Source organism: Furipterus horrens, unplaced genomic scaffold, assembly GCF_987537825.1.
Source record: "Furipterus horrens unplaced genomic scaffold, mFurHor1.1.pri manual_scaffold_10, whole genome shotgun sequence".
NCBI lineage: Eukaryota > Metazoa > Chordata > Mammalia > Chiroptera > Furipteridae > Furipterus > Furipterus horrens.
This window is the reverse complement of record NW_028327180.1, coordinates 36785129-36892273: the sequence shown is the minus strand read 5'-3', so window position 1 is coordinate 36892273 and position 107145 is coordinate 36785129. Positions and strand designations below refer to the sequence as shown.

At 50.1% G+C, this 107145-nt stretch overlaps 5 protein-coding genes, 1 non-coding gene and 1 pseudogene across 16 annotated transcripts; 3 read left to right on the top strand and 4 right to left on the bottom strand.

The window, feature by feature from the left end:
• Window positions 1-3743: 3743 nt before the first annotated feature.
• Window positions 3744-14627, top strand: RNF126 (ring finger protein 126). Of its 8 annotated transcripts, none has more exons than XM_090289099.1 (9): window positions 3744-3986; window positions 10792-10850; window positions 11204-11267; window positions 11593-11837; window positions 12911-12983; window positions 13053-13122; window positions 13857-13950; window positions 14188-14303; window positions 14401-14627. In XM_090289099.1, the coding sequence occupies exons 1-9, from the start codon at window positions 3754-3756 to the stop codon at window positions 14548-14550; spliced, it is 1104 nt and encodes a 367-aa protein (XP_090145225.1). In that variant the 5' UTR covers window positions 3744-3753; the 3' UTR covers window positions 14551-14627. The 8 variants fall into 8 exon arrangements, with proteins under 8 accessions (XP_090145225.1, XP_090145226.1, XP_090145224.1 ...); XM_090289100.1 differs by having other exon boundaries at window positions 11165-11267; window positions 11593-11756; XM_090289098.1 differs by having other exon boundaries at window positions 11165-11267.
• On the top strand, window positions 8278-8441 carry LOC149999533 (U1 spliceosomal RNA). Its single transcript, XR_016513793.1, has one exon. It is a non-coding gene; the product is annotated as a U1 spliceosomal RNA (small nuclear RNA).
• Window positions 14628-20881: 6254 nt separating the features above from the next.
• POLRMT (RNA polymerase mitochondrial) lies at window positions 20882-40936 on the top strand. 3 transcript variants are annotated; one of them, XM_090289085.1, is made up of 21 exons: window positions 20882-21026; window positions 21536-21634; window positions 28938-29545; window positions 32524-32654; window positions 32843-33035; window positions 34435-34584; window positions 34858-35022; window positions 35149-35319; window positions 35619-35843; window positions 36118-36906; window positions 37286-37408; window positions 37762-37884; window positions 38167-38346; window positions 38666-38752; window positions 38829-38942; window positions 39026-39078; window positions 39232-39330; window positions 40219-40291; window positions 40467-40558; window positions 40646-40704; window positions 40818-40936. In XM_090289085.1, exons 1-21 carry the CDS (start codon window positions 20939-20941, stop codon window positions 40865-40867), a joined length of 3672 nt encoding a protein of 1223 aa, XP_090145211.1. In that variant the 5' UTR covers window positions 20882-20938; the 3' UTR covers window positions 40868-40936. The 3 variants fall into 3 exon arrangements, with proteins under 3 accessions (XP_090145211.1, XP_090145210.1, XP_090145212.1); XM_090289084.1 differs by having other exon boundaries at window positions 34432-34584; XM_090289086.1 differs by lacking the exon at window positions 40467-40558 and having other exon boundaries at window positions 34432-34584; window positions 40615-40704.
• LOC149999531 (riboflavin kinase pseudogene) lies at window positions 25343-25844 on the bottom strand (annotated as a pseudogene).
• Window positions 40937-41015: 79 nt separating the features above from the next.
• HCN2 (hyperpolarization activated cyclic nucleotide gated potassium and sodium channel 2) lies at window positions 41016-69402 on the bottom strand. Its single transcript, XM_090289087.1, has 8 exons — window positions 68727-69402; window positions 59170-59593; window positions 58189-58350; window positions 56914-57132; window positions 55597-55743; window positions 44566-44806; window positions 44153-44317; window positions 41016-42377 (listed from the first exon to the last, which is right to left on the bottom strand). Exons 1-8 carry the CDS (start codon window positions 69368-69370, stop codon window positions 41683-41685), a joined length of 2697 nt encoding a protein of 898 aa, XP_090145213.1. The 5' UTR covers window positions 69371-69402; the 3' UTR covers window positions 41016-41682.
• Window positions 69403-74433: 5031 nt separating this feature from the next.
• BSG (basigin (Ok blood group)) lies at window positions 74434-83252 on the bottom strand. Of its 2 annotated transcripts, none has more exons than XM_090289109.1 (8): window positions 83040-83252; window positions 77375-77531; window positions 76624-76706; window positions 76348-76484; window positions 76000-76273; window positions 75475-75499; window positions 75246-75314; window positions 74434-75162 (listed from the first exon to the last, which is right to left on the bottom strand). In XM_090289109.1, exons 1-7 carry the CDS (start codon window positions 83104-83106, stop codon window positions 75251-75253), a joined length of 807 nt encoding a protein of 268 aa, XP_090145235.1. In that variant the 5' UTR covers window positions 83107-83252; the 3' UTR covers window positions 74434-75162; window positions 75246-75250. The 2 variants fall into 2 exon arrangements, with proteins under 2 accessions (XP_090145235.1, XP_090145236.1); XM_090289110.1 differs by having other exon boundaries at window positions 74434-75166; window positions 83040-83248.
• Window positions 83253-97480: 14228 nt separating this feature from the next.
• Window positions 97481-104024, bottom strand: GZMM (granzyme M). Its single transcript, XM_090289112.1, has 5 exons — window positions 103964-104024; window positions 99774-99933; window positions 98564-98699; window positions 98209-98472; window positions 97481-97760 (listed from the first exon to the last, which is right to left on the bottom strand). The coding sequence occupies exons 1-5, from the start codon at window positions 104013-104015 to the stop codon at window positions 97587-97589; spliced, it is 786 nt and encodes a 261-aa protein (XP_090145238.1). The 5' UTR covers window positions 104016-104024; the 3' UTR covers window positions 97481-97586.
• Between the last annotated feature and the right edge of the window lie 3121 nt (window positions 104025-107145).

Sequence of the window (107145 nt, the reverse complement as noted above, 5' to 3'; positions counted from 1 at the left end):
CTCTCTTTTCCCCTCACTTCCCTTCCCTCTAAATAAACAAACAAACAAATAAATATTTTTAAAAATCTTAAGTACATAAATAAAATCTTTAAAAAAATAAATTGAGACTTGGAAGTTGGACTGACCCATGGGAAGGAAGGAGGTATGAACAGAAGTGCAGTAATGAGATGTTTGTGCTAAGAGAAAGTCCAAATCTACTTGAGACATCCGATCCTACTCTCTGGACCCTGTTAACTATGTCATCTTCAATGGCAAAGTCACTTTGCAGATGGGATTAAGGACCTTTGGATTGGGAGAAAATCCTGGATTACTCTGTGAGCCCAGTGTCATCACAGGATCTTTAAAAGTGGAGACCTTTTCCTCTGTGGTCAGAGGGATGCTATATGAGAAGGACATGACCTGCCATTGCTGGCTGTGAAGATCTAGGAAGTGGCCAAGAGCCAAGGAATGTGGGCAGCCTCTAGAAGCTATAAAAGGCTGGGAACAGATTCTCCCCTGGAGCCTCCTGAAAGGAATGCAGCTCTGCTGATACCTTGATTTTAGCTCTGCAAAACTCATATTGGACTTCTGACCTTCAGAACTGGAAAAGGAAGATTTGAGTTTTTTTTTTTTAGTGCCACCATGTTGGTGGTGATTTGTTACAGCACCAATAGGCCAATACGGGTAGGCCTTTTGGGTTCAGTTTGTTGCCACAGTGATACAGTCCACTGGGCTGGAAACAAAGGAGTGAACAAGGTGTGAAGAGAGGTAGCAGTACAGACCCTGGGAACAGGAAGGTTGTGGGGTCTCTGAGGAGGTGACACTGAGGCCTGGAGGGAGGAGGTGTTTGTGGAAGCCCAGTACAGGCTGTGCCACCGTGGCCAGGTCACATGTGAACTGTGTGGGCCTCTGTTTTCTTATCTTTGAAATGGGCATGGGTCCCAGTACTGCAGATTGCAGCCAGGACACCAGGGACAGTGCCTGGCACACAGTGGGGGTGTGACATGTGCATGGATTCTTATGGGTGTTTGGTCAGGGCAAGTGTGTGATGAGTCTTCTCTGCCCCTCACTACGGTGCTGTAAAACAGGCAGCCACTTTACAGAGGAGCAATTAAGGCTGGAAGAGAGAAAGTGACTTTCTATAGAATCACCAAGTCCCACAGGATTGGGACTGGAGTCAATATGAGGTAAGCAAGATTCCAGGACCCATGTGCTGAGCTGTGGGGCAGGGCCCTCAGGGCCTGTCCCTCTTTGAATTGAACAATGAATGCTAGCCCCCAAGTTGTAACTGTCATCTGCCTTTATGATCCCAGCACGTTCCATGCAGTACGGAAGACCTGTATGAAGGTCGAGAGGTGCAGAGAGTGGGAGACCTATAATTTACAGAGTGGCCTCCCTGTGAATCCTCTGGGCTGAGAGACCCATTATACAGGTGCAAGGCTGAGGCTCAGAGGGCCTGCAGTGTCTAAAGAGGAAGGCACAACCAAGTCTGAGGGGCGAGGCATGGCCCTGCCCTGGGTCTAAGAAGTGGGGCTCTGCCCTGTCCTGGATAGTCTGGAAGGGTTGCTATGGTCCTGCCCTGGGGAGTCTGTAGGGGCCAGGCCACATTCCACCTCCACTTTCAAAGCATTTCCAAGGACATTTTTATGGGAAACCATCACTAGGCACCTATGTCTTGCTGTGCCTGGCAGTCAGGCAGTCTGTCCCAACAGGCTCACCAATAAATCCCTGAAGGCCCCAGAACCTCAGGTCACTGAGTCACAAGTGTGATCAAATTTGAGCCTTAGTCTCCTTGTCTGTAAAGTGAGGTCATAATCGTCCCACTTCATGGTGCTTGTGAGAAGAGTAAACTTCAGGCCTGGCCCCTCCTGAGCTCATAGTTTTATACCATATAAAACCGTGTGTTCTTGCTCTGGCTGGTGTGGCTCAGTGGGTTGAGTCACCAGTTTTATTCCCAGTCAGGACACATGCCTGGGTTGTGAGCCAGGTTCCCAGTTGGGGGCGTGTGAGAGGCAACATAGAGGCAACAGATTGATGTATCGCTCACACATTGATATTTCTCTCCCTCTCTTTCTCCCTCCCTTCCACTCTCTCTAAAAAATAATAAAAAAACAAACAAATAAAAAAGTGTGTTCGTGTTCCCACTGTGTTGCCAGAACCTCGCCTGTGTCTGGCACGTAGCAGGTATTCATTAATGTTCAGTTATTCAAGACTCTACTGAGCATGTATTGTATGTTGGGTGTTGGCCTCACATATTGGGAAACACCATTGCTAACTCCTGGATTAGGGGATGGCATCAGTGGAAGAGATAAGGGTGCTGGGTAGCAGGATGCAGTGGGAGATGGGGCTCCCCCAGGAAGGGGTGGAGGTAACCTCTCAAGAAGCAGGGAAAGAGCAGGGACAGTGGGAAGGGAATTCCCAGTAGAGGGCATGTCCAGGCAAAGGCCCTGAGGTGAGATTCAGCTCAGCCCACCCAAGGGAACCAAATGAGGGGATGGGTGAGGGGCAGATGACCTCAGGTCAGGGAGCAGTGCACACTGAAGACTGAGAAGATGCTGTGGCTATCCATGTGTGCCTCAAGCCTCATCTAATCTTAAAACCTCGGGAGGCAGGTTCTGCCACCTGCCCAGAGAGGCCTAGCAACTTGCCCAGGGTCATACAGCCAGTGTGGCTTGTGGAATTTGAACATAAGCATGTTGGCTCCAAGGCCTCTTGCGTGGTACCTCATACACCTCTGCAGAATGAATGAATGAATATTGGTGGTGTGAAGTGAGCCAGGAGCTGGGCATGAGAGGCCTGAGCCAAAGGACTGCTCCTCCCCAGACCTGAGTTATTCTGAATTCCCAGTGATGGGGCCGATGCGCACTCTAGTGGCCAGAGCAGGAATAGCTTGGAATCACCCCTGAGTCTTGAGGAGGACTAGACAGTGGTTGGCAGACAAGTCCCAGTCCCTAGCCTCTTGACACTCAAGACGCTTTATACATAGTCTCCAATTTTTATTCCCGCAACACCCTGGCTCCAATTCCGACTCCCCTAGAAAGTTCTGTCTGTCTTCCCAGGAAGAGCCAGGGCCACCCTAAGGTCCCATCCTCTGGCTCAACCTCAAGGAGCTGGGGGTGTTTGAACACATCTCAGTCTCCTCCAGCAAGAGAGAATTTCAGATTACCGTTTCACTGTCGTTTTCCCTGCTGTGTCTTTGCAGCCAGGTGCTCAATGAATGTTTGTTGAGTAGATAAAGAAATAAATGCATGACTGGGCTGGAACCTCCCTTGATCCAGGAATGGATCTCCTGCATTCATTCAATGAGCTTTTACGGAATGCCTGTGTGCCAAGCACTGTTATGAACCCGGCCGGGAACAAAATACAAACATCCCATCTGCTGTGGAGCTGACCCGACAGTTTATTAGGTGGAAATAAGTGCCATTGAGCAGGGCGTCTCAATAGGTTAGACACTTGAAAGACTTGAAAGACAGGAGGCGAACGCCACGCGGGTGTCTAGGGGAACGGTGCACTCAGCAGAAGCACAACCACTGCAAAGGTCCAGAGGTGACAGCACCCCTGTCGCGTCCAATGAACAATGAAGACAGTGAGGGGAGATACTGGGACCTGACGTAGAAGAAATAATGAGGGGAAGTGGGATCCTTTGGAGGTTTAGAGAAGAAGCTCCACCTCTCCCTGCTCAGGCCCCGCCCCTGTTGCCCGGCATCGAGCTAAGGAGGCTCCTGCACCTAGTTTGCCCCTCGGCGGCCACCGTCATCCGGGCCACCGCCCGCTATGGACGCCGCCAGATCTGCTCCCGCGTTCCCCACTCCGCCCCACGCTCTGTGCGTGCTGTGCGTGAGCGTGCGCGGGTTCGTAGGCCGGCGAGGGAGCAGCAAACGGCAGGCGCCGCCGCGCAGGGGGCGGGCGGCGCGGAGGAGGCGGCGGCGGCCATGGCCGAAGCGTCGCCGCGGCCCGGACGGTTCTTCTGCCACTGCTGCTCGGTTGAGATCGTGCCGCGCCTGCCGGTGAGCTCCGAGGTGGGCGGTGGGCCCTCTCTCTCAGCCTGCGACGAGCTGGTCAGGAGAGGAAACAGAGCCCCGGCGGCGTCGGCCCGGGCCTCCGCGGAGGTTTCCGAGGCGGAGTCTGTCCCTGGTGGCGCAGCGGGGCCAGTGATCCCGTTCCGCAGGCTCCCGCCCCTTGTGGCCGTTGGGTCCCTGACGGGGAAACGGAGGCTCATAGAGGCCGCGTGACCTGCTCCATCGCGCCTCCCAGGAGGAAGAGGGGTGCCGAAGGAGAGGTGACCGGGAGCCGTTCCCAGAGCGCGTCGTCAGCGCAGCGTCTAGTTGCGCTCTGTCGTCGGGACGAGCGGCTGTGGCCCTGCCGGGGTCTGACAGTTGCCGCGAGCTTGCGTTCTTGCGCTCCCTTGGGGCTTGAGCCCAACCTGTGGCCCGGTATTGCCTCCTGCTCATTTAGGCCAATGTCTTACAAGATGGCCTGATAGTTCCGTGTGGTGCAAGAGGGGGCTAAAGACAGTTTTCCAGGCCTCCTGGAATAGGACCGGTGTTCCCCTGCTCCTGGCTGACCCATTCCCACTTCACAGGTGGAAAAACAGGCCCGTGGCGCTTAGGGTGGCCACTGTCTTGACATTTGCCATTGGGCCAGCTCATGGGGAGCAGGTGTGGGATCTGGAAGTGGTGAGGATTTACTGAGCACCTACAGGGTGTGCTTCTTGTACTTTACCTCCCCGCAGTCACTTGGCTGGTGGGTGGAAGAGCCTGTTTTGATTTCAGAGCCACACTCTTACTCCTTTCTTTCTAGCTGTGGCGTTCCCTGGAAAGAGGAATTGCTACTGGGAGGGGGCCAGGAGGAGCCAGGAGAAAGAGTCTGCCCGCATTGTCTCAACTACAGAGAAGAAAAGGAACTAGAACCTGGGCTTGGAGAGTGGTGCCTAGGCCCAGGAGGAGAGAAAGAGTAGGGGTGGTGTGGCTTCCAGAAACAAGGGGATTCCCCCCCCCCCCCCCGCCAGGGGAATATAAAACGAAACCTCAGATGGACAAGCAAAGATTTGGGGAGCCAGTACTTGCCCCATTCCAATCTCCCGGAAGTCTTGCTTCTGCGTCTTCCGGCTTCCTGCACTCTTCACTTCTGGCTCTTTCTTTCTTCATGGTAGCAGGAAGGGGCTGGTCATTTGATAGCTCACCAGCCTGGATTAGTCGCATGCAGCCCCTCACAGCTGATATGAGCCCCAGATGGGTCCTGAGTCTTAGGCTCACCCCAAAGCAGTTTGTGTAGAACTATCAGGAAGCTGGAGGCTGAGGCTGCAGCCTGGCCAGGGCCAGCACAGGGCCTGGGTCCTGGTCTGGTTTGGCCACTTCTTGGCGGTGTGGCCTTGGACCAAGAGGACCCTGACCTCTTTTGACTGTTAAGGGGCTGATGAGCACCCTTCTAGTCACAGAATCTAGTGGTGAAAAGGTAGCCATGACCTTTGCCTTCAGAGTTTATAGGCTGGTCAGGAAGCCAACATTGAATTGTCAAATATTTAGTCAGGAATCTTGGTAAATATCATAAGAGCAAATGTGACAGGTAGGAGGTGTCTAGGTGGTGGGAGGGTACTTGGAGTGGGATTCAATGAGACTTAGTAGACAGGGTGATTTTATCATTAAGGAGCACACCTAATGTTTTCAGGGAGGGAAAGTTGGCTCTTGGTAACAGTGGGAGGTCCTAGCCAGCACTTGCCCCCTGAAACCAGGACTTCTGTTTGTGGGAAACTAGCCCCACTGTGTCTGCTGTAAGATGCTTGTGCTGGTTTTTATACAGCTCCTACTACTGCTGTGATAGGAACTGGCTGTTGTCACAGTAGCACCTTCTCAGGCACCCTGAACTCAGGGGCTTTCCTCTACCAGCTGGGTTTGGCTCTAGGATCAGGCTGAGGCTGCACCCAGCTGCCCCACTTCTCAGCTGTGTGACTTTGGGTGGGGTGTTCAACTTCCCTCGGCCTCAGTCTACTCACCGTCAAATGGGTTTGGTGAGATCATCTGCACTTGATTGATGAGGTCCAGTGGGAATACATGTATGGAGAGGAGCCCAGCTCCTGACTCCTGGGACATATAGGGAAAGGCTAGGTGGTCTAGCTGGAGTGCTGCATGTGGGAGCAGGAACCAGACAGGCCAGCTGGCTTAGAGGCCTAGAGGCTGGTGCACAGGCCCAGACTTGATCCATCCCTTGAAACGGGAGTGCTGGGGACATGGTGGATGTGCATGACTACAGGGTTCTGGATGTGGACCTGCTGTGCCCGACATCCTTAGGGCTTGGGCAGAGGTCAGTCCTCTTTCAGTGCAGGTTCTTGCATACCTGTTGTGTCCGTGGGAGGTGGAATCTCAGTCCCTATTGATGGTGTCAGAAACAGCCTGGGAAGATGGAGGAAGGTTGGGTTAGGTAGATGCCACGGGTTAAACCATGTGTTGGGGTTGTATGTGTACAATGCACATGTGGCTGGCACGAAGTAGGCCTTAAATGACACCAGGTCCCAGCAAGGCTGTGTACCCCAGCATCCATGAATAGGGCTCATGGAGGCTTGGGGGCACAGATGGGGCATGACTGGGTGTGAGGGACAGGGATGAGGCTGGGTCAGCTTTCTCATGGGGTCTGAGCAGGTCTCTGTGTCCAGTGACATTTGAGGAGGGCTACGTGGGATCAGGGAGCAACAGGTGTACCCCTAGGGTCCAGGGGCTGTAGGAGTCTCATATGGTCTGTATTTGGGTCTCAGCTTTTGCAGCCCTCCGTGGTGCTGCGCCTGGAGCTCTGCTTCATCTCGAGTGACCTTGAGGAGCCTGGGCCCCAGAGGCCAATGTCACTGTAGAGTGGGCCAGGCATCTCGCCAGCTCTTGCCTCGGTTTCCCCAACTTCACTGTATGCCCCTGGCTGTGGGCCCTCTGTCTTATGTGTGGCCGCAGTTAGAATAAAGGGCGGTGCCCATCCTTAAGGCTGGCTCTGGTGACCTTGGCTCCCTTGTCAAAGCCTCCATGTTCTCCCTGTCACTAAGGAGGGGCCAAATAGCACCTCCTGGGCATGTCCTGGGGGCCTAGTGAACTGAGTGAGTGCTCGGTGATTAGCATCTGTGTGCCATCCTTGGTGTTTTGGCCACTGCTGTTGCCATGGTGCTGGTGCTGGTGTGGGGCCCTTACCGTTCACCCCTCTCTGTGAGGGGAGAAATAACTAATTTATGACAAGTCATTGGCTAGAGATAGGTGCTCAGAAGTTAGGGTACAGCAAGCAGATTGTTTCCTGCCCGACCCCCCACCTGAAAGTGGAGCAGTCGCCAGAGACAGGTTCTGTCCTGTGAGAGGGATACACTTCATCTCACAGTCCTCTTGCTGGGATGTGGGTTTTTCCCATTGAATACTCTGACTTAATAAAAATCTCTGGGACATGATCTCCAAGGAGGAAAGCATTGGGAGACCCCTGGTTCTGGCTCCTTCCCCACCGCCTGCAAGCAGAGGCTGGAGCCCTGCCTCACGTGTGGGGCAGCCCACGGCTCAGACAGGCTGCTGTGGACTTGGCAGGGGCTCTCTGGAGGACAGAGCACAGAGGCAGCCTGACCACGGACCACTGTCAAACCACAGCCCTCGGGTCCTTAGTGGTTGCTGGATTTCAGAGCCCTGGGGTTGAGGCCGTCCTCCGTTTACAGGTGGGGAGACCGAGGATTGCAGCCGGGAGGTGACGTTTGAGCAGAGACCCAGCTTCCGTGAGGGGGTCAGCCAGGTAGATATATGGGGAAGAGTGCTCCTGCAGAGGGGACGATGTAAGGCTGCCAGGGTGAGAGGGAGAGGGTGAGGGCTGAGGTAGTCTGGACTTGGGGTCTGGAGGGGGTGGGGGGTGGAGTTGTGGGAGTGGTCGGCCAGATTGTCTTGTAGTTGATTGTTTGCTGATTGTTCTCTGTGCTGAGATGGTGGGGGGGTGATGTGTGAACAGAGAACCATTGGGTTCAGGGAGGTGTGGGGACCTTGAAGGACAAGAACGATGGGATAGGCTGCATAGGCTGAGAGCATTGAGCACCTACGAGCTGCAACGAGCCATAAAAGTGGGAGAATAGCCCTGACTGGTGTGGTTCAATGGGTTGGGCATCTTCCTGCAAACCAAAAGGTTACTGGTTTGATTCCTGGTCAGGGCACATGCCTGGGTTGTGGGCCAGGTCCTTGTCTGGGGGAGTGCAATAGGCAACTGATTGATGTTTCTCTTCCTTTCTTTCTCACTCCCTTTCCCTCTTTCTAAAAGTAAGTAAATCAAGTTTTTGTTTTTTTTTGAAGTGGGATAATAATACTTACCTGACAGGGTAGATACCATGATCACGAGGGTGGTTTTCTCAGGGAGGGGCTTTATCCATTGCACTGCGGATGTGCTGACCCCTGCGATTTTCCCAAATGTGGGAAAATCAACTGCATAATTCGTGGTAGGGGGAACTGTGTTTGCACTCTCCCCTGAAAAAGAAAAGTGGGAGAATAGGTGGCCCATTTCCAGAAGGTCAAACTGACGTTCAGGCTAAGGCCACATGGCACATCTGCAGGATGGGGATGGGAGCTCCACCAGGATCTTCCCATGGATCCAGAGCTGAAGGGCTCCCTGGGTAGACCCCTGATGGTGGGCAGATCAGAGTTCAGGTTTGTTTGACCTTGCCATGTTTATGGGGGTATCTGGCTCCCCTGCAGCCACATTTCCCCATGAGCCTGTTCACAAAGCCTCCTGTAGCTTGTGTGAAACCTTGAAGTAAAGAACAGGCTGAGGCCTGGCAGGAGGGCGATAGGAGGAGCTCCTGAGTGACTGTCCACTGGCTGGGAATCCCATGTGGGGTTATGACTCTCATGGTCACTCACTGTGGTGGAGCTGTCCATTTTCCCCATGACCCTGCTCAGGAGGGCAGAGGGCTGTCCTTACCATTATGACCCATTTAAAGTGTACACTTCAGTCTGGTCAGTACACTTGGAGTCTTGCACCCATCCCCTCGATCTAACCCAGAACATTTCATCTCCCCCTCCCCAGCCCCTGATAACCACGGACCAACTCCCTGGCCCTGTGGACTTGCCTGTTCTGGACATTTGACATAAATGTGTGGGCATTTGTGTCTGGCTTTTTCCACTGAGCCTGTGTTCAAGGTCCATCCAACGTTGCAGCGAGTGTCAGTGCTTCACTCCGTTTCATGGCTGAGTGATATTCCAGTGTGTGGGTGATGACATTTATACGTTGATGGACATTCGGGTTATTACCATGTTGTGGCTCCATTTACATGGAGCCAAGGACATGCTTGTATAGGATTCTATGTGGGCGTTTTTAATTTCTCTTGGGTGGACGCCTAGCAGGGTCGTGTGGCAACTGTGTGATTTTTGGAAGAACACAGAGATTGCCTGTGTTGGAGATTCTGACTCTTCCACATCCTCGCCAGCACTTGTCACTGTTGTCTGTCTGAGTGTAGTCATCTTGTGAGTATACAGGGTGTCTCACTGGTTGTGACCTACATTTCTCTGTTGCCTGGTGGTATCAAGTGTTTTTTTTATGGGCAGTGGCCATTTGTGTACCTGAAGAAATGATCCGTTGGTCATTTTTTAACTGGGTTGTTTGTTTTTTTATTGTTGAATTGTAGGAGTTTTAATTTATTTTGGATACAAGGACCCATGCTTTGTGCAGCTCCCACCTGCCCTCCCCACTTCGCTTTGGCAGCTTTGTTTTTGGCAGTGGGGCAGGTGAGAGGGACCAGGTATGCACTGTGTGGTGTGGCACCCACTGTCCAGATGGAGGTATTTGGCACCCTCCCCCATAGGGCTGCTCCTGCAGAGGGCATTGTCACATGGGGCACTTATGAGATGTCACCTTGGGCAGAAACAAGCCTTGTACACATCTTGTCTGCTGTCTGTGACTTTAGGAACACCTCTGCTAGCCCTGATCTGCACATGCCCAATGAGCACAATGTGAGCTGGGCTTGTTTCAGGGACATCAGCCTGGTTTCAGGTCTCACACATGTTGTGTTAGGGGTGGGTCCTCCATTCTTCCCTCAGGACATTGCAGTCTGCCACTTGGTTTCTGGAGAGAGGGGTGCAGGGGGTGTGGCCATTGCAGATAGGGTCACATTCCAGCTTAGGGTCATAGGTTGTATGTCAGGACGGCCAGAATGTTCCAGAAATGCCACTGTGGGGCTGGTCCCTCTGCCCTCAGTGGCTGCCTCCCTGGGAGCTGACCTGCTCTGAAGGCCCAGGTAGCCCTGGAGCTCCATAGTTAGTCTCTTGGTGCAGCCCTCTGGGAGTATAGGGTCAGGCACCTGCCCAGGGCTATGCCTCCTTTATATGTGTGTGGTTGTGTGCACATGCGCACACACCAGAGAGAGAGAGACTCAAAACGTTCTTGTGACCAGCTTGCTAGACTCGTTTTAGCTGGCCAGTGTTTGCTGCAGGCCTTGTTACAGTCTTCATCAGCTGATGTGCTGAGTGGATACTCTGAAACTGTGACTGGAATATGGGCAGGCGGGGAGATCACCTGCAGAGGAGCAGGTTGAGGTACAGAAGTTGTAGCCATGGTTGATTATGTCTTTGCATGAGCCCTGCTTATGCCCATCAGCTCAGCCTCTGCTAGGTCTAACCCTGGACTGGAGCATTTTCACAGATGGGTTTCTTGAGGTGATGTCCCCCCTGGGCCTCACTTCTGTCCTCTGCTGGTTGCTGTGGTCCGAGGCTTGGGCTAAAGGTGTGTCCTGCTCCAGGCAGAGGTGTCCAGTGGGCCCCTGGATGCAGACGACACAGAGGCTGGGACTCTGAGGCCATGCTCACCTGCTCTCTCCTCTTGCAGGATTACATCTGCCCACGATGTGAGTCTGGTTTCATCGAAGAGCTTCCAGAGGAGACCAGGTAATGCAGCCCCTTGGTCACAGAGGCCTTGGGCCTAGGTGTGTGCTGCTTCTAGGGTGAGAAAGTGGAGTTGTGATGAGAGGACATGTGAGTGCTGAGCCCAGTGCTGGTTCAGACCCATCTTGGTGGGCAGAGCCTGGGAGGGCCATGTTGGGTAGGGGGTGAGATCTGGAGCAGTGCCCTGAAGTCCCTGGGCAGCAAGATGTTCAGATGATCTCCACTCTTCTTACTTGGGATGAGGGCAGGGACTGCAGAGGGCAGAGAGTGACCCTGAGGCCCGTGGGGGTCAGGCAGGGGTCCTGCCTCTTCTCTAGCGGGTCACCCCACTGCTGACTTGCACCGTGTCCACCCAGGAGTACAGAGAACGGTTCCGCTCCCTCCACAGCTCCCACAGACCAAAGCAGGCAGCCATTTGAGGTGAGTTCACTGGCCTCCCCTGACAGTGGATCATGCCCCACATGGCTGAGGAAACAGGCTCAGCCCCTCATCCTGCAGGCGGTCATTTATCCTCTGGGAGACGCCCATCCTGCTCCCCAGCAGGCAGGGCTGTCCTCCCTGACCCCTGATCCCCCTGAATTCCCCTTCCTGGGTCCCTCCTCCCCTCCTATGTCCCACACATGTGCCAAGATTTCCCTGGTGTCTCCCTGTCCCCTCAAAGCCCTGAGCCTAGGACAGTTGCCACAGTGGGGAGGACCCATGGCGCCCATGCAAGGGGCCCATGGTCACGGCCTTCCTCCCGCAGAACATGGACCAGCACCTTTTCACGCTGCCTCAGGGCTACGGGCAGTTTGCTTTCGGCATCTTTGATGACAGCTTTGAGATCCCCACGTTCCCCCCAGGGGCACTGGCCGACAATGGCAGGGACCCTGAGAGCCGGCGGGAGAGAGAGCAGCAGTCCCGCCACCGGTATGGCGCCCGGCAGCCCCGCGCCCGCCTCACCCCGAGGCGGGCCCCCAGCCGGCATGAAGGCGTCCCCACGCTGGAAGGGTGAGGGGGCTAGCTGTGGCTGGTGGGTGGGTGGCTCTTGGGGACTTCTAGCCTGCCCCACCTCACTCAGGCAGAGCTGTGGATGTTGTCTCTGGGCAGGGTAGTTCTCACATGGGTTCTGGCAGAGCCAGCCAAGCCCACCATACAAAATGGGGTGGTACAGATGGAGGTTGGGGCCCTGGCTGGGCCAGGGGAGTGGGAGAGCTAAAGTGTGGGTGAAGGACCTGAGCAGGGCTGAGGAGGTCTCATGTTCACCGAGTGACCCCCTCATCCTTCTGAGCAGGGTCTCATTGACTTGGGTGTGGCTGGTTTACTTTTGGGTCCTTGTCCTAGAGTGGCAGCTAGTCGGGAGTTCTTAGCATCCCTGCCTTGTAGCAGAGACCTTAGCCCTCTCTTATGTGCAGATTGTCACCAGAACGGCTCCTTTTTAGCTGAGGACAGCATAGGAAGGGGAAGGGCACTCAGAAGGACTGAATAAAAATGGAGCATTCCTTGCAGGCCCCATCCCTCCAGAGGAGGCGGGGCTAGGTTTCTCGCAGGTCTCTGAGATGGCCTTGACTGGACAGGAGAAGCACCGGTGTCATGATGGGTTTAAACCAACATGGAGTGTATCCATTTTCCTCACTGTGAGCTGGAGACCCAGCCCATCCCTCATGCTCCAGCTGTCTCATGTTTGAGCGACACCCATGTCCCACTGATCCTGGGCTCTGGGTACACTAGGACCTGGGCTGGATGTTTTGGAGGCCACTGGGAACAGCAGGGCTGACCCCACAGTTCTCATGACCTCCAGGATGTTCCCCTAGGTTGTATAATGGAGGTTGGATGTGGTGACATGGCCATAGGGGCCATCCAGGCCTTGGGGCATCCTGGCCTGGAATTCAGCGAGGAAGACGCTTCTCTGGGTCCCTGTCATGTTTCATTCTTTTTTCTCACCACAAATCTTACTAGTTGAAAGCACAACCTTTAAATGCTGTGGATTTAGAAGCTGGGCTCAAGTTCCCTGTGTGTCCTCCCTGGGAGGGTTCTGGTCCTGGGAAGGCATTGAGTGCATGCCTGGCCTTTCTCTGTTCCAGGATCATCCAGCAGCTGGTCAACGGCATCATCACTCCAGCCACCATTCCCAACCTGGGCCTGGGCCCCTGGTGAGTAGGTGGGCGGGTTCCCCAAGCCCCACCCCGCCCCTCTGCCACTTGAACCCCACACGTCTCTGCCCAGGGGTGTCCTGCACTCAAACCCGATGGACTACGCCTGGGGGGCCAACGGGCTGGATGCAATCATCACACAGGTACGGGGTGGGCCTCCCCAGGTGGTCTAAGGGCGTCACATCTTTTCTTCTGATGGGACGAGGAGTTTTGACAGGCCCATAAAACCCTGGAGCCCTGAGAGGACTGTGGGAGTATGTTCCTGGTGGAGTGCATCCTGGGCATGAGCGCTTCCCTTCCCAGCTCCCCACCTCCCTATAACTTCCATCCTGAGGCCGGAGTACACCAGCCAAGTGCTTTCTCCTGTCATGGCAGCACCACCGTGGAGCAGGAAATGGCATGCTGGTGCCGTGGGTACTGGCTTTGTCCCATGTGGGATTCCCCAGTCTTTCTCGGGATGGGTGTTAACTGTGACCTCAGTGGCACTTGTGAAGCAGGAACATTGCCACTTTCAGAGCTGCTTGCCAATGACCCGTTTGAGTATTTTGTCTCTGGCGGGATCAGCCCTCTGGTTCTAGCTCATGCCTCATAGACTGCAGAACTGTATGAGCCCCTGGGTGAGACCCTTGGCCCCAGGGCCAGTCTTCCCTTCCTGGCTATGAGGTGATGATGACTAGAGGAGCAGAAGAGTGGGCTGGGCCCATCGCTGGACCTCATGGGGTACCTGTCCTCTAACCCCCAAGTGGGAGTTCTGGGGGACTAGAACAAACAGCCTCGGTGCTTTTGCAGGTAACCCAGCCTTGCATTTCAGAGTCCAGCGGGGCAAGGGGCCCTGCCCACCGATCGAGCTCCTGCACTCTGGCCTTTTGTCTTTCAGCTCCTCAATCAGTTTGAAAACACGGGCCCCCCACCCGCAGACAAAGAGAAAATCCAGGCTCTCCCCACTGTCCCTGTCACTGAGGAACACGTAGGTATGTGGCCCTCAGTCACTCAGCTTCTTTTCACGACACTTTCCTTGGGACTTTTCTGTTGGACCAAAGGTCGGCTTGAAGGGGAGGCTTTATCAGTGTCCCCTCTGTTCCCCTGGGACACAGGACTCAGGACACAGCCTGTCCCCCTCTCCTGGGTCTGATGTGCCCTGGATGAGCAGACTCCCCAATGGGACACCTTTGGTTGGGGGTGTCACAGGGGTGCCCATTTTCCCACAGGCTCTGGGCTGGAGTGCCCTGTGTGCAAGGATGACTACGAGCTGGGTGAGCGTGTGCGGCAGCTGCCCTGCAACCACCTCTTCCATGATGGCTGCATTGTGCCCTGGCTGGAGCAGGTGAGCAGGCAGGTAGTCAAGGCCACATGGCCCTCCCCACCCCTGCCCCTTGCCGGCCTCTGAACTGCTTTCTTCTCCCCACTCTGTCCCCACAAAGCACGACAGCTGCCCTGTCTGCCGAAAAAGCCTCACAGGACAGAACACAGCCACCAACCCCCCAGGCCTGACCGGGGTGAGCTTCTCCTCCTCCTCGTCATCCTCCTCCTCGAGCTCACCCAGCAATGAGAACCCAGCAAGCAACTCCTGAGTCCCCCTGCCAGTCCCCAGAGTAAGCACAGAACCCCAGCCAGCTCAGACCCGGCGGGCATGGGGACACCAACGTCCCAGAGCCCAGGAGGTGCCCCCTACCCGCCTTGGCTCTCATACCATCATGGCTCCCATGGACTCTGGTGCCAGCTGTGCCCCCAGCTGTGGGCAGAGGCTCAGAGGATCCACTGCCTCCAGGTTGTGGAGGAAGCCTGGCCCTCCCCTAGGAACATCTCTTGGAAGGGCTGGGCACAGAGGGGTGCAGGGCACATGTCGCCCCCAGGCGTCCCCAGCGTTCCCCGTCTCATTTGTCTCTAACCTAATCCTCTACACGTTGAACAGTGGAAAAAGGTTTTTATAATTTTAAATTATTACTGCCTTGAAATAAATGGACATTAGCTTACACGCAGCCCTGCATGATCTGTGGAAAGATGGGGTAGAGCCGCTCAGCCGGAGTCTTGGCCCCACCAGATAGGCCAACAGTCCCCACCCTGAGTGCAGGGGGCTTGGGACCACGAGGATGACCAGCAAAACAGAACAAAACCGCTCTGACAGACGTTTTTTTAAAGGAAAAAATATGTGTATCTTGAAAGTTATTTAAAAAATACACCTACTTAGAAAGAGAAGCCAGTGGTTGGTGTTTTCCTTCTGCGCCAAATCCTATGGTTGTGCCTCTTGGGCACCAGCCAACACCACTGTCCCAAACCAGAACCCTGGAAGTGGGCTGGCAAGGTTCAAAAGTAAAGGTGCAGAGGGTCACTGCATCCAAAATGTGAAATAGGAAATCCCAGTGTGCTGAGCTGTTACGTGGGGTCTTTCCAGCTTGCCCTTATCACAGCTGATGGGGTTTCATGTATGAAGGCTGTTGTGGAGTGCAGGGTCACCTAGGTGGAACCTGGCCCTGACCACAGGTAAGTGACTCCTGACTGTTTTCTGTATTTTAAGTGGCAGGAGAAGGCTGGGAGGGGTGGGAGTCCTCACCTCCAGTCCCAGGGATTGTTTACCTGCCTCAAGAAGGATGTTTTACCTTGGCTTGGGAGGGGCTTCCATGTTAGCCTCCCATAAAACTCCATGGGGTAAATGGCATCATCATCCCCACTTTATAGAAGGGGAAACTGAGGCCTAGAGTGGAACTGCCTGGCCCGAGGCTGCCAAACTCAGCCCTGCGGTGGGAGCTTAGGGGTGCTGAGAGGTTGGTGGGCGCTTGCTTCCCCAGACAAAGCACTCCCATATCCCCTCACTTGCCCCCCAGCCTGTGGAGGATACTGACATGAAGCCCCTCAGCCTGCATGAGGCACCCTGACTCCCCAAAGAACTGAGGAGCCCTGAAGACATTACTCAATTTCAGACCCTGTGTGTTTCTATAGCTGCTGTTGATGAATCACCAAAACTTTGTGGCTTAAACCACACACATTTATTCTCTAGCAGTTGTGAGATCAGGAGTCTTCCATAAGTCTCACGGGGCTAAACCCAGGTGTGAGCAGGACTGGTCCTTCCAGAGGTTCCAGGGAGAACCATTTCCGGCCTTTTCTAGCTTTAGAGATGCCACATGCTTGGCTTGTGGCCCCTTCCTCCATCCTCACAGCCAGCAGCACAACCTCTTCCATCTCTGACTTTGACCCTCCTGCCTCCTCTTATGAGGACCCTGTGATGACACTGGGGCCCCTGGTATCCAGGATCATTCCCATCTCGGGCCTTGACTTAATTCCACCTGCAAAGTCCCTTTGCCATGTGAGGCAATATGTCATCAGAACCTGTTACCCCATAGTATGTCCATGTTGCCCTCTCTCCCTTGGCTCCCCGACCCCCTCACTACCCCTGGCTTTCCCACGCGTCACTGCCTCAACACTCCCATGGGTTCCTACTGCTGAGCTTTTGACAGGCTGTGTCTTGGCCTGGAGTTCCCTTCCCAGACCTGGTGACTGCACAGCTGTATCCTTCAGTCTCTGGCCCAGGAGGTGGTTTGCTAGGAACCACCCCGTGCTCTGGACTCTGGTAGTACAGTGAAGCTCATAAATACAGAGCCAAGAGGCACCATTGATAGGTAGGGAAACTGAGGTCTGGGAGGGGCAGCAACTTCCCCATGATCCCACACAGGACATATCCCAGGGTTCCGATTCCTGACCCTCTGCTTCCATCAGCCCAGTCCTACAGCCATGGCCCCAGGTGGCATCTTTAAATAGCACCGGGGTGAAGAATGTGACAAGCCTGCCCTGATGGAATACTGGAGGGATAACTGTTCCAGCCGAAAACTGAGTTGCCTTCCTGGTGGCTCTGGAGATTCTCGATCCCTCTTCCTGGCCCTAGGAGAGCCATGCAGGGGCTGTGGCAAATGCCCAAGCCTCAGGACCCCAGGCCTGATATGGGGTAGGGTGGCCCTATGGCCTGGTTCCAGCCCAGCCTGTCTCACCACACTGGGGGCTCTGAGGCCAACACCTGAGGGACATGCATGCATGCATGACCTCCCCAAGCCTCAGTTTCTTCTCTGGAAAATGGGCCAGGAAATGTCTGGTGTGGCTCAGTTGGTTGGGCATGGTCCCTCCAGGCGAGATGTCACTGGTTCCATCCCCAGTCAGTGCACATGCCTGGGTTGCAGGCTCTGTGCTCTATCCCTTGACAGAGGTGCTTACAGAGGGTGACCAGTCAATATTTCTCTCTCACACTGATGTTCCTCTCTTTCTCTCTCTCTTCTCTAAAATAAAATAAGAAAAAGAAAAAGAGCATAAAAGAAAAAGAAAATGGGCCAGGAAAGGGAAGGCCGGAAGAATGGAATTAAATAGTCTACTTTTGGAGCAGAAGTATAGCACACAGACTTGGAATAACATCCCCCACTTGCCAGCCAGCCAGAAACCTGGTCTTCCCTTCCTAGAGTGTTTTTACCCTGCTCCCCAGGAGGGTAATCTTGGGAACCCTGTGTGATGGATGGGACCCACACCCAGGAAGCTGACCCTGCCCTAGGTGTTATTTTAAAAAGTTTCATTGAAATATAATTTAAAAAATATATATATATATAACTTACACACCACACAGTGTTTTCAGTACATGCAGAGTTTTCAACCACCTCTAGTTTCAGAATATTCCATCATCCCAAAATGAAACCCTTTCCTCATTAGCATCCACTCCCTACCTCATCCCCCATCCCCTATTACCCACTAACCCACTTCCTGCCTGTTCTAGACACTTCACATAAATGGAATGACACATTATGTGGCCTTTTGTGTCTGGCTTCTCTCGCCGAGCATCGTGTTTTCAAGGTCTATTCATATTATAGCGAGTGTCAGTGCTTCACTCCTTTTCACAGCTGAGTAATATTTTACTGTATGGATGCACCACGTTGTGTTTATCCATTGACCTGTTAATGGGCACTTGGTTGTTTCTGTCTTTTGGTTGTTGTATATCATTTGCTGTGGATGTGTGTATACAGGTGTTGGTGTGAACATATGTTTTATTTCTCCTCGTGTATACACCTAGGAGTAGAATTGTTGGGTCATATGGCTGTTCTATGATTAACTTTTTGAAGAACTTCCAGACTGTTTTCCACAGCATCTACACCATTTAATATTCCTGTCCACCGTGCATGAGGGTTTCAGTTACTCTGTATCCTCACCAGCACTTGTGATTGTCATTTTGATGACAGCCATCTTAGTGGGTAAAGCACAATGAATGACCTGTACCTGGAGTCCCCAATTTTATGTCTTCTTTTTGCTCTTCATCAGCAGTAGAATGGGTTCATATACCACAGCAAATGCACACAAGGGAGTACTATGCAGTCATGAAAAAAAAAATAAACACAATTTGATGACTCTCAGATTTCATGTTGAGTAAGCAGTCAGATACAAAAGGAATCTATTTCTGTGACATTCTAAAACAGGAAAACCAACAAATGGTGTGAGGCAAAGGGATAGGGGTGTTATCCTTGGAGGCAGTGATGGAGTTGGGGATGAGGGATTTTGGCAGCTGGTTGTTCTTTGGAACACCTGTGTGCTCAATTTGTGAAAGTGAATTGAGCTGTGTTTTGATGTGTCCACTGCTTACATTAAACCTAAAAAAAAAAAAAGCACATATGTAATGTTTTTATGTATAGTAAGTGGATATTTGAGAATGAGCCACAGGGATGGTGCTGCTTCCCCTGTAAGCACAACGGATGTGTCTCCTAAAGGCATGGTCCCTTGTCATAACCCAGCTGCAATCTAATCTACCATCCATGCTCAGATTTCCCCTAATGTCCCCATAGTGTCCTTAAATAGCTTTTTTTTTTTTCTGATCCCAACCCACGAAATCCATTTGGTTCTCCCTTTAGTCTCTGGAATTGGCTGAATAATGGCCCCCAAATATATGTCCACATTCTAATCCTTGGAATTTATGAATTTTACTTTACTTGCAAAAGGAGTTTTGGCAGATGCAATTAAGTAAAGATTTTCAAATGAGGAGATCATACTAGTGGACACTAAATGTAGTCACAGGTATCCTTATGAGAGAGACAGAGGGAGATTAAATGGACACACAGAAGACAAGTGACAACAGAGGCAGAGCCTAGAAGGGTATGGCCACAAGCCCAGGGACCCCACCCCCACCCCCACTGGAGCCTCCAGAAGTTGAAAGAGGCAGGAAGGACCCTCCCCTGGAGTCTTTGGAAGGAGTGCAGCTCCGTCCACACCCCTTGAGTTTGGATTTCTGGCCTCTGGAACTGGGAGACAATACATTTCTGTTGTTTATGGTACCAAGTTTGTTGTAACTTGTTACAGAAGCCGCAGGAATCAGATGCCATTTCCTTCCATCTAGAGATCCCCACCATTTCGTGGCCTTCTCAACAAGGATACTTCTGAAGTCTCATAGAGTGACCCACCATTCGAGTTTATCTGAATGTCTCCTGGCTCAGATTGGACAAAATCTTCTGGTTGAGAACCTGACATACACAAACAGTTTCTAAAACATGGTGTTGCCCAAACTCCAACCCTTTGACACTGTATTGCCCATTTAATTATATTTACCTCCACCCTTTTTGTGTTTTATTAATGTTTTGACTGTTTAAGTTTTATAAGGAAACTTGGTATCACCATCAGGAGAGGAAAGCTAGTGCCATACATTGACACATTGACTTTAAATAGAAATACAAGGAGAACAGGTGACAAATTCTCAGATCAATAGGATCACAGCCAGGGAACTGAGACTTCCTATAAATTAGCAGGACTGAAAGAATAGCTTTCTTGCCACTAAGATCCAGGAATCCAGGTCTTGGGGAAATACTGGTTTAGGGTATCTGATACCCCACAGAAGGAAAAATGAGACATAAGAGAAGATAAAAGAATTCAGGTGTTTTGTCTTCCAGCCCAGGTTCCTGGCTCTGTCAGACTTCTGGTGTGTGAGGGTACGTCTCTAGGTCTTGGGGGACCAGGCCCAGCTGATTCAGCCCCTTTCCCCACCCAGAGCCTAGAAGACAACCCCAGGTTTCAGTTGAGTGTGAGCTCAGTGCCCCTCAGGGCATCTTGGGGTGGTCTAGGACAGATTCGGGAGGATGCCGTCCTCTGTTGAAAACATTCCCAGCAGGTGACATCACTGTGCCTCACAGCATACGTGCCCATGTGGGCAGGTGATCTGGAATGTACTGTTAAAGAGATCTCCTAGTCCAGGAGTCTGGCCCTTCCTGAGCCCAGGTTTGACCTCCACTCTGGGCTAGTAGGGAAATTGAAGTACGAGCAAAGAATTGATGGCAACTTGAGTTGGGTCCCCTAGGCCCACTGTGGTGAGTCTTCTGAGTACCCCTCCAGCATCATTTCTATATAAGCCATTATCACCTCACCTCTTCTTCAGCAGAGCACTTGGCTACATTCTTCCTGTTTGTAAAATGAGCTGTAACACCTGACCTGTTTACCTGAGCTGTTCCCTCAGTCAAGCCATCCCTCAGCAGAGCTGTTTTTACTGAATAAAGTCGCTCCTGTGCCATCCCCCAAGTAGGGGAGTCCTGTTGTTGAATTGGCAACAGTGACCTTCGATTGGTTGACAGTGGGCACGCCTTCCAGGTCTGATTAATGAAGATTGCTAACAGAAATCTCTAATAATGTCCTAATTACTATGCAACCATTTCTTAACTTAAAAAAATTCAGGTTCCGGGTCCTCCCAAAAATAGTTCAGGGCCAACCCATCCTGCCCAACATTCTGTCTCTCTGTCCCCCCCCCCCCCAAAAAAAAGAGCCAATGAGAGGGCTGTGTCTACTTACACCCTTGCGCCTCCGGAGACCCGATGCCCTCTGGGAGTTGTAGTTTCGAGGGCACTTGTCCGGCTGCGTAGTCTCTTCGCAGCCGCCGTAGGCCGTGGAACTACAACTCCCGGCAGGCGCGGGAGGCACCGGCGCGGAGCAGGTGGCTCTTTGGGTCCGCGTGGGGACGGCATGTCAGCACTACGCTGGGGCCGCGGCGCGGCAGAGCTCGGGTGGGCCTTGTGGCCGGCGGGCCGCCCTGGTCTTTTGGCCGAGGAAGGTAATGCGGGAGAGGCCTGGGGATGACGCCGCGGCTGCTGCCACTCCTAGGTCCCAACGCTCGGCCGTGACCTTTCGGCCCTGGATCTAGCTATCCCGATCTCTGCCCTTTGCAGTTACTGGGAACCCACTGACGACCCCTATTTCACTCGCCCTTGGCGCACTTCTGACAGGGGTCCCAGGGCACTTTGACCTTTGTTTGCTTTTGGTGTCTCATGATCCTATTTGCTATCTACGGCTCTTGATTTGAACTCACAGCACCTTTATTTCGAGGAACCCTTTATCTGCAATCCCTCACCCCAGTTTTCGTAGCGCGTGGGATCCTTTTCAACTTTGATCTTTTGGTTTCTTTCTGGTGTGAGACCTGTGAACACTGACTATTTCCACTGAAAATTTAGGGCTTCTTTGCCCGTGGATCCTGCAATATCTGTCCACGGGAACCCCTATCCCCCGCCCCCCGCCTCACACACAGGTGTCCTGCCCCCTTCAACCTCCCCGTCTCTCCCGCAGGAGCGCTGGGTGGCGTATGGGGCTGCAGAAGGAGCTCATCTGCCAGGCCCTGTGAACAAGACCGCCGGATGGACTGGGGCCACGCGGAGCTGCTAGAGGGTGAGCCTTAAGGCTTGAGGCCTGAAGCCCCTTCCTCATTGACCCCTCGTTGGGCTCTCTGCTAGGGGTCACTTCCCTGCTTCCTCACAACTCCACAAAAAGGGATGTCAGTTTGTAAAACGATGTAACTAATGGGGTCCCATGTCATGATGGTGAATCAGTGACTGCTTATAATTCTCTCCTTTCCCAAACCTGCCAGGTGCTTCCACTTTCCAGACAGTTGAGGCCTAAAATTGTGGATGGAGAGATTGGGCCAAGGCCACAGGCAGCTGCAGCTGCAGAGTCATTGTTAGAGTCCTCAACTGACCCATGTTGCCCTGGCTGGCCTTTCTGGAGTTCGGTGTCTGATGGGATTGTTAACTTCAGAGTGAGAGGCAGCAAGCATTTATTTGAGACCGATAAGATTAGCTTTTTGGAAGTCATTTTTTCAGGCAGAAACCCAGTGTTCCAATTAGGAGACAGAAGTTAAGGGTACTTAAGAGAAAGAGAAGGGGAACAATTATATCCATGAAAGGAAGGCATTGCTATTGGTGCCAATAACATAACGTAGTGACACTAATTCTACACAACATTTTTCACTTTCAGTCTGATAGCCATTATCCCATTGTCATAATGTCTGTTTTCTTGTTAGATTTGCAAACAGTTCTTTGGGACAGAGATCACTTAGGCCCAGTCCAAAGGTTTTCTTGCACTGTTTTAATATTCCAAGATTTGAGGCACGTGCAAGGCAGTTCCCCTGGGATGGCAACTTTAGCTCCATTTTAAAGTGGCTCCATTTATAAATTTATTTTTGACATTTTTCCCTTTTATTCAAGATCTCTCTTTGAAAGCATTGCTGATCAACCATTGAAAAGCAGTACTGATCTGTTATTAAAAGCTTTGTTGGTCCTCCATTGTCAGTGGCTCATTTTGGATATGTCATGCCATTGTTGGTTCCTTATCACCTCCTGGTATGTCATGTCCCATGTAGAAGGGAAAGTAGTTTTTTAGGAGCCTCAGGCCACATTTGAGCGACAAGAACACCAGAACAGAAGGTTTGCCATCGTATTTCTTTAAGGACAAACATCTGTAGTTTTTTGAGGATTCTTATATGAAGTCTCATAGGCCTTAGTAATCATTTCAAAACATTGAACAACCATTATCAAAGTGATGACTATAACATTGAGCTGTGCAAAAAAGTGATTTGTAACAACAAAAATTTTTTATAACAAACAAGATACCAAGTCCAGTTAGAAGAATAGATCTGAATCAGGGGCAATACTTGAGGGCAGTCAACTGAAGATGTTGGAACCATGAGGTGTCAGTGGGCACTATGTTTAATCATTTGGCTTGTGCCTGGATTTTATCTAGTTTGATCTTTATTTTACCAGAGGTGTTTCATCCAAGTACAACAGGAGGTACAAACAGAGAAAACACCACCTTGCTAAGCTAGGATGTGTTCAAGAGCAATTTTATTTAATATAACTAATGCAAGGGAATTCAAAGATTTTTCCTCGTTTTGTTTTTGGCGGTAGCACCAGCAATTTCCTACAAGGTTTTGGATAAGTTTCTAATAGTGTATTTATTCACTGTAATACCTGCTCAAGGAAAAGTATTCTTCCAAATCTGGTACCTTCACTGAGGCTGACATTGCCAGGTATTAAACTTGACTATATATGTAAATAGTTGCACATTTTGACTTGTGAAGTAGGTTTAAAGATGATGTGCAATGTTGAGTTATTTTCACAGACAGAAATTAATGGGAAGGGGAAACAATAACATAGTGAGTTCCTGGCCTCTCGTTTTTAAGAAGGAAAAAAGAAGAAAAGGAAGGTGTATAGATTATACAGGCCTGATCTGGATTCTTGAGTTAATTGTCCACAACAGGTGTTGTCGGCCTCACTAGCAATTTTAAATTTCATACCCCTTTTGGTTGAGCAGTCCATTAGGTGAAAGAGCTTTCTTTAAATTAGGAAACATGAATCCAAGAGTCAGCACCTTTAAGTTTGGCCCTGGCTGGTGTGGCCCTGGCTGGTGATTGAGCGCCTGCCTGTGGACAGAAAGATTGTTAGTTCAATTCCCAGTTAGGGCACATGCCTGGGTTGCAGGCCAAGGCCCCGTTGGAGGTGTGAGATCGCTGTTCTCTCACACATCATGTTTCTCTCCCTTTTCTTCCTCCTTTCCCTTCTCTAAAAGTAAATTTTAAAAATCTTTAAAAAACAAGACAAAATACTTTTAAATTTGGTCACATGTGGGATAGATAAGAGTACCTGAAATTCTGAAGGAATCAAGTAGGAAGGAAAGATAAATATTTCAATTCTGCTTACAAAGGTATACTCTAATTGCTGGGTGTCATAGAGAGCTTAGGAGGAAAAAAATATTCTTATATCTGGAAAACAAAGATAGGAAAAATAGTAATATTTCATATAAAAAGTTGTAAAAATTATAATCATCCTTATTAGTTCATTTAGCCCCATGTTATTGATCTTTTTGTTAGCCATCTTGTCAATCCAGTTTTTCTTAAGATTCCTGTATATCTTACTGTGTTCAATGCTATGATTTGAAAGTTAAATAGAAATCTATATCTTGGAGTATAGTCTTTTCCATGAATTTCTCTGAAGAAGACACATCTTTGTAGAAACGTTTTTGTAAAAGATCAGAGTAAAACAATAACTGTCTGTAAATGACAGAAGACTTTTAAATGACCCTGGTTAAAGATCTGATAAGAGTTTACATACATACTTACACACATATAAATAATGCAACTGACTTACTTATCCATTTCAATCTTAGTTAGCTTGGCCATTATATACAGTCCTCCCTCTGCCCCCCCGTAAAACACTCATTTTAATGTTTGTGAAAGACAGACCAAAAAATGATAGGCAGAGGGAGTCTAGACCAGTTAGAATTGAGGCAGCTGTAACTAAAATGAACAGAGTACAATAATTTTACCTTATAAAGGAAATGACTAATTAAAAGAAAATTTCACAAGTCTTTATGTTTGTAATAATATAGTAATGCACAAAATATCAGAAATACAAAGTACAAATTCCCTCCTTAAGTTTATAGGAACTATCAAATCCCTGTTTAATACATTTACAAACTTCTGTTCTCGAACATCTCCCACCTTGAACAATTTGATTCTTAACTAAGTTGTTCATGGAAAAATGTCTCAGCTGTCAAAAATCTGTTGTTGACCGGAAAACCCTTCATGCTGATACCTGTATCAGTCACGCATTTCTTGGGCATGATTTGGTTTTCGAACAAATTGCTTCTCCAGCAGCCTTCTGAAATGAATTAAGTTCAAGAACTGAGGTTCCACTGTACTTTTTATAAGCATTTTCTGTTTAGCAGTACATGTTATATAAGTACATACATACATGCTGCTATTTTACCATAAGAATTAGTTCTCAAATCAAACTAGTGACTTTTCTTTTCACCCATAGCTATATACGTTTCATTTTCATTACAAGACACTTAAGATCTTTCTAGTGGTGAAGTTTAGTCAACATATTACATAAAAAGAATATTGAATTTTAAAATGAGTTTTTTTAGTACTGTAGCATGATGGGCTTAATTGAACAGTTGAAGCATAATATAATTACATTGTATTGTTTAATTCATAGCTGTAGGAAAATGTTTGATATAAAAAATATAGCCAAAATGGGACTGCATGGTTATAAGAAGTAAAATACTAGAAAACAGTGAATGAGTAAGAAAGATCTTTCATCAGTGGCCATTCATTATTTTGCTTTTAGGAACCTGTAAGAAATTGTCGTCTTTGAGTTTCAGATGTTCTAGTAGATCTAGTTGTTTTTTAGCTTCCTCAGTATCACCTTGAATAGCTGAAATAAGTGACTCTTGAGACTCAAAGTTCTTTTCTGGTCTGAGGTAGCCAATGATGGCAACATTGAACATTTCCCCTAAAAGTCGTTTTTGAAGGTATGTATCATAGGAGTTTCCAGGGACTTCTTTGTATTGTATGATAGTATGGATTCCATCCTGTGCTTACCACCATTTTATAGATACCTACACTTCCAGCACTGGCCCATCTGTAATAAATGCCAGTGGATACATTAGCCGGAAGATTTTCTACTATTTGTTCAGGAAAGTTAGCTGTGGGAATGCCCAGCTGCTTGGAGCCGCAGCAAAAGCCCTGCACCACTTGGCTGCAGTAGAAGTAAGGCAGGTGCTTCATGATGTCTTCTCCTCTGGTCTCTGGCTGTGGTCCTGTCCTCTTGAGTTGATGCCTGGATCCCTAGACTAGCTTCCAGAGATGGTGGGAGCTTGGCTGGTGTACTAGGTGGGAGCACAGTGGGCCAAGAGGTGCCAGCCATGCGCTGCAGCAAGCCTCTCATGCTGCTGACCCAACACATGCTGTTGGGTGACTCAGAGGCTGCATCTCTGCCTCACAGGGGCTAAAATTATTTAAGATCCCTTCTCCACACACCTTCTGCAACTTATACACTTGCAACTACACACACCTGCAACTTACACATACCTTCTACGACTTACACAAACCTGTAATATCCACCCACCTTCTGCAACTACATACACCTGCAGCTTACACTCATCTGTAACATACACACTCAGAAGTAAGCTCACAAGTACCACAGTTGCCACAGCAACCTTCTTTTGTTTCTTAGCCACCTAATTATTAATTTTTGTTTAAAAAAAAACAACCAAAATTATTTATTTTATATATTCATCACAGGATGCAACCAGACTTAATTAAGAACAAAACAAATTAGAAACAAAACAAATAATGACGCCATAGCTGAAGGTACAGAGTCCTAGACAGAAATCAAGGCAAGGACAGACCACCTAAGGAAAATAAAAAGCACAAGGGGAGAGGCTGGACAGCCTGTGTCAGGGATCTTGTCTGGAGACCTGATTTATGTAGGTTTATTGCAGGTACTTCTTTATTTCTGTTATTTATTTATTTATTTTGGGAGTATTTTTGTTTTTAAAGATTTTATTTTTTAGAGAGAGGGGGAGGGAGAGAGAAAGAGAAGGCAAGAAACATCGAAGGGAGAGAGAAAGAGAAGGCAAGAAGGTTGCCTCTTGCTCAGCCCCAACTGGGGACTTGGCCCACAACCCAGGCATGTGCTCTGATTGGGAATCGAACCAGCGACCTTTTAGTTCGCAGGCCAGCAGCATTCCACTGAGTCACACCAGCCAGGGTTATTGCAGGTGATGCTTAAAGGATGACCCACCTAATTATTTTATTTTATTTATTTTTAGATTTTTATTTATTTACTTTTATAGAGAGGGGAAGAGAGGGAGAAATAGAGGAAGAGAATCATCAATGTGCGAGAGATACATCAATGGGTTGCCTCTTGATCGTCCCCAAATGGGGACCTGGCCTGCAACCCAGGCATGTTTCCTGGCTGGGAATCAAACCGGTGACCTTTCAGTTCATACGCAGGCGCTCAATCCACTGAGCCACACCAGCCAGGGCCCACTTAGTTATTTTTAAGCAAAGCCCATATATCCTCTCAGTCAAGCAGAGGAACATTTGGAATTCTGAATCACATGGTGTCACTGTCCAGCCTAAAGTCCTTCCATTGTTTCCTCCTGTTCAGAGTAAACTCTGAAGCCTGTGCCCGCCTCCTCAGCTTCTTCAGGAGGATCTGTAGCAGCCTCAGGGCTTCTGCCCCTGATTGTCTCCCTGCTGTCTGCAGAGCTGGTGCCTCATCTTCCAGGTCAGCTTAGCTGTTCCTGTTCCCTCTTATATCTGCCTCATTTCCTCCTTGACACATTCCAGCCTGGAAGTCTGTCCTGTGTGTTTTAGTCTCCTGAATGTTCAGCTGAGTTCATGCTTGTCTTTTCATTTCCTCAAATCCTTCAATAGCCCCTGCTGTGTGCTGGCCCTCTTCTCTCGGGGCTGATATTCTTTTTATTTTATTTTATTTTATTTTATTTTATTTTATTTTTTATTTTAAAGATTTTATTTATTTATTTTTAAAGAGAGGGAAGGGAGGGGGAAAGAGAGTGAGAGAAACATCAGTATGTGAGTGAAACATCGACTGGTTGCCTCTTGCACGTCTCCAACTGGGGACCTGGCCTGCAACCCAGGCATGTGCTCTGACCAGGAATCAAACCAGCGTCCTTTCAGTTTGGAGCCGACGTTCTATCCACTGAGCCACACCAGCCAGGACTCTGGGGGCTGATGTTCTAATAAGAGGTGCAGGCAGATTCAAATGTTAATCCACTGATTTTATATTTGCAAAGTCACCTAGCAGTTAAAATTTATTTGCAACCCCAAATCATTCCTTGAGGCACTTTCTCGGTTGTGTGTAGACATGTGCAGAACAGTGAACATTGCAGTTTCCATATGCGCATGTTCCCTGCTAAGGTGGAACCAAGGATCTATGCTTTGTTCTGGTACGTCCTGTACACAGTGGCCTTTACAGAGTGTACTTGGTGCCATGCTTTTACATTTTTATGCTGTTTGTTTGTTGGTGATTTTGCCATTGAAGTGGCATTAGCTGAGGTGTTGTCCACTGCTCCTGAGCAGGAAGGCAATGCTGTGTCTTTTGGAGAAAACATGTGTTAGGTCACTTTGTTTAGGTGAGAATGATAGTGTTGACTGAGCTTGATGTTACTGAATCAGCAATATATATGAGATAAGGGCTCTTAAACAGAAACAACATAAAGCAAGATTATGTGCTAATTAGTTGGCAGAAATGTGACTGGAGGCTCACAGGAGCCCTATGTTTTCCCAGGAGTAGTGGTTCCGCGTTCACTAGTTCAGTGTCCTTGTGACTGGGGGAACAGAACTGCAGAGAATAGAGCTATTTGTTGTGCTCAGGAAGAGAGAGCAGGGCTGGGCTAGGAATCCTTGGTGAGAGCCTTCTAGTCAATGAGGGCAGCATGTGCAAAGGCCCTGAGGCCATTATGTCTGGAGCAAAGTTAGTGGTGTGGGCAGTGGAGGGTCATGGGGGCACCTGGGTAAATTTCAATGACAGAGTCCTGGAGATGTGCCAACAGAGTGGACATGGAGGGAAAGCAGTGTAGGGATCCCTGGGGTTGTGGACTGAGCACCTTGAAGACAGCTGTGGTGATAGATACGGAAGGGATACCAGGAGCTTGTATGGGAAGTTGTCTGTGAGGGGGATGGGTGGAGAGGTGTTAAGTGGGTGAGTGGGACTCATGTGCCCAGAAGTCCAGGGACATGTGGGAATCATCAGCGAGTAAGTAGAAGTGTGGCCACAAGAGCTGGTGAGACCAACCACCTCCTACCTCCCTGCCAGTGGGGTGTCTGGAGAGATCAGGATTTGAACCTGATTCCCCTGACATCTTGCCCTTTCCCTCCCAACAGTGCTTGAGGCCAGGGTACGGCAGCTGCAGTCTGACCATGTGTCAGAGGTAACGGCAAAGCGGGTGGATGTGGCTCGACTCCCAGAGACTGGTGGCTCCCAGCTAACCAAGAAGGTGCAGGCAGGTGATGAGGGCGCTGCCCTGGGGCTCAGCACCCACTGGGCAAAGAAGCTGGACAAGGAGAAGACTGTGATGCAGAATCGCAAGCAGCAGCTGGAGGTGAAGGCGCAGAAGCAGGCCGAGCGGTGGGCTCGCAAGCAGCAGCTTCGTGTGGAGCCCCAACTGCAGAGTGGACAGCTGGCGGACCGCCTGCATTATTGGGAGCACAGCACACCCAGGAGTCCCTGGAAGGAGCAGCTGGACCGTCTGCTGCAGGAGGCACCGAGGAGGCTGAGCTGCAAGGAGGAGCATGGCCTGGTGGACAGGGTCTCCAGGATGCGGCGCGAGGGCCAGCAGCAACGGCTTCTGGCCTTCTTGGAGTGCTGCGTGCTCGTGGACCAGCTGCCCCTCGCCCACCATGTGCTGGTCACGCAGCACAGCAAGTCCCGGAAGCGGCGTGTGCTCACCCTGCCCATGTACAACACTGTCCTGCTTGGCTGGGCTCGCAAGGTGAGTAGAGGGTGCTGGCTCATCAGCTGTCACAGGTGGAGGTGAGGCTGAGGGGTGAGTTTGCCTGTGGCAGTACTTAGGTTCTAACCCCTGTCTTTTAGATCCAAATTCCAAGTGCCTTGTTTTACTGTTCTAATAATTCTTTTAGGCTTGATGGATATAAATCTCATATGGCCCTCAAAAGAAATTTTGAAAATGACCGAAGAAGAAGGAGATCCTGCTCATGTTTTAGTGTATTTCTTTCCGGTCCACTGGGCCAGGGCTTCTGGACCTGTGTGGTACAAGGGACACTTGGCATTTAGGGCAGCCTGCAGATCCTCACCAGGGTAATGACTTCCATGCTTGGGTTTAGGTTGCTCCTTTTCTTTTAGTTTCCAAAAGTAGAAGGTTAGTTGATTTTCTCCAGACCCTTCTTTTTGAATACATACAGACATTCAAGCCATGGTCTTTCCTCTGAGTGCTGTGTTATCTGACTTCTGTGTCTTTTCCTTTTCTTCCCCAAGTATTTTCCAATCCCCCTGTAAGTCCCTCTTTGACTCTGGCTGTTTCGGAGCATCTTCTTTACATGCAGCCCTAATTCGAGGAACCACAGGAAAAACTATTACTGCTTAGGGGATAAGGGAGCCAGTTGTATGTAGATACACATACTGACTTGTGAGATCATCTGTGGTGAAGACTTCGATGTGCTTGACTGATGTACAAACAGTAATGCCCAGGAGCAGCCTTGTGACTATCATCTACATCACCATGATGTGATGTGGAGATGCCGGATGTCTCCCCAGGTGACAGTGAGCTGGTGTCTTGCTTGCATCCATCATTGTGGGAGATGTGCTCAATTCCTTGAGTTAGTGGAAATGAAAGGGTTGTCTTCCTGTCTAAATCCACAAGCCCTCCACAATCCCTAGCAAAGAGTCCTGTGACAGCAGGACATGTCTGATTAGCCAGGGGCCACATGGTTTACTTGGCTTCCCAAGTAATGTTTCTGGATGGCTGGCCTGTGTAGGATGGGGCTTGGTGATCATGCCACTCACCTCTCTGTGGGCCTCAGTTTTCTTTTATTTAAAGATTTTATTTATTTTTTTAGAGAGAGGGGAAGCGGGGGAAAAAGAGAGGGAAAGAAACATCGATTGATTGCCTCTTGCATGTCCCTAACTGGGGACCCAGCATGCAACCTGGGCATGTGCCCTGACTGGGAATTCGACCGGCAACCTTTGGTTCACAGGCTGGCACTCACTCCACTGAGCCACACCAGCCAGGGTCAGGCATTATTTCTTTAAGTTCCTGTTCCTTTCTTTCTTTTATAATGTGAATGTTTGCTTGATGTTTTTCTAGAGTTCCTGTAGACTGTGTTTTTTTTCTTTTTGTTCTTCTGATTGGTTGATTTCCACTAGTTTGTCTTTCAGGTTGCTAATCTGTTCTTTGTTAGTTAGTCAGCTCTAGATCCCTTCTAATATGTTTTTCATTTTGATATTGTATTCTTCAGGTTTGCTTGGTTTTATTATACAGTCAAATCTTGGTTCTCGAGCACGTCCCACCTTGAACAGTTCGGTTCTTGACCAAATTGTTCACGGAAAAAATGTCTCGGTTGTTAAATAAAACTTTAGTTCATGACCCAATAACCCTTTCATGTTGATACCTGGGAAAAAATGATTTGGTTTTCAAACAAATTGCTTCTTAAACAGCCTTCTGGTACAAATTAAGTTTGAGAACCAAGGTTCCATTGTACTTTCTAACTCTTTATTGAAGTTCTCCCTAAGTTTCTCTATTCTAGTACACTTTGGTGAGCACCCTTATGACCATTTCTTTAAATTTTTTATCAAATTACTTATCTCTGTTTCCTTAGGGTTTTTTCCCCTGAAGATTTATCTTGTTTCTTTATTTGAGAGATATTTTGTCTTTTTATTTTGTTTGACTTTCTATATTTGTTTATATGAATTGAGTGAATAGCTCTCTCCCCCAGTCGTGAAAAAGTGGCCTGATATAGAAGCTGTGTGTGCTGGGTGGTTTGGGGAAGTCATTAGGTGTTGGGAGTGGGGCACTGGGGTTGGGAGGCCAGCGGAGTGTGGTGATGTCCTGTTGTCCCCTTGTGCAGAGGCAGAAGGCTCTGGGCAGTGTAGTTGGGAACAACTACAGTGATCCCCATGGTCCTAGGGAGGTGGAGGGGACGTGAGCAATGGTGCTCAGGGGCCGAGGGCTCCCAGCCTTCTGTTCGTCTCTGCCTTGTGCTCAGAAGCTGCTTGCTCAGTCCTCAGCTGTGTGGAAGTAGTAACTATTCTCTGTGTATGTGTATATTTGAGTCTGGAATGGGAGGGGGGCGAGTTCCGCACCACCCAACCTCAGACCCCCTCTGATAATGTTTTTCTTCTATATCAGCCTGTGCAGCTGCTGAGCACTTGAATAACTGAATATTTAATTGAAATGCAAACTAAATGACTGTGTGTGTCTTGTGACTGTGGAATTGAGCAGCCAGTCACAGGTGCAGTAGAGCCATGTTTGGAGGGATGGCAATAGACATCTCCAACTGGTAACACAACTGCCACCTTGGGAAACTAGGGGAAAGAGTGAACTAAACCCAAAGCAGGGGGTTGGGGGCCAGTACAAAGATCATGACAGAGGAGAAACAACAGAAAACCAACAAACCTGAAAGTGGGTCCTCTGAAAATGTAGCAGAACTTAAGGAACCTCAGTGACCTTGAAAGGGATCAGTGACCTTGAAAGGGATCCCTTTTTAGCTGCCCTGGAATTGGGCATGTTCATATCTGTAAAACCAAAAACTATTAGTACCCCTCCCCACCGTGGTACCTAAGCTTCCTATGGGTCGCATGGGCTGCCTGCCTGCCTGCCGAATTTACCGCTCCTAACTAGCAAATCTTTCTGGCCTGATTCCATGACTTGTGGAGAGGGGTCTTGGGCTGGGGTGGGGAGATTGCGGCAAGCTGGGCCACCCACAGACCCTAACCCTGGCTTGGTGTCCCCAGGGCTCCTACAAAGAGCTGGTTTATGTGTTCTTCATGATGAAAGATGCTGGCCTTGCCCCAGACCTGCTGTCCTATGCGGCCGCCCTGCAGTGCATGGGGCGTCTGAACCAGGATGCCAGCACCATCCAAAGGTGGGTGGGCGTTGGGGTGGTCCTGCCAGAAGCACAGTGACCTGTTGGGTCTGGGAGGGTGGCTTGGCCTGCACTGGGGGTGAGGACTCCCTATAGGACTTGATGGCTTCCTGGTCCTGAGACCTCTAAGATGGTCAGTGGTGGCTCTGTGAGTCAGGGATTCATCGCCCACCATGTGTCCCTGACAGGTGCCTGAAGCAGATGGCCCAGGATGGACTTCAGGTACAAGAGCTTTTCACAAGCTTGCCACTATGCAAGGAGGACCGGGTTGCACTCCTGAGGGCTGTGCGCAAGACTGAGCCCACCTTCAGACCTCCACAGTCATCCCCGCCCTCTCCCCAGGTCAACACCTCCCCACTGCTCAGAGAGATCTATGACAAGGTGAGTTCCAGCCTGTGGCCTGGTACCAGTAGGTGTGGTTCTCTCACATGCAGGGTGAGCCAGGGTCATCCCATCTCTATAGGGGTACCAAGAGCCTCCATCCTTTCTTTATTTCTCCTTGCTGAACTGTCTGCATCTCAGACTCCCTCCCTGCTCCTCAGAGGTTGAACAGCTCAGTGTTGGCAAGCTCCTGGTCCCCAGCAGTGCCTTGACCCTAAGGGTTGAAGCTGGAAGGTGCCAGAAGGAGAAGGCCACCATATGCACTCTGGGCACCACAGCAATCACTGTCCCACTCGAGACTCAGTTGGAGGCTGAGTACAGGAGTGGTAGCAGAGCCAGGTGTAACTGCCCTAGCAGGGGGCAGCGGGTGGGGCAAGACCCCAGCACTGCTTCCCAGGACAGAGAGCAGCACTGAGAGTGGGCAGCCAGCTCGACGCTTTTGGTTTTTGTTTGTTTTTATTGGGATGTAATCTACTAACCATACAGTTTACCTTTTAAAGTACAGTTCAGTATTTTTTGGTACGTACTTCTAATTCCAGAACATTCAGTCACCCCCAAAAGAAATCCCAGCCCCTGGCAAACACTAACCCACTTCCTGTCTCTGGATTTGCCTGTTCTGGACATTTCACTAAATGGAATCACACCCTTTGTGGCCTTCTGGGTCTGGCTTGTCACTGATCATGTGTTCAAAGTCCATCCACCTTGTAGTGAGTGTCAGTGCTTCACTCCTTTTCATGGTGAGTAATACAGGGTGGGGAAAAAGTAGATTTACAGTTGTTTATATGGAAAATAATACAGTAATTATAATATAAGAATAAAATCTGTGTTTCGGGTACTCACAACTCTAAACCTACTTTTGCCCCATCCTGTGTTCTAATGTGTGGATGGACACATTGTATTTATCCACTCATTAGCTGATGGACACTTGGGTTGTGTCTACATTTTTGGCTCTTGTGAATCACACTGCTGTGGGTGTGCATGTACAAAGGTTTGTGTGGACCTACGTTTTTGATTCCAGTGTGTGTTGCGTTTTGCTATTTTTAATTTATCTATTTAGAGATGGGTCACATATTCATGCAATCCCAAGTTTAAAAAGAAAAAGGTGGTGTCTAGTGCCCAGTCCAGTGAGGCCAAGCAAATACAGAGCTTTTTGTTTTTAAACTAGTGTAGCTGTTTTACACACTGTTCTGCACCAGCCTTTTTCCTGTGATGTGCAGGACAATGATTTTCAGGAGACCTGGAGAAATAGATGTGATTATGTGAGCACGGGAGTCGTGGGCAGCACCGGGTGGGCTGCTGCTCTTTTCCACCTCAGGTGTGGATGAGTTTCACCCATGAGGGATGCAGGTCTTGAAGGCAGGCACCTGGGGCCTCACCACCTGCCTGTCCCCGTCAGCAGAACCATCCCACATCCTACCCAAGACAGCACTTGCCCCTGAAGACGCTGAAGAGCCTCTTCCAGCAGCAGCTCAGTGTGGAGATGGCCACCACTGTCACTGTGCACTCTGTGGAGAAGGCCCCGTTGCAGACCAAGGAGGTCCTGCAAGCGGTAAGGGGCCCAATGTGCTCAGGTTCCAGCTCTGCTGAACCGGGCACCCCCTGGTCTGAACATGCTTTCTGCTGTGCTGCAGCCCCTTCTCCCTACCCCATGGCTGTCCTCCATCCTTTTCACTGAACTGGGGTCACCATGTGCCCTCCCACCACTGGAGAAGAGTGCTCAGCAGCCACTTGGCACCAGCTCTTGTTGGACTCCTCTTGGGAGCCTGTGAGCACTGAGCCAATAGGGCACTATGGTGACCCTGTGTTTGTACCCCACCTGCAGCGAAAGACACTGCAGGAGCTACGTACTTTGTGGGAGGCGGAGCTATGCCTGGCACTGCAACAGACCAAGGACAGCGAGGCCCATGCTGCCCGCCTGGGCCGCCCCTCGATCTTCCCCTTCCTGTGCCTGCTCAGTGAGAGGGAGTTAGCACAGCTGCTGCTGCAGGTGAGCAGTGGACATGTGGGGATGGGATGGGGCCTGGACATGTGCAGTGGGGAGAGGGTGGGTGGAGCTGGGGATGGATAGAGTGTGGGCACCTGAAGGACATGGGGCTCATGGCACCACCCCCAGACCTTGCAGGTGCTGTCCCCACAGGGAGAGTCGCTCCTCTCCCTGGCGCAACAGCTGGGTCTGCGCATCTTCAACCGGCATGTGGTACAGAAGAAGCAGCTTTCTGATGAGGTGCAGGCACTGCAACGGCGCTATTTCAAGTACCTACGCCTGCTGGCATCCGACACGCGGGTAAGGTCTGGGAGGGGCAGAATGCGGAGCTGTTCTTGGGCCTGGGATCTGGGGCTTCCTCAGGACTAGGGGGTGTAGGTGGGTTTCCAGGTGGGGAAAACAAGGCCCTGAGAGAAAGTCCCATCTCTCGTCTCCTCCCTCTCACCCTGGGGCAGTTGGATTTGGCCCAAGGCTCTTCTACTTCCTTGCTGTCCCCCAAGTCTATGTCCTCATCTGTAACTTTCTGCTTATGGGGGTGGCTGGGAGTGTACAGCTCTGTTCCCAGACCCCAACTACCTGACCCATGATGCTGCCCACAGGGGGTGGTGTCCCACCTGCCACGGCAGTATTGGGAGGCACTCGGGGCACCTGAGGCCCCCCACGAGCAGCCCTGGCCCTTAGCTGTGGTGGTGCAGCTGGGCAAACAGCTGGCTGAGGTGCTGGTGCAAACAGTGAAGATGCCTGGCCACCTGGCCCAGCGCCAGGGCACCCACAATCTCATCCCTGTTCTGTACCATGTGTACTCCTTCCGGAGCTTCCGCCAGGTGAGTCACTGTGGAACCAGCTTCTATGACTAGAGACTCCTCCCTAACTTCCAGCAGTAAAAGGCACTTAAGAGTGTGAGGGTGTGAGATGAGGCTAGGGGTTCAGGGTGATGTGGGCACTTTGGGGCTACGGCAGGGTACTGTTAAAATCCTGCTGGGATCATGGCCTGGTCTCAGGATAAGGGCATCTGATGGGACCTTGGGGCCCTCTGCCTACTATTTGCCTTTGGAACAGTTGACCCCTTCACTGGTTGTCTGCCCATCCTACCCCCAGATTGGGATACTGAAGCCACACCCAGCCTTCATGCAGCTGCTGGAAACTGCAGCTGAGCGCACAATGACCTTTGAGGCAGCCGAAATGCCCATGCTGTGCCCGCCACTGCCCTGGACTTCACAATACTCAGGTGCCTTCCTACTGAGCCCCACCAAGCTGATGCGCTCTGTGGAGGGCACCACACAGCACCAACGCCTGCTCGATAGCTGTCCGCCCACCAGTCTGCATGGTGCCCTGGATGCCCTCACCCAGCTGGGCAACTGTGCTTGGCGTGTCAACGGGCGTGTGCTGGACCTGGTGCTGACCCTCTTCAATGCCAAGGGCTGCCCCCGCCTAGGTGTGCCAGCCCCTGCCTCAGAGGCACCCCGCCCACCTGAGGACCGCCTGTCAACCAGAGCGTCACCAGAGCGCAAGACTGAGCTGCGGCGGGAACTGGCCCGCTGCCTTAAGGTGGCAAGGGAGATGCACAGTCTGCGGACCGATGCACTCTACCGCCTCTCATTAGCCCAGCACCTGCGGCACCGTGTCTTCTGGTTGCCTCACAACATGGACTTCCGAGGACGTACCTACCCTTGCCCGCCCCACTTCAACCACCTGGGCAGTGACCTAGCACGTGCCCTGCTGGAGTTTGCCCAGGGCCGACCACTTGGCCCCCATGGCCTCGACTGGCTCAAGATCCACTTGGTCAACCTCACTGGGCTCAAGAAGCGTGAGTCGCTGCAGACACGCCTGGCCTTTGCTGACGAGATGATGAAGAACATCCTGGACTCAGCAGACCGTCCTATGACGGTAGGAGGGGCCAGGGCCTTTCTACCCCCTCTGTCTCTTCCAGCCTGGTTTCTGCTTTGGTTCTGGCCACTTCATCCCCCACCAGGGATGCCCCACTAGGCGTCCCTGCCTCCAGGGCAAAATCAGTAACCTCTACCCCCTAGTCTTCCCTTAGGACAAACATTTTTTTCTGATCTTTTCCTCTGCCCTCATCCATCAGCAGCTCTGCCACCTCCTACTCCAGGGTAGCCCTAATTCCATCCCTGTCCCATGGCTGCTAACGCAGAGCTGTGCCCTGTCTTCTCACATTACCTGGACCAGCTCAGCTCCCATCCATGCCCAGAAAGCTCCATCCCACTGACCCCAGCCCAGCCTCTCACAACACACTGCCCTCCTGCAGGGCCGGAAGTGGTGGATGAAGGCAGATGAGCCCTGGCAAGCCCTGGCTTGCTGCATGGAGATTGCTCAGGCTGTGCGTGCCCGCGACCCTGCCACCTACATCTCCCATTTCCCCGTTCACCAGGTGAGCTAGTGGGGACCCTGATGTGCAGTGGGGCTATCCAAAGGTGTCTCAGGTCTGAGGTTCCACAGGACAGTCTGGGAGTCTAGCTGGTGTCCCTGTGTGGGTGCCAGCCCCAGTGGGTCCAGCGGGCCTTGTACTGTGGTCTGTGGTCTCATGTAGGCACATTCCCTGCCTCATGTGCCTCAGTTTTTTTTTTTGTGGTGGGGTAATGACACCTACTCACCTACTCCTAAGCATTGGGGTCCAGCTAGCTGGTGACATGAGCCGAGTGCTGGGGCAGCACAGAGCTGTGGCTCATTGCCAGGGACGATCCACCCCTGCCCAGACCCCTCACCATCTCCTTTTCGGCCCAGGATGGCTCCTGTAATGGCCTGCAACACTATGCTGCTCTGGGCCGGGACAGCGTGGGGGCCGCCTCTGTCAACCTGGTACCCTCAGACCTGCCGCAGGATGTGTACAGCAGCGTAGCCGCACAGGTGGGCACCATGGACCCTCAACCTATTTGCATCCCCCAAGCCCACCTGGGATCTCTGTCCTGCCAATACCTGTGTTGGCAACCCCATGGCCATGGCTTTGCCTGTCATATGTGATATGACTGGGCAGTCGGGATCGACTTCTCAGGGGAGGTGTCAGAAGGGGGAATTGTGAGGTCAATGGAGAAGGTACCTCATGAAAGTGCTGCTGGGTAGGGTGTGTGGAGTCAGACAGGGAGACAGGCAGAGGGGGTGTGGATTCGCTCACAGTCTTTGTCTGCCCAGGTGGAAGTGTTCCGTAGGCAGGACGCTGAGCAGGGTATGCAGGTGGCCCAGGTGCTGGAGGGCTTCATCAGTCGCAAGGTGGTCAAGCAGACGGTGATGACTGTTGTGTATGGGGTCACCCGCTACGGGGGCCGCCTACAGATCGAGAAGCGCCTCCGGGAGCTCAGCAACTTCCCCCAGGTGTGCAGTTTCACCCCAGATCCAGCCCGCAGCTTACCCTGTACAATTGGCTGCTGGGCACCTGGCAGCTTCAAGGGAGGGGCTTGTTTCCATCCACTGTGGGATGTGGGGTAGGGCAGAGGGAGGGGCCTATAGGAGCTAGCCATCTTCTCAGGCCTCTGGGCCTCAGTTTCTCCACCTGAAAAATGGGGGTGTAGACTTCAGGAATCTAGGACAGTCTTGTGAGGTCACCTGACCCTGGGCTGTGGGGCAGGCATGGAAGGAGCTACCCCACCTTTCCAAGCTTACACTACCATTTCTGTGCCCTGCCGACCCCCAGGAGTTTGTATGGCAGGCCTCCCACTACCTTGTTCGCCAGGTGTTCAATAGTCTTCAGGAGATGTTCTCGGGCACCCGGGCCATCCAGGTGTGTATTCCTCCTCCCTTCCCCAGCATGGCTTCCCAGACTGGGCCCTGCCCTGAGCCTGTCCCCATCCCTGCAGCACTGGCTGGCCGAGAGCGCCCGGCTCATTGCTCACACTGGCTTGGCTGTGGAGTGGGTCACACCTCTGGGCATCCCAATCATCCAACCCTACCACCATGACTCCAAGTTGTTGGTATGTGCTACCTCCATGCCCACCCCTACCCCAGTGCCAGGGCAGGCCTCAAGCCCTATAACCCTCGCACCCCAACCCTACAGATCAATGGAGGGATCCAGAGCCTCACCTTCAGCAGCAGTGGAGACACCAGCCAGTGAGTATGGGGAGGCGAGGCAGTAGGACTAAGGGGCAGCTGGATGAGGGCTGAGGGGAGTGCTGGGCCAAGGGGGTGCCACATAGGCCAGGCCAAGCCAGGGTAGAGGTACCAGATCCTCTACCTCAGCACATCCCACCCCATCCCCCACAGGAAGCCAAACATACTGAAGCAGAAGAATGGCTTCCCGCCCAACTTCATCCACTCCCTGGACTCCTCACACATGATGCTTACAGCTCTGCACTGCTACAGGTGGGCTCTGCATCTGCACAGCACACATTCATTAACCACCTGCTGTAGGCAGGTCCAATGCTGATGACATGGTGGGGACCCTCATAGTGCAGGAGTTAGGTTGTGAGGCCAAGTCCTGCAGGTGGGGTCTGGGGCAGAGACCTACAGCAGGCAGGGACCCCAACGTGAATCTGTTGGACCTGGTACCTAGAAGATCACTGTGCAAGCACATACAAAGGCCCTGGGGCAGCAGGGTGTGAGTGCTGGACCATGAAGGGAAGGGGTGGTTCCTCTGAGTGTTAAAGCTGGCCCTGCGAGGGCCCTGTGGCCCCATTCCTCCAGGTGAGGGCAGGCACACACTGCATGGCTAGTTGTGGGAGGCTTGGACATAGTCCTGACAGATGCATGGACCTTGTGGTAGCTGGCAGAACCCTCTAGTTTTCTGTCCTGAGCCTCTCAAGAGGAGGTGAGCCTGGGGTGACAGGGCAGGTGTAGGGACAGTTCTGTTAAAAATGACCATTGACATTGGGGGGGTGGCTGGACTGAACCAGGGATCGTGGACAAATTCTGTGTTCCTATCTGCTCCCTGTGCATGGGATGAAGCCCTGTGGTTGGGGGTGCCATGTGGGGAGTGGGGGACAGCATCCAGTCCCCTACAGGGAGCTGAGAATCAACCAGGGTGCAGTTGGGAGCAGGGCTGAAAGGATGTGGAACAAATATTTTCATGAGAACGTTTTGTCGACGTGCTAAGGGAACAATTGCTGACTACAGGGATCGGGGTGGAGCATGAGGAGGGAAGAGGGTATGGATCGCTGAAGTCTGAACTCCCCAGGCCAGTGGTTGCAAGCTGAGCTCTTGGTGGACCAAGAGGGCTGACCCCTCATGGAAGTACCCCCCGCCCCCCTGCAGGAAAGGCCTAACCTTTGTCTCCGTGCATGACTGCTTCTGGACCCATGCAGCTGATGTTGCCATCATGAATCAGGTGCTCCCCCTTCCCAAGAGTGGATACCTGTAGTCCCGTGACTCTCTAGGTGGGACCTTGCAACCCCAGCCTCAGGCTGGCCTGTGGTCCTACTGCTCATCCAGGTGTTGGGGCAGGGGGTGGTAACCCCAGCCCTCAGGCCTTTGTTTCTGGCTTCTGACTCCCCTCTCTCCAGGTGTGCCGTGAGCAGTTCATTCGCCTGCACAGCCAGCCCATCCTGCATGACCTGTCTAGGTTCCTGGTGGAGCGCTTCTGCTCTGGCCCCAGGTGAGGCACCCCACCCTCAATGCAGTTTCCAACTACCCCCTCCCTGTCCTTCCTAGGCCTCACTGCCCACCCTGCTCTCCACTTCAGGTCCACCAATATCCGGGTTGCCAGGTTGCTGGATATGCTGCTGTCGGTACCAAAGACTGGTAGGGCCAAGGGCAGGGGAGAGGTGTCCTAATTACCATCTAGTGGATGGGCAGTCCCAGGGCCCCACCCATCCCAGGACTCAGGTTCACTGTCTCATTGCTCTGCTTGGCAGGGACCTTCAACCTGGAGCAGGTGAAGCACTCAACATACTTCTTCAGCTGATGCAGACCTGCCAGGCTGGCCCAGGGACCCTCTGTACCATAGTGTAAATAAAGGTCTTTTGCCACCCAAGGGAGCACTGCCTTCTTCGGGGAGAGGGTGCACACCACCCTGCTGCCTCAGGGCTTTCAGCAAGCAGATGCGGGTAGGCTGGGCGCCAATGCTGTTGTTTATTGCATGGAATGGGGTTGTGGTTAGTGGGGTGTTGGGGGCATGGTGGGAACATTGCTGCCTCGGCTTGTCAGTACATTCATCACGAAGGCGGGGAATCCCTGGCCTTACCCCCACGCCCAGGAGTAGCCGGGACTGCCGGCCCCTGGGTGCCTGGTGCTGGAGGATGCTGCGTGTGCCCACTCCAGGGAGGTCACCGCAGGGCGAACATGAAGAGGGTTGGGGCTGGTTATTGCGTGAGTGCGATGGGGGCAGCAGGAAGCCGGCAGGCCAAGTATTGCACTTAAACAGAATCCTCATCGGACAGTGGGCCACCTGTGAGGGTGGGGCGGGCAGAAGTCCACAGCCATCTCGGCCACGGAGTGGCTCCCTCCCTGTTTCACAGTTGGGGGAACTGAGGCACCGCGGTGAAGGGAGCCCCCTCGCAGGTTCGCGAGGCCACCACCGAGTGGGTGTGGGCAATGTGGGTGGGCGCAAGGTGATGGGTGGGGGGAACAGCAGGAGCCCGCCTGTCCGACTACAACTACCTACGTCTCCTCTATGGCTTCTGGGGTGGGTGGCCGGGGCAGCTCGCAATGGCATGGCTTTGGTTTGGATGAAGGCCCCGCCCCTGGCCCACCCAGGCCCACGGGGCGGTGCTGCGAGGGTCACAAGTTGGAGGAGAGGCGCGAGCGCGCCGAGTCAGGCGGGTCAAGGCCTCCTGTGGCGCTGGGCAAGGCCGAGTCCCTGCGGTCCGGGCTGGGCCCGGCTGCCCTGGTGGCGGGTGTGGGCCCCAGGCGCGGTGTGGAGCTGCTGGCTGGACGCGCAGAGGCTGAAGGGCCAGGGCCAGGAGCGCCGTGGGGCAGCGAGGGCTGTGAGGCGGACAGCGGGCGTGAGGCGCGGCTCAGGCGGCGCGCCGGAAGGGCGGGCCCAGCGCGGGGTGCAGCTGGAGAGCAGGGTGCGCCGCCATAAGGCGAAGTCCGTGGTGCCCGGGGACTGGCGGGTGCGCCTGGGGGACTGGCAGCGGGCATGTGCCCTGGCGAGGCAGTGGCATTGGGTGCGGGCCCCAGGGGCAGGCGGCGCAAGAGGCGCGGTGAGCCGAGTGCTAGCGGCCCCACTAGCGGGCGTGCCACCTGTGGACAGAAGCTCATGGCCACAGCCTGCTGCAGCGTGGCAATGGCTGAGGTGACCTGCGGCTGGGGTGGTGGTGGGAAGAGGCCAACACGCTGGCCCAACTCAGCCTGCTGTACCATCTCACGGTCGTACTTGACGATCTCCTGGATGATGGCATTCTCCTGGTTGTTGAACACACCTGAGTTGAGGTCATGTTGCACCTTGTGCAGCAGGATGGAGTTCTTCTTGCCTAGGGACGGGGGAGATGTCAGGGCACATGGGAGCATCTCCTGCATACAGTTAACCTGTATCCAGAAGGCATGCTGCTGCATGTACTGAGTACCTTCTGTATTCAGCAACCAAGTATTGGGCACCACTACATCCAATAGGCACAGAACACCTGCATACAGCAAGCAGGTGCTTCGCCTACTCTACAGCCAGTACACATACACTTGTGTGTATTGCATGCCTTCTACATACAGCCAACAGGTATCCTCACTTCCTCTCTACAGCCAGTACACATATAGCTTCATGTATTGAATGCCTGCTGTATACAGCAAGTAGGTATAGGCACCTACACACTACAGCCTGTGCATATACAGCTGTACGTATATTGAATGCCTCCTGCATACGTGAAGCCTGTGTTAGGCACCTACAATCTACAGCCAGTATGCCAAGCACACCTATATACCACAGGTGGTACTGAGCACCTCATGCATACAGCTCTGTGTATTGAGTGCCTCCTTCATACAGCAAGTGGGTATTAGCACCTACATTTACAGCCTGTATATATACACCTGTGTGTTTTGAGTGCCTTTTTATAAAGAGGGCAGGTATCTAGTGTCTGCTGTGTATGGGAAGCAAAAGATCAAGAACCTCTGCATATAGCAAGTATGCATGATCTATATACAACAAGTAGGAGTCAAGCACCTGTTGTGTGTAGCAAGCACAGAGCACCTGCTGCATACATAAAGCAGGTATGAAACACCTGTGTAAACTGCTAGCATACATGGAGCATTTCCTGTATATAACCATCATGTTTTGAGCACCTGCCCATTCACAGCCAGAGTGCCAAGTACTTAACACATATATAGCAAGCATGTGTTGAGTACTTGCTGTATATAGCAAATATGTCTAAGCACCTGTCACAAAAATGTTGAATACCTATCGTATAGAGCAGATTGTTTAGTGCCTTTTGTATATAAACATGTATTGAACACTTTATATAGAGAGATCCTCCCTCTAACCTCTCTACTCCACCGAATCCTGATTTTCCAGCCATGTCTTTATTCTCACAAATAGCAGCAAGGGCCACCATCTCCCTGCCTTCTACATCTAGTCATCAGCAAGTCCTGAGGGCTCCACCTCCCAACTATTCCTGAGATTCCCTCCACCTCTCCCTACAACCAAGGCTACCAAATCCTGCCCAGGCCAGGCTGCCATCTCCCTCCTGTATTCCCTTGTAGAATATAAATCTGATTAGGTCCTCCCCTGCCTAGAGCTGTCTGTGGCTTCCTATTGCTCCTGATATAAGGTCCAACCCTGTCCCCTTGCCCAGCCCACTAGGCGCTGTGTGCCTGGGTCCTTGCCTACCTCCCTAACCTCCCTCCTCAGCTCCCATGGCTCTCTGGATTCTGGGCCTCTTTTTCACCTCAGGGTCTTTGCATAATCTGCATCCATGTGCGAAGAACCTGCCTTCTAATCCAGACAACACCTACTAATCCTGGTCTCCACTTAGCATCACCAGGAAGCCCCACCACTACCACGTGTCCTTTATGACAAGCTTCCTGAGAGTGGTACCTGAGGCAGCCTCATGGCTCACCAGTTGGCACACGGTAGATGCTCAACAAGTGTTTGACAAATGAGCAGAGTTCTGCACAACTGGAAATACCTCACAATTTTTCTTCCCTTGGGAGAAATGCAGTCAGATAATCTTGTTTCCTGCTGGTCAGCTAGGCCACACCACGTCCCATCTCAGCACGATTTCCCCATGACCACAGAGGGCTGGCAGCCAGGCCCACTTACCAATGCGGTCCAGGCGGTCAATGGCGACGGTCTCAAAAGCCCGCCGCATCATGGGGTACTCCTCCAGCACCTCATTGAAGTGGTCCACACTCAGCGAGTAGAGGCGGCAGTAGGTGTCAGCCCGCACACTTGCTGTGCGCCGGCCCCGTGTTAGCAGACAGATCTCTGTATGGCCAAAGAAGGCACCTCAGATGCTGGGCAACAGCCAGCTGCCCCCATTGATCCCGAGGGTGCCCCTCAGCTGCCATGGGCATAGTCTAGTCCACACCTCTGCTAGTGTGGCCCTCCTAGCCAGAGGTCCTTCATGATGGCACCCCTATGATGGTCCTTTGTGATGGCCTCCCTACCTTCCCCTCCATCCCCAGAAAGGGTCCAGCTTTATTGCCTGCTCCCTGGTCCCTGCAGACACTAACCCCCGAAATAGGAGCCATCAGATAGCTTCATCTCCTTGTTGCCCTTGGTGAGAACGCTGACCACACCATGCTGTATGAAGTACATCTTCTTGCCAATGGTACCCTCACGGATGATGTAGTCACCTGGCTGGAAGACCTCAAACTTGAGTTTGGTCAGCATGGCTGTGACAAAGTTGGGGTCGGCATTTGCAAACAGTGGCATTGAGGCCACCAGCTTCCGGCAGTTGAAGTTCACAATCTCCTGTAAGGGCAATAGGCAGGGGTGACATCCAGGCACAGGTTGAGCTCTTGCTTTCATCTCACCCTACCTTTGGGACTGTTTCACCTCTCAGACCCTCAGTTTGTCTGTGAAAAAACATTTTAGCCTGAAAGCCAGCTTTTTTTTTTTTTTTTTTTTAAGATTTTTAAAAATTTACTTTTAGAGAGAGAGAAAAGGAGGGAGAAAGAGAGAGAGAAACATCAATGTGTGGTTGCCTCCCGCACACCCCCAACTGGGGACCTGGTCAGCAACCCAGGCATGTGCCCTGACTGGGAATTGAACTGGCGACCCTTTGATTTGCAGGCCAGCACTCAGTCCACTGAGCCACACCAGCCAGTGTTCCAGCTTACTTAATGAACAAACACTAGAGGTTTTGCCACCAAAGACAGGAACAAGATGTGCACTGATTCCCTACTACTTAACACTGTATTGGCAATACTGGTCAATGCAATTAGACAAGAAAAAGCGACTGCAGACATAAGAATTGGAAAGGGAAAAGTAAAACGATCTCTACTGTCTCCTTTAATGTGACTACCCAGAAAACCCAAAGGGATTAATGGAAATCTATAACAATAGGGGAATTTAGTCATACTAGCAGTGATACAAAAAATCAACATAAAAATAAAGAATATTAAATCAGTATATTAAATCAGTGTGGTAGAAGTCAGGCTGATAGTTAACCTTGGCAAAAAAGCTTGAGCTGGGTGATGGTTACATGGGGATTTCATTTTACAGAACATTGATTGTGGCCCTAGGACATGAGTTTTCTCCATTCTGCCTATTCATTTACATGTTTCACATGCTCCCAATGAAAATTCCATCAGGCTTGCTTTCTCATAACTTAAGATAGTCAAATTCATTTAGAAAAAAAATGATCAAAAGTAGCAGGAAACCCATGAAAAGAGAGCAGGGAGGTAGGAATAGCCATCTAAGATATTAAGATATATTGTAAAGCTTCACACGCAGGCCAACAGAATACAGTATAAGTCCACAAAAGACCCAAGCACAATAGAACTTTAAGGTAAAGGTGGCCACCACGTCAAGGGCAAAGCCGGATGTTTCAGCACCACAGCAGAAGGTGATGCAGCATCCCTTCCTCTCACCATATTTCAGGATAAATTCCAAAGGGATCAGAATCTAAATGTAAAGAATGAGGTCTGGAATGGCAGTGGTATAGGAGGCTGCTGAACTTGCCCGTTCCATTCCAAACTCAATCATACATCAATATAGACAACTACTCTGTGAGACAACTAAGGGATGAATGAACAGCTTCTGGCAACAAGAGAGAGACCAAACAGAAGACTTTGGAGCCACAAGACCTCTCTGGGAGCTGCAGGAACTCTCCAGGGCCAAAGGGGCTGGTGAACACCATTGTTTGGTGCCCTCTACTTAGATACTGCAGTCTGGACTCTATTCTGAGGCTTTGGCCTGCCTGCAAGGTCACTGCAATGTGTTCCTAGTTTTATTACTTGGAGCCTTTTGCCTCCAAAGGGACAATACAGCATCACAACACCCACCAGGCCTCCCCACCAAGGACTTCTCTGGCTTGGTGGGCCAATGCCTCAGATTTCTTAGGCACCTGCTTGGCTCCCACCAGTTTCCCCAAACTACCAGGCACATCAGCCAACACATAGTCTGCTTCTAAATATGTATAAACAAATACAGAAATCAAACAAAAAGACAAGTAAATCTTTCAAAATGAAGAAACAAGAAAAATCTCCATTACAAAAAAAATAAATAAATAAAGAGAAGAAGAAAGTAATTTGCCTGATAATGAATTCAAAGAGACAGTCATAAGGATGCTCACCAAATTTAAGTGTATTGGAGGAACTTTGGAAGAATTTCAACAAAGAAAAAGTATAAGAAAGAACAAAGCAGACTTGAAGAATACAATACTGAAATGAAAAACACATTATAAGGAATCAACAGCAGGTTAGCTAACAGAAGAATGAATCAGTGACCTGGAAGACAAACTAATGGAAATCAACCAATCAAAACAGCAGAAAGAGAAAGGTTTTTTATTTGTTTGTTTTTAAATGAGGATAGTTTAAGGGAATTCTGGGACAACATCAAGTGCTCAAACATTCACATTATAGAGATCCCAGAAGAAGAAGAAAGAAAAAGGAACAGAGACTACTTCAAGAAACAAAGGCTAAAAACTTTCCTAACTTAAGAAAAGGTCCAGGTTCAGGAGGTACAGAAAATTCCAATCATGATGAATCCAAAGAAACCCACACCAAGATATATTGTAATTAAAATGGCAAAGGTTAAAGAGACAATTTTGAAGGAGTACGAGGATAACAACTAGTTACATACAAAGGAAAACCCATAAGGCTATCAGCTGATTTCTCATCAGCAACTTGACAGGCCAGAAGAGAGTGGGAGAACATTTAAAGTGCTGAAAGAAGGAACCTAGAATAATTTACCCAACAAGGTTATCATTCGGAATTGAGGGAGAGATAAAGAGTTTCCCTGACAAGGAAAATTTAAAGGAATTCATCACCTTAAACCAACTTTACAAGAAATATTTAAGGGGTCTTTAAATTGAAAAGACTATAACCAGAAATAAGAAAATATGAGAAAGAAAAAGAAATCTCATAGGAAAAGCCAAATATTTAACAAACAAAGCAAATTGGACATTTAAAAAGTTACTATGAAGTTCAAAAGAAAAAAGTATCAAACTTCATTTAAATTATAAGTAGCTATATATACAACATGATATTAACATGAAGTGTGTAGGGAGAAGTACAAATGTAGTCCTTATAAAATATATTTGAAATTAAGTGCCTATTAGCTTCAGCTAGACTACTAATAGATGTAGAATGATATACATAAACCTCACAGTAACCACAATAAAATCTACAGAAGACATACAAGGAATTAAGAGAAAGTACTCAAACAAATCACTAAATAAAACCAGTAAACCACAAGAAAAGAAACCAGGAGATGAAGAAAGCAACAAAGAATTATAAAAACAACCAGAAAACAATTAACAAAAATGACAAAGAGTAGTACTTATCAAAATTTCATTAAATGTAAATGGATTAAGTGCTCTAATAAAAAGATATAAGGTGGCTGAGTGGATTAGAACCAAGCAGTATCTATATGCTGCTTACTAGATATATCAAATTAAAAGATACAAACAGATTAAAAATGAAAGGATTGAAAAAATATTCCATGCAAATAGAAATGAAAAGAACCTGGAGTAGGTAGTAATACTCATATTTGACACATATACTTTAAAACAAAAAATGTGAAAAAGACAAAGAAGAACATTACATAATTATAAAGGGGTCAATCCAAGAAGAGGATATAATTATAAATATCTACTCACCCAATATAGGAGCACCTAAATATATAATGCAAATATTAATAGGCATAAAAGGAGAAATTCACAGTAGTACAATAATGGTAGGAAATTTTACTACTCAATCAACCCAGACAGAAAATAAGGAAATAGTGGATTTAAATGTCACATTAGAAGAGATCAACTTAATAGATATTTATACACCATTTCATCCAAACACTGCAGAACACAATTTTTTTTCAAGTGCACATGGAACATTCTTTAGGATACATCTTAGGCCACAAAAAAGCCTCCATAAATTCAAGAAGACTAATCACAGCAAGCATCTTTTCCGACCACATAGCGTGAAATTAGAAATCAACTACAAGGAGAAAATTGGGAAAAACACAAATATGTGAAGACTAATATGCTACTAAATAAGCAATGGATTAAAGAGGAAGTCAGACAAGAAATTAAAAATGGCCTTTACAGATTAAAATTAAAACTCAACTTTACAAAATTTATGGGATGTAACAAAAGCAGTTTTTTAAAAGATTTTATTTATTTTCAGAGAAAGGTGAAGGGAGGGAGAGAAACATTAATGTGAGAGAGAAACATCAGTTGGCTGTCTCTCACAGGCCCCTAGCCAGGGACCTGGCCCACAACCTAGACATGTGCCCTGACTGGGAATTGAACCAGTGACCCTTCAGTTTACAGACCAGCACTCAATCCACTGAGCCACATCAGCCAGAGCACAAAAGCAATTTTAAGAAGGAAGTTCATAGAAATACAGGGTGACCTTAATAAATGAAAAATCCCAAATAAACAATTTAACTGTACACATAAAGGAACTAGAAGAAGAACAAACAAACCCATAGTGAGTAAAAGTAAGGAAATAGTTAAGATCAGAGCAGAAATAAATGAAATAGAAAAAAATTTTAAATAGAAAAGATAGATAAAACAGAGTTTATTCTTTGAAAAGATAAACAAAATGAGCACATTACAAAAAAAGAAAGTTATAGGTCAATATCCTTGATGAACATCGATGCAAAAATTCTCAACAAAATATTAGCAAACTGAATTTGACAATACATTAAAAGAATCATACACTACCACCAAGTGGGATTTATCCCAGGGATGCAAGCATGGTTCAATATCTGTAAATAAATTAATGTAATACATTAACAAATTAAAAATATAAACTGTATGATCACCTCAATATATACAAAGAAAGCATTTGACAAGATACAACATTTATGATTAAAACACTCAATAAAATGAGTATGAAGGAAAGCACCTCAGTATAATAAAGGCCACATATGACTAACTCTCAGCTAATATACACAATAGTGAAAAATTGAAAGCTTTTTCTTTAAGGTCAGGAACAAGGCAAGGGTGCCAACTCTAACCATTGTTATTCCACATAGTAATTAAAGTCCTACTAGCCAGAGCAATCAGACAAGAGAAAGAAATAAAAAGCCTCCAAATTGGGAATGAAAAGCAAAACTGTCACTATTTGCAGATGACATGATTCTGTATAGAGAGACTCCAAAGACTTTAAAACACTGTTATAAAATAAATATAGTAAAGTTCCAGGATGGTACATGCAAAAGAGTGAGACTAGACTGCAGTCTGACACCATACACAAAAATTAACTCAAAATGTATTAAAGACTTGAATATAAGACCTGAAACAATAAAACATAAAGAAGAAAATACATGGACTAAATTTATGGACATTTGTCTCACTATTTTTTTAACTTAACCCCAAAGGCAAGGCAAATAAAAGCAAAACTTAAAAGCTTTTTCACAACCAAAGAAATTATCAAGAAAACAAAAAGGCTGAAGCAGCTAGAGGAGCTTGAGACCTTCGCCCATTGTCCTTTACAAGATTACAAAGGGTCTTAATATCTGAGATGGAGGGATAGTTATTTTTTACGAACCATGGGTATGGACTTGGTGGGGGGATGTTGGGGGAGGGAGATACTGGGTGGAGGGGAGTAAAGGGGAAAAAATTGGAACTACTGTAACAACATAATCAATAAAATATACTTAAAAAAAAAAAAGGCAATGAACAAAATGGGAGAAGGTATTTGCAAACAATACCTCCAATAAGGGGCTAGTATCCAAAATATACTTTAAAAAACTCATACAACTTAACACCAAAAAAACCCAATCCAATTAGAAAATGGGCAGAGGACCTGAGTAGACAGTTTTCTGAGGAAGACATATAGATGGCCAAAGGTACAAGAAAAGATGCTCGCTCAACTTCATTAGCTATTGGGGAAATGCAAATCAAACCCACAATGAGATACCACCTCACACCCGTTAGAATGGTGGTTTTCAATAAGACAAGAAATAACGAGTGTTGGAAAGGAGGTGGAGAAAAAGGAACCCTCAGACACTGCTGGTGGGAATGTAAACTGGTACAGCCACTAGGGAAAACAGTATGAAGATTCCTTTAAAAATTAAGAATAGAGCTACCACATGAGCAGCAATCCTTCTGGGTATCTACCCCAAAATTTTGAAAATGCTTAGTCATAAGGATATATGTATCCCTATGTTTACTGTAGCATATTCACAATAGCCAAGACATGGAAACAACCTAAGTGTCCTTCAATAGATGATTGGATAGAGGTGTGGTACGGAATACTACTCAGGCATAAGAAGGATGAAATATTGCCATTTGCAACAACAGGAGTGGATCCCGAGAGTATTACGCTAAGTGAGATACGTCAGATGGAAAAGGACAAGAACCATATGTGGGATATAAAACGAAGAAGCAACAAATGAACAAATAAAGCAAAGAAAGTCATTGACACAGACAACAGAATTGCGGTTACCAGAGGGGAAGGGTGATGGGGGAGGACAAAGAGGGTAAAGGAGGTCAAATATATGGTAATGAAGGGAGACTAGGCTTCTGGTGGTGAGCCCACAATAGAGTATACAGATAACATAAAGTTGTACACCTGAAATTTATATAACGTTGTTAACCAATGTTACCCCAATACATTAAAAAAAATTTTTTTTTAAATAGCATGGCACTGGCATAAAAACAGACACAGAGCGATAGAACAGAATAGAGCCCAGAAATAAATCCTTGCTTATGTGGTCAATTAATCTAAGGCAAAGGAGGAAAGAATATACAATGGGATAAAGACAGGCTCTTCAATAGGTAGTGTTGGGAAAACTGGGCAAATACATGCAAAAAAAAAGAACCTGGACCACTTTCTTACACCATATACAAAAATAAACTCAAAATGGATTAAAGACTTAAATAGAAGACCTGAAACCATAAAACTCCTAGAGGAAAACAGATAGTAAACTTTTTGATGTCGGTCTTAGCAATATCTTTTTGGGTAATGCCTCCTTGGGCAAAAAAAAAAGAAGAAAAACAAATGGGAATACATCAAACTAAAGTTTTTGGACAGTGAAGAAAACTACCCACAGAAAGAGAAGACAACCTACTGAAGGTGAAAAGATATTCACCAATGATACATCTGATAAGGTATTAATATCCAAAATATATAAGGGAAAATAAAAAAAGAAAAGCAACAGAAATGAAACAAAATAAAAAATATGTAAGGAACTCATGCAACTTAACATTGAATAGATAAATAAATAAATAACCAAACAATTCAGTTAACAAATGGGCAGAGGACCTAAGTAGACATTTCTTCCAAGAGGATATGCAGATGGCCGACAGACATATGAAAAGAAGCTCAACATCAGAGAAATGCAAATTAAAACCACAATGAGATATCACCACACACCTCTGTCAGAATGGCTATTATCAAAAAGACACCAAAGTAAAACTGTTAGTGAGGATGTGGAGAAAGGGAACCCTTGTGCACTGTTGATAGGAATGCAGATTGGTGCAGCCACAATAGAAAACAGTACAGAGGTTTCTCAAATAATTAATGATAATTGCCATATAACCCAGTAATCCCACTTCTGGGTATTTATCTAAAAAAACCAAACACCAAATTGAAAAGACACATGCACCTCTATGTTCATTGCATCATTATTTACACTAGCCAAGATGTAAAAACCACCTAGGTGTCCATTCATAGATGAATGGATATAGAAGTGGCACATATATACAATGAAATGTTACTCCCCAATAAAAAAGAATGAAACCTTGCTATTTGCAACAACATGGATGGACATGTATGTCCATGAGTTTTATGGAATTATGGGTACTGTGCTAAGTAAAATAAGTCAGATAAAGACAAATACTGTATTGCCTCACTTATATGTGGAAGCTAAAAACCAAAATAAAACAAAACAAAATAAAAACAGAATCACAGATATTGAGAACAAGCTGACGGTTGCCCAGGGGGAGGGTGTAGGGAATGGGAATAAAAAAATAAATGAACAAAGAACCCGTATAAATGACTCATGGACAAGGACAACGGGGAGGGATATGATTGCGGGAGAGGGGGTGGGATGGGTGGGGGAGAGAAATTGGGGACAACTGTAATTGAGAAACCAAAAATAAAAAATAAATAAATAAATAAAATAAAATAAAAAATAAATGAAACTATAGAAGCATTAGAAGGAAAGTGGGTGAATTCTACTATAACCTGGGTATGTACAGCAGGTAGGTATTGTGGCCTACTGTGTACAGAAAGCATACACAGAACTCATGCTGTACACACCATAAAAATCCCCCAAATCAAGAAAATAAAGAGAAACAAAATAAGCCAAGTTAAAAGATCAGTCAGTGGCCTTTGGGATAGAAATTTGTATGACAATGAGTTGAAGTTCTCCATATAGAATGACTTTCTACCAAAACCCCAAAAGACCTAAAGCTCTGTAGAAAAACTAGCAAAAGTTACGGACAGTTCACAGAAAGGGAAAGACAAATAAAACAACCCTTAAGCACACAGGAAGATGCTGACCTGTTCCAAATGAGAAGCAAACCTGATGGCTGCCTGGGGATGCAACTGGTGGTGTGTTTAGGAATGTACCCCAGCGGGGAATAGGTGTCCCTCAAGGAGTCGCTGGGCATGCAGCAGAATGCAGGCCCTTAGCGCTCTGCCTTGTCCAGTGCCAGGTGTCCCTCTTGCAGAGGCACGAGTAAAACCACCAAGACAGAGCACCTGGCACTGCACCCATGGGTCCAGGAAAAGAGGAGTAGGGCCGGCATGGGGCACAGTTTTTGGCATGTCTTTGTTTTGTATTGGGTTGGCCAAAAAATTCATTTAGCTTTTTCTGTAAAATAAAAAACACATGGTTCACGTTCACCATAACTTTTTAAAAAGGTTTTATTTTTACTCTTAGACATAGGAGAAGGGAGGGAGAAAGAGAGGGAGAGAAACATTGATGTGTAAGAGAGAGAAATTCATCCATTGCCTCTCACAGGCCCCCCCCAACTGGGAACCTGGTCCAGCAGCCCAGGCATGTGCCCTGACCAGGAATCAAACTGGCGACCTTTTGGTTCTCAGACCAGCACTTAATCCACTGAGCCACACAAGCTAGGGCTCACCAATAATTTTATTGATTTGGATATTTTGAGTATTTCATCTATCTTCCACATGGTATAACAATGATTTTTCTCAATTAATGTCTCAATTTGATCACTGTCAACTTCAACTGGTCTACCTGACCATGAAGCATCATCCAACGAGAAATCTCCAGCACGAAACTTCGCAAACCACTTTTGACACATTTAATCAGTCACAGCACCTTCTCCATACACTGCACAAATCTTCCCCATTTCAGTTGCATTTTTACCTTTCTTGAAATAATAAAGCATAATATGCCAAAAATGTTGCTTGTTTTCTTCCATCTTCAATATTAAAATGGCTACGCAAAAAATCACCAATTTTGATGTTTTTTAAAAATGCATGCTGATATGACAGCTGTCACAATACAACCTAATAAATTTGTTTTGAATGAAGTTAAAGACAACTAAGCGTTACTAGAGTCATCTTACGGAAAAAAACAAATGAACTTTTTGGCCAACCCCGTATTTTAAAAAGAAAACGGAAGGATATAGCAGGAGAGAACCAGGTGATGAAACAGGATAGAAGTTGGAAAACTTCTAGATATATGTGGTTTTTAAAACTTGACTTTGGAACTGTGTAAAGATTTAAATGATTATCTAATAGAGGTTACCAGGGGCTGGGAGAGGGGAAGGAGAAGTGAGGGGTCACAGGCACAGGTGTCCTCTTGGCATGTTGGGAATGTTGTGGGATCAGACAGTGGTGATTGCACAACTCTGAATATACTAAAAGCCACTGAATTTTATGCATTTTTTTGGTCTGTGAGGTGTATTCTATAAATGAATGAATGAATAAAAATCATTGCCAAATACAATGAAATGTTCTCTATGATGTTAACCACAGCACCTGTTTTCTAGGAGGCCAAGTCTGTGAATAGATCCCCCACCTCACAGCGTCCCTGGCCCTGAGCACAGGGCCCCTTCCTTTCAGCCTCATCAGACTCCCCTCCCCATCCTCATCACCTTTCCTCAGGCTGAATGTCATCTTCTCCTCCTCAGGGCCTTTCCCTGGCTGTACCCGCCACCTGGGACACCCACAGATTCACATCACCTCAAAATGTCCTCACTAGCCCCGCCCCCACTCCCATCCTTCCCAAAGCTTCTCCCTCTGGACCTCCCTGAGGGCACAGAGCAGGGCTCACGGACTTGTTCAGTAACTGCTTGGTGAGTGTTGTGGGTGAATCATGTCCCCAAAAAGATATGTTGAAGTCCTGAACCTCTGGTACCTGGGAATGTGACCTTACGTTGAAACAGGGTCTTTGCAGGTGTCGTTTGTTAAGATGAGATCACATTGGAGGAGATGGGCCCTAAATGCAATGACTGGTGTCCTTATAAGAAGAGGATAGGCATACACAGGAAGACAGCCAGGCCATGTGACAGGAAGACAGCCAGGCCATGTGAAGACAGAGGCAGAGATTGGGGTAACACGTCTCAAAGCCCAGGGACACAAATGACTGACTGCTTGCTACACCAGAAGTCGGAAGCAGGAAGGAGCCTCTGTAGAGAACACAGCCCTGTGACACCTTGGTCTTGGATATCTGGCCTCCAGAATGTGAGAGACTAAATTGCTGTTGTTCTAAGTTATCCACTGTGTGGCCATTTGTCATGGCTGCCCCAAGAATCTTGCCCAGTGTCACACAGGCACTGTAAGGAACAGAGCTGGATTGACCCGACAACCCCCCTGGGCTGACCGGCTCCAGTCTTCCTTTCCTCTGCCTCCGCCTTCTGTCTAACACAGACCCCAAAGAGGGTAAGTGGAATCAAGCAGAGGGCATGGGGACTCAGGATGGTTGGGGCATTATGGGGGGGTGTAGGAGACAGAGGTTCACGGAGAGGCCCCTGGTGTTGTGCACAAGTCTAGCTCGAGTCCTTCATGCTGCAGTTGGGCCAGCCCATCATCATCTCGGGAACTGGGAGCCCAGTAGCAGGGAAGTCTCAAACCCCACCCAACTCAGAGGGTCCCATGGCCCTGCCTCACCTCCCGCAGGGGCCCGTTGAGCTCTCCCAGGATGCTGTCCTCATCGAACATCTTGCCCTGGTAGCGGTGCTCATAGTAGTCGTGGATTTTCTGTCGGAAGTCAGCAGGCAACTTGTGGAAGGACATGTACTGCTCCACCTGCTTGTACTGTAAGGGGGTGAGGTGGGGGCAGGTCAGTGGCTACTCAGGGAAACCCAGCCTCAACCCGAACGGGGCTTCAAGGTTTAACCACAACCACAATAAACGGCACATCCAGCTACATCTGAATTTCAGATCAACGGCAAAAACGTTTTAATAAATGTGGATCCTGTGCAATACTTTGGACATGCTTATGCTAACAGAAGTTATTCCTTGTGTCCTGAATTGTATCTGGCAACCCTACCCCTGACAGCTTTACTTCACGCCCCTAAGATGCTGCACTCCCATCTCAGAGGCTCTCAACTCTGCCTGTGACCTTGGCCTTAGGATCTTTCTATAAACCAGGGAATGTGGGCACCAGGCAGGGGTGCCAGGCCCTGCTGTCCCCAGGATGGTACGTACCCCCAGGGGTGCCCCAGCCCCACCCAGCCACAGCTGCCCTGAGCTCAGCGGAACCCGTGACGGTGGGTGGCAGCACCAGCTCATGTTTGGGTGTGAGGCTGTGACTTCCAGACAGCCGGGGCACCTGGCACTGGGCCCAGCTGACCCAGCTGACCCGACTAGTACTGCTGGGGGTGCTCATAGCTACCCAGCTGGGGTCCGCCATCAAGTAGCAGTTCAGGACAGACAGGGGCAGCCTGGGTGTGACAGCCAAGCTCACCCTTGGCCCTTAAAGAGGGAAACTAAGGCACAGGGGAGACATCAAGGGCAAACTCCCAAGAGTGCTGACCTATGGAGCCAGTGTCTGCTCTCCCTCAGCCCTTTGCAGTCCTCCAGCCTTGGACTAGCCCCATGGAGGCTTCCCCAACCCTGAGGCCAGGTGTAAGTGGCCAAACATCCTTGCTTCCCCAGAGGCCTCTCCCATACACCTGGCTGACCGGCATGTCCTCAAGTGACCCAGGTCCTCTTGGACCCTGCTCAGTGCCTTCCCTGCCACAGCCCCTCCTGAGCCAGCCCAGAAACCCCAGCATGAGTTCACCTCCTAGAGAGGTCTCCCTTCATCCCTATCCCCCAGGGAGCTCCCTGATGATACATGGACTGGCCCTGCCCTGTTTGGACACCCTGGGTCCTGTACCCCTCCTTGGCATGTGTCCCCTCCAGGCTCCAGACTTCCCTCTAGGGTCCCCATACAACCCCCACATGGAGCTGGGGGAATGATAAGGTAGCACCCCCCCAGACCTTTTCCTGGTACTGGCGCCTCGAGGAGTCCAGCGACTGGATGAGGGCAGTGGCGTGTCCGATGAACATGGCGTAGCAGGTGGCTCCCACAATCATACTCAGCATCGTCAACCAGATGTCAGTCATGCTCTCAGGTGCCTGCCGACCATACCCGATGCAGAGCATGTGGCTCATGGCCTTGAAGAGCGCAAAGGAGTACAGCTCGCTCCACGAGTGATTCTGCAAGGCCACAGGTGTGCAGGTGGGCATGTGCTCACAGCCCCAGGGAGGGAGCTCCTTGACACCAAGGGCCCCACCTGCCTGTCCTCCCCCAGGCATCCAAGGTGGTGAGCTTCCCATGTCCAGAGATAATCAAGAGAAACTAAGACTCAGGCAGGTGATATAACGTGTTCACATGTCACAGTGAGTCAGAGGTGAGGGCAGGTCTGGAGCTACTTCCCCACTTTACTCCTGGAGAAAGTGAGGATCAGAGGGACCAGAGTGTGGCCCTGGGTGCTCAGGAGCCCCCACCCTTTTGCAGCCTCTGAGCAGAGTATCTATAAGAGGATGTGAAAGTTCCAGGGCCCCTGGGGATGGTGAGCTGGGGACACCAGAATCTGATCAGAGGGGCCAGAAGGGTGGAGGCGTCGGATGGGGCCAGGAGGACCCCGCCCCCCAACCCAGTCCTCAGTTGACCCTGCTGCGGGAGGGAGGCAGTGGGGCCCCATTCAGGAAACAGGACAGCATGCCTGGGTGTCCCGCCAGACAATGAGCTGCCTCAGCCGGACAGCTGTGCCAGGCTCCGGGCTCGCGCCTGAGGATGTTCCCTTTACTGCCTCTCGCCCGTCAACTCCCTCCCTCACCCTCCCGCCTAGCTCCTGCCCAACTGACTGCATCCCACCCCCACATGCGCCAGAGGCACAGCACTCCTGGGGCGAGAGAAAGGCTCCTTGTGGTGCTAAAGAGCACCCAAGACTCGCTCTTTTCAATTGGCATCTCAGCCAGGTAGCAACTGATGACTGGGTCTCCACGGAATCTCTCTTATGGCCCATGATGCCATGTTTCCACTTGTCTTTTGAATAAATTATGTAGATAAGAAAGTGGACTCAATCGGAAAAAAAAAAAAAACAGTAAGCAGATGATATTATGTCTGGGTGACAAAAGTTGTCATAGTCACTGCCATGATCAAGGAGCTGCCTGTTCCTTGTCCCAGGGGGGCGTTACCCTAGGACGCAGCTGGGTGGGGCGTAGCCCAGGTAGGCGTGGGCTAGGCGTGGCACAGGGCGGGGTGCTCACCACCATGCCGTTGATCGACACCCAGCAGTTGCGAGGGAAGTCCTGCAGCATGGGCACCAGGAACTGCAGGCAGCCGTCCCAGTGGCACAGCAGCAGCATCATGCTGATGAGGTTGCAGATGCGCATGACCGCACTCGCCAGGTCGTAGGTCATGTGGAAAATCTGGGGCGTGGCGGGCGCATGAGGTAAAAAGGAGCCCCGCCCCTTCCCGCGGTACCCAAATCCCCTCCCAGCATCCTCCACTCCTCGGAGGCCCCGCTTCGTTTCTGGTTAATGAAATGTCCTGAACGAGAGTACGTGGTCCCTGCGCAGCTTGGTGCCCCAGAGAGCCCCCATTTCTGTCTCCTAAGACCACCGTCCCTTCCAACAACCGGGTCCCCGCCCGCTTCCCTCATTGGAGCTTTCTCGCTGCCCTGGAAACTGGGGGTGACATCGCTCGGCATGGGCAGTCCAGAGGTGGTCCTGACTTGGAGTAAGGGGCATGAATTCGCTTTCCTGAGCCTCAGTTTCCCCATTGCCAATGGAGCTGTGGATTCCTCCTCGTATAGGACAGAATGAAGGAAAGGGGCGCGATGTGTCAAGGGTCCACGCTGTGTTTTCCGCAAGCCCAGTTCACGGCTCCGCCCTGTAGAGGCCCGTGCGACCTTGCCCGGCAGTGCCCCCACACCATGACCCAATTCTATTCCCTATGATACAGGCCGTTCACTGCAGCCTTTGTGATCCCACTCCAAGGCCCCTCAGGACCCCTCTCCTGTGCCTGTAATGCAGCTTTCCTTCTCCTTGTGGCACCGCCTCTGGACCCTCAAAACCCCACCCTGAGTCTCCCATTGTGGCCCCACCTGGTTGGTCCTGGTATCCTCAAAGCCCCGCCCCTGCAGCCACGACCTTGCCCACAGCACCCCTCAAGCCCCACCCCTGTAGCAATGGCCCCACCGACAGTGCCCTCAGGCCCCGCCACTGCTGCCCCTTTTGCGCCCTCACCTCCTCCCACTGGTGAATGTAGCGAATGAGGCGCGAGAGGCGCAGCAGCCGCAGCAGGCTGAGGATCTTGGTGAAGCGCACAATGCGCAGGGCTCGTGCCGTCTTGTAGACCTCAGAGTCGATGCCTTTCTCCACAATGAGGAAGATATAGTCCACGGGGATGGAAGACACGAAGTCCACCACGAACCACGTGCGCAGGTACTTTTTCTTGATCTTCTCAGGGTCCAGGATGATCTCTGTGTTGTCCTCGATCACGATGCCCGTGCGGAAGTTCAGCACCAGGTCCATGAGGAAGAACGTGTCCGAGACCACGTTAAACACAATCCACGGGGCCGTGGTCTCGTCCTTGAAGAAGGTGATGCCCACTGGGATAATGATGAGGTTTCCCACCATGAAAAGCAGCATGGTGAAGTCCCAGTAGAACCTGGGGGGAGGTGTGGGCATCAGCCCCAGAGCCCTCCCCCATGCACTGCTCTGCCTGGCCTGTTGTCCCTACTGTGCACATGCACCCTCAAGGGCCAGCCCAGATCTCTCCTCCTGCAAATCCAATCTGAGACTTTGGCCCAGGTCATGACTACTGTGGACTCTGCCTCCAGGAAGTCCTCCCACCTACCTCCAGACAGAACCTCACAGCTTGCTGGGCTCCCCAGCCCGAGCCCTCCTGCTGACCCAGTTCTAATCTTCCTTCAGGAAGAAGCTCCAAACCTCACAGAACCTAAGAGGTTGCCCCAAAATTGATTAAATTGGTTCCTCTTAACCAAAAAGACCCAATGTGCAAGCACAAGTGTGAAGTCCAAGGGACAAAAAAGGAGGAGACAAGCAGAGAAGAGCCAGAGAAGTGGGGAGTAGGGGTGAGGGTTGGCATGAGGAGCATGGGTGGCAAGTTCAGTGGGGGCATCCAGGTTTGGAGAGTGCAGGGTGGGAGCTGGACACGGCAGCTTGACATCTGGGGGTTCAGGGCACCAACTCCATCCAAGCAGCTCGGTATCCGTGTGGAGCACTGGCTATACTTCCATTTCAGAAAGCACCCTTGGGGGTCACAGAGAGGGAGGCAGCAGGGAGAAAGAGGCAAAGGCCAGGTGTGACCAGAGTAGAAGGCTGAGACTGTGGGAGTAACTTGAGCGACAGGATGGACATCTCATGTGATAAATATGCCTTAAAAAGTAATGACAGGTTCCTTCCATTGCCAAATACAATACCTCAAAGTCAATTCCCAAATTCCACCTGGAAAGTACTCTAAGAAAAAGGCCTGTCCACTCAAGGAATACCTCTTGATGGCCAGGCATGGTGTTCTGAATAAAGTATTCATGAGGACATACAGACAAGAGAAAGGCCACATGGAAAAATTGTGGCCCCACAGCAATCAAGAAAATGTGAATCAAAACCACTCTGAGAGAGAACTGTCAGTTCAAAAAGTTAAACTGAGTCACCATATGCTGCAGCAATTCCACTCTTAGGTACCCAGAGGATTGAAAACAGGGACTCAGACAGGTGCCGGTATTTCCATGTTCACAGCAGCACAATTCATAACACGCAAAAGGTAGAAACAACTCAAATGTCCATTGGTGAATAAATGTGGCCCATCCACACACTGGAATATTACTCAGTCAGGAAAAGGAGTGAAGCACTGACACCTGCTACAACATGGATGAACCTTGAACACAGGATGCTCAGTGAGAGAAGCCAGACACAAAAGGACACACAGTGTGTGATTCCACTTATGTGAAATGCCCAGGGCAGGCACATCCATAGACAGGAAGTGGATTCATGGTTGCCATGGACTAGGGAGTTTCTGTTTTGGAAAATGAAAATGTTCTGGACATGGATCAGGTGATGGGTGCACAACACATTGTGATTGTATGTAATGTCACTCAACTATACACTTCTAAATGAGTAAATGCCAAAGTTTATGTTTATATATGTTAACATTATAAAAGAAAAAATGCGGAAGCTTGGGGTTCTCAATGATAAAGAGATGCCCCAGATCAGGGGTCTGAGCCCACACCCACTGTCTAGATTCAGGCAAAGGGTGGTCTCAAATTTTAAACAGAGAAAATTATTTGATTTTGCCTTTAATGTTGAGGAGAGCACTCATTCCCAGATCATGTCAACCCTTTCAGGTGTCTCAAGGTCTTCAGTCCCCAGGCAGGTGTGTGCAGGGCTCTCCTGTAGGACCAGTGCTCTCCCTATCATGGCTGGAGTCCCCATGTCCACTCAGGGAAGGTTCCATCACATGTAGGCGGAACACTGCCCTGGAGGACCCTCAAAGCTTGCAACTCCCTGGGCTCCTCCAGAATGGACAAAAGAAGAGACTGAGGTTCCCAGTGGCTGGAGGGACTTGCCCAAAGTAGCACATAAAAACAGCTGTAAGCCCCCAGCACTGGTTTGGCTGCAGTGAGCTCCCTATTTTGGCAGCTGCCGTAAATTGGATCCTTTCTAATGGCACTGTGAGAGCTATTAACACCACGCCTGCCGGCTGGTGTTCCACGCCAGAAAATTGATCCCAAGGAAACTGTCCAAGAGGAAGAGAAAAAAATTAAAAAGTTATTTACACCAACATATTCACAATAGCTCGGCCTGCGAGAGCCAAAGGCTGGAAGGAACCCAACATCTAACACTGTGGTGGCAGCAGCCAGACCTGGCTGACACCCACTTCTTCTGCCCGCTGGCAGGTGTCACTTTGGGCAAGACCTTCCAGCCCTTGGGAACCTGTCTCTTCTATCCATCCAGGAGGAGCCTAGGGAGTAGCAGCCTTTGAGGGTTCTCCTGGGCACTGTCCTGTGATGGAACCTTCTCTAAGTGGACATGGGATCCCAGCAGTGATGGGGAGGGGACTGGTCCTGTGGGAGAGCCCTGAACAAACCTGCCTGGGGTGGGGATGAAGACCTTGAGAGAACTAAAAGGGCTGAATTGATCCGGGGTGGGTGTTAAGGGCAAAATCAAATGACTGCTAGAAATTCCAGACTGACTTTTGCCTGAATCTAGATAAGGTGTGGGGCTCAGGCCTCCCATCTGGGGCACCTACTCATCCTTGAGACCCCAGGGCACAGCACCTAATGGAATTGAGAGGCCCACCTGCCTGCTGCCTCCAGTCTCCACTCCCAATACCCAGAGCATTCACTATAGAGCTCCTAATCCCACCCCAACCTCTCTGGAATGAGACCTGCTCCCCCCATTTGGGGGCACATGCCCTAGTACAGAGCAAGCAAGGAGGAGTAACTGAGAAGGCCAGGGGGCCTAGAAACCACCATGGCCTATAAACTATCTAAATGGCCACAGAGTATGAGAGCATCCTTTTTTACCCCCCTTTTTTACTGGATTTATTGGGGTGACACTGGTTAACAAAATTATACAGGTCACAGGTGCACAATTCCACAACACATCATCTGCACACTGTATTGTATATTCACCACCCCAAGTCAAGTCTCCATCCATCCTCATTTATCCACTCTTTACCCTCTTCCACCTACCCTCCCTCTTCCCAGCAATCCCCACACTATTGTCCGAGTCCATGAGTTTTCACCCTACACACACACACACACACACACACACCCGTAATAAGGACATCCTTGACAGGTAACTTATCAGACAGTCTCTCCTTTTATTCCTGGGGCAGGAGTGGGTACAGGTACTACACTTCCCACTGACAGACCAGAGAGGTGGCTCAGCCAGGAAGTTGAGGTAAGGAACTAAGACCCAGTCCTGCCACCCCCGGGGCCTGTCCTCTGTCTACTGTCCTGCTGTCTGGCGACTCCTCCTGAAGGCCCTGAGCCCCAGCCCCATCACATGCTGTGTACTGTCTCTCCATTCTGGGTGATGTTCCCTGGGCTTATGAAGCATTAGAGCAGAGGGCAGGGGACTGAGGAGGGGATGATGAGAAGGATGACCCAGCACTGTGCACAGGGCATCTCACCTGCTCTAACCTGCATGTCCTCAAATTGACCTGGATCCTTGACCCTTGTCTTTTCCAGCCAACCTGGTCCCCCAAAGGAAAAACTGGGTAGAGGAACTGAGTGGAGGGTAGAGGAATCCTGGGTATCTGCCCCAGCACCCCTACCTTTTCCTTGCCCTGTCCACCCCCTTGGGCTGTGTAGCATAGGGCTAACTGTCCTCCTTCTCTGAGACCCAATGCCTCACCCACCCAATCCCGGCAGCTCCTTCCTCATTGGGCACCCCAGGGACCACTAAAACACAGGGATCACTGGGACATCGTCAGGCAGCCAACAGAGGCTGGTGCATGGTCAGCCCTCAACTACCTAGCACCTTCAATGACCACAATTACATCCTGTGTTTTAAAATCTTCCCTAACAAATAACAGTGGGGCCCTTACCCCACCCAGATCCTGGCTATTCCATCCAGGAGGGTAGTGGGTGGACTGGCCAGTTCACACCTTGCTCATGGAGAGAGAAAAGCAGGCCAGAAAGACTCAGCAACAAGGACAGGATCTTCCATGGAGTGAAGAGCTCAGCAGCAATGACCCCGGCCCCCAGGCCCAGCTCCTCAGCTCCAGTGCCCTGTAGATGAGAGAGAGCCTGGAACTCTCTCCCAGGTGCACCCACATGGTCTGGTGACCTCAGTGGGGCCCTGGTGGCTAGCCCCACCATGAGATCAGTCCTCCTCTAGCAGCTGCCCAGCTATTCTCTTGGCTCAGAGAAACCAAGGCACAGCAAGTATTAAGTGACAGGACCCAGGCAGCCAGACTTTCCAGCAAGAGTTCAGCTGAGGCCTCATAGCTACTGGTCCGGGACCTTGTGAACAAGGCAGCTGGCTCCCTCCCTCCAGGATGTGAGAATCCAGATCTGGCAAATCTGAGGGATTAGGGGCCAGATCGGTGATTAAGGGTGAGCAGGGGATGGAGGATTAGGGGCCTGAGCCATGGATGTAGAGAATGTAGTTACAGAGAGGTGGAGAGGCAAGTGTCAGGGACTAGGAAAGGGAGGTTCCTGTTGGGGAAGATGCTGGATTCCCAATTTATCCCACGACAGGGAAGATTGTGGGGCTGATGGTGTGTTAGGCCCTGAGCACACACTGTGAACAGACAGACCTGCCCTCCCTCAGAGCCCCCAGCCCAGGAAGGGGGACAGGTGTTCCACATAAACAGATAATGAAAGGGATGCTTCAGAAGTGCCACTTCAGCCAGGGTGATCAGGGAGGGCTTCTTGAAGGTGGTGGCATTTGAATGGACAGTGAAGAAGCTACTTGGTGGAGTGTGGGAGACATTGCACCCTGGCAGATAGAGCAGCAAGTGCAAGGGTCCTGTGGTTGCAGTGGGGTTTCCCCTTTCAAGTCTGGCTGGGTGGCCTGGGGCTGGAGCTGAAGGAGTAGAGGAGGTGAGAGGAGATGATGGGAGAGGGCAGGAGCTGGGCTCTGTAGGGCCTTGGGGGCTGTGGCAAGGGGAGGTTTTATGTGAGGGGGAAATAAGGACACATGTGTACACCGAGATGCCTTGCTGGCAACCAGATGGCCAGAAAGTGGACAGAGAGAGGCATCCAGGCAGGAGATGGGGTGACTTGTGCCGGTTGAATTTGGGGTACGTTTGCTGATGCAGGGAAAGTGTGGCAGTGTCTGGCCTGAACAAGCGAGTGGCTGAGGAAGTCCCCTCCCATCCCTGCCCTGAGAGCATTCCCCTGGGGAGGCTTGGGGATTTGAGATTTTTAAAGAAGAGAATTCAGGGACCAGAGATTTGAAATTCTAGCAGGAAATCCCTGGAGTGAGGAGAGAGGCTTCAGCCAACTCCAGCTCTGATCCTTTCATAAGGACCATGGAGTTCACTTCCTCCCAGCTTGGGGGCCTTGGTCTCAATTCTCCCACCTGGGAAATGGGTTTTTCCACTGATCCTCCAACTCTGAGTGTCTTCATGTTGGGTCTGGAGTCAGGGAAGCCCTCACACCCTACTCTGGATAATGTGGGGTTTATTTCTGTGAGCTAATGTAGGGATTTGCAGAGAGAACAACCCCACCACCACCAATCCTGATCTCTCACTAATCCTCCAGACCATGTGAAGCAGGGAATAGGGGCCTCTAGTCCTGTAGGGTTCTTCAATTCAGCCTCCTCTACTACCACAGTCTGAGGGACCCCAGAGGAGGTGATGCAGAAACAGGTCAGCATCCACAGGTCCTGGCTTAGTAGAAACTCCTCTGAGGGTCAGAAAAGGGACCAACTCATCTCTTTCCTCTTGTTCCAGGCCCTCCAGTGGTAGACAGTTCAGAAACTTTGAACTGAATATCAGCAGCAGCAGGAAAGACTCCAGTCAGACCTCAGAGGCACTTAGATTTAAGAATAAGATGAATGGCTGCAAGGAAGCCACTTGCCCAAACTCTCTAGGGAGATGAGGACTCTGCCCCCAGGCCAGAGCTCCCTAGATCTGCTCAGCACCCAAGTGTGACCTTCAGCGAATTCAGAGATGTCCTGGGCACCCATTGTGACAAGGACCTCTACAGACCTTCATGTGCAATGGCAGTGGGGCTGAGGGGCAAAGAGGCAACACCAATGAAAAGGCAGCTTCCGAGCATCTGGGCAGCAGACACAAAACCGGTGGGAAACAGCAGGGTGCATATGCTGAATGGGGTTCTGGAGGAAGTAACTCCTGAACTGGGAGTTGAAAATCAGGAGCACTGGGGTGAAGACATGTGTGGAAGGGGTACCAGCTTGTACAAAGGCTATCACTCCACAGGAAGGAGAGGAGAAAGGTGTGAGATTTTGAGGCCTGGAGAGATGCTGGCATGGCTGTGAAAGCCAGACATCCACTTCCCTTCATACCACCACCATATCGCACTTGGGCAAACTAAGCAGGGAGCTCCAGAGAGGACTCAAGGCCATTGTAGGTGGCACAGGGCCTTGCAGCAGACACGTTCCTCAGTAAGGTCTCAGCTGGGACGCCTCCTTCCGGCAGAACTGTGCAAGTGCCCTCCTCCCTGGATGCTCTCCAGCAGCCCGTGCAGAACGAGGCAAGCCAGGGCTTGCCAGATGAGTACCAGGCCAGTGTGCAGGAATGGGCTCCACTGGCAAGCAACGAAGTCATAGCTCAACGAAGTGGAGACTCCGTGGCACTAGGTAGGGACCCTGGGAGCTGGGGGCAGCCTCTACCTCACCACCCAACTTTCCCCTTCTAATCAGAAGAGTGTGGACACAGACACCAATGGGGATGGTCTCTGCATAATTGGTGTTTGAGGACACAAGGAGGCAAAAGTGGAAAAGTGGATCTAGAAAGGGCCCTCCCCACTGCTCTGTGAATGGTTTTTATAAAACTTAGAGAGAACCCACGGTGCACCTCCAGGCACCTCGAATATCTTGAATAATCCCCCAAATGCCTTTTCCTCCCATGTCTTCTTGGCCTGTGCAGGATGTGGCCAGAGGCCAGACTGCCCAGAGATTAAGAGCATGAACACAGGGGCCAGCCTGCCCAGGTGTGAATGCCTAATTTGCCCCTGACTAACTGTGTGGCTTTGGGCAAGTGACTTCACCTCTCTGTGCCTCACCTTTGTCATGTGTAAAATGCAGGTAGCTGCAGCACCCACCTCACAGCTGACATGAAAATTGAATCAATCTTTGTAATGTGCTCCCACAGCACGTGGCCCAGGAGGGGCTCAGGAAGCATTGCTTTGGTTACATGCTTGAGGTCTGTCTCCATATTGAATCAAAAGGGTCTAGAAGGGGCACAGTTCCCAAAGCATGAGGGTTGTAGAGGTCCTGTTGCACCCCAGCTTGGCAATAGCCTAAGTTTTTCAATTTGACTGTGGCTCCCCTAGTCCCAACTACAGACCACCGCCCCCCCCCCCAACTTGCTCATCCCATTTTACAATTTATCTGACTAGCCCAGACCTCATGGCCTGCCCAGGATCCCACAGGCAACTGTGCTCAAGGGGTACAGGATGGAAACCCCAACTGCTCCTCCCAGTACCTCTCAGCCAAGCCCCACTTTACCCCTTCTGCAGGAAAGGGATGCCTAGGACCACCTGTGTGTTGGAGGGAATGGGGGGAGGTTACTTTCTGCAGCCATCTCCCCCTGATCACCATGTCCACGATACACCTTTCCAGCCAGCTGGCACTAGCTCCCTGTTTGACAGACTGGAACATGAAAATTCACAGCTGAGACCCAGGCTCTCCCAGTCTGGACCACCTACACAGGAATGCTGAACCCCCATGCAAATCGGGACCATTTAGAAGCATCTTATCTTGGTGGCTCCTGGGTGCCTTCCCTTCCTCACCTTGCCTCTCTCAAAACTCAAGCCACCGATCAATGTTGTATTCACCTCCCAGGGAAGGTCTGAGGGGTGAGGAGTTGAAATCCCGGACTTTCTTCCAGCTTTGTCTCAAACTTGTGTACCCCCGGGTCTCATTTTCCCCAGCTGTCAAGTGGAGACCCCGGACATGGTGGAAGAAGGTGAGTGGGTGGAGTGGGGTAGGAGAACCTCTTCGTGGTGAAATCTAGCAGACTCCGAACTGCGGCTATGACGCTGTCCATGGTGCTGAAATCGCGCCCTCCCTGAGAGCTGGGGCTGGGCGGCCTGGATGCGTCCCACGTGGACCCCACTCACATCCTGCACACAACTTACAAAGATTGCCCACGTGTGCACACCCACCTGGGCACACGCGTACACACCTCATCTTCCTCTAACACATACCAGTGACCCACTTCGCAGATACACCCCTAGGAACATGCTCCTCCCATTACTCCTTCCTCGCCACCAGGACCCCCACCCCCCGCAGTCACACGCTCGTGATCACACACACGGTCTGCAGTGATATGCACTCTCAGGCCACAGAGCGCACGCCCAGGAATAAGAACGGCAATATTACAGGTCTTGTTGGGTGGTCCTAGGCTTCCTCTTAGCTGCAGGAGTAGAGTAGGCACTGTGGTGACCCTGCTGCGCTCGGCCTCGCTCTCAGCCTTTCCACGCATCAATCAACCGGTTTAATTCCTACCAACATCTACACACCCACTGACACATGTGCACACCCAAGCAGCTGGGGCTGATGAGGCTTAGAGAAGACACAACCGGGGGACCTCGGGATGCTCAGCACTATCTCCTCGCGCAGTACCCAGGCTTGGGGAAGGGACGCGCCTCCCTGCGGCGTGGAGCGCAGGTGGAAATCGTAGATGCGGGCCGTGTCCTCTTAACCCTTTCTCCGCCAGCCTTTCCAGGGTGCGTCCTTCCCAGGCGAACTTCCTTCCTCCTTCCTTCCGCTCCGCCGCCTCCCCGGCGCCCACGTTCCCCTCTATTCGTCCTCTCCGTCCCTCCGCGCTCAGACCCTGGTCCTGCGGCCCGTGACGTGCGCCCTCCCGGCAGGGCGGGGGATGTCTAGGTGCGTGGGAGGGGGAGCGTGAGGGATACAGCAGTAGTCTGTGCGAGCCTCCCAGCGCCCCTCCAAGGGCGGAGTCTCGCGCGCCCAGGTCATTTCAGGCAGTTCCCGGACGCGCCCGAGGTCAACCAGGGGCCCCGAGGTCACCTGCGGGGCGCATTGCCCAGCCCTCCCAGAGGCGCTACAAGGACGGTCCCCGTGTAATGGCTCGCTGTGACCCCTCCGCGCCGGCCCGACCCTCCCGGTGCCAGTACCTGAAGTCGCTGTACGGGTGAATGATCCAGGCCCCGGCCGACTTGACGCGCTCCTGCTCGCGCTCCACGGCCTTCTGGCTGCCGAACATCCGCAGCGAGAACTTGTTGACGCCCGGCTGCAGGAGCGCGCCGAACTGGCGCTGCATGAAGCTGGCCTGGCTGCCGCGCGGCTCCCCGGCCGAGCCCGCCTCTTCGCTGCCCGCCTCGTCCGCCGGGCCCGGCCCAGGGGCCGAGCCCGACACGGGCCCCGCGGCAGCCCCGCGGCATGAGAACGACACCTTGGGCCCCCGCGCCGGGCCCTCGGGCCCAGCGGGGCTGCACTGCGGCTCGCCGCGCCCGCACTCGCCGTTCGGGCTGCCCTTGGCTGTGCTCGCCGCGCCCGGAGTACCGGGACGGCCACACGAACTGTCGCGGCTGCGGAGCCGGGCCCGAGGGCCGCCCTCATCCGCCGCCTCCGGGGGCGCCGCCTCAGCACGGGGCGGCTGCTGGAGGGGCGCAGGCCCGGGGCCAGGAGGGGGCGCGGGCGGCGGCGGCGGCGCCGGCTGCTGCTGTGGGGGCGCGGGCGGCAGCGGCGGCGGCGGCCCCGGTGTGGGGGTCGCTCCCGGGCTTTCCCCGGGCCGCCCGCCGCCCCCGCGCGCGTCCATGGTGAGGAGGCGCCGGGGAGTGCGGAGCGGAGCCGCCGCCGCCGCCGCCGCCGCCGCCGCCGGCCGGAGCCCGAGGGAGGCGGGGGAGGCGGGGGTGGGGCGGGGCGGAGCCGCGGGGGGCGGAGCCTGGTTCTCAGGGGCTGGGCAGGGGCGGCAGTCCCGCCTCTGCCTACGCCTGCTGCTCGCCTCGCCCAGGCTCCGTGACCGGGAAACTGAGCCCACGGGGTCGGGGACAGCCCAAGGTCACGCGGCCCAAGACCAGAGAGATCCGCTCAGGCCTCTTCCCAGAAGTGGAAACTAAGGCCCGCGAAACGGAAGGACGCGCCCAAGGTCACCGAGCTCAGTCGCAGGGCCGGAGCCTCTGCGCGCGACCTTGACTTGGCAAGGGGCCTTGGGTTTGTCTTTGTTCATTGCTCCCGGCAGGGCGGTAACCGTTGCTGTGTGGGACACGGAGAAGTGGGGGCGTTCCCGTGCCAGCCTCTTCTTCCTACGGGTTTGAAGATTTCCATAATAAAAGGCTGTTTTTGAGGGTACAGAAACCCTTGGCTTGTTCACTTGAGGGCCCTGGACAAAGCCCTCAAGTGGGAATGTGTTATGTGAGGAGGGCCAAAGTGGGGTTAATACCACCAGTCTCCAGTCCCACTGTCGCCCCTTCCCCCCACCTCCTGCATGAGGAAACTTAGGCTAATAGGAAGAGCCACCTAAAAGTGATGGTGATCCACACTCTCAAACAGTGCCCTAAACCACAGTAGGGGCCTGGGGTCTTCTGTAAGGCTGGTGGACTTTCAATTTGGGGAATGTCTGGAGTCCCAGAGCCCACTATCCCTTCCCACCAGATGCCCCACCATACCGCCCAATTTCTCTGCCCCTGCCAGCTCCTCAGCCCCTCTGCCCCCAATTCTGAGAAGACATTCTGGGGCTGGAGCCAGGTTGGTGTTAGATGACATGGGGCACAGGCCCAGGACTTTGTCCCTATCCCCCCAATCCACTCTCCCCTTCAGCTCAACTAGAGTGGGGGGAGGTGTCCTGAGGGGAGGGTGATGAAGAGATACAGACAGGCACGAAGGAGAGAAAAGGAGGGGTCTCGAGGAGTGGGAAGAACATCCCAGCCTAGGACACAGAAGCCCTGGCCTCCTGGGACCCTCCACTCTTCATGGCACTTTTCAGTCTGATGTCATATTGGGTGCCTCCACCCATCAGGATGTCAGAAGGCAGAGATGTGACTTGTACCTGCACATAGCAGGTGCTCAACAGATTGAAATAGGCCTGTTTCGACAATGGGTGAGCAAGGCCATCTCTCACCCCCATCAGGCTGCTCTGAGCCCTAGGAATTCCTGCTCCTTCACCAGGTGGGTCAGGCCTCCCAGGGACTACCTCTCTGGTGTCCTCTGCCAGATGGGCAGGCAGGTGGGGCCGCTGTCTGTCCAGAGGCAGTGAGAGGTTGGGTAGAGTTGGCAGTACCAGCCTCCCCCCCCCCCCCCCACCAGGGCATATGTGTTTCCCGCTGAAGGGGGATCTTTTATGCTCGCCCTGGGAAGATGTCAGTCTGGGCAGGCCGCCAGAATCCCAGGGCTCACCCTGCTGAGAGTGGGCAAGTGAACTGGGGACCAGCCTGAGAACCCACCACACCTGGCAGTGGGAGAGGCAGACCTGAAACTGCTTCCTGGGTACCTGTGAGTCAGAGGACTCTGGGACTCTGGAGTTTTGTCCAAGTGCTAGCGACTCCTCCCCAAACTACAGGCTCCACCTTGGGCCAGGCTGCCACCAGCCTTCCTCTTCTCTACCACTCACTCTCATTACTTGCCAGGTCAGAGTATTCTTTGCACTGAATGCACTCATTCATTCATGCATTTCAAAAATAGTTATTAAACACCTGATCAGGGATTGGGACTCAGAGGTGAACCTAACAAGCCAGCCCTTCCTGGTAGGGGTGACAAGTCAAGCAGAGGAGACAGATGACCAAGGTGCTAAGCACCACACAACCATTCAGAGCCAGGAAAGGGGTGAGGAAGGTGCAGGGCTGGGTCATATGGAGGCCTTGAGGAAGAGATGACATCTGAGCAAAGACCTGGAGGGGAGGGACAGTGTCATATGGACATTTGCAGAAGAGTGTCTGGCAGATGGCACAGCCTGGGCAAAGGTCCTCAGGCAGGATGGTGATTGGCTTGTATGAAAAGGGATATTGAGGACCCAGGGGGTGGGTGTAGATGAAACCAAGAGATGGTGGAACGGGACTAGACTGTGTAGACAAGTATAAAACTCTAAGTCAGTTTACAATGGTCTGTTGCCTAAAACTGCTCCTGACTCCCTGCTGCCTTTGAAAGGAACCGCAGTCCCCCCCACCATCCAGAACTCTGGGCACAAAGGCCTCCCCAAACTGAGCCTCCAATAGGCTCGGAGCCTTTACTCCACTGTTCCCCTCACTCAAGGCCACCCTGTGGAGTTAGTTCTGACCTCCCCTCTTTGCACCTTCCCAGCAGTTGGGGCATGTCCAGGTCCAAAGCCCTAAACTCTGTAGTTGGGGGGCCAGTAAAGGGCCCTAGAGTTTAAGCTTCAAGGGCTGCCTGGAAAATCCACTGCCAGACTCAAGAAATACTGAATGTCTAATCGGCCATGTGAGGCAGGAATAGGACCCCACATTTACCTCTACAAAGATATGTCCCATGTCTCGAGTTGCACTCACAAACAGCATTGTGCAGAACAGAGCCCAGGTGTCCACCCAAAGTGGTGAGTGACCTTAGGCAGAGCATCCCTCCCCAGGGCCTCAGTCTGCACCACAGCTTGGGGTCTTCAGTTGTGCTGACCTAGGACTCACCTGGGTTTCCTTTCCCTGCTGAGTTCACTCCTTGCCAGGCCCCCCTGGTGGGGTCAGGGAGGGGTGGGAGGACCCATCTGACAGCCCCCATTTCTGGCCTTTTCTTTTTTTTCTCTTTTGGCCCTTTGTTTCAGGTAAAGTAGAGGTACTCTTAGAGTCATGGCACCAGGATGGCAGTTGCAGGGGCTCTGGAGGGCCCACAGAGGCTTCCACCACAGGTCCTATCCTCACAGGGTCCCAGAGAAGCAGGTAGAGCATTTCCAAGCAGCCCTTGTTCGTCCAACAGTCCCAACTCTGCCCTGAGCAGCCTTGGACCCGAGACCTCAGTTCCTGAACCCTTCAAGCACTCGGCAAAGATGTTCTCATAAATCCTGAGACTTGGCTGCTTTGACTTCTCTATCCCACCCCTGAAGAAACTGAAGTAGGTTTCAGCAGGTTGTCACCAAGGACACCCCCCAGTGGCACAGGGCTGCTTGCTGAGCAGATGGATGGACAAGAATACTTAGTGTAAGGAAAAGAGACAAGGCTGCTGGCCCAGCTGCTAATTAGGTTTATTTTTCTATGTGCACAGGAACTGGACAGTGATCCACACATGGTAAGCAGTGTCCCTCCAAGGAGGCAGAGTCCTGCTCATCTCTCCACTCCACGCACTCCCACTGCTGCTCGGTGCGCCATGAAATCACTTCCAACCCCACAGCACTGTCTATCTTGATAGAGCCCAGTGCAGCAGCCCTTCTGACTCCAAGCAAGCAAACACACCCACTCAAGCCCAGGAGATGGGCTGACCAGGAGGCCTAGCCAAGCCATCCCCAATGATGGGCCAGCTTCACTGTCACCTCATCGTTTGTCTGTCTCTTCCCACTGGACCTGCGGCCTGTCCAAAGAATCCCCAGCCCCAGGTACACCACTGGTGCCGAATCAACATTGCTGAGCAAACAAGTAGACATGTGCACTTTATGGGCCACAGAAAAGTTGAAGTGGTGGGTTCCCAGAGACCTCAGGGATCAGGGAGCTTGGGACCCAGGTGTCCAGCTGGAAGACAAACAGGACCAAGCAGTAAACAATGGGCTCTGTGGACCTACTTCCCTGGCTTCAGTCCCACTCTGCAGTGTGCACATGGCACCCTCTGGTGGTGACCAGAGGGTAGCGCTGGGCAGGGGCAGCCCCTAAACCCCAAGCTTTGGTTTCTGGCATGGAGCAACCTCAGTTCCTTCCTGTGAAATGTGGGGTGGTTCTTCCCAGGCTGTGGTATGCAGGACAGTGAGGAGAACCCTATCAAAACCCCACCCCGTTCTCACAGCTTGAGGAAACCAGATTCCCAGCAGACTGCTGTGTGGCCTTGGAAGCCTTGGTGAAGTGCCTGGTCAGCAGGAAGACACCCAATGCCTGGTGGGCAGTCTGTCTTCAGTTTTGTGGCAGTTATGCTGGATCTCTTGCCAACACTGAAAAAAGTTGCTTCTCCACAGACCTGGGAAGAGCTGGTCCAACAACCTCACCCAGACCTGCTGCCACTCTAAGCCCGTGTCCAAAAGGGGAGCATTCCCTACGTGTGGAAATGGGGTTACCCTGGATAAGCTCTTTCCCCTCTCTGGCACTGTTTCCCTACTGCACCAGGTGGGAGGCCTAGATGGTACCTGCTAGTCCCAGGATTCAGCAAGGCCCTGCCTCCTGCTCTCCTGAGTGCTCCCTGGCCCTTTAATCTGTCCATGCCGGTTGGGGTACAGTCTGGGTGAGCAGGTGCCCCTTTCTTGCTTTCTGAGCCCCAGCCTCTCCTCAGCTAGAGGCCAGGTTCTAGGTACCCCCAAGTCCTCACCTGCTCCTTCCCCTGCCTGGGTCCAGTCCCCAACCACCTCCACCATTCACAGGCCACCCAACCAGAGGAGTGTCCTGCCCAGGACAGGTGGGTAAAGGGTGCTTATCCCATATTGTGGAGCTCGTGGGAAAGATCCCAGGCATCCCAGGGCCTCTGAAACAGCTGATGACCATTCATCCCATTCAGACCTGCTACGGGGGCCTTTATGGTCCTCTGGCCTACCCACCCATTCCTGCCGTTACCCTTTGTCCTGGGAACAGAGGTCACAGCCCAAGTGGTCAGCTCCATTCCACCCTGTCCTGTCCCTGCCCCCTGCACTGAAACCTCACTCTGGGCCTCAACACAGCTTAGCATTTGCCCTACAAGCTAAAGCCCCTCTCCCACTCACCATGCTCTCCTTGTAAGATCCCAACCCAGCACAGACAAGAACCAGGAGAGGGAGGGGTGGGTTGGCTTTTATTGGTAGTGGGTTCCCATGTGAGTTGACACTGTGGAGGGTTTCTTCAGTCACCATGGGCATAAATGGGGAAAGGGGCTGTTATATCAAGTCCCACTCCTTGATGGTCACCCAGACCACTGGCCCCCAGCGCTGGGGATGGCAAGAGCAGTAAGGGTGATATCCTGTGGGATGGCCATCCCATATCACACAGACCTGTGGTGATGTCACAGTACTACCTTCAGACAGGCAGAATGCCAGGCATCGTGACCTGAGACCTTCAGAAAAGGGCAAGAAATTGGCAGAACCAAGGCCCAGCAGCCTCAGGAGGTGAGCCGCAGCCAGTCTCAGGAAAAGGTCAGTCTGCCCTCCATAGCCCCTCAGCATGACGGATTAGAAAGCTAAATGGCCAGAGGGCATGGAAGGTATGGGTTGGGGGTGCATGGAGGGAATGGGCAGGGGGGCAGAAGGGGTCTCCCCCAGAACCTCATGGCTCCCCTAGAGAGTACTCTTAAAAAGAAAAATCAAAAACCCTAAGGAATGGAATTCTACATAAAGATAACCCTAGTTTGGTTGTTTTTAAAAATAAGAGAAAATGTGATTTGAATCCACAGTATGGTCTACTTTGCAGGGTAGGTTTCCTTTAAGAGGAGAGGACTTGGAATGGTGTGAACACCTGGAACACCGAGCTCCTCTGGACTGCAACTCAGGCCTATGCAGCCTCCTCACTGCCTGCAGGGAAGAAGGGGCACTCAGACTCCAGCATTGACAGGTGAGAAGCCCCTCCCTGCCCCCCAGTCATGCCCCTCACCTCACTCAGTTGGCGTTCCTCTGTCGGACATTCTTGTCTTTGTCATTCACATGGTGCCCACTGCTCTTCCTGGGGACATGAAGGGGGACTTTTCAATGCTCAGGAGAACAAAAGAGCCATGCCTCACCCACACCCCATCACAGATAGAGAGGCATCTAGGCCAGCAGCTCCTCCAGCTCTGCCCACGCCACCCCCTACTCCCCCCACATTCAGTGAGGCCAGGACTTACAGTGGAGCAGAGCCTGTGTCCTCATCTGTGCAGACACGCAGCCAAGCCACATGCAAGAGAAGAATGGGCATCAGGGATGGTTTCTGTCCTGCTGGGCCCTGCCCTGTGTCCCCAACTAGACATGTGGGGAGCCAGCCTCATCCCTGGGACATGTACCCTCAAAATGAGCTATCTCGGGTCATAGCCTGAGGGCCCCCAAAAGTTCTGCCTGCTCTCCTTGCCCACCTGCAGGCAGGCAGGCACCCCCACCTGGCCCAGGCAGCTCAAGTGTCCTGAGCTTTGTCAGGCAGTCATGGGCTCGTTTGGGCCGAGGCCCTTAGACCCAAGCAGCCACAGAGAGGCGAAGACGAGCAGCTGAGGGCACCTGCCAACAGCCAGGTGAGGCTCTGGGGGTGAGCAGACCCCCAGCCTCAGAAGTTGGGGAAGCCCTGGGGGAGAGATCTAGGGACCTGACCAAATGAGGGGGCTGTCCCTCAACTTGGATGGTGCCCAGGCCCTTGGTTCGAGGGCATGGGGTCAGCTCACCGTCCAGGACCTCATCTGGCTTCCGCCGCTTCTCATAGATGAAAATGATGGTGACCAGCACAAGCACCTCGGCCACAATGCCCAGGAAGGGCCAGAGGGCAGCAAGGTGGTTGCGTACGTGCAGTGTGATGACAGCCTTGTCAGTGCCCTCTGCGCTGGTGCCATTGCAGACATACTTGCCAGGGTCAGCCTCCAGGTCTAAGTTCTCGATGTGTAGCTCTGTCTTGGTCTCCGAGGACACCACAAACTTGTTCTGGGAGTTGTTGGTGAGGACCTGGGGGCAGGTGGACCTTATAGGACACCAAAGCCCACATCTCCCCCCCTACCCCAGGCAGGTGCGACCCTCACCTGGTCCCCAGCTTCACTTTCCTTGTACCACACCCAGTTGGTAATTGGGGGGAAGGATTCGGACTTGCAGCTCAGCACAATCATGTCCCCCTCGGTGGCGTGTTCTGACTTCTTCGTGGCCTTGATCTTGGGGGACCCTGCTTGGGAGAAGAACATAGCGGAGCCTGAGCCCCACAGCCTGGAGGAGCTGACCCTCCTTCAGTGTGTGGGCTCCCCTCACCCTAGGGATGGATGAGCCTGCCCCTTTCGACATGCCCTGGGGGCCATAGAACTCACCCTTCACATCCACGCTGGTCTTGCCTATAGGCTCCGGGAGGAAGATGCAGAAGTACCGTCCCATGCGGTCGTCTGAGTGCACCCTGCAAGAGAGGTGGCCATGAGTGACCCTCTGCAGGTGGGGCCAGGGCACGGCCTCTGCAGTGATGGTCAGGAGACCCTGAAGGAAGCCTCATGCTGCCCATGTCCCATGAAGAAAAGACGAGGTGATTTTGGGGACAACAGACAGGCATGGCCCTGCTCCCGACCTGGCGCCCTCACCAATGAGCCTCTGCACCCAGCAATCCCAGAAGCTTGAAAATAGGGTTCTGTGCTTCTAGAGTCAGTTCAGCCTCAACACAGCTTCAACTCAGGCAGCCTTGAGTGCCTGAGACCTTAATAAACCAAGAACACAGGAACTGCAGGCTGGGGGAACCCTGTAGTGCCCCTCTCCCCTGCCAGTGCCCAGAGGAAGGAAAAAAGGGTCTCAGAGGCCATGATGTCTGTTAGCTACTAGATCCTCCCTAGTTCCTGGGCTTTTCACAACCAAGGGATCTGAGCAGAGCTTGCATCAATGACTATCCAACGTGAGCCCAAGGGTAGCAGCCTTCACTCTGGCTGACCACATGGCTATTAACAGCAAGAACACATCAGAGCAAACAGGGCAACAGGGGGCCCAGGGTGAAACCAGCTCCCTGAAATGAGGCCCCACCCTCTCTTCTGCTAGGAGCAGTGGGACATGGGACCCGGGAGCCTCCATGGCCTCACTCACAAATACTCCGTCGTCTGATCAGACAGCGAGTCCTCCTTCAGCAGTTTGTCCCCTTTCGTCCAGCGGTGGCCTGTGATCACAGTATCACTGCGATTCAATGTGCAGGTGAGGCGTGTTGTGGTGCCATCATCAACTATGGAAGTCTGGATTCCACTCTCTGTGTGGCCAAATGACAGCACATTAGCCAAGGAATCAAAGAAGGACAAAGTCCGTGACCCCCTGCCGCCTGCCTACTTGTCCCCATAGCAAATCCACAGTGGTTCCTCCATAGTCACAGTGAAGCCACAGTCTTTTTGACAAGTCCATAGCCTCACTGGCATGTTCAGAAATGGTATCTCCTTCAGAGTTAATGGGGCCTAGGGTCTGATGAGCTACTAGGTGGGATATGGGGCTTAAGGCCAGTTTTGTCAGCAGACATGGGTCTCAGTTGGAATAGAGGCAAATATCCACTTGGGGTTCCAACTCATGGACCCAGTCCAGCACAGACTCTAATGTCCTTGTTTTTTAAAAAAAATATTTTTTTTATTTACTTTTAGAGAGAGGGGAAAGGAGGGAGAGAAATATTGATGGGCTGCCTCTTGCACACCCTCAACCAGGGACCTGGCCTGCAACTCAGGCACGAGGAATCAAACCCGCAACCTTTTGGTTCACAGGCCAGCGCTCAATTCACTGAGCCACACCAGCCAGGACCCTAATTTCCTTTTTAAAAGATAAATATATCAGTGCTCAGGGCACCAGTCCTTTGCTGAACTATCTTGCTCATTCCCTCTTCCTCATCAAAGCAAGCCACTGTGATGGAGACAGCTGTGCTTGGCTTGTGGACTGGCAGCACCAGGAGATGACAGGGCCAGGGGGCTCCAGCTGCCCCCATCCTGGAAGGAACCTTCTTCCCAGAAGGTCAAAAGTACCCACAGCCCATTTGCAATTGCCACAAAGCCACCATACAGAAGGCAATCTGTTGTCCTGCCAAGGATACTGAGGGTGGACTTCCATTGGCAAAGGCCCTCCAACTCAATTTCTAATTAGGCACATCTCCCTGTTAGTTTTGACTAGTCTCTTAAGGAGCTAAAATGTGAAAAATCAGACCTGGCTGGTGTGGATCAGGGGACTGAGCACTGGCCTGCAAAGAAAACTGTCTCCAGTCAGGTTGGGTCAGGGCACATGCGTGGGTTGTGGGCCAGGTTCCCAGCTGGGGGCATGCAAGGGGCAACTGATCGATGATTCTCTTCCTCATTCTCCGTCTCTAAAAATAAATAACGCCCCCACCCCCCCCAGAAAAGAAATAAAGAGAAAGGTGAAAACCACTTAGAACCAAGTAAGAAGCACAAGAGACTGGGCATAAGCTAGGAGGGCTCCTCTTCAGAGACCAGAGATGGGAGGTGAACCCCAGACCTCCCAGTGTTGAGAGAGGAAGCTAGGCAGGTGTTTCATGGACCAGAGGACAAGGGTGAGGGGGATGGCACCTTCTGCCAGCACTGCCCTGCCATATCAGATGCTGACCAACCACCAGTGGGACAGCAAGCACACCCATGTCCACACAAGAGCCCTGTCCCAGGGTTGGGGCAGGTGTTATGGGGACATACCATGATTTTTGCAAGCAAAACTGAAACCACAAAACAAAACACATGAAATTGGGCAGAATGATCAGAGGTAGTGACCCCCATCTGGATCATTATCTTAGCTGCCTGGAACTCAACACCAGTATAAATCAATTCCATGGGCAGCAAACCTTTGGCTTACACCTCATACCCCCAATCCAGAGGGAAATGACAGGAAAGGTATTCTCCTGCATCCACTGAACACCACACTGGGTTCTCATCACCTGAGCAAAGCCTACTCACCCTCACCCATCCACAGAGAGACCTGGTTTGTCATGAAGAAAATGACTAAAAGGGCAGCAGAAAAACTTTATCCAAGAGACATCACAGCTAGATCTGGAATAATCCACAGGTAGAATACACCTGTCTCCTCCTCAGACAGTCTGAGATTGGCGTGCCCCAAGGGTGCAGCCCCAGATCCATGCCTGCACTGAGTCCCAGGGCAAAAGCCCACGGGCCTGGCACTTAGGCCCTCAGTGAGACAGTGGCACTCCCACCCTGCCCCACTGTAAACTTGAGGCATGCAGACAGCTTTCCAGCTGCGTTTCTAGTCTAGGAGGATGGTAGCGTGACTGTGGACAGGATATATGCACAGCTAGGCAGGGCTTCTTCCTGAATAGGCTAGTCCTCACCAACCCACCACTGGCCACCTGTTGGCTCTTTCTTTAAATAAAGGAGGACACAATGTCTCAGAATTCCAGGCAAGCAGGGAATGACGCAAAAAGCTCAACCACAGCCAGAAAAGAAATGCAAGGAAGTCTCTGGAGCTGGAGCACCCATCTGCTCCCAGGGTGTGTAGACACACACACCACTACATGCATGCACGCATGGGTAGTAGGGGCACAGACAGATATGTACCCACGCACATATGCATGGGTACACACATATATGCACACCCGATCATGGTCCCCTTGCTGCATGTAGGAGAGCACAGGCTGCTGGCCAGGAGGTCCTGGGGCCTCAGGCTGTCTGTTCTGGGGCAAGGTGGCTCCAAGGCCTTAGGAACAAGTGGACCTTCATGTCTTTCCACCTGGGGTGGTACAAAGGTAACTCATAGGACTCAGGACAGACATAGTTAAAACCAGACAGGTGAGTGAAGCTAGAAGCTCCACTGCCTGACTTAGAAGTCTCCCAGTAATCCACACTTCTCAGGAATCAAAATTTTCAAAGACTGCAAAACAAACAGCTATGTGCAAAGTTGGGAGCAGTCAGGGAAGGATGTGAGGCCAAGGCAGCCCTACTCCCAGAAAGGCCTGCCTCTCTCTTCCCCAGAGCCTTGAACCCTCATCTGTGCTCTCATCCCCTCACCCAGGCAGAGAGAGGTGACTCAAAAGCAAGCTTAAAGCCCCTCTGGCAGACGTCCCTGCTCCAGCCCAAGGGCCATGAGCAGCATGGGACCAAGGCCCCATATAGGCCATGTACCAGTCATCCCACCAAGGAGCCTCCTGAGAGCTGGCCATCATGCTGCCACATCTCTCTCATGCATCTTCAACAGGGCTACATCACTCCCAGGGGAAGGGGGGATATCTAGGCATTACAATGGTTGTGGTCCTACCCAGGGTCACCACACACAGAGACCTGCTGCTATAAGTGATGTGATCATCTGTGATTTACCAAGTCACTGGGACAGGGCCGTTAGGAAAAGAAAAATTTCAAAAGGCTTGAGGATAGGGCTGAGCGGAGAGAGATGTTGGAGAAAGGTTGAAAAACATGCTCTAGCAACCCCTGGCCAAACTCAATGCCCAGGAGACTTGGGGGAAGCACCCCCTAGAATTCACAGGGAGAGGAAGGAGGAACCTCTACCTCTAGAGCACCAGGAGGCCAGGGAAAGAAAAGTGGGAACCTCATTCTGTGATTATGGCCCTGTGACTGTAACCCACATTCTCAAGTAAAGTCACCTTCATCTAAAAACAGCCACCCCTCCTCTGTGCCCACTCAGCAGCCAGGCCGGGCACAGGGCCAGGCAGGCCTCGAGATAAACAGCCAAGAAACTTGCAGGATGAGGCTGAAGGTACCCACCCTCCTCCCCACCCACGGCAGCACTGCAGGGCTCAGATAGGAGCCAAGAATGTTTCAGGGATACCAGCCATGGGCTCCTTACCTCTCTCCCCTCCCCTCCAACTCTCCAGGAGGTGGCTCCTGCTCCCCTCACCTGAGGCTGAGAAAGGCCAAGTCATCAGCCCAAGACGCCCAGCTGCAAAGTCCATGCCGTCCCAACCTGCCTGGCCAGAACAGGACTCTGGGCAATCCCAGGGACAATCAGGGTATCCTGGCAGGAGAACTGACCCAGGGCCTCAGAGGACCAGGGTGCTGATGCTCAGGTGGAGGAACCTACTCCTTGCAGAACATTTCTGGAGCACTGACATGGCCAGGAGAGGCAAACACTGTAACTAAGTCACCCCTCCCAGGTAGAAAAAGGATGTGTGGTGACATCCTGTGAAAGACTTTCAGATCTTTCCAAGAGTCCCTGGGAAAGGGGGAACTGTCAAAAGTGAAAGAGAACGGAACAGACAGGAGTCCCTGGGGAGTCAGATACGAAGTAAATGTGCAAGAATACCCCCAAACGTACAATGGCACAGATCCTCTAGGCTTTCTGGCTGGAACTCTGGAGAGTCACTAGTGCTTCTGCTCTAAGAAGAGAGCAACAAACTCAGAAACTATGCTTGCGGCAGAGGAACACCACGAACCCTTCCACCCTCTTGACTGTTGGCAGCCATTGAGAGCTATCTCTAACGGGCTCAAGCTGCCAAATGCAGCTGTGTATTTTCCAAATTCACTTCAACTAGGGGCTCCTGAGTCTTTCCAGTTAGCAGAGGCAGGTAGGCCCTTGCCCAGAGGCATTCAATAAATGGCTGTTTTGATTATAAGGAGAAAGAGAAAGGGGATTGAGATAATAAAACAGATCAGAAGTAACCCAGTGAAGCCTGTACAAGAGGCAGTCCCTACAAGCCCCTGCCCAGGACAGTTCACATGTCGCTCAGAGCCCACCAGGACCTGCCTCCCTAGAAGAGCCCCAGGTCATTCTGGTCTGCACTTTGTTCCCTACATGCTGGTCACTATAAATCTTTAACCCAGAACGAAATGGGAAGTCTCAATACAGAAAGAAAATGTTTATCAGGTCGTCCCCTGGAAAATTATACCTTAATCTGTTTCTTATGAGCCACATCTGTCCACCCCCAAAGAGATATAAAAATTTAATGCTGTTTGATAGTCTGCAAAAATTCTCTCCACTTCCTGCTCTTTACTGGATGGCCAGGGCGACCTCACAGTGACCTTGGAATATCCCACCTTTCCTCCCAGGCCTGTTTCCACCCCCATAAAAGGAGGTGGGTGAACTAGATGCCGCCGTCTCATCTGTGCAGAGAAATCAGAAAAACAGGCAGCAGAGCGTGTTGGCTTCCCTACAAGGGTTTAAATTTAAATGTTTGTGCGAACACCAGAGGCAGGTGCATACCCAGAGCAAGACTCGAGACCTAAATCCCGGCAAGAATGACAATCTCTGCCAATTCCAGGACTGCCCGCCTCAGGGATATTCACATGCACTTCCTTCCAGCGTCTACTTGAGAGGAAAAAACCTGCTTTCCAGATGAGAGCCAACGGCCCCGGGGAGTCCAGGAGGCCCTCTGCCGCAAGCCTCGCCCCAGCACACCCCGGGCTGGGGGGACCCCACCCTTAAGCTGCCTCCCTAGGCTCCTGGGCTCCCCTCCATAAGGGACGTTGTAGGACCCAACCAGGTATTCCTTCCCTGCAGGGAGAGGGTGAGGGGCCGCCTCCAGATCCTCTCGTCAGGTACCCTCACCAGGGCTCAGGCCCCTCCCGGGCCCCTGTCCCTTTTCCAGGCCTCTGAAAATCTGGTACTTCATTTCCAGAATCTTGTCGGAGCCCCAGACACACATGCCAGGGTTTCCCCACACAATTCCCAGGCAGGGAGCCCCGTGGGTGCCCCTAAGCCCCAGGGTGCCTCCTAACTCCGGGTACTCCCTCCCCCGGAGCTCCTGGTTAGCCCCTCCAGCCTTGCCGGAGGGATCCCCGAGACCTGGCCCGCGCTCGCCCGTCCCAGTCCTCACCCGCCCTCGAGCCGGTCTTGGAGCCCAGCAGCGCAAGCCCTAGAACCACGACTACGGTCGTCGCCATGTCGCCGTCTCCGCCGCAAACCAACGCCCGCAACCCTATAAGAATCCGGAAAGCAGAACGGGAGCGTGCGCGCAGGGCGGGGCACGCATAGCCCGCCGGCCGCAGTTTGCGCACGCGTCCGAATGCACGTACGCACTCGCAAGCCCTGGCAGGCTCGCGCTACAGAAGCCGGGAATAACGACACCACGTGACTTGAGCCCGCCCTGAGACCTGGGGGCGTGGCCACGTTGCTAGGAAACGGGGGCGGGGCCTTCATTTGTTCGGAGTATTGCGTGAGAACTAAACTAACTTGAAAGTGGTTAAAATTCTCAATTTATATCGTGTATTTTGCCACAATACAAAAAAAAGTATTAAGGGAGGCCATAGGGATCCCTGTGAACAGATGGGATATGTCCCCTGGGGGAGGCGGGTACTGCCAGATTTAGCAAATAACACCTGGATGGCAGTTAAATTTGAATCGTCGTCGTCGTCGGCAGCCGTCCGTCTAGAGAGACGATGGTGTAGCTTCTTAAGAGTCTATCTGCACCGCCGAGAATGGCTGTGCAGTCCGACTCGGGAGTGACACGGTATCTGTCTCCTCCTGTGTTGAATCGACATCTTGCGATGACGCTGAAGCTACAGAGCCTGGGCAGGGTAATATGGAGGGTCCGCTGTTGCCCATGCAGTAGACCCCCCCTCTCTTCGCAGCTGAAGGGTGCAAGGGAAAGACGGAGTCAATACAGCTTGGCTTCAGGTGCGCCGCAGGAGTTGCCGGTGTTGACTACAACGTCAAACCGCCTTAGGGACTCCGGCTCCGGATTTTCTGTCGGGGTTTACTCCCTTAGCCTTTCCCCTGAAGAGGTATGCCGCAAGGCAGCGGAGGTTTTTTGGAGTCAGAGTTTTCCTTCTCTGATGTACCCTGACTGGAAGATCGAACCAGCGACACTTAGCTCGCAGGCCGACGCTCAATCCACTGAGCTAAACCAGCCAGGTGGAAAACGAGTCATTTATTAGTGTACCTGTCCCATGCAATATTTGCACATAGTGATGCAATGAAAGTATTCGCTATTTATCTCATATTCACTATCTGAAATTCAGATGTAACTGGCAGTAGTGTATTTTGTCTGGAAAACCTACCCTGAGGTTCCAATGTTTTTCAACAAATACTTTTTAAAATTACAAAATAATTTCAAACAAAAACAGGGTAATTAATTTTTGCGACCTTGGATTAAGCAACGATTTCTTATATATGACACCCAAAGCACACACAACAAAAGAAAAAATAAATTGGACTTCATCAAAATAAAACCTTTTGTGCTTCAAAGAACAATAAAAAAGTAAAAAGACAACCTACAGAATAGGAGAAAATATTGGTTAATCACATATCTGATTAGGAACTTATACCTAAGATATGTGTGAGAATATGGAGGCAGCTAGAATGCACACCCGGACCTAGCCGGTTTCCACAGGGTATGTTAATAAAGCCCCTCCCCCCGCGGCCCCGCCCGCAGGATATGTTAACTCACCTGGTGTGTGTGGCGGGGAAGCAATGAGATGCAGATAACCTACTGAATATGTTAATAAGCAAACTCACCCTCTCTGTAACGTGTGGTTGGCAAGTTTAAAATGCACACCTGCAGAAGCGCAGGTGGGACTCCTACAGGCCCATGTGGAGGACCGGGAGTCCACGTTCCCCTGCTCCCCATTCCCTTTATCTCTAGGGGTCCTTCGTCAGTCAGGGAGTTGCCTCTCCCCTAAAACCTCTTCCCCTCTTTCCCTCAATAAACCCATTGTTGCCTGCTCCCACAGTGGTCTCTGGGCGATTTCTCAGGACAAAACTGCTCTGACGGTGTGGTGTGGCTCAGTTGGTTGGAGTGTCATCCCTTTACAGCAAAAAGTTGAGGGTTTGATTCCCCGCCAGGGCACATGCTTAGGTTGCCAGTTGGATCCTTGGTCAGGGTGCGTATAGGAGGCGTCTATGTTTTTCTCTCATAGAGATGACTCTCCACCCCCGCCCCTTCCTCTCCCTTGAAATCAATAAACACTTTATTTTTTTAAATGTTATTTATTTATTTTTAGAGAGAGGAGAAGGAAGGGAGAAAGAGAGGAAGAGAAACATTGACGTGTGAGAGAAACATCTATCAACTGACCCTCACACACCTCCAACTGGGGATCTGCCCCACAGCCCAGGTATATTTCCTGACCAAGAATCGAACCAGAGACCTTTCCATTCACAGGCCAGCACTCAATCCACTGAGCAGCACCAGCCAGGGCCAATAACATATTTTAAAAATTAAAAAGAAAAAAAGAACAAAGGATCTGAATACATGTTTCTCCAAAGAATACATGCAAATGGACAACAAGAATATGAAAAGTGCTCAATATCATGAGTCATTGGGAAAATGAAAACCAAAACCACAGTGAAACACTACTTCACAGCCACTAGGATGTCTGTAATAAAAAGGCAAATAATAGCAAGTGTTGGAGAAGGTGAAGGAAGTAGAGCTCTTATGCACTGCTGGTGAAAATGGTGCAGCTGTTGTAGGAAACACCCCAATAGTTAAACACTGAGTTACCATCTGACTCAGCAATTCCACTCCTAGGTACATGACTGTGGGACCTGAAAACTCACATCCACACAAACACTTGTCTCAGCTGAAGGTCCAAAGTTCATCACCACCAATTATATGCCACCAAGAATCCCCAATTTGGGATGCAGTGCAGGGGTCAAGAGGGAAAGACTGAAGCGGCTCAGGGAGGTGGTTCAGGTGTCATAGCTCTGGCCAGGGAATCCAAAACATTCAAGGGGAATTGAAAATAAACTCCACAAAGTCACAGGGTAAGCTGACTTATATAGAGAGAAGTTTCCACCCCTGGTCCCTGATTGGGCAACTTCTCTGCAAACAAGGATTCCAAATATTCAGTATGGTCTGAATAGCACCAACCTTATTTGTTGAAAAGGAGCTATTCTGATTCGTCAGTGAAAATGCAAATAAGTATAAAGCTGCACAGCTCTGATTGGACAGAAAAAGTCTCAGTCTTATTGGTTGAATTTTTATTCTAGGAGCTCTGTTATAAAGGTGACTCAGCAGGAAGGAGCACAGTGCGGGAAGCTGCCAGGTTTGTCTGTGGCTTTTCTGTTATGCACCTTGCATGAGAAGCCTCTGTAAACAGTGGCTGCTGGACTCTGGTTATGAACTTGGGCACATTTAACCACAAGGAGTCCTTCTTGGAAGGTATTTTATTTCTCAGGATCAACTCTTGCATATGCATGTTCACAACAGCAGGATTCACGATAGCCAAAAGTGGAACAACCCAAATGCCCAAACACAACATGTCCATCACACACTGGAATACTACTCAGCCATGAAAAGAAATGAAGCACTGACATGACACATGGAGGGAACTTGAGAACATGACCGTTATTGAGAGAAGGCAGATGCAAAAGGCCACACAGTATGTGATTCCATTTATGTGAAATGTCTATAAACAGGTAAATTCACACAGACAGGAAGTGGGTTAGTTTTCCCTTCCCTCAAAAGTTTAGGCCTTACAGAATGTGAAATATGTATTTTAACTTTTTTCCTAGATTCTTATATACTTGTAGTTTTCTATATAAGCTGTAGTATCTTCATGAAGACCAAGAGTCAAATTTGTTGTGCTTAAAAGTCAATTCTCAAGCCCTGGCTGCTGTGGCTCAGCGGATTGAGCGTCAGCCTGAAAACTAAGTGTCGCTGGTTCGATCCCCAGTCAGGGCACATGACTAGGTTGCACATCAGGTCCCCAGTTGGGAGCACGAGTGAGAGGCAACAACACAGTGATGTTTCTCTCCCTCTCTTTCTCCTTTCCCCTCTCTCTAAAAATAAATAAACAAATAAATTTTTTTAGTCAATTCTCATAGGATTATTGTTTTCATGGTATTTACTTCCATAATATCTTTTTTTTAAAAAAAGATATTTTTTAAATATCTTTATGCAGGTAGCGACCATTGTCATGCAATGTTATTTTTTCCCATTCCCCCCATTCCCCCCATCCCCATTTTGGATTTTCTGATTCTGGGAAAGAGAATCAGACAAAATCTCAAATTCAGTAAGAACTTGGTTCATTTACAGATTTTACTGAAGAAATATTATATTGGTCTTATGTAGCCTTCAAGTACATATTTAAAGTGGTCTCTTTTGTATTAGTTCTCCTGTCACTTTAGTTCCTTTATTATGTATTTTTGATGATTTTTTCTATTAAAATACCAGAGATATGGAGATATTTTACACTTTAACTTTGATGGAAAATACAAGATATGTTCAAAGCTTCTCCAGTTCTTTTAATGTTGGTAGCTATGTAAGTTAAGAATAACATGGCACGTGGAAGTAACAATGGGTAAAATATTTGCTTCTGTTTGAAAAGTGTGTTTTGTATTTTGGGTTGCCATATATCAGTTTATAAATTTGGTGTCTGCTAATTACACTTTAGAGAAACAAGTTAATGGAGCTTGGGACCTGCCTTGATATGTAGTGAAAGTTAATTCTGTAGAAGAATGTCAGCCAGTAGGGTAAAAGTCATTCTATTATTCTTAATTTGCTCTTTAAAAAACAATTCTTATTTATTTTCTTTTTAGAGACAGGGTAAATGAAGGAGAAAGAGAGGGAGAGAAACATCAACGTGTGGTTGCCTCTTGCATGCTGCCAAATGGGGGCCTGGCCTGCAAACCAGGCATGTGCCCCGACTGGGAATTGAACCAACAACCCTTTGGTTCGCAGGCCAACAATCACTCCACTGAGCCACACCAGCCAGGCCTTAATTTAACTTTATATTGAGGGACCGTTCAGTGTTTGGATCCAGAAGGCTTCGTGATGGTAGGTCAGAAATAAGATGGGCTTGTATGCTATTTTTCATCTCTGTTCTAATTTCAGGTATGTTTCCAAGTTTATATTATCACGGTATTTACAAATACATGTTTGCATTGAGGAATTAACCCTAAAGGGTTTTCGCCAGGAGTACTAGCCCTCCAGAACCATTGAAACTAAAGCCTGTCTAGTCATTGTAACTATTTATCTGTCATTTTTGACAGATTGGGGCCACTTTAATGTTTTACATCTTCAGCCTAATATGAAAACTGAAAGGTTTAGTCAATTCAATTTTTTACCATTTTACTGAAAATACTTAAAATTTGTTTTCAGTTCTTTTTTTATTTTATTTTTTCGGTAATCTGTGCCATGAAATTTGAAAACCACAAAAAATCAAGGGAAATTTTATATTCAATTCCTTTTTTCTAGGGTAATGTTACATTGTACATATAGACTATTACCATGACACTCAATATAACTCTGATTTTAAGATATAACTGTTTAGAGTTCATTGGTGACATTAGATTCATTGTTGCATTAAATAACTAAATTCTCATTGTGATTATTAATTGAAATTTCATCTTTGAGCAAAAAGTTATTTGTGAATATAAGTTTTATGTTTTGAAAATGTATGTGTTTTTATCTATCATTATGGGAGGATGTAAACTATTCATCATTAGTGAATTCATTGGGTGTGTAATCCTTTGCAAAACATGGCAATAGATATTTGATAGAGAAAGAAATAAAAGAAAATGCGTTAGTGGTTGCCAGGGGCTGGGGAGAAGGATAGGAAATGATGGTTAATTGGGTCTGGGTTGCTCTTTAGGGTGATGAAAATGTTTTAAAATTGATTGTGGTGAGAGATGCATAGTTCTGTGAATATACTAAAACCCACTAACTGTAGACTTTAAATGGGTGAATTGTATGGTATGTGTATTATATCAATTAAAAAGTAGGGTGATGTGAGTGAGGAGGGGTTGCTTTGCATAAGGGATCAGGCAGCTTCTTGCAGGCAATAACATATAAGGTGACACAAGAATGAGGAGGCGGCAGAAGCCCCGGGAAGGAATGAGTGGTAAATCTGAGAACAGCCTGTCAGGTGGAGGCAGCATCCGGGGAGGAGGCTGGGCAGAGCTCGTGGAGTCCCAGCTGCAGTGGAAGGTCAAAGAAAAGGCTGGAAGGGTGTAGCAGGAATGCCAGAACTGGCTGATAATGGGACTGGAGGGTGAGATTTCACTCTTGGGAGCCCGATCCTCAGAGCCTGGGAGCCTCAGCGGCTACCTGGAAGCTCCGGCCCTGGGGCTATTGGGCTTGACAAGACCTCAAGGCCACACAGATGGGGGTGGAGAACTACCAGAGCTACGTGCAGAATAAGGGAGGAAGACAGCCAGCTGGCTTCAAAACCCTACAGCCTAGGAGGGTGGAATTTCTCCTCTCCCGCACCCCCTGCCTTCCCTGCACTGGGCTGAGGACAGATCTCTTGGGAAATAGCCTTTGCCTTTGTTTACAAAATAAAGCTCAGCCTTCTGATGACCCAGTTTTCTTGTCTCCTCCCTGGAAAGCCTACCTTGCCCCTCCCATTACTGCTTAATCCTGGTCCCACCCCGGGGCAGGAGGGTCTGAGACCCCTTTGCTTCCAAGGACAGGTCTTCCAGGACTGCATCATCAAGGATGGCCAGATTTAGCAAATAAAAATACAGGACTCCCAGTTAAATTTGAGTATCAGATTTTTTAAAATCAGTAATTTTTAAGTATAAGTATATCTTACAGAGTATCTGGGATGTACTTACACTAAAAATGTTATCTCTTCTATATCTGAAATTCAAATTTAACTAGGCATTCCATATTCCATCTAGCATCTCAGACCCAGTTGAAAACAGCCTGGCAACATCCCCTTTGTAATTGCCCTAATTGCACTGGTCACTCTCTGACCTTGTGTGAGGTCAGGGACACACCACCCATCTGTACACAGCAGCTGCCCCTGCTTAGCTGTGGGCAATCCTCGCTCACTCACTCCTGCACCCTGCCTCTGACACCTGCACCCTCTCTGGGCCAGATCTGGACTTCTTCCTCCAATAGAAGGCAAGGCAAGCAGCTCTCTATTTTAGCCTGTCTCTCTACCTTTGCTCTGGGCAGTAGGCAGTAGACAAGTTTCCCTTGGTTGGAGATGGCCAAGAAAGAAGGTAGGGGAGCCCTTGCTTCTTTGTTCCAGCTACTCTTGCAGAAAAAGAAACAGCCAAAATCCTCTCAGCAACCCTCAGGCCTGGGCACTGCTGACACCTTAGGCCTCAGGCATCCTCCATCTCTCCCATGCCATTGGCTCCAACCTCACTGACCCCATTTCTCGCCTCCAAGCTTTTGCCTGTGCTGTGCCTGCCGCCAGGCATGCTCTTCCCAAGTTATTGCCTGGCTTCTTCCTTACGTCACACTGGCTGCCTCCTTGCACAGGCCCATTCTGGCCATCCTGTCTCAAGTGCTCCATACTAAGGACGCCAGCCACTGTTTCATCATAGAGTGTTGGCTTTGGTTTATTTGCTTCCTAATTTTTCTTATAAAACTTTTTGAACTCATAGACACAAGGAGAGAAAAGAGCATAGGGTATTTATTCTCTTCACACCCATGCCATCCATCTGTCCTAAAATGTTCTAGTTTAACTCTCGATGTGTATGTTTCTGAAAGAGTGGGGCTCTGAAATCCAACCCCTCACTGGTGGTGACTGTGTGGGAGGGGGCTGTGGGGGAAGGAGGTGGATTTTATTCTCTGGGCACTAGGGAGCCCTGGGAGGAACTTGAGGAACAGAAGGTCATCATCATCTGATGTGTGCTTGTAGTGAGATGTCTCGCAGCCAAGGGGGGAGGGGCCTAGGAGGGTGGGGATTAAACTTGGGTAGGGAACAGGAAGAGGCAGTGGGCAGAATGGTAGTCCCCATAGCTTGTGAATGGGGCCTTATTTGGAAAAACTGTCTTTGCAGGTGTAATTAAATTAAGGATTTTGAGGTGAGGTCATCCTGGATTGGGTGGGCCCTAAATCCAATGACTGGTGTCCTTATAAGAGACAAAGGATGAAACACGGACAGAGGATAAGCCACCCGAAGGCAGAGACTGGGGTGAGGCTTTCACAAGCCCAGGGACACAGGAGCCCCCACAAGCTGGAAGAGGCAGCAGGATCCCTCCCCTGAAGCCTCGGGAGGGAGCCTGGCCCTACTGGCACCTTGATTTCCAATGTGTGGCCCCAGAAAGGTGGGGGAGTACATTTCTGTTGCTCTGAGACACCTGGTTTGTGGTGCTTTGTTCTGGCCACACAGGGGCAGTCACTCAGTGGCATTGTTGCACTCCCCTCCATATCTGTCCATTTAAAAGCATCAGAAACCAGAACATGGTACACAGCTGCAGACACTTGCTCGGATGTTTCCTTTTGACACCTTCAGAAACCAGCTAGGAGGTGCTCTGAGTCCCCAGGCAGAACAGGGCCCAGGGCACAGGACCTTTCTCAGCACCTTCCTGCCTCACCTGTCTGCCAGCCAGAGTGAGGAAGCTGCAGCATCTTATTCAGCTGGTGGCTTGTTATAACTCTTTAAGGCTCCCCAGGCCTCCTGCTCACCAGGGGGTGGAGCAGGAATCCATCTGGGCCAGGAAGGAACAGCTGAGAAAGCGAGATAAGCTTTCTCCCTTAGGGTGACTCCAGCTTTCCAAACAGAGGCCTGGCCTCCAGTGATCTCTGTCCAATTGGAACCATGCCACGACCCTGCCGAGAAGTTGGGGACCTCTGACATCTCGAGAAGTTGAGGCCAGGCTTCCTCGCTGGCCTCCTTGCCACTAAATCTGGTCTTACTTGAGGATGATGAAGAACAATTGAAACCAAAGCTTCCTGCAAAGACATTCAGGGGCCTCATGCTGGGGTTAGGGGTGGAGGGTGGACAACGACAGTGAGTCTCTGGAAGCTTAAGTGCAGAAACCGGCAGAGAATAAAGGCCACGATGTCCACAGCAGCCAAAAGGTAGAGAAACAGTCTGAGTGTCCATCAGCGGATGACTTGGGTACACACAATGTGTTCATCCACACAGTGGAATATTAGCCCTGAAAAGGAGTGCAGCACTGACACTACAGTGTGGATGGACCTTGAACACATGGTGCTCAATGAGAGAAACCAGACACAGAAAGCCACAGAGTGTGTGATTCCATTTCTTCAAAATGTCCAGAACAAACACATCCACAGATACAGAAAGTGGGTCAGGGGTTGTCAGGGGCTGGGGGGTGACTGCTGATGGGAATGGGGCTTCCTTTTGGGTGATTGAATGTTCTGGAATTAGATAGAGGTGGTTGCACAACATTGTGAATGTACTAAATGCCACTGAATTGTACACAATTTTTTTTTAACACATTGATTTGAGAGAGAGAGAGAAGCAGGGGGAGAGAGAATGAGAGAGAGAGAGAGATAGGCATCAATTTATTGTTCCACTTATTCATGCATTCATTGATTGATTCTTGTACGTGCCCTGACCAGGGATCAAACCTACTGCAACCCTGGCATATGGGGATGACACTCTAACCAACTGAGCTGCCTGGCCAGGGTCATAAATTGTACACTTTAAATGAGTGACTAGTATTGTCGGGACCCTGGGCAGGTCACCCCAAGATGTCTCACAATGGTACATTAATTATTTTGAATTAAAGTTAATACATAAGAAACTGCCTTTTGAGAAGAAAACCCTGACTTCTTTATCCCCTTAAAATCAGGAGATAACTGTCCCCTTATTACTAGAACAAAGAGCTTCTATAAATACCTTGCTTACTTCCCACCAAGCTCACACCTTGCTCAGATTCCTTTCCAGGGAGCACTAATTTTCTTAGTCCTGTTTATTCTCACAAATGTACTGTTTCTTTGTCTAAAAAGTATAAAAAGAGCCTGGTTCAATCATTTTTTAGCCTCGTCTTATGACCTGAGCATCATATTGTGGTACTCTCATGCACATGCATTGAAACGATGCTTCTCCTGTTGATCTAGTCTTATGTAGATTTTATTATTTTATTCCCAGTTCAGCCATAAGCACTAAAGAAGTGTAGAGAAGGAAATACTCCCCATCTCTAGTAATTTGCTATGTCAATATCACTACAATTTTAAAAAGATTTTTTAAAAGTGCAGTGAAAATTGGAATTTGGGTGGGATTCCCAGTGAGCCCTAGTGAAGACCTGGTATGGAGATGAGAGAGGGCTCATTTCATTGCTGGGACAAGAGGCAAATAAAATAATGTAGGGATGAAGGGCCAGAACTCACTTTTATTTTATTTTATTTTTTTTAATCCTCACCTGAGGACATTTATTTATTTATTTATTTATTTTGCTTTTAGAAAGAGAGGAAGGGAGAGAGGCAAACATCGATGTGAGAGAGAAACATCCATTGGTTGCATGCTGTATGTGTACAGACTGGGATCGAACCCACAACCTAGGTATAGCCCTGACTGGGGATCAAACCCATAAGTTTTTGCTTAGAGGATGGCACCCCAACCAATTGTGCCATACCAGCCAAAGCCAGAACTCAGTTTCAAATGCTTCAGCCCCCAAATTATGTTTGATAGATCAGGCAAACATGGCAAACTGTTAACCATTCTAGAGACAGGATATACAGTTGTCTGTACAATCTTCCAACTTTTCTGCTTGAAAACACAGATCATGAGCCCTGGCTGGTGTGGCTCAGTTGGTTGGGCATTGTCACCAGGCTCTTGTGACCTGGGTATGCACAGGTGATACCTCAGTAGAAAGTTAAACACTAAAAATGCACTTAATTGCCCTGACCGGGTTCTTCAGTGGTTGGGGCATCATTCTGTACACCAAAAGGTTATGGAATGATTACCAGGGTCAGGGCACATCCTTATGTTGTGGGTTTGGTCCCTGTCGGGGCGCATACAAAAGGTAACAGATTGATGCTTCTCTCTCACATCAATGTTTCTCTCCCTGTCTTTCTCCCTCCCTTTCCCTCTCTAAAAATCAATAAACATGTCCTTGGTTGAGGTTTAAAAAAAAGAAGAAGAAAAGAAAATGCACATCATAAAAGGTGGAGGGGGGAGAAGGAAAGGCTCCATTAGACTGCCCCCACTTGAGGTGCCAATCAAGAGTCCAGGTTGTCACCCGTGCTCCTGACTGATTGGCTACAACTCGGAGGTTTCCACGGGCCTCTCCTTAAGTTTGATTAATTTGCTGGGGTTGCTCAGTGATCTCAGGAAAAGACTTATAACATGTACCTGCTTATTATAAAGAATAATAAGCAGTGCAGTAATGAAGGACACAGACTGACAGCAGATGACGAGATGCACAGGGTGAGACCCAGAGGGGTCCCTAATGAGGGAACATCTGTTTCCGTGGAATAGGGCTATGAGCTTGTATTGAGCTACTGGCAGACCGCTCCCTTCCAAGGTTGGGGCTGAAAGTTCCAACCTTCTAACCCAGCGATTTTCAACTGGTGTGCTGCAAGAATGTTTAAAACATGTAATGCCTGACTATTTAGTCAGGGGCACTGACCTATTTCCCCTTAGATTTTCAAATAAAAAAATGACAACAACCAACACAACAATAGCTGTCTGGTGTAAATGAATCAAAATTATACTTTCTTTTTTAAGATCAGCAAAAAACATAATAGGTCTTTTGGCATACCGAAGAATTTTAGTAATTATTTTATGTGTGCCATGAGATGAAAAATCACTGTTTTAACCTCTTGGTCTTTTTGGCTGTTAGCCCTGTTCCAGGTATGGCTGAGAGTCACTTGTTATGAACAACATAGACTCCTTTGTCTGTCTTATTACTTAGGAAACTCCAAGTCTTGTAGAAACCCTGTGCCAGGAATATGGATGAAGACCAAATATACATTCTGATTAAATCACAGTATCACCATTTGGTTTGTGAGAAGTCACCAGGCTGTTGTGACCTGGCTGTGTTCTGTGTACAGGTGATGCCACAGTAGAAACTTAAACATTAAAAATGCACTTACTTGTCCTGGCCAAGTTGTTTAGTGGTTGAAGCGTCATCCTGTACAATAAAAGGTTGTGGTTTGATTCTAGGGTAGGGCGCATACCTAGGTTATGGTTCCATCCCTGGTTGGGGTGCATAAGGGAGGCAACCAATCAATGTTTCTTTCTCTCTCTCTTCCTTCCTCTGTCTCTAAACAATAAACATATACTTGGGTGAGAATTTAAAAAAACAAAACAAAACAAAACAAGAAAAGTCTGAGAAACTGTCAAAACCCACAGTGGCCTAAGGAGACGACTGAATGTCAGGCGGGGTCCTAGACCAGAAGACGAACATTCAGGGAAACTGAGAAAATCTGAATAAAGTATCAATATTGGTTCACTAATTGCGACTTATATCCTTGGTTCATGCAGGATGTGCACATGGGGGAAGGGACGTGAGCGCATTGGAACTCTGTGCCTTTCTTGTCACTTTTCTATATACCTAAAACTTTTCTAAAAAAATAATGTCTGTTAAAAAAAGATAAGGGCCATTCAGCAATTTGCCAAAGAGAGAGAGACTCTTCATCTTCTCTCCTCCCCATCCCATATCTGTCCTTCCTTCTTGCTCTTGCTCTGTAATAAATAAAGTGAAAAAGAGTCTTCTGACGTTTCCTGACATTTTGCAGAAAGCCTGGAACTTAGAAAGTGCTCAGTGAATACAACCACTGTTCTGTGACCAGAAGGAAAATAAGTGCCAGCCTATAGGTGCCAGTCTTTGCAGCAAACTCCCATCTGGGCTAGTAGACAAACGGCAGTCACTCACAGGCGTGAGATGAGGGACAGGAGGAAACGAGGTGATAATTCAGGCTCCTGGTACATGCCCCGAGGGTGTGGCAAGCCTGTTACTGTGACAGCTAGGCCTAGCTGAGCAGGTAGCGCTTCTGTTTGTATACAAACATGTAAAAATGCCTGACTGGTACGTTCAGTGGGTTGGGCATCTCCTCCACAAACCGAAAGGTTGCCAGTTCTACTCTTGGTCAGGGCACATGCCCGGGTTGTGGGTTCAGTCCCCAACTGGGGCACCGCAAGAGGCAACCGGTCGATGTTTCTCTCGCACATCGATGATATTTCTCTCCCTCTTTTTCTCCCTCCCTTCCCCTCTCTCTAAAAATAAATAAATAAAATCTTTTTAAAAAACCTGTAAAAATGTTGCACAGAACACCTTGGACGAAAACATAAGACTTTGCTCCTGGGGAAAACGGGTGACAGTGGGGAACTATCTTCCTCCAGGGCGAACTTTTGTCCCTTTAAATACTTCCCATGTGCAGTAATAACTATGCAGAAACCAAATTTAAGGCAAGACTGTGAGGGGCAGTGGAGTCTTCTTGGGTAACTAACTCACATTTCTGCTGGGGTTTGGATTACAAGCATTTGGTGGCTTTTGTCAAAACAGCAAGTTATCCACTTAGATTCATGCATTTCATTGTATGAGAGAGGGAGAGAGTCAGAGACAGAGACAGAGACAGAAGGAGAGACAGAGGGAGACGAAGGACTTAAACCCCTGCTGAAGCATTTGGGGAACTGTGCTGTGAAATGCAAATGCATCAGCAACTAAGGTAGAGGGACAGTGGATGGTAAAGCACCTAAGTGCTCATCATGACGTTATTCCAACTTTGCTGTGTGTTGCAGAATTTTCATGATATCATACAAAGATTCTGCTGTAAAACAGCAGTGCTTCAAAAAGTTACACAGAATCACTGTGTGGCTGAGTAATCTCATCCTAAGTGCTCACCCAAGAGAAATGAAATGGCGTGCACGCAAACACAAGTGCACGGGTGTCCATGGCAGCAAATTCACAAGGGCCAAATGGTGAACACAACTCAAATGTCCATCAAGGGATGAATGTGGCCCATCCACACACTGGAATATTACTCGGCCATGAAAAGGAGTGAAGCTCTGACACTTGCTACAACATGGATGAACCTTGATGTTCAGAGAAGCCAACACAAAGGCAACACAGTGCGTGATTCCATTTATGTGAAATGTCCAGAACAGGCACATCCACAGAGACAGGAAGTGGATTCGTAGTTGTCAGGTGCTGGGGAGGGGCTGGAGGAGATTGTTGATGGGGACAATGCTGCTTTTTGGGGTGACAGGGTATTCTGGAATTAGACAGAAGTGATGTTTATATAACCTTGTGAACATGCTAGAAATCACTGAATTATACTCTTTAAATGGATGAATTGTAAGGCATGTGAATTATATCCCAATATTGTAAAGATGTTACCAAGAAAATAAAAGGAAGAAGATTCTGGGATGTTTTTGTTCAGTGACCTCCACCCCGTTCTACAACACCCAGCACATCCCCTGCCCGCCAAACTCTGGCTGTGGCTCCCAGCACTGGCCAGTGCCATCTTCTGCCATCCTCTGGGCCTTAGGCTGGAGCCCCTCCTGGGAGAAGCTGGCCTTTGCATGCTGCTGGGCTGCCTTCAGCAACCTCAAAAGCACAACCTCTGTTTTATAAGTGGGGAAACTGAGGCCTGCCTAAGGCTTCACAGCAAGCATGGCAGAAGTGGGGTCGGAATTCAGGCAAAACTCCTAGTTTCTTTATTACAATTTATTGGTCCTCTGAGCTGTGACCAGTCCCCTCTGCCCCTCCCCATAATTCTGCAAGGGAGGGTCCCACAAGCAAGAGAGTCAGGGTCACCCCTGGAGCATCAGGCCTGAGGCGTGGCTGGCCAGTGCCTGATGATCTTCCTGATCCAGGACACATAGGGGGCCACAGCAGTGGCAACAGGGGGCTTGAAGATGTCAGTGCAGGTTGTGGAGCTGAAGGACAGGATTCCAGCCACCTGGCGTTTGCTGCACACCAGCGGCCCACCTGAGTCCCCCTGTTGGAGCACATGGGTCACAGGTTACCCTCAGTGCCTGATGAAGAAAGCCTGTTTATCCCTGGGGGAGGGAGGTTGATCCTAGAGTAGAGACCCCCCCCCCAGTGGCTATATACCCTGGTTCCACATCTCCCTAGACACATTTCCTTATTCCCCTTCCCATCTCTTTCATTCCCTTTTTCCTTCCTTCCTTTTAACACTCTTTGCTTCTTCTTCCCACTCCAGGACCTTTGTACATGCTGTGATCATTTTTGGTGCTAGAGTTCAAACCCCATCTCTGCCATTCCCTGACTATGTGACCATGGGCAAGTTACTTAACTTCTCTGTGCCTCAGTTTCTGTATCTGAGAAATGGACCATTCTCCAGCATCCCCCAGAGAATGGACAGAGTTCGGGCCTGCCCTCCCCTCAGGCCAGGCTGCCTGGCCTCCCCCCTGCTGCCCCTTCACCTTGCAGGGGCCCTGGTTCTTGGACTCGGCTTCCAGGCAGATCATGTAGGGGGTGATGTCACCATTCCAGAAGCGACTGTTGTTGCACATCCTGGCATCCAGCACACGCATGTCCAGCTCCCGCAGCGCTCTTGCCAGTTGCCCATGCTGCTGGGTCAGCCCCCAGCCGGCCACACTGCACCTTGCTCCTGCTGTCACTGCCTGGTGCCCTTGGGGTAAGGCCAGGGGCTGGATAGTCCTGCTGCGACTCACTTTATACTCCAACTACAAGAAAGGACAGTTGAGTGAGGGACAGTGGGAGATGGGCAGCTGGGAGCCTGGGTGCAGCTGTCACTCCCCCCACCCACCCTAGCACCTTAAGCAGTGCAAGGTCATTCTCCAGATAGGGGGGTGGCTTGTACTTGGGGTGAGGAACAGCTTCCTTGACTTTTAAGTTGAGGGCATGGTGTCCGAACACATGGAGCCCCAGCTTCAGCCTCAGCCGTCGGGTCCTGTGGGCAGAGAGTCAGGATACAGGCTGCCATTCTGCAGCTTGGGAACCCCTCCACACACCCAAGCCCTGTCTCCAGGGTCCATCTAGGCTGACTTCAAGGTCATGAGGTACTCACTGCTCCCTCCCACACTCACACCTGGCTCCCTTACCTGGCTTCCTCTGCTTCTTCTCAACTGCCTCCTCCCCACCTTATCCAGGAAGCTGTCCCTGCTCCCACCCCTGCCCCAAACTCCAGTTCATCCCTGGTCAGAGGCTGGGCTGTGTGTGTCCAGAAAAGATGACCTCCAGCCCGGGGCTTCCCTCAGCGGGGGCTCCAGCCTCATCCAGTGCATATGTTATGCCTCAACCACAGCGATTTGTTCTAAGGCTGGCACGTGACTTAGGCTGAGCTCATCAGTACTGATCCTCATAACTTTGCCCAAATTACAGAGAAACAAACTGTTTCTGAGAATCTAAGGGGGCCCAACCTTGCCACTATGCGAGAACCTGCCTGATAATGTGGCCAAGGGACATGACACAAGAGCCGAGAGACAGGCAGGCTCCTGACCAGCTCATGCAAGCACCTGGATCAAGTTGTGCCTGAAGCCTTTTGTCTTCTTAGACTTTTCAGTTACATGAACCAACAGATGGCCTTTGGTTACTTTGACCAGTTTGATCTGGGGTCTTTCTTACTATCCAGTCCAGAGGTAGGGCAGCTCCAAGATCGATTTATTTGGTGGCTTCTTAGGTTGGTTCTGCTCCCCTCACAGGCTAGCTCTATCCTCATGGCCACAATGGAAAACACATTCCTGGGTGTCACGAGAGGCCCAACTCTGTCCAGCTGGAAGGTGCTTTGTTGTAGCAAGTAAAGCTTCCCTAGGAATCCTTCAGCGTAATGTCACTTATGTGTGCCTAAGGTTGATGTCACATACATGAACCATGGCAATCACAGCAGAGGGAAAGGAGGCACCCCTATGACCCTACAACTGGCTTAAGTCTGTCAGGATCCACCTCCTGGTGAGAATGGAGAACCTGGGATAGAATCCGGGATGCTTGGGGTGACAGAGGGGGTGGGCAGGTTAGGGTCACTTACGGCTGGGCCACGCAGTGGGCAGCTGTCAATACCCACCATGGGTGCACAAGGACTCCCCCACACAGGTGGGTGCCATCTTTCTGCAGTGAGACCATGTATGGACGGGAGTGGGGGGCAACCTCATGACCCCCAATAATGTGGGTCTCAAATGTGTCACCTCCTGGGGAGAGGAACAGAGTGCCAGGTTAGGGCCGGGTGCTCCATCCCCACCATAGCCTAGGGGGCTGAAACCTTAACACAGTCCCTTCTGTTCCCTGAGACATTCAGGTCGACAGGTGAGATAACCCTTGATCCTTCCCCACCCTTCACCCCCACATCCTGGTCACCATCTGGCATTCACACATTTCCATCCCTTGCTTCTGGGACCCTAGGGTTCCCCTGGGCACCACAGTGCAGCTCCTATTGGAGCAGCTGGAGGAGCTGCTGAAGGTGGAGAAGCTGGACCCTCACATCCCCTCTGTGGGGGTATAAAATGGTGCAGCCACTGTGGAAACAATCTGGCAGTTCCTCAAAGGTTAAAGAGTTACCTACCACTTGGCCCAGCAACTCCCCTCCAAGAAAAACGAAAACATACATCCACAAAATCTTGCACACACATGTTCACAGAGTAGGATTCACAATTGCAAAATAGCGGAAACAGCCCAAATGTTCAGCAACAGGTAACTGAAGTGTTGAATATGATCGTGGACGCTGAGATAAATCCAGCAAGCAGGATGACTGGCCAGTAATGAACGGAGGACTGTGGCTTGCTTTTGTCCAACAGCGAACAGCAAGAAGTCACACCATCCTTTAATTAGGATTTCAAAAGTTACTAGAACAGGGGGTGTGACATTCCAACCAACAATAGAAGAATTTTACAAGTGAAAGAATTCTTACAAAGTATCATCAATATGTAAAATACAGGCAGGATAACTCCTGGTTTAGCTAGCACCTATCAAAGCAGACCCACTAATCCTCAATGCCAGCTCCATTTTAAGACTTTATTAACAAGGAGGCAGATGGAGTACACAACAGAACTCACTCTTTCCAGGATTCCATGACCCAATGGCCTGAACGGCTTAAGGCCGCAGGCAGAGACAAGATTAGCTCATCATCTCCTGGGTCATGGGACGACAACTGGGCGGAGGAGCATGAGAATGCTTCTACCCAGAGATCTGTGTTCCTGCAACAGGTAATGGATAAACAAAATGCGATATATGCACACACTGGGATATTACTCAGCCACGAAAAAGAGTGAAGCACTGACACTCGTTACAACTTCAATGGCCCTTGAACACATAACGCTCAGTGAGAGAAGCCAGACACAAAGGGCCTCACAGTGTGTGATTCCATTTATGTGAATTGTCCAGAGCAGGCACATCCACCGAGACAGGAAGTGGATTGGTTAATGGATGCCAGGGGCTATGGGAGGGGGTGGGGAGTAAATGTTAATGGGGATGGGGTTGCTTTTTGGGGTGATGGAATTTTCTGGAACTGGATTCAGGTGCTGGTTGCCTAACACTTTGAATGTACTAAAACCCACTGAATTATACACTTTAAAAGGGTGAATTGTATGTTATGTGAATTATATCTCAATAAAAACATTATAAAAATTGTTTTAAAATCAATAATGAATTAAAAAGGGTGCATGAAAGGTTTTTAAATGCAAAACAGTTCAAAATCTTCCTATGATTCCCCTTCATGCTTTAAACATCTAAACCCCCCATGACCCACAAGAGCCACATGAGCCAGCCCTGACTCCTTCACACCTCCTCACTCCACTCTGGCCACACTGACCTCTCGGCTGTTCCGCCACTGCACTGCCTTCATTCCCACCTTGAGGTCTTTGCACTGCTGTCCTGGCAGCCTTTCCTCCAGACCTTCCCAAGTCTGGCTTGTGTATTTGTTCAAAAGCCTTCTCCTCAGAGACTCTCATGCTCCCAATGTCCTTAAAATAACCTTCCTCCCCTTACTCTGCTCTGTTCTCTTCCTAGCACTGGGTCCTTCCTGACATTGTATCGCACACAGACTTGCTCATTGACTGTCTATCCCTGCTAGTCCTCGAGGGCGGGCCCTGTGCTTGTCTTGTTTACAACAGTCTGAACAGTATGTGCTCAGTGAATACTGATGGATGGGTGGAAAATAACAAATGATGAATGGATAATAGATGGATGGCTGATGAATGATAAATGGATGTTGAATCATGGCTGATGGATGAATGACTGATGGTTGATGGATGATGGATGGATGATAGCTGGATGGAAGGAAGGGAGAGAGAAAAATGATGATGGATGGATGGAAGATGGATGGCTGGAAGGAAGAAAGAAAGAATGATGAATGGATGGTTGGATACCTATTGTGCTGGATCTCCAATTTATCATAGAAATATTCTCATCCAGCCCAGCCAAAATTCTAGGATGTCCATCACCCATCACCTTCTATCTCAAGCTCCCGAGCATTCAGTCTTGGCCAAGCATATATAATTTCGGGAGGTCACCAGCAGGGACTCAAATTCCAACCTTGTCCTTCATAGCCAGGCAATCCCAAGCTGGTTGCCTCATCGCTGGGTCTGTTTCCCACTCTGTACCCCAGGGTTATGTACATAGGTATATAAGGACCCTGCTTCCTGGGTGCTGCCAGGAGGCAAAAGTCTATGCCCTAGCTGGTGTGGCTCAGTGAACTGAGTGCTGGCCTGTAAACTGAAATGTCGCCAGTTCGATTCACAGTCAGGGCACATGCCTGGGTTGCAAGCCAGGTTCCCTGGTTGAGGGCATGTGAGAGGCAACAGATCCATGTATCTCTCACACATTGATATTTCTCTCCCTCTCTTCATTCCTCCCTTCCCCTCTCTCTCTTTCAAAAAAGTAAATACACATCATCTGTAAAAAAAAGGAGAGAGAGAGAGAACCCAGGCTGGTGTGACTCAGTGGATTGAGCACTGGCATTTAACCAAAGGGTCACTGGTTCAATTCCCAGTCAGGGCACATGCCCGGGTTGTGGGCGAGGTCCCCAGCTGAGTGTGCACTAGAGGCAACCACACATTGATGTTTCTCTCCCTCTCTTCCTCCCTTCTCCTCTAAAAACAAAATAAATAAAATCTTTTTAAAAAAGTGTGTGTTTCTGTGTGTGTGTGTGTGTATATACACACACACACACACATATAAAAATGACTGCATCTGCCCTGTGTTCTGTGGTGTTCTGTGAATCCAGCTCCAAGGTAAAGTGTGAGGAGCTCAGGATATCCTCAGAGTCCCAAACACTCCCCTTAAGATAATTACAAGAGGGAATTAGTAATTTTACCCTGGAGAAACCTGGTGAATGTAAACTTCACCAAGTGATCAAGGTAATGGCGCCAGGAAGCAGGTGTGTGCCCTCTGTGATTCCTGCAGAAAATGCACAACCTGAACCTAACCTTGGGGACACAGGAGGCAGGCCCACAGGCATCACAAATACCAGAGTCACAAGACCCAGGGGGAAAGGAAGAAACTGTCCATTGTGAAGGAGGAGACCAGCCGCACCCCACTGGGTTTGTTCTCACACAGGACACCATGGGAACTTTTGAATAAGTTCTGTAGATGAGTTAATAGTACTATATGAATGCACGATGTTGAGAATCTGCTATAATTGTGCAGAGAATGTCCTCGTTCACAGAAAACATGCCGTGGCATTGCAGAATGAGAGGCAGTGTGCCTGAAACTTACTCTCCATTGGTTCAAATAAATAACATATATATTTGTTTTTTAAACACACACCCAGCAGGGGTGGTAAGGCAACTGAGGCAACATATTTACAAGTGAGAAATCTAGGGACCCTGGCTGGGTAGTATAGTTGATTAGAGTGTTAACTTGATAAGCCAAGGTTGTGGGCTTGATCTCCGGTCAGGGGACATACAAGAAGCAACCAATGAATGCATAACTAAGTGGAACAACAAATAGATGTTTTTCTCTCTCTCTCTCCCTCTCTAAAATAAACTTGAAAAAAAAATATTTTTAATTGACAAAAGTTTAAAATGTCTGCCCTTATGTGATCTGACCCCTTCCTCAGGGCCCCTGCTTAGGCCTCATCTCCTTTTTGAAGCAGCCCACATTTCTTCCATTGGTCCCGTTCTGGGGATGTTGGACTTATTTCCAAACTCTGTTCTGACACCCACCCATGAACACCCAGGGGGCCTAAACTTTGGGCATTTCCCCCCTTCCTTTGCCCTCACTCACCTGCCCAAAGGGCCCCCAGGGCCAGCAGAAGCAGAGATAAGAGGGCCTCCATGATGCTGCAGAACTCAACCTGGGGTGCTGCCTGGGGCCTTAGCACCTTCCACGCCCCACCCACCTCTTCCTATGGTGGAGGCAGCATTCACAGCTTCACTCTCCGCAGCACACACACAACCCCTGGCTGGTTTTATTTCACCCAGAAGCATTTCAGAAAAGTCCTTCTAAAAGATACAGGCTCTCTGAAGAGAAAAACCACATTACACATCACACCTGAAAAATTAAAAACTTCTGCTCCTCATCTATTATTCCATTATGTTCAACCCCCATGTAACACACCTTTGTGTGTGTGTGTGCATAGTTTTAACATGATTGTTTTCTTTGCCTCCTGTTTCTTATCATGGAAAAATACACATAACATAGAATTTAGTGTCTTAACCATTTTTAAGTGCACAGTTCAGCAGCATTAAGCACATTTCACGTTATTGTGCAACCAACCCCACCATCCATCTCCAGAACTTTCTCCTCTTCCCAAACTGACACTCAGTCCCCATAAACACTAACTTCCCGCTCCCCCAGCCCCTTACACCCACCATCTATTTTTTGTCTCTATGAATTTGACTCCACTAGGAACCTCATCTAAGTAGAATCACACAGTATTTGTTCTGTGTCTGGCTTATTTCACTGAGCATAATGTCCTCAAGTTTCATCCACATTGTAGCAGATGTCAGCTTGTTACAGAAACAGGGGAGTCCAAAAACAAACCCCAGAGTTTGCGGCTGGGAGATAGGGAAAAAGAAGCAGCTTTCAGGATGCCTTTGCATGCCTAGAGCTGGTGGCTGGAAACTTTGTTGCACAAAGATCCGCTTTGAAACTTCCAAGGCTCAGGAAGATGGGAGGGGTCTTGGACTGTGGGATGGTACGGAAGGAGTCTACAGAGCCTGCATAGGGTTCTGTGAATGGTCAGAACTGGTTGCAACACCGACTGCGTCAGAGGACGCAGTCTGGGATATGTAAGCAGCTGCGGACGTTTTAGCTTGCAGGCTCCCTCCATGTGGCTTGGAGGAGGGGGTTTACAGGCTGCTTTAAGAAGAGGCTCTCACCACGTGGTTTGCAGGAAGAAGGCATTTACAAGGAGGCTGAGAATCCAGGCAGTTTTGCATTGAGAGCTGGAGGGCACCACAGCACAGAAAGGACCTCCCCAATCAGAATTGAGTGATTGGCAGCTACTGGTAAAGCTGAACTGTGCCTAGGAAGTAGGAAAACGGTGTTTCTGACTTTCCTAAGACTAGCCAGGTCTGGAAGGGGGAGGCAGAACTATGTGCAAATAAACAATTCTTTTTCTTTTCACGAAACTCTTGTATTGAGAGTTATAATTCTGGCGGCGGGCAATCAGGCCCCTAACTAAACAGCTGGTCGGTTCTGTTAAAATCAGAGCAGCCCAGGGGTTCTGTTACAAGCTCAACCTTCCTTTTTAAGGCTGAAGCATATTCCATTATATGGTTGGATCACATCTTGTTTATCCATTCATCATTCTATGGACATTTGGGCTGTTTCCAAAGATGGTATGAGCACTTGTGTGCTATGAATACTTGGGGGATAGCCACAAATCTGAGGGTCCTAGCCAGGCTCAGCTGCATGGAGTGCTGTGTCAACTAGTGATGTCTGCTCTAGGCCAGCCATGGAGGGGGCAGTTATGTAGGCTCCCTGAGCCCTCAGTCCTCCCTCTCTCACAGCCTCCCCACCCCACGTGACTCAGACTGGCTAGTCAGATCACTCTATCCCCTATACCTTCCACACCCCATCTCACCCTTGGGCAGGGGAGAAGGGCCAGAAGCAAGGCTCAGTGACAACCATGGTACTGTTTTCTTCTACTGGAACAGCTCTCACTTTGCTGGAATTGGAGCTGGAAGGATGTCAGCCTTAGGGTGGCCCCAAAGTGAGAGGAGTCCCCCTGAAAATGAGGCCCCCACAGAGAAAGCTGAGCTTGGGGCTGTTAGTTTCCTCTTGCATTACCTCACATTCAGTGCCTGAAACCACAGAAACTTATTCTCTTAGTTTTGGAGGCCAGAAGTAGTAAGTGGGCCTCACTGGGCTACACCCAGGTGTATGCAGAGCTGATTTCCCTGGAGGGTCCAGGAGAGAATTGTTTCCTGCTTTTCCCAGCTTCTAGAGGCACAGACTCTGGGATCAAGGAATGGACATCTTTATGGCTGTTATTTTGTTAAGCATAGGTTGGGGAAGACAGAGTCTGGACAGAAGCAATGCCTGGTTCTGACTGTGCCTGAAACCCCCAGCCTTGTCAGGCACAGAAACCAATGAATTTCCTTTTTGCTTAAGTCATTTTGAGTTGAGTATTTTTGTCCTTTGCTGTGGAAAGGATCATGGCAAATAGAAGTAGCAGAAAAAATTGAACCCAAGTGGCAGAAGAAGTCACCTATGCGTTGGGGCTCTGGAAGCAAGTCACCATCCATTCTCTGATTTGACAGCATCTGAAACAAGAGGCTCTGGAGTTCTGTCTTCACGCAGTAGGGTGTGTGAAGCTAGGGATTAGTTTATCAACCAAAGGTTGTTCCACTTTAACACTAACACAAGTCTCCAGTTTGGGATGTGGTGAAGGGAAACTTTATTTGGAGCAAACAGTTTAATTGTGATATGGCATGGAAGTGGGAAGGATTGGCTACAGACAACTCAATTATGATTCAGTACAGCCATGAAAATAGCCCAGCCAGCCCAGCCTGGGTGAGGCGGTCCAGTGTTACAGCTCTGGTGTCCCAGCTCAGCCCTAGCAAGAGAGCTCTGTTCACTCCCCATGTGGGAACTGGTCTCCATCAGAAACAGAAAGTGTGCTCCATCAAAACAGGAGAGGCTGCCATCTATAGAGGTTCCAAACCCTGGTCCCTGATTGGTCCATTTTTATGCAAATGAGACTCCAAACCCTCACAATTTGATTGGTCCAAAAGGCACTGTCCTGACTGCTTGGAATGAAGTCACTCTGATTGGTTGGTAAAGATGCAAATGAGGTTATAGCTGCACAGCTCTGATTGGAAGGCAAATCTTCAGCCTATTGGTGGAATTTTGATCCTAGGAGCTCTCTTACAAGGTCAGCTCAGAGAGAGGCTGGAGCACAATGCAGGAAGCTGGCAGCTGTTTGTGGCTTTTTCCGGATATGCAACATTCATGAGGGA

Coding starts and splice junctions, on each gene's coding strand:
- HCN2 (XM_090289087.1), bottom strand. CDS start 69,370: ATGGACGCGCGCGGGGGCGGCGGGCGGCCCGGGGAAAGCCCGGGAGCG. Junction 59,594..68,726: donor CACCCGTACAGCGACTTCAG/GTACTGGCACCG, acceptor ACCTCCCCCCAG/GTTCTACTGGGACTTCACCA. Junction 42,378..44,152: donor TGACCGCCTGGACCGCATTG/GTAAGTGGGCCT, acceptor CCCCGTCCCTAG/GCAAGAAGAACTCCATCCTG.
- RNF126 (XM_090289098.1), top strand. CDS start 3,754: ATGGACGCCGCCAGATCTGCTCCCGCGTTCCCCACTCCGCCCCACGCT. Junction 13,123..13,856: donor TGGATGCAATCATCACACAG/GTACGGGGTGGG, acceptor TTTGTCTTTCAG/CTCCTCAATCAGTTTGAAAA. Junction 14,304..14,400: donor TTGTGCCCTGGCTGGAGCAG/GTGAGCAGGCAG, acceptor GTCCCCACAAAG/CACGACAGCTGCCCTGTCTG.
- POLRMT (XM_090289084.1), top strand. CDS start 20,939: ATGTCAGCACTACGCTGGGGCCGCGGCGCGGCAGAGCTCGGGTGGGCC. Junction 32,655..32,842: donor GATGCCAGCACCATCCAAAG/GTGGGTGGGCGT, acceptor TGTCCCTGACAG/GTGCCTGAAGCAGATGGCCC. Junction 40,705..40,817: donor GCTGTCGGTACCAAAGACTG/GTAGGGCCAAGG, acceptor TCTGCTTGGCAG/GGACCTTCAACCTGGAGCAG.
- GZMM (XM_090289112.1), bottom strand. CDS start 104,015: ATGGAGGCCCTCTTATCTCTGCTTCTGCTGGCCCTGGGGGCCCTTTGG. Junction 98,700..99,773: donor GCCCACTGCGTGGCCCAGCC/GTAAGTGACCCT, acceptor CTCTGCCCACAG/GACCCGACGGCTGAGGCTGA. Junction 98,473..98,563: donor ATGACCTTGCACTGCTTAAG/GTGCTAGGGTGG, acceptor CCTTTCTTGTAG/TTGGAGTATAAAGTGAGTCG.
- BSG (XM_090289109.1), bottom strand. CDS start 83,106: ATGGCGACGACCGTAGTCGTGGTTCTAGGGCTTGCGCTGCTGGGCTCC. Junction 76,707..77,374: donor GATCAGACGACGGAGTATTT/GTGAGTGAGGCC, acceptor CCTCTCTTGCAG/GGTGCACTCAGACGACCGCA. Junction 76,274..76,347: donor AAAGTGAAGCTGGGGACCAG/GTGAGGGTCGCA, acceptor ACCTGCCCCCAG/GTCCTCACCAACAACTCCCA.